Source organism: Rhinolophus sinicus, linkage group LG06, assembly GCF_036562045.2.
Source record: "Rhinolophus sinicus isolate RSC01 linkage group LG06, ASM3656204v1, whole genome shotgun sequence".
In the NCBI taxonomy this organism is placed as follows: domain Eukaryota; kingdom Metazoa; phylum Chordata; class Mammalia; order Chiroptera; family Rhinolophidae; genus Rhinolophus; species Rhinolophus sinicus.
In genome coordinates this window covers 51879447-52008821 of record NC_133756.1, presented here as the reverse complement: position 1 = coordinate 52008821, position 129375 = coordinate 51879447, and the positions used below count along the sequence as shown (strand labels likewise).

The 129375-nt window shown below is 39.4% G+C and overlaps 1 protein-coding gene and 1 long non-coding RNA gene across 12 annotated transcripts; both read right to left on the bottom strand.

Moving 5' to 3' along the window:
- Positions 1 to 25679: 25679 nt before the first annotated feature.
- On the bottom strand, positions 25680 to 87210 carry LRRC8B (leucine rich repeat containing 8 VRAC subunit B). Of its 11 annotated transcripts, XM_019753340.2 has the most exons (8): positions 86873 to 87011; positions 72229 to 72303; positions 64500 to 64556; positions 51357 to 51411; positions 50558 to 50586; positions 41680 to 41783; positions 36966 to 39130; positions 25680 to 30621 (listed from the first exon to the last, which is right to left on the bottom strand). In XM_019753340.2, exons 7-8 carry the CDS (start codon positions 39102 to 39104, stop codon positions 30349 to 30351), a joined length of 2412 nt encoding a protein of 803 aa, XP_019608899.2. In that variant the 5' UTR covers positions 39105 to 39130; positions 41680 to 41783; positions 50558 to 50586; positions 51357 to 51411; positions 64500 to 64556; positions 72229 to 72303; positions 86873 to 87011; the 3' UTR covers positions 25680 to 30348. The 11 variants fall into 11 exon arrangements, with proteins under 11 accessions (XP_019608899.2, XP_019608889.2, XP_074191209.1 ...); XM_019753330.2 differs by lacking the exon at positions 50558 to 50586 and having other exon boundaries at positions 86873 to 87034; XM_074335108.1 differs by lacking the exon at positions 72229 to 72303 and having other exon boundaries at positions 86873 to 87010.
- Positions 87211 to 109303: 22093 nt separating this feature from the next.
- LOC141572389 (uncharacterized) lies at positions 109304 to 119070 on the bottom strand. The gene is made up of 4 exons (XR_012497752.1): positions 118996 to 119070; positions 111901 to 112033; positions 110436 to 110517; positions 109304 to 109533 (listed from the first exon to the last, which is right to left on the bottom strand). It is a non-coding gene; the product is annotated as an uncharacterized LOC141572389 (long non-coding RNA).
- Positions 119071 to 129375: the final 10305 nt, after the last annotated feature.

Here is a 129375-nt window from a genome sequence, read left to right as displayed (position 1 = left end):
AAGAAAGCCTGGTTTGCCTTCTGGCTATCAGTGATAGCGATCGTTAAATGGTCACTTTTACAAATATTAGTGACACAAACATGAAGTGGGATTAATGAGACCTGTATTCCAGGCGTGACTCTGCCGTAGACTGACTTTGTGACTTGCAACAAGTGTCTTAATATCTTTGGATCCTTAGTCTCTTTATCTGAAATGAAGGCAATGAAATAGGTGGTTTTTTAGGACTTGTTCAGTGCTAAAACTTTTCACATCGATCTTAAAATGATATATATTTATCTTGCCTAGATTTCAGTCAGTAATGGATATAATGTACCAACATGTAATCAAGGAAGCAGGAAGCTGTTACCTGTGGGAAATCGATCTAGAGCAGGACGGACTAGTCAGGCAACATCTTCCCAAAGCGCCTTCGTCTTCCACCACCCATTGCCAGTGAGACAGCACCTTTCATGTACCAAGGCATTTCCAAGCTGCTTTCTATAGAACTCTATCTACCCTTTGAGTACTCTACGACATAGGGGTCTGTGGTCAAATTCATTTGGGGAATACTATTTCCCTCTTGGAGATTCACAATGCATATTAACAAGCTTAGGGCTCTGAGAAGTCCTGCTGTAAGGATACTTGTTAAGTTTCCTGAACCTAACATTTGTCTAACTTCATTTGATCATGGAACTATTTCCTTTGTCACATCTATTAACATTCCAAGAAGAATAAAATCTCTCAGAATAGAATTCCTGAATTGTTATTCTAGAGTTAAAGACTACAGAACCTTTATAAGACTTTTATTCTTTGGAAAGATGGGCCCTATTAACTCATTTAATGAATGCGTACCAAGAGAAGACCTTTTGGAAGATGTTTTCTGCAGCTATTCTCCTTACAAACATCAGCTGTAATAGAGTGCCTGTCATCTTTAATAGGACAAAGAGCACCCATTCTCACTGGTAATAGTGTAGACCTATTTTTTTTTTTTTCACACTGAAGAATAGTCCCTTGTCTTTACATAGTTTTGTTAGCCTCTGGATTCTTTGACACCCTTTTAGAAATAGTTAAAACTAGTGTAAGGCAAACATACATTCAAAGGGCTGGCATAGGATAGATAGTTTAATGACTGTTGCTGGACATTTCTCCACGTGTCTGTAGTATTTCTGCACGTGTTGTGAGAGGCACTGTACATCTTGTGAGCAAGATGCTCTTTCTTTCAGACTACATTTTCAAGGATGTTTGTGTAGTGAACAGCCTTGGAAGATGGAATCAATATTTCCCTCTGGAGCAAAGGGCAAGCTTACTTACTGTCCAGTATAATAGTGTTTCTCTCCAGGGAAAAGCACGGGCCTACTTACACACATTAACAAAAGATTCACATTCCCTAAGTTCATGGTTCCTCTCTGTAGCACAACCTACTGCTACTGTGGTAGGGCTCCAGGAACAGACACAAAAATGCCGATACACTGACTAGTGCTATTGCTGTGAGTAATAAACTTGCATTCATCTTTGATTCAGGAGTTTCATGTCTTCTCACAGCATCCAAGAAACTGTGGCAGCTAATTTTTTAGCTTGCCAGGAATAAAGTCTTAGACTTTTCACAGTTTTTGATAATCACTGGCTTTTTTCTCCCTGTGAATTAAACATTAGAAAAACTTTATATCTTGAGGTGTTCTCCCTCCCTAAATCATCCCTGGTCTTATCAATATTCTCTCCTATGAGTGCTTCTCTAGGCCTATTGTAGTATTTATACCCATCCATCCCTGTTTCTGAGGAATATTCAATAGAGGGCTACTAGAAGTGATACAGTCTGATTACAGAATGTCAAAGAAAGCGATCATGACATGAACAATTTCTGTCCAGCATGATAACATTTTATTAAAATGGTTACAAAATATTTTATGTTTTGGCTTGTTTTTTAAAAGGAATTTAAAAATTAATCCTCAATGAAACCAAAGTACCATCTTACAATAAAGAATGAATATGTGTGGGGTGGGGTGGGTGACATACTTCTGAGTAAGTGTACTGATCGCTTCCGAAAGCAATGTAGAAAGAGGAACAGACTAGAGTTCAGATAAGATAAATTGCTTCATGTCACCAAAGGGAGAATCATTTTACCACAAAATGAAAACAACTGTGGTTGTATTTAGGAAACTGCAAAAAATCCAGGTCTTGAATGTCAGCAATATTCTTCAGCTTGTAAAATGCTCCTGAAAACAACTATTTACATCTGATCTGATATAATTTCATATTAACTGTTGATTTCATTGGCTAAACCAAAACTCAAAATTATGCTTTCTGCTATAATGCTATTGATCCATTGCTTTGAAACAAACATTTTCTGATTGAAACATTTTCAGGGACATTAGAATATAATAACAATAATAGGTTTGGGAGCAACCTGGTCTGGGAATTTAAGAGGTAGGCTGATGACTTGTGACAGTGATTTAAATGGCACAATAAGGTAATAACATTTGTTGAATACTTTATTCCAGGCATGGTTTAAATCATTTTACATGTATTGTTTCATTTAACCCATGTAACGACACTACAAAGTAGGTACTATAACTGTCCCCGTTTCACAGATGGGGAGCCTGAGGCACAGATCAGTAATGTGACTTGCTCAAGGTCATGCTGCTAGTAAGTATAATAACAGCCAGAAATGGAGTCCAGGTGCTCTGACTCCAAAGCCTACACTCTTATCACTACTTTTCTGCCTTATGACATCAGAATTTTAAAAACTGCTGGAAAATGTAATTTCCTGCCGGCCCGAGAATGCTTAAGAAAAATAAATGTCGATTTCCTTGCTTCTTTGGAGTTTTATCTCTGTATTATTATCTTCCTAGATACAATGTTTTGTTTTTCATTTCTCTATAAGGAATATATTTCAGGACCATTAGGGGAAATTATGTCTGTTATCAGCCCATGCGGACAGAAACTGGAAATATTGTGTAGCCCATACTGAGTAGGGAGACCCTCCAGTTAAGGACACTCTAATCAAATTTCCACTTTGAAAGGTTCCACATAAGTTGTGATGTATATCAAACTCGTAACAAGATGCGTTTGAAAACTCACTGAATAATCTAAAACAAACACACAATGATGTATCCAGAGAAGGAGGAAAAAGCAACAATATTTTTAATGTTATCAGTTCTTTACTAGGGCAAGCTTTTATTTTTCTTAATCAGGAGTGGTGTTACTACCAGCCCCCAAATCACCCACAACTGCCAATCCTCAGACAGCACATTATGACCTTGTCTAGACTAATAATCACATCACAATGCTCTTTCCTCAAACCAGACTGGCAGCTTATCCCATCCAATCTCCCAAGCAGCATGGAGGTAGGGAATAATGGGGGCTTTTGAGGACTTTAAGGGGAAAGGAATTTTTTTAAATCTTGGCTGTTACTTAGAATGACGGGGAACTCATTTAATATACAGCCTTTGTAGATTGCTGCCCAGTATCTGACACTCCAAAATGATTTCTGAAAACTATTGATAGGAATGTTTCATGTAAAACGCTCTGCGATGTTAGATCTGTTCAGTGTCCTCAAGATGAGTGGTACGGTACAAGTTTCAGACGCAAGAGCAAGGTGCACTGCTATATCCCCTGCCGCCATTTTCATATGAAAAATGAAAGAATGATCGTAGTCTTTGCTGAACTGACTGGCTTTCTTCCTTCCTGTTTCTCAAGTCTAGAGTGACTCTAGAGGTTTGAGAAGCAAGTGTGAATCCATCTCCTGATCTTTGTGAGACCTCAAGTAGCTGCACAGAAATAGTGTTAGTCCTTAACTGAAACGATTTGCGTTTATCTGGATTTTCATTGCATGCTTTTATAACTTATCATAACTGAATGCCTCTGGACCCAATTTTTTTTGGCAAAATTACCTTCCTAAATGTTGCAGTTGTTTACTGAGGGGACATGCTAATCAAATTTGCACATGCCTTTGATGGCTTTTGAACATGTCTTCATACCACCTTCTAATTTCTCTCACTTCCCTTTTCTCATGTCTCCATTCTCCTTCAACTTCCATCAGTCTTTAAATGTCCTATTTAAAAACTATCTCCATAAAGTTTTTCTAAAACTTTCATTTCTGTAAACTCTTATGGCACTTAATCATCTTTTTATCCATAATTGTGAGAATTTGGATAAGTTACTTAACTTCTCAGAGCCTCAGTCTCTTCATAAATAAATAGGGATAATTATAGTACTTACCTTATGGTGTGGTTATAAGGATTAGATAATTTAATACATGTGCCTTAGTACAGCACCTGATACATTGTAAACATGCAATAAATGTTAATTTGTATTAATATTCAACAGCTAATTCCATCTTCTCTTTTTTAACACTTTACATTTTTTTCTTGTTTCCCACATAGTGGGGGTTCAAAAATTATTATTGACTTAATTATTTTAATATAATGTCAAAGAAGGAGTCTTTCCTTCAGGATTTTGTTTAATGATATTAACAAATATGAAGAGTTGCCAGTTTCCAGCTTTCTTAAAAGTTAACATCTTGTAGCTTGATATATAGTAATTTTTTAAAAGTAAACATAACAAGTTCTTATTGCCTGAATAAACAATGTAACTTTTTACTATTTCATTTCTATTTCAATTGAACATATCACCCATAATACATTAAAATAATTATTTCTCCCCACCAAAATTTAAACCTATGAAATTGTTTTTTGAAAAATCCTTATCTAAAATATCATATTGCAGAACTGAAGGATTTCATGTTGCAGATATAAATTATTTACTGTTTTATTTACTATTATGGACAAAAACTTTTTCTGAGAATTTTGAAATATTATTTTTATGGTTCACTAAAATCTGCATGTGGGAAGAAATAGCTAGTTTTAATACATCAATATCACAGGTTCTCTTTTACACAGGATTTACCCAGGGGTACATTCCATGTCCTCCCAGCCCCTTCATGAATTTGTGATCTACAAGGGGAGGGAGGGCCTTGTACTCAAAAGTGAACACATTTCAAAAGGCTGTTTGAAAGGTAATAATTGACAATATGCATTTTAAAACAGGAAAAGTTCTTCCATTTGAAGACAAAGGGAGACAACATTTTTGTTCAGAAGAACCAATGGGAAGATGGCGTGACAATCAGGACAGGGGTCCTAAAGTTTGTTCAAGAGGCAAAATATTAAGATCTTTAATGTTAGTTGAGTTTTTAATGTTTAGAATACAAAGTTCTGTTACTCACAGAGAAGCCACTTTATCAATATTACTTGGATATCTTTAGAAAGCAGTTTAATTCTTCAAGTAGTTTTAACTTCTTGACCCATTGTGTAGTATTCCATGTACTGGAGACAAAATTTAAATGATAAGTTGAAACCTTTGTTCAAAATCTCTCTCAGCTCCTACCTTTCTGTTTCCACTTCTGTTCCCCAACTTTAGCTCTCACCCCGTTGTGGCTATACAGTGCTACTGCCGTTTTCCCACTCTTTCCCTGTCTTAGTTTCATCCAGACCACCCTCCATGCAATTCTCTGTTTTATCTTCCTGTGGGGGCGGAGCCCCAGAGAGTAGTTTCCAGGCTCTCGGCCTCACATAGACAGGTGCTGGCTCAGGTAGTAAATGGCCAACTGTGATTGCATGGCCATCAGCTGTGGCTAGTTGGCCGTCAGCTGTAACCAGTGAGCCATTGGCCACAATATAACTGCTGTGGCTACGGAGAGGAGAGAAGGGAGAGAAAGAGAAGAAGGATGGGGCTAGCAAGAAGATGGCGGCTGGGCTGGCAAGCGTGGATGGCGGTTTGCGGACAGTGTGTATCCAGCCTCCAGTGAGAGTATAGTGCCGCCAGAGAGAATAAAGTGGTATGACTCCCCTACCTATGGCTCCGTGGGTGTTCCTTTTTGGCCTCACCATATCCTGCGTTCTTGTATGGGGAGCGGGACCAGAGACCCTGCAGGCTTCCCCGCACGACAAATGGCGCAGCGAGCAGGGTCTCCCGCACGACACATGGCGTAGTCGGCAGGATATGGTGCCCGCCAAAGCTCTCCAAAGGACGGTGGAGCAGTTTGTGCGTGTGAACACCCAGTCTGAGGAAGACCAGGAGGAGCAGCTGCCAGCGAGCTGGACCCCCGTGGAGGGGTGGGAGGACGTGGACGGTTCTCCCACCAGCGCAGGAAAAGCCATGCAGCTGTTGCAGAGATGGAGCCCCGTGGAGAGGTGGAAAGATGTGGACGGTTCCCCAACCAGCACAGGCCGGAGAAAGCGAAGGTCGTTGCAGCCCTGTGGGCCGGGGAGGTTCCTGTTCAGGCAGCCCGGATGCAGGACTTGTAGTCCCAGGAGGTAACGCTTGCTGAGTCCTCCATGGGAGATGAGGGTGAGGTCAAGGTCGTCCCTCACCCCCAGGACAGCCCTGGTGAATGACTATGGACTATGGGGAATTGCCTTCCATCCCTAATTTAATGGACTGCTTGACTGTTTGTTTGGGAACTGTTGTTAGTGGAACTGGGGGATATTTGCTTTTGTCTCTTGACTGGCCGCCATTGAGAATATGTAAGCACCTTGATTGTGAGTCGCTGTTGTTCCAGCAGGGTACCCTGAGAGGCACAGAGAGAGTGGCAGTGCCTTGAGAGCCCTGGCTGAGTCCAGGAAGTCTGGCTGAGCCCTGAAGGTACCCTGGCTGTGCCCAGGAAGTCGGGCTGTTCCCAGAGAGAGTGGCAGTGCCCTGAGAGCCCTGGCTGAGTCCAGGAAGTCTGGCTGAGCCCTGAAGGTACCCTGGCTGTGCCCAGGAAGTCGGGCTGTTCCCAGAGAGAGTGGCAGTGCCCTGAGAGCCCTGGCTGAGTCCAGGAAGTTTGGCTGAGCCCTGAAGGTACCCTGGCTGTGTCCAGGAAGTGTGGCTGTGCCCACAGAGAGTGGTGGTGCCCTGAGAAGCCCTGGCTGTGTCCAGGAAGTGTGGCTGTTCCCAGAGAAAGTGGCAGTGCCCTGAGAAATCCTAGCTGTGCCCGGGGAAACTAGTGGTACCCTAAGAAGTCCAGGAAGTCTGGCAGTGCCCAGGAGTACTGGTGGTGCCCTGAGAAACCCTGGCTGTGTCCGGGAAGACAGGTGGTACCCTAAGAAGTCCAGGAAGTCTGGCTGTGCCCAGGAGTACTGGTGGTGCCCTGAGAAACCCTGGCTGTGTCCGGGAAGACAGGTGGTACCCTAAGAAGTCCAGGAAGTCTGGCAGTGCCCAGGAGTACTGGTGGTGCCCTGAGAAACCCTGGCTGTGTCCGGGAAGACAGGTGGTACCCTAAGAAGTCCAGGAAGTCTGGTTGTGCCCAGAAGCACTGGTGGTGCCCTGAGAAACCCTGGCTGTGCCCAGAGAGCCTGGCTATGTCCAGGATATTGCATTCACCTCCAGGCTCCTCGCACAGGTCCCCTCGCGGAAGACGCTTGCGAGAGCCTGTAGGGGCGGAGCCCCAGAGAGTAGTTTCCAGGCTCTCGGCCTCACATAGACAGGTGCTGGCTCAGGTAGTAAATGGCCAACTGTGATTGCATGGCCATCAGCTGTGGCTACACGATCGTCAGCTGTAACCAGTGAGCCATTGGCCACAATATAACTGCTGTGGCTACGGAAGAAGGAGAGAAAGAGAAGAAGGATGGGGCTAGCAAGAAGATGGCGGCTGGGCTGGCAAGCGTGGATGGCGGTTTGCGGACAGTGTGTATCCAGCCTCCAGTGAGAGTATAGTGCCGCCAGAGAGAATAAAGTGGTATGACTCCCCTACCTATGGCTCCGTGGGTGTTCCTTTTTGGCCTCACCATATCCTGCGTTCTTGTATGGGGAGCGGGACCAGAGACCCTGCAGGCTTCCCCGCACGACAAATGGCGCAGCGAGCAGGGTCTCCCGCACGACACTTCCAAAAGGACAACTCTCAGCACATATATTATGAATGGCTGGCCAATAGTTGCTGCTCAATAAATGATGATTTCCATTTGCTTTATGTGACTCTCCACTGCCCGAAGGATAAAGCTTATTAGACTTAAAATTAAAAGCCCAGATGATTCATAAGCAATAATAGGAGACTGGTATAATAATAAAAAATATTTTTGGTCTTTGTCCCTGGTTCCTGGTCAGAACCCCTACAACCTTTGGAACTTCCTGAGTGATGAGAGATCTTTGTTAAGCTAATGAGGTTACTCTTGTGGGCCTCTAGATAGCGTCAGGATGGGGGCTGGACATCAGAAAGACCAACCACGTGATTAGAGTGTTAGAATTTTGGTTCAGACTGACCTTCCCAGGGAAGGAGGGTTGCGGTGCTGGAGATTGAGTTCAGTCGTGTGGCCGATGATTTCATCAACCATGTCTATGTAATGAAACCCCAATAAAAACTTTGGATACCAAGGCTCAGTGGAGCTTCCTGATTGGTGAACTCATAGGTGTGCCTGGAGGGTAATATGCCTTGAATCCATGGGAAGAGGATGCAGAAGCTCTGCATTCTCTCCCAGGCTTGGCCCTAGGCATCTCATCTGGCTGCTTTTAAGTCATATCCTTCATAATAAAGTGTGAGCGTAAGTATAGCACTTTCTTGACCTCTCTGAGTCATTCTAGTGACTTTATGAAATCTGAGCGAGTCGTGGAAGTTTAGAACTTAAACCCATTTGGGCAGAAGTGTCGGTGGCCTCGGGACCTCCCAAGACTTGAGGCTTGCATCTGCAGTAAGGGCAATCCTGTGGAGCACTTTGCCTTTAACTGTGGAGTTTGCACCAACTCTGAGTAGTCAGTGTCAGAACTGGGTTGGGGTAGAAACAGAACAGAGACAGTTTAAGTAGCTATCACTGGAATCTACAGAAATAGAGGAAGTCACGAGTGCGTGATTTTGTGTATCAGAACTGTAAAAGATAGACTAATTCACTGTAAGTCTCCTCAGGGCCACAAAATGACAATACTGCTTCCTCTAATTTGGCTTACGTACAACCTGTTAGGATGGCCTCATGCTAAAGAATCATGCCTGTGAGTCATTTGAAGATAAGAAGAGACCAAATATTTTGACTCGCCTAGGACAAGGCATTTGGAATGTGACATTGTGACCGATGATCTTGATTCCAGGAGGTTCTACCCATGGTTTATCTTGGCAGATGATAATACAAGTGTCCTTCTCCACTGAGTTTCTCTGGAAAACATTCCACCTAGGCAAGGCAACCAATCCTGGCTAACGAGTTACAAGTCAATGGGTATGTTATGTGCAAAGATTTGGAATCCTCAGCAGCAGTCCAGAGAAGAATCCAGCTGCTAGTGCTGGTCATACTGGTTATGGGAGTAGGGAGGACTTCGTCTATTTATTATTGCTCACCAAGCGATCTGTTCTCCAGTTTGGGCAGTAAAACATAGCAACAGAGGGAAAGAAAATAGAAGCCACAAGGCACTGTGTACGTGTTGCCTACCAGGCGTGGCATAACTTAAGTGCTTTAATTTATTTAGGTTATTTCATCCTCATAACCTCCCTGAAGAGTAGGTATTGTCATTCTGTTTTACAGACACTCAAACTGTGGCTCTGAGTTCCCTGAGGCCTCATAGCTAGTAAGTTAGAGAACAAGCATTAGCATTCGGGGCTGTCTGATTCCAAATTTAAACTCGACACTCAACTTTACTAGTGAGCATCCAGCTTTGGGGCTTGCTTTGGCATGCCCAAGTCACACTCTGGGTTAGGAGAACAGAGAAAGGTTATCTTTTCCCCTTGACTTGGGGCAGGGGGCGGGGGGGTGGGGGGTCATGTGAATCAACGCTCAACTTAGGGTAGAGTAAGTTCCTGAACCAATTTTTCCCAGAAGTCAGAGATTGCCACCGGCAAGACAACACTGAAATCCTTTTGCAGCCTTTTCTCTCAGCATTCTCTCTCTTTTCTAAAGCAAATTGGTGCTAATTCTGGGGCAGGCGGGGACAAGTAATCATCACAGCCTCCTAGAGACATCCTTGGTACAGCTGCCCAGGGCACACTTGGCTGTGTTTACAAACCCTTTCCCCACTCTCCTGAATTTACTCCATCTAGTTTTTAGTAGCCAGCAGTGAGTTTTCCAGCAAAAATCCTTTATAGTGCATCACACTGTCCACCAGAAGCTCCCCTTGAAAGTTCAAAATATGCTGAAACCACATTGAGAGGACGAGGCTGGGGGCCCTGCATTACTAAGTGTCTATTTGTCATTAGTCGGTTGGCTTTTCCTAGCATGGTTGGTCAAGGACCTGACACTCCAGGACCTGGAGTGTAGGTGCCCAGTCCCCTGGTGGTGGAGACTCAAAGTAGTAGGACAAGCCATGCTGATCTTCGCAGTGTCGCCTGGCCACCAGCAGGGTGGGCAGCCTCAGACAACATCTCACCTGTCTACCATTTTGACCAGCTGTGGAATGGAGCCTGGGCTGCAGACAGAGTGCGGCCACTCTCTAGATAACATCTCGAGCTGAACACACTCTCCCTCCCAATTCCTAAAGTTTCATGGCAGTTGATTTCCCATGGAAACAAGCAGAAATCTGTTTTAATCATCGAGGCATTTTTAGTTTCCTAATTTGTATGGGAACCTGGAGATGCAGACATATGGTACATTCATTATCCCAGAAAGCTGCAGCTGAAAGAAAAATAGTGAAGGCCAGTCTTAAAACTGGAAACCTTTAGCATAGGCCTTCAAATTACTTTCCTTAATCTCAGAGACTGTCAAAAATGCTGCCAAAAGAATTGTTTCTGTTTCAGCTCAGCAATGCTAGCCGAATTTGCATTTGAACCTTGGTGTGTGCTTCCCCCACAGCACAATGCAGCAGCCGACCAGCTCTGCTGGTTGGAGAGAGAGTCCCTCTTTCCTCCTGAACCAGACTGAGGGAGTTAAACAAGCACTGGCTGAATTCAAATCCTCACCTCATATTTACCAGTCCTGTGACTTTGGCTTAAACCTGAGCTTCTTTGGGCCTCATTATCTTTATCTGAAAATTTCACTCGATCATTAACAAATATTCATTGAGCATCAATTTGTGAGAGGCACTGTTCTAAAGACTGAGATGATAGCAGTGGGTAAAATAGGATCCCCCTCTTTAGAGAGTTCAGGTCTTATGTGGGGGAGATAAACAATAAAACAAATGAGTAGAAGGCATAATATGTTTACTGGGGATCAGGGTTACAGAGAAAAATAAAGCAAGGGAAGGGAGTATTTGGGAAGGGCAATTACAAATTTAAAATACACTGGTCAAGGAAATTCTCAGTAGCAAAGAGGCAGGTGAGGAAAAGCCTGAAAGAGGGGGTAAGAGTGAGCCGAGCGGGTATCAGAGGAAGAGCATTTCGGGTGGAGGCCCCAAAGTTGGAGACTACTTGCTGTTTTGAAGAGTAGCAGGAAATCCAGCATGACTGGAGTCCATGAATATGGGGTTTTGGGGGCACCAAAGAGAATTTGAATGTTGTCACTCTCATATTGGAAGGTTTTGAGCAGAGGAGATATTATCTAAGATGTGTTACGGTTACTCTGGCTGCTGTGCTGAGAGTAGACTGATGGAGGACAAAGTTAGGATGCTAACGTGGTCACTCAGAGGACGCCCCGGGAGGGTATGGACTGCGGAGTGGCAGTTAGTGGTGAGAAGTGGTTAAATACTGGCTCATACATGAGTTTGAAGGTCGAGCTGCCAGGGCTGATAGACTGGACGAAAGACTAAGAGGAGTAAAAGATTATTCCCAGGTTTTTAGCCTGGTTACCAAGAAAAATGGGGTGTGCGTTTTCTGAGATGGGGAACAGTATAAGAGGAACAGGTGGGGAGGAATGGCAAATCTGAAATTCAGTTTTGAACATGTTAAGTTTCAGGTGCCAATTCGAAATCCAAATGGATATAATGAAAACATATTACTTATCAAACAACAATACTTACCAAATGAAACAAATTTAAAAGAATGACTGTTTTTGTTTTCAAGAAAAATAAAATCTCTATTGATGCTATGTGATGAGAAGCCAAGGTGATTAAGAAGTAAAAAACTCTATGCTTTCCTAGAATGAACATTATTATTATTATTATCTCTTTGCAGTTATTTAGTTAATGGAATTTCAAAGGTTCACAAATTTAAGGGTAAAGAAAGGTCTCGTCACTGGAACATACAATAAAGAAATCCACCTGCCCATTTACTTGGTCCTTTTGGGAAAGTTACACAGTGCTCTGGTCTGAATGTGTCCCCCCCCCCCCCCCCCCCAGTTCATACATTGAAATCCTAATGTCCAGTGTAACAGTGTGAGGAGTTGGAGCCTTTGGGAGGTGATTAGGTCATAAGAGTGGAGCCTTCATGAATGAGATTAATGCTCTTATAAAAGCAACCCGGGGGAGCTCCCTGCCCTTTCCACATTGTGAGGAAACAGTAAAAAGGCAGCAGTCTGCAACCAGGAAGAAGTCCTTCAGCAGACCCCAACCATGCTTGTGCCGTGATCTCGGGCTTCCCAGCCTCCAGAACTGTAGGAAATAAATGCCTGTTGTTCATAAGCCATCCTGTCCATGGTATTTTGCTATAGCAGACTGAATGACCTAAATGCACAGGCTAGAGTTGGAAAGAGGGTATTATAAGTAAGGTTGTAGAGAACATCATGGGGAAGAGAAGGCCTATGCTCGTATTAGTGTCAAGAAGCTTTCTGGCAGGTCTTCTAGGAAACGCATAGGAAATGAAAACTATCTTAAAAAACGTAGAGTTCTTAGTCACAGAATAAATGGGACCTTAACTTACATTTTAGTTTATTAAAATGAGTTCACGTACTTTTGCTGATGCCATCAAGTTTCTAATTACAAAATTTCTCCCTGACTCCAGAATATTAATGTTGGCACTGAATGGGGAGGGTGACTACAAGCAATACTGTTCTAAGCACTTTAAATGTATTAATTTATTTAATCCTTATAACAGTCCTACGATTCTTGTAATAAATCTATCACAGGCTTGGCCTGTAAAAAAACCCCCCCCAAGCCATAAAAATCCCAGGCTATCTGAGAGTAAAATGGTGGTTACCAGAGAATGGGCATTGAGGGGGATAAGATTGATGACATTTAAGAGTACAAATTTGTAATGAGTAGTAAATAAGCCATAAAGATCTAATATACAAGTATAATGAATATAGACAATAACATTGTACTATAACTGTGTAATGTGATAAATACCACTACAATGGTAATCATATTATAATATATAAATGAATCAAAGTAACATGCTGTATACCTTAAAGGCACACAATCTTACATGTCAAATTTACTCAATAAATAATACAAAAATAAATAATATGTATAATAAGTTTGAATCTCAGTTCTGTCACTTGCTAGTTAGGAAACTCTATGAGACTCAATTTTCTAATATGTAAAATATGAATAATAATGACTCACTTCATAGAATTATTGTGCAAATGAACTTGAGGTAATGTGTGAAATGTATATGGAACAGTGCTTGGCACATAGTAAGCTCGCAATAAACATTACTACTATTATTGTGACAAATGGTAATTTTGCAAATCTTGAGGAAAAAGAGGTTACAAATATTCTATGGCAAGGAGGCCACAGGAATAGAATCTCTTCTTCTGGCTATTAATAAGCTATTAGTATGAATTACATTTTCAGCTTCAAGAGCCACAATTTCCCTGTCCATATATTAAGAAGTTTTGGAGACTATACTAACCTTCAAGGCATTGGAGAATTTTTTCTAGAGCATTTAAATCAAGAAGTTATTCCAACATGACTAACATTTTTAAAGTAATTTTCAAATAGGTAATACATGCACATGATACAAAATTAAAAGAAAATACAAAGATATGCAGAGAAAAGAATATACAATATTACCAGTTTTGCATTCACCAGATATTCTGTGAAAATGCAAGTTCTCTCTCTCTCTCTCTCTCTTTTTCTCTCTCTCTCTCTCTCTCTCTCTCACACACACACACACACACACACTAGCTTTCAAATACTCAGCAAATATATCCAATAGGAGTCGATTGCTTTTACTACGATACTCCAAAGCCCCAAGCCTTTTAAAGACTTGGGGCAAGAGTTCTAGTTCAGGAGTATTGATTAAGTTTCTCCAGGGACACTTTCTTACAGACTCACAATAGCTATTGACCCTGTTAGTGATCCTCTCCCCAAAGGCCCCAGAGAGGTGTCAGTAATCAGATATAAGGAGTGAGAAGTGAGCTCACGTAAGAAGAGAGCTCAAGGAAAGGAAGGTGAAGCGGACGAGTACCTCCTGGGCGTCAGCTATGACTATAAAAATTTTAAATGTACTGTCTTAATGTTCCCAGTCACTCTGGGAGATGGTTATTATCCTCTCCCATTTTGTAGATGAGAAAACTGAGGTATAGAAAGGTTAAGGGACTTGCCCAAGGAAACACAGCTAGAAAGTTGAGGAGGCAGGATTCACACAAGTCTGGCCGATATCAAATTCTTAAGCCCAAGGTTCTTTCACTCTAGGGAAAGGCAGAGGGTATCAGGTACCCAGGAGAGTGCAGAATGACTGAATTGCCTGTTATAAATGCTCTAAGAAGGGATGGGAGGTGAAATCAGAAAAACTAACAATTACAACATCAAAAACAATACCCAAAAGGCAGAGGCCAGAGTCAACAATGCTTCTCTGTCTCAGTACCTTTTTGGACATGTGAACTCTTGACCACAACACGTTTCAAATGTTCAGAGAGGTCAGTCTAAGACAAGCACACAGATGTTAATGTTTTGTTGGGGAAGGCAGACCTTCTGCCCCCAAGCTGCATCAGTCCGTCCCCAGAATCCTTACTTCTATGGCTAAGTGGAAATCAATTATAATCACTTAAGCACATAACTAAGGTTTTTGTAAATGAAAATTCCTGAATAAAAAGATTAGATTCAGTTCTGGTGGTGTTACTGTCCTCATCAGTTCAGCTGCTATAACAAAATAGCACAGACTGGGTGGCTTAAACAATAGATATTTCTCATCGTTCCAGAGGCTGGAAGTCCAGGATCAAGGTTTCGTCTGCTTTGGTTCTTGGTGAGGGCCCTCTTCTTGGTGTATAGACATCTTGCCATCACAAAATGAGAAGGAGAGGGAGAGGGGGAGGGACAGGAGAGACAGAAAGCTCTAGACTCCTCTCCTTTTTATAAGGAAACTAATCCCATCATGGAGGCTCCACCCTCATGACCTCACCTAAACCTAATTACCTCCCAAGGCCCCAGCTCCTAATAACATCACATTGGGGTTTAGAGCTTTAACAAGCATTTTGGGGGGACAAATATTCAGTCTGTAACACTCACAAAATAATGTATGCTTACAAAGTTTAGCAGTTAGCAAAGCAAGGTCACATAAATCACCTCATTTGCACCTCAGGGTTGTTATCAGTAAGTTAGCTATTTTTATTTTCCCTGTTTTACAGATGAGGAAGCTGAGCTGAGAAGGCTTCAGTGATTTCCCCAAGGTCACACAACTTGTAAGCGGCAGGGGTGGGGTGCGAATTCTGGTTTTCTAATTCCAAAGCCCAGTTCTTTCAGCCGCATCAGGAGCCAGGCCATCCTGCCTCTAGTGTTAACAACAGCAGTAGCAAAACAGGCAGAACAATTGAGGTTCATTTAGTGCTTTACTGTGTGCCAGTCTCTTTGGAAACATTATTTCTTGGTGAAGGTACTATTCTATTTTACGTCCCTGAGAAAACCTAAAATCATCAGGGTTACGTCACTTTCCAATATCACACAGCTACGTAGTATATGAGAGAACAATATTTGAACTAGGTCTGGCTGAACCTAGAGATTATGTTCTTATTAAAACCTGTGCTCTAGTGGCCCTTGAAATCCTCTTTGAAAAGCAGTATGTAAGATAAAAATATTCTGTTAGACATTTATTGAGATTTTAGTCAGCAATGGCTTTCGTGCCCTTTAAAAGCATTAGTGTCCTACAATGTACTCTATTGAAAATCCAATTTTTTAAGCACGCAGATGGAGGACAGATGTTTCTTTATGCTCTGAAAAGTCCACTCTATGCAGCTGACCATAATGAGATTGCATCTTGTTCTGAATGTTTCAGAAAAAATGGCGTTGGGCAGATCATTCCAAACGAAAGCCGAATCAAGGGAGTTACTGCATAGATTTGACAAAAACAACAGGATGTTTTTCAGTGGTTTGGGTGGGAACTTTGCATTTTAGAGTACATGCTGAACTACACAGACATTTTCAGAGGCCCTCTACCCTAAAATTCGGCCTGAAGTCAAGGAATTGCATGATTGAGACTTACTGCATTTCCCCGAAAATAAGACTTAGCTGGACAATCAGTTCTAATGCGTCGTTTGGAGCAAAAATTAATATAAGACCTTGTATTATATTATATTATACCCAGTATTATATTATACCCGGTATTATATTATATATTATATTATATTATATTATATTATATTATATTATATTATATTATATTATATTATATTATTAGACCGGGTCTTATATTAATTTTTGCTCCAAAAGTCGCATTAGAGCTGATTGTCCAGCTAGGTATTATTTTTGGGGAAACACGGTATGTGATGGGGTGGGGGTGCTACAGGTTAGGACAGTGCAATGCTGAACTTTATTTCAAAATACAGGTAGAATAAAGGCCCCAAGGCCATGGAGAGTGAGTAGACACTTGGCTGTGCCTTCAGTGGGAATACACAGATAAACAGACACTCTCTGTGAGTCTAGCAGTTGTACTTTAGTGTCTGAGCACATTGCAAATGCCCCATTGAGAAGAGGATTAGAACTGTGAAATAGTATTTCACAGCCTTTGTTGTGTTTTGAAGTCATGATTGCAAACTGTGAAAAAGTTTTTAGGGTCAACACACAAATGTCCTTGTACGTTTTGACAGATTTGATTTCCAGGTTAAAAAGTTCATTTGTATTCTACAGAGAATCATAGCATCACAGAGCCTAAAATTGGCCATACAGTCACCTAGTTCACTGGTCCTCATTTTATTGTAGAGGAAACCGAGTGGGCTCTCTGAGGGTTAGTGACTTTCTGGAGTCAAACCTAGCACAACTGGGAGAGCATTCCCAGAATACCTAAAGGATCCTAGTTCAAGGTGGTGTTTTCAGATTTGGTTGAATTTTTGAATAGTACCTAAGAATACAGATTCTGAAATCAGGTCTAGATTCTAAACCAGATTTTGATTACTAACTAGGTGTGCTTTGGTAAAACATTTAACTTCCTCATGCCTCAGTTTTCTCATCTGTAGGATGGGCATAAGATTTTCATCCTTTAACCTCATCATACCCATTATACCCTTGCATAATATCCCCAAAGTTCTACTTCCTTATGCCATTTCCTTGCCCATAAGCCTTCAGTGACTTCTCATTGTTTTAACAGTCTGTCCACAAAGTACCCACTAATAGTTTCTGGCACACACACTTGCCCTTAGGCTTTCTGGTTGACTCACTGGTCCCAGGACACAGTTTGCCAATGTCTGGCATTCTGCCTTTCATTCATTCTGCACCTACAATGTGCTAGGCACTATGCTAATTGAAGGGGATAAAAAAGATTTGGTTTCTGTCATCATTTTAGTGAGGAGAAAATCTGTAAATAACCTCACTGCATTGTTATAAGGGTTAGGAATAAAAGCACCCAACTCCAACTTGGGGAAAGGAAGGTGTTTGGAGGAGGTATTAGAGACAAATGACATTTCATCTTAGTCTTGAAGAATGAATGGAGGTTTGATAGATGATAGATAGGTAGATAGGTAGGTAGATAGATAGATAGATAGATAGATAGATAGATAGATAGATAGACAGACTTCCATATTTATATGGAAGGAAGGGACTACTGATTGAGGGAACAGCCTGAGCAAAGGCATGGAGGCTGGGAAGGCCTGGCACCAAGGACTACCGTGCAGTTCCATATGGTGGGCCTGCAGGAATGTACGTGGAAAGTCCAGCACTGCCCAGAGGGTTTGGATTCTGGCCAATAGAAAACCACTGGGGTCAGGTCACATTGCTGCTTTGTTAAACCCCACAGGGCACAAAAGAGCAAGAAAATGAACATTTCCCGTGAGTCACAGGTAAATGACTGGTGAAGTCTCTTTCTCAATGTACTGAGTGAGTCTGGGGGAATCTTTTGTACCGGTGACAGTGAAAAGTCAACATGGTTATATTTCTGCCACTGGCATCATTCCAGTTATGTGGCCTTGGATTTCATTTTTTTCAAGGTTCTTCTATCTAGTTAAAAGTGACAACACCTCTTCTTTTAAATCACGTTTCCTGACTACGGGAGAACAGACACGGGTGTGACTGTGATGTACGGTCTCAAAGAAAACTCTTACTGCCTTGTTCTCAGCAGTGCCCTGAGGGGTGATGGAAAAATGCTTGGTAACAGTGGGGAACCCAACATGCCATCCTTTGCACCCTGACTTGGCAAACTAATGGCTTCCAGGGAGATGTGGGTGCTGCTCAGGACATGGTCTGTTTATTCAACTATCTTTTGGCTGTCCCTCCTCTTCATACTGGGAGCGAGAAAAGAGAGAGGAAAAGAAAAGGCCCGTGGGTTCCTGATGGGCTGGATACTCCTTTTTCTGGTCCACTGTCCTCTTCTCATTCAGAGTGGACCCATCCCCTTCACATGTCAGTCAACTGGATGCTCAGATATTTATAGAGAATCTCAAGCCAGGTGCCGAGACGTCAGGTAGATGGGGATGCTGTCCACATCAGGTTTACAGTCTAGTCAGGAACACAGACATTACACAAGTAGTAATCACCACAGTGATGGATTCTTCAAAGTAGAGTGCAGGTTGCCATGACAATGCACAATGGGGGAACCTAAACCTGGACTTGGTCAGGGAGGTGCTACTCTGAGGAAGTGACCATTTAACCTGAGAACTGGATGGACAGGAGTTAGCGAAACAAAGGGAGCAAGGAAGAGCCTTCCAGGCAGAGAGAAATACATGTGCAAAGACTGAGGTGGGAAAGGGTACGTTTTAAAAGATTTTCTAGAATCTTTGGAGGAACATTTTTTAGAGCTAACATGTAGTAAACAGCCGCCATGGTCAGACATGATGCTAAGCATTTTACATTATCTCATGGACTCCTTCTGTGAGTTTCCATTTGGGCAGGGCCCTTTGTTTTGTCCCCATTGATCCCACTGTCTCCTCTATAGCTAAGGCAGTAACTGGGAAGGAGCAGGCACTCAATATTTGTAGAATAGAGTTTACATTTTACAGAAGAGGAAACGGGGCTCAGAGAGATAAGGTTACTCCAGGGTTACTGGTGGAGATAGGACCAATAACCCAGGATGAAGCTGAGCGCCTTCCCGGCAGCCAGCCGATAGTCCAGCGCTGTCTAGGACAATGGTTTTGCTTTCTCTTCTTTCAGACACAGCAGAGCCTGTGTCGAGGCCTGGAGCAGTCCTGAACTGGGCACCAGAACACAGACTAGGTGCACAGCTCACAGCTCCAGGACAGCCCCTGTGGGTCAGCTGAGCCTGATAGGTGCACAGTCGGCCCCTAGAGCTGGCACCCAGTTGGGGATGTACTCTAAATGCAAGGAGGAGCAGACATTGCTCAGTGCACCCAAGCCCTGAGGTGTATCTCTCCAACTGGGAGCCTGTTACCATAGCTGACTGGACACTTAGGCCCAGAGCCCCACGCTACAGAAACCTGAGAACCGAAAACTTGGAGGCATCTGTTGGCCAGGTCATGCTCTAGGCTGGATGTCAGTGGGATGATCGGCCTCAGGTTTCAGGCTTTGGTGTCAGAGCTCCAGAGGGCCGACTACCTCACATGTCACCTTTTTACCTGTGTGATCCCAGGACATTTCTCCTTACAGGGAACTGGAACCTGAGTGATGAAGGCTCTTCTGGGAATGCTCCTGTCTGCCCTGCCTTAGATGGCTCCCCCTCACTATACCCCCGGCCTTCCTGATGCAGAGGCACTGCAGAACAGCCGTTAAAATCATTTCATCCTCCTTCACTTGCTGCCATGCTTTAGGTTCTTTAGTGAATAAAAGTCTTATTCATAAAAGTGAGTCACTTCCAAAGCTAAAAAAAATAAATGTATGACATGCTCAAGCTCTTAAGAACATTACTAAATATTAACCCTGATCAACACTTCCCACGCACTGGGATATGTGGATCAGAATCCTGGAGCAGGAAGGCACCCTAGGGGACACCTAAGCTCTCATTGGGCTCATTTGGAAGGGACTCTGAGCACGCTGCTATACACAGATCACACTGGAAATGGCATCACAAAGGCTGATGCTGAATCCCAGAAGTGACAAGGACCCCATGTTCTCTCCCCCTGTGAGCTGGCCTCTGGTCTCAACACCTCCAATTCCCTGAGCCGCAGCTCCCCTGGAAAGCTTGTTAATTTCCTGCAGGCGCCTCCGGTCATGGGCTCAGCCTAGGCCTCTGCTGGTTACCTGCGGCAGCACCCAAGCCATTTGGCTCATTTCCAGCCTTGTAAAAAATGCTCTGCAGGCTGCATCTTTTCTAAGCTGGAGGAATTAGACTCACTACCAGAAGGAAAAAGGGAGGAGGGCCCATTTCTTTCATCTTCTAGAAGTGTATAAAAAGTAGGTAACGTGATCGTGCAAAGTCACTTGGTAAATCACCTTCCCATTCTTAGCAGATCTTATTGGGGCAGGCGTGAGAGGACATCCGATAGCTGCAGGCCCACTGTGCCAACAGGTCTCGGAGACAGCTGAATCCAGGTGACTCAGAGTGGGTCTGACATGCCACTTGCCTTAAAGGACAGGCATTTTGAAGCCTCCAAGGGGAAATGCCAGGTGAACCAGGGCTTCGAGGAGTGGGTTCTTCGAGCTTGGGGTGAGGCTTTCTCCGTGCTTAGCAGTCAAACGGCAAAGCCAGGGAGGGACACACCATCAGCCTGGGGTGGGGGACACAGCTTCTTATCTGCAGCATGGCATGAATTTCAGTAAGGTCAGCATAATCTGTCCCTCATCCTCACTCTCCAAATGTCTACATCAGCACAACAAATTTAGAACAAACTGAGTCTTCGCTATGATTGGGTATCATTGTGCAAAATGTCTAAAATGTCTGCCAGCATTTCCCTATAATAAATCAGGACTTTCAGGGATTAAACCGGAATTGCAATTCTGTAGTAAAACCCAAACTGACGGAGAGCCTCTTCTGCACCTTGAAACAAAACCCAAAATGTGAACGACTCTCTTTACCAGGATTGGGTCTTTAGTGAACATCTCCCATAGGGTCCAAAATTCTGAATGGCACTCCATTCTTCTACTGAGAGCAAATGTGCTCATAGTTTAGGTTAGTGCATTAAAATAAAAACTATGCATTTTCCAAAGTAACCATAAAGTTTAAAAGTACATTAGTCCTTTGGATGAAATTAGGTTTATTTATATTAAAGGGTGTTTAAAACTGTTTGTGTATATGTGTGTGTCTGCATGTATGTCAATCCTGTTTTAGAATATTCAGAGTCTGCACATTATAAAAGACAGAATACAGGACTAGATGTCAAAATCCTAGGCTGTGTTCACAATCCCACCACTTCCTTGACGTATGACCTTGGCAGTCTGCATTATACAAAAAACAGAGATTTGGTACTAGAGTCTCCAGTTCAAAACCTGGCTCCGCCATATACTAGCTGTATAATGTAATCTATAACCTCATATGTCATTTAACCTGCCTGGACCTCTTTCTTTTTCTATGAAATGGAGATAATGCCTACCTTAATATATTCCATGCATTGGTGATGTTTATATATATGGCAGATGCTTCAGTAGTTCTCAATAATGGTAACTATTGAAGCTGGCTCTTTCGGAGCCCAGTTTTCTTATAAGTGAAGTGGGGACTGGAACCTAAAATGCTTTGGGCCCCACAATGGACTGTGCCCAGGCAGGGGTTATGTCATGTAGGGTGTCATGCAGGGTCTCTGGTCCCGCTCTCCATATAAGAACACAGGACATGGTGAGGCCAAAAAGGAGGCCAAATGGAGCCATAGGTAGGGGAGTCATACCACTATATTCTCGCTGGCGGCTGGGTTGGAGACACAGGAAGCAGGAGCCACATGATCCGCAACCTACCATCCGCTTCTAGTGTAGACAACCTCACTTGCTAACTGCAATCCTCCGTGCTAACTGCAGTCCGCCTCTGCAATCTGCAAACCGCGCTTGCTAACTCAGCCACGGCAGTTATATCAGTGCCTAATGGCTAACCAGTAACAGCTGATGGCCAACTAGTCACAGCTGATGAGCATCCACTACCTGAACCAGCACCTTTCCATGTGAGGCCGAGAGCCTGGAAACTGCACACCTGGCTCTGTCCCCACAGGTTATTATCAAGACGTAGGATATAACTAAAGTGAACGCAGCTTCTTAGAGAATGCACAGGATCTGAAGTTAGGTCCTATGCAGGAGGCCTGGGTGCAGGTCTTGGCTGTTCCACCGGGCTTTGGTTAAATATAGGTGGTCCATATTCCTGACAGCCATCCCAGAAAAGTGAAAAGAGCTCTCAACAGGGGGCGTGTAGACTTAGACGCCATCTCCTCAGGCCTGGCTTTGGGATCGCAAGCCAGCCGCTTTGGCTTTCCCCTTCAGAAAAGGCTCTCCATGGTTCCTTCCCGGAAAGTTCTGCAAGTCTAGAATGACATAAGGGAGGGGGAAAATAAAATGGATAGCGACTGACTCATTGGCTCAGGAGAAGACAAACTAAGGATGATACAGAGCAGGAGGCGGCACTGGGCTTAAAGCCTGCAAGAAGAGACCAGTGAACTCTGCAAACCTGAGTGTCATGAGAGTCTTCAGACACCAAAGTGGGTGGGAGAGGATGAAGCGCTGAGGTTAATTGTTGATTCCCTAAACTTTGGTGGAAACAAACTTTGCAGAATGTGGCTTGAATACGTATTCCTCTTCTGAATGGTCATGAGACCTTAGAAAATTTTAAGTTTGTTTTCTCCCTTGAAAAAAATCACCAAATAAAGTTGTTGGGTGGATTGAGATAGCACACATACCGACCCTGGTAGAAGACCTGCCATGCAACAGGTGCTAAATAACGTTATTGTATTCCACCATGTGATTTCCACTGTGGTGACAGACTCCGAGCTGAAAGAGCGTGGACAAAATGGTTAGATTTTTAAAAATCTTTTCTCAATTTGGAGACATGAACAAGGTTTGCAGTGTATTGTTCTGCCCAGCTATTACAAGTCCAGCAAATTTTCCTCAGGCCTCTTCATGCAGACTGGATCGGTTCTCTTTCCCCTGGTTGCTTCTCCAGGCCTTCCCTTTCTGCAGAGCCATTGCCTGAGACTGGCTCTGTTGATTTTGAAAAGGGTGACAGAAGCGCTCCAGTCTCCCCATAACGATCTGAGTAGTTTTTCTGTGAAGTACCATAGAGGCTATAAGACAAGGCTGTGAATCCAAACCCAGTTCAAGGAAACACTAAAAGGAGACTCCGCACAGGTGGCATTTGTCTACCCCCCCCCGCCCCGCGCCCCCGCCATGTTTAAACATGTGCCTGCGGCACTGATTTATAAGGAACACCAAATGTCACTGGAATAATTGGAAACAGGGGACCAGTCAACTCAGGTTTCCACATGCAATTCCTTAGGTTAACATCCTAAGGAATGCAAATCGGCCCTGCTCCCAGTCAGTACCCTGAATACGTCTTATTTGAAATTGTGACAGGAAACCACCTTTTAGGAACGGAGAGTCTTGATCACTGAAAGACATTCATTTTGGTGAGTACAAACGGAAACATCACACTCAGTCTGATGGGTATTTAATACTCTCAAAGATGGGGTTTAGTAATGGGTGAGGATGTGTAAGCTTGGGGTATGTGGTTGGGAAGGGACAGGGTGGGGGCCAGGAGAATACCGTGCTTCCAGGGGGAAAGAGAGGGGAGACCCAGCAGCTGACAGGCCGTCTCGTGACACCTGGGAGAAGAGATTGTCTGCTGTGATGTTTGACAGAAATATGATGAGCTGTGAGAACTTTAATTTGCTCTGCAGCCCCCGCCCCCCCACCTGCGTGCTTGTCTCTGCTTAATCATCTCTAAACTTGAGCTCACTCTTGTGAGAGTTTTGTTTTTGGAGAAGGGAATAGACAGCTGATATAAAAGTTTATGATTTTTACTAGTAGAAAACCATTTCCCCCACCTCTACCAAATACTTATTGTATATTCAAAGCATGCTCTTTTTGGTTTTTAAATGGGTGCTAAATTCCTGCCTGCCCACCTCTGGTCTGATTCTGGTGCCAGGCACTGCATGGGGCTTTCTAAGTGCATCTTGTTTGGGATGGAGTCACAGGGATTAAGTGAGGGCCACTGAATTCTCAAGATGTCACCTTGGGGGCTGCACTTGATAAATGGAAGGTAAGGAGAAACTGAATAAAAGGGGAGGTAATAAATAGGAGCGGGACAAGCTTCTATTTGGTTTACTCTCATTTCAGCAGCAGAGGGAGGCAGAGAGTAAAAAATGATGTGCATTGAGTCCCACACCAACAAACAGGCCCGTGTAAAAAGGGATACAAACTTTAAGGTATTTATTATAAGAAATAGTGTGAAGAGCTTCTCGGTAGCACACAGGTAGTTTTATAGATCTTGGTACTTAGGAGGCAGGACGTTTAACTCCAGAGGATGATGAGACAACAGAAGAGAGACTTGTATTTTTTAAAAAGTCTACACATGTTAAAAATGACTTTGTTTCTGATCCTTCTTTGGCATACCGATGTATATTATTTTGTAAATATGGGGCTTGAGTTCAAGGTGTGGCTTTCAGCCTTTGGATAAACCACTTTTCTCTAGGCCTCAGACATGAGATGGACAGAGACTACAAGCTAGGATTTCAGAGAATTCAGAGAAGGGAGCAGAACCCAAACAAAAGCTGCAGCTCTGGAGACTGGAACCATGCCCTCAACAGCACTGACACAGCCTCTCCCCCACAGGCAGGCCCTTCACTGCGTTTTTGAAAAGCCATTTTGCGATGTGGAAGTGAGTGCTGAAGATCATGAAGACACATTTACTGCCATGCGCATGGGGGCATGTCATTGCTCCCGGTGTCCCAAAACTCTAAGCAGTCCCTGAATGGCTGATAATGCTTTAGTCAGGCATGGGCTTCATTTCCTCAATATAGTTCCCATTCCCAAGGCACTTCAGAGGTGGAGGAAAGCCTTTCTGTAAGTACTGCATTTCCAGGGGAAAATATGTCCATCTAGTTTCAGGGCTTTCCTTCATAATCTGGTTCAGTGCATATCAAATTCTGTCCTCCAGCAGAGAAAAGATCTGGGTATCAGTGTTTCTGAAAGTGTCTCTCTCCCTCTGTCTTCTATCCAAGGGGTCAACTGATCACGTGACTATTTTACCCAATAATTCCATTTTTTTCTCCCTTTACTAAACCTTCTGAATATTTCCTATCTTGCAGTTTATTACTTTCTATTTATCAGGTCTACTATTCAGTGTTAGCGCGAAACGAACAGTAAATGGAGAAATAGGAGCCAAGGAGAGAGAGAGAGATGGCTTGGTTTGTGATCAGCAGTCCTCCAGGATGAACACAATTGGAAAGACGGATCTATTTGACAGATTTCACCCTCTGCCCCACGCAGTGCACTCTAGAATCAATCCAGCTCTTTTTCAGGGGCTTGCTCTTTTGTAGCATGCTTTTGAAAACCCGTACTACTGTTATGAGATTCATGTGTAACCTGAAATCTGTAATTTGGAGACTAATGTCACCATGTACCTGCACAGGGAAGTGTGAGAAGAGGAAGAGAATCACGTTTGGAACCTGGGCACTGGTACGTGTACACAGGTAAACGTTAGCACAGTCAACGTCTTCCAACATTTAATCTGTTTTTATTTGCTATTTATTAGAAAAATTCAATCTTTATTTTACACAAAACGTACTTTAAAAACAGTCAAGTTTAGCAAAAACTAATGAATCTCAGGCAAAGGGATTTACCACCAAAATGCAGATTTACATGGTAAACCTGAGGGCCAAAAACATTCAACTCATGACAAAATCTTACATTTTCTAATAGTTTATTACCAGAAGCGAAGCAAAAACCGGTTATGTATGTTTCAAAATATATGACAAAGACAAATGACCAATGCTAGCCTTCGCTGTGAAACTAACAAAAGAAAATGTCTCTACTGAAGATTGGCCCTTATTTCACTGAAAGTGAAACATTTGAAGAGTTTCAAAAATATTTAAACATATTTAGGCTTATACACAACACAGATATGCACAAACACATTCATTCTAATTCTATGCCCCTTTGTATTTTTCAAATTGCACCATCTCTGTTAGAGAGAATATATAACATGCAGGAGGCATTCATAATTATTTTTTCTCAGCAGTAGTGTATTATTATACAAGTAAAAAGCAAGACTTAAATATGAATTAAATTCAACTGGAAGCCATTTCTATTCAGTACTTTGGCTCATATTTTCTATGTTAATGCTTTAGTGTAGATGAAATCTTCATGTGAAAAAAAGAAGTTGAAGAGAATATAGTCTATTATCAACAGTACTTAGTAGGTAGTTCCCAGTGGATGTAGAAGTGATGGACCAGAAACTGGAAGAAAGCAATTAAATAGGACTACAGTTTTTTCCCCTGCTTCAGCTTTCATACCCGGCTGAAGATGAGAAATAATTATAATCAGGCCTTTTGCAAGTTATTAGTTTATACCATTTCATGTATATAATGTCTTCATAATTAAAACCAGGATACAAAATAAGCCCTTCACTCTCCCACTAGCCTTCCTCTTGTTTCCTGAAAAAATAAATAAATAAACACAGATTTTGATGCAATATACAGTTCCTAAAAATAAAGTGAACTTAGTTATATTCTTATGCTTTTGAAGGGATGAAAGAACATTGGATCAGTTGTAAATACTGCGGGGATGGGTAAAGTAGAACTGCTCAATTAAACAATTATAGGCTCTGGCTTCCCTCCAAAGATACTGTTGCTGTACAAGTGCTCATCAAATTTAAGGGGTGGGTGAGTGGAGAAGGAAAAGAAAACACCTTATGTAGATAGGGTGATGGTAAGAGAACGTACAGATGGAAAGAGCATTTTATTGAAAATACAAGGAAATAAAGCTATAAATCCACAAAATAGTTGTTTGATTATTTTAATGGTTTCTGAACCCATCAATATTATGCAGCATTTTAATTAAACATACAAAATTTGAATAATGGAACACATGACGAACAGCAATAAATATTTTCACTATCAAACAATATTATGCAAATAACTGCTCACCACAGCACACCAGTTGGAACTATGCCACAGTGCTGGGATCTTAGGATCTTGACTTACCCTGTTTAACACAAACATTTGTTAAGTGACAGTGACATATGGTGACATCTGGGGGGAAAATTAAGACTGAGGATGAAGAATGAAAACAGTATCTATGTGCCACATAGATGTACCCTGATGTAGGTTAGGGAAAGAATACTACACCTTACCAGAAAGGCTCAAAACTGCTTATGTTCTCAGACTAAAGTTAAGCATTCAGTTGTCTTTTAAATATTACAACTAAGAGAATAGAAAACTCCATGATTACAAGTAATGAATAAAAAAGAATGACTATCCTAGCACTAACCTACAACCTCTTGCAACTTTGGAAAAAAATGCTAAACATATCCTAAACGAGTAAGTTACATTTGCATACACAGGGGTGTGTGTGTCTCTTTGTGTGTGCAAAGTTGTGTGTATGTGTGTGTGTGTGCATCTCTCTGTATGTGCACACGCATGTAAATAAAATGAACCAATGCCACGTAGCATAAGCCATCAACTTGGTTCTGAATAACATCCACATTTCTTTTTGGAAAATGTATTACACATTCTTGGAAATCAAATGACAACTAAAGTCTCATAACTGTAAGTGAACAAACTTCATTTTCTTCATTTAAAATCCTCTTAAATGAATAGGAACACTTGCAAAAGGAAGATGTGCTTCAAATATGCAGTAAAGGTGGCATCAAACACCAAATTTTCCTATGTAAGTGGTGGTCTCAGGGTTTGTTGCATCAGTGCTATGTCATTTCAAAAGCTACCTAAACACTGGTGTGTAAGACTGAAATAAAAAAGAAATCTAAGAACTATGGCATCAAGAACAGAGTTTGCACCAGTAACTATGCCCTTGTGTCTGGAAAGCCACTTACAATATCCATTATTGATCGTGACTGTAACGCATTTCCAGAATTTAGAGAGGTGATAAGGAAGACTTAGCCAATGAGTTTGGCAGGTGAACAAAACCAGTCACTAGCCATGAAGAATTCTAGTTTGTCAGGGGAATGGTAGCAATCTAAAATTTGTTTTGGTAACTCTTCTTTATAGAAGAGTGTGGAATTTTTCATACAAATTATGGCTAATTTTATGACCCCCAAATTTAAATACCTCTCCATGTATCATGTTCACATCCAAAACTGAAGATAATCCTATCCAACGTTGGAGTCAACATGCATGACAATTCTATTAGGAAACATTAAAATGACCATCAACTCACATTAAAAAGAAATGAAAATAACAAAAAACTCTAGAATAGTCAGAGTCTGTTTTCTGAAGTCCTAGAAGAAAGTTTCGTCTGGGTCCCTGAGAACTTGAATGTCCTGGCTAAAGGCAAGTTTTGGTAAGGTTTACATTTTTACACCATTCCCTCTCATTCAGAATAAACAATACGGTTTAGGTTTTGGTAAGAATTACATTTTCACACCATTTCTTTTCATTCACAATAAACAATAAGGTTCAGGCAGCTTTTGGTGTTGTATGTTTTTTCTAGATGACATTAGTCAAATTTCATTTGACGCCAACAGTTCTTTGTCTGAGCTACAGTCCAGGGGTGTGTGGCAGGTGAAGGAAGCTATATTTTGTTAGAATTTAAAGACTTGCTTTCACCTTTTTGGAATGAGTAAAGCAAGAAAAAATACCACACATCACAATTCCACATTTACAGTACTCTTTACCCATCATGTTTTCCAGTTTTGTCTTAGGGCGGTTAATACATTACTTCATAGTTACATCCAAAATGAGAAGGCATCATAATGCCTAGACCCATTAGAGAAAAACACATTAAAAAAAATGTACATTTCCCAAAAATAAGTCAGCTGATTTTATTTGACAATATCCATGATAATAAAAGGCCAAACACAAAAGCTCTTCATAAAAAAAAAAAGAAAAAAAGCCAAATGTATACCAGAAAAGTTAGACAAAGTCATGAGATGAATTCCAGCGAAATGGATCTATTTTTCTGTGAGCTTTGAGCAGTCATCTTAAACACTGAATAAAGGCTGAGTGTTTTACGTTAGTCATATCTATAGATCATGCAGATGGAGAAGGAAAGTATTTTGCTTTAACACTTACTTAATTTCTGCAAGCTGTTTTAAAACCAATTTTAAAGATCCAAATCTGTACCTCTCCCCTCCATCACAGTTTCTGAAGTCAGTAAGAATTGTACCCGTACAATAAGCACAGCAACAAGGGAAGAGAGAGAGGTAGATGATGTGGCCATCCTCTTAAAAGGAAACCCCCCAAATATTTTAGGGCACGAAACACAAGGCTTTTGTTATCCAAAAGTAATTAGTTGCAGAGTACAAAAACATACTGGAGAATGCATCCTGGAGAAAACATACTGAAAAACAAATATGAGAATCATAAGCAGCCAAAGCCAAGTATATTAATAGTAAATTCTTAAAGAGATGCATGTGTTTTCCGTACCTTACAAAAATTATCCCCACAGATTTTGAATTCAAGATTATACAATAAAAATATTTATATGTTTTACATTTACTATAAAAAATTAGCAAATAAAAAAGGCTTTGATGATACACAAGAAGACATTTTAGAGAATACATGAATTTTCAGGATGCCCCAAGGATGACCAATCCTACATACCCTGCTCCTGTTTTATGCAAAGGTCAAAAGCAGGCACTTTTTCAGGGTTCATCATTGTTAAGAGAAAACCAGATGAAGGAAGTCTCAAGCAAACTGGGACAGGAAGGATAAAGCCAAGAAGGAATTCTGCCAAGCACAAGGCCTTAAAATATTTAAGAACATAAATCAAAGACAGTGTTCAGTATACATCAAAGAAATTTATATTGATGAGTTTATGGTCTAGGTGATAAATCTCCAAACAGGAAGTCAGTTGAAATAGTGTGCAAATAAGTAATGGGGGCTGGGGAAGGAAAAGAAAGAATATCTGATCTTCAACGTAAAAGCTGCAAGGTAGAGATTCAATAATTTCACATCCCCCATTCCACCCTCAAAGTGTACTTCTTACATTTCAAGAAGTAAAAGACCAATTATTCACAAAATCTCAGTTCAGTGTTAACACTTTTTACCTGTTTAATTTAGGGCTAGACACTGAGTAGCATTAATAAGACATTTGGTTAGAGTTAGTCAAAATTATTATCCATTTTTTAAGTCTTTATAATTTAGGGAATTTTAGTTCTCATTTAAAGCCCTGGGGCATATTTTTAAAAATTATTTTCTCTTTAGGTTAACATTTATCTAAGCAAGTCTGCAAACGTTCTGTTACAGGGAGAGGCAGAGTATTGAGCAAATTCTCCTCTACAATTAGACAGCTCCGTTTTAGGGACTGACATCCTTCCAGTTCAGGAGGAAGTGTTTCCAGGTAATTACCAATGAGCTCCAGATGAGTAAGGTTCGACAGCTCACCCACGTGAGGGGACAAACTCATCAGGCTATTTTTGCCCAAAAGTAAACACTGCAGCTTTTTGCACTGAAACAGCCCATCTGGTAGCATCTCAATCTGGAAAGGGAAAAAAAAAGAAGCCAGTAAAACTAGTTTTTGATGGCCTATGATAATACATTTACTTATGTATACTCCTAACTTTTCCCAAAAACATTTCTGCATGTTCACAGAGATACATATAACAATGATGATAAATTTGATGTACATGGAAAAGATAAAGGAAAAATAAGGACATTCTGACACTGAGGCTATTGTAAACTTAGAAACCCTTGTTATACACGTGTGGGAACAAATTTGGCTCTAAACATTCTAACAAGCAATTCTCAAAGAAAACCTAATCGGTTACGCACTCATTCTCCCTAAGACTAAAAAACAAACAAACCAGTAACTCAGGAGAATCATTATTATTCTTGAGTCCTAGATCAGAAATAAATTGCTCTCAAGAGTCCTCAAAAAGAGTTTACTGTTTAATGTAATGAGCAACATCCTCAAAAATATCCTGGGAACAGACATGAGGCTATTTTTTTTTAGAGTTTCACAATATAGACTGAAAATTTTATTGTTTAAAAAAAAAGTCAGCAGAAGCAGACAAGAAGATATGATAACATATACATGTACATTTCATTGCCCTCTACATTCACTCTTATGAGTATTCACCCTTCTTCCTGCTTTCTGGTGGGTTCGATTAAATCATGTAACACAGAGAAATAATTTTAAATATGATAAATAGCCTGCAATGAGGTAAATTCCTAGAGCCGCTCAACAGAACTGCCCCCCCTAGCTGGTGGGTAGGTTGCATGGGAATTTCCAAGGGAGCCACAGTGTTTATATGAAACAGGGTTTATTGGGGAAAGACACCTAGAAGAGCGCTGGGCATGCACAAGGCCTTCTACTCTCACCATGCCACTGAGAGGAGAGTTTGGGCCAGGCAGGGCAGGACTACACCCCCCCCACCCTATAACACTGCACGTATGTGTGCAGGTGGGGACAAGCCATCTTGGCAACTATGAAACAATGTAGGCTCATTGGTTAGGAAGTCACTTTGGTAGAAACAGGGATGAAAGAGGCACTCCAGAGGAGCCAGCCTGCTCCTCTGACGGGCTAAGGCAGCCCCACGGAGCTAGCTCTCCGTTGGAACTTCCATGGTCATCCAGACTGATCTCCTCAAAAGGATAAACATTTTTTCTACAATGTAAAGAATGGTCACAGTGCGTTAAAAAATGCTCATTATGTTGGAAGCTCCCCTTCTCCTCTTATCACCCACACATACACTCAGTACTGGATATCCTTGAAAATAAATGTAATCATTAACATTGCGAAAACTGGTGTTTAATATTGCTCATCACTGCACACCAAAATACTAAGTATAAGCAAAGGAAGAATTGCTACCCTTTTATTTCCTTCCCTTCTCAAGAAGGCAGATGCAAAAACCATACACATGTAGATTTCAATATAGAGATATAGCAGAGAGACGAGAGACAGAAGAAATGTAAGGCCTTTCTAAAGCAACCCTTTCTGGTCAGACCTCTGCAGCTCAGAATTAGGGTCAGCGACGTACAATTACAGGGAATAATCAGTCCTGATCAATGTGAGAGTCCCTGTTGGTGTCTAAGCTATAATGTAGGCAAATTGGTTAAAAAGGGAGAAAGCGTGGCTCCTCTGTATTCATAAGCACGTGCTGAGAGCAGCCCCCTTTTGTGCCAGGCTCCCAGCTGGGTGTTGGGGATAAAGTGCTGGGCAAGACAGATGGGTCTTTAATAACCTCAGTCTAATGCAGAGTTTCTCAACCTTGGCACTGTTGACAGGTGGACAGGACATGCTATCTCAGGACATGCTAATCAAATCCATAAAATCCAATCATTTCAAGAAACAAAGCTGAACGTTTCTGTTTCTAAGTAGTGATGTCAAAAACAATGGCAAGCCCTGCAACATAACTAAACTTCTGGAGGAATTTCCACATTGTTCACCTTCTGGCTAGTCTTTGAGTTAATAAATGCAATACATTAAGTGCAGAACTGTAGAAGTCAGAAGACTTAGGTATATATTGGAGTGGTTTAAAGATTTGAGGGAAGCTATTAAATCCTCCCCCTTTCCTTGTGTTTCTCTATCACATTCAATACCATCAGAATCCAATTACACTGTGGCACTGGGATAGAGATGGATGCTGCCTCTTCCTCTCCCGTCTTTCACAGCCACCCACACACACCACTGCTTCCTATGTAATATCATTTGGGTTGATGCACATAAGATGCAGTAAAAAGAGCACTAGAGGAGGGGTTGGAACAGCTGGGTTCCATCCCAGATCCATCACCAGGAAGCTTCAGACCTCAGGCAAATGACTCTGAGCTTCAACTTCAGTACCAGTAAAATGAAGGCCATGGATGAGTGCAGGCGCTGGCAAAGTTTTTCTCTAAAGGAGCAGGATAGTAAATATTTTCGGTTTGGTGGACCAAGAGGCAAAACTGAAAATTTTATAGGTGCTTATATAACAAGAGAGAAAAAAAATTAATACATTTTTTAAGTGTTGAAATTCAAAATATAATAATTGAATACCTTTTTTTTTTTTTTTTTTGTAATACAGGCCTAGTAATGAGAACAATGGAATTTATTTATGGACAATACAATTTGGATTTCATATAATTTTTATGTGTGACAAAATATTATCATTCTTTTGATTTTTCCTCCAACCATTTAAAAATTCAAAAACCAGTCTTAGCTCAGGGCTGTATAAAAATTTGAAAAACATCCTTAGCTCAGGCTGTAGGCAGATTAGGGCCTAGGTGGTAGTTTGCCAACCTCTGGCCCATCGGGTTCCTTTTAGATATAAGAGTCTTTGTCTCTTGTTTTAAATCTGTATTCCTACTTCTAAATCATAACTGATTAAACCTTTTCATGGGGTTTGTTTCTTGATTGTCCTCTCCCAACTCTTCCATATGCTACAGTCAGAATCCCATTGAAGGTACCAGTTCAAGCTAACTAGCACTTTCAAGCTGAAGTCTCACCTCAGCCATTATCCAATGAATCACACGTGAGCTTGACTGGCAGACTTCAAGGCACTTTCCATTCTGAACACCTTGCTAAATGCTTTTGTTCCTTGTTAGGTTGGGGCACGCCTGTTGCAATCCTCTGGGCATGACCTCTATCTTTTTACATTCCTGCATCCAGTGTTCTCAGGGTGTATTCCATGGAACACTCCTCTCAAGAGTTACTATGAAAAAGAGTGTCTTGCTCAGCTATGTTTGGCAAACGTTGCATACCATTTCCCCTCTTGGAGAAGCACAACGTATACTCATACATTAAAGCTCTGAGGAATCCTGCTGCAAAAATATGATAAAAAAATAAATGTTTGATTTGTGTGTGTGTGATAGCACCTATTACTATCCCGTGGAAGAAACTCCGGAGCGCCCTCTCAGTTAGTGAATGTCTGTTGTTTGGGGGACTGCTCAACATCCTCAATATCTAGAGAATTCTCTCCCTGACCTTGGTGGGAAGCAGAGCCCACTTCCCACTGGAGGAACCGACACCACCAGATTCTTGTGTGCCCAGCTTCCTTGTAGCTCGTGTGGGCATTCATTAGCTCTGCCAATCGGGTGCACAGGCCTGGACTTTGAATTGGGGCTAGTGTCACAAAGAAGCAGAAACCATGAAGACCCTATTTTGTGGGCGGGGGGAAAGGGCTTCAGCAGCATCAAGATTTCAGGGGCAACAATGGTGTCCAGTGCTCCTATGGTCAGTGGCAGGGTATCCCTACCATTTTGCTTTTGATTTTGGCTGTGGTCCTTTTGGCTGTCTGACTAACTTTGTGCTTGATTGTTTTCCAAGCTTGATTCTGCAGGCTTTTCAGGGATGATATGAACTACACAACGTCCTTTAAATAAATGCCTTTTCTGCTTAACCCCAGAGATAGTATCTGTTACCTCCATCCTTGAATCTGATATACTGCTCAAGTCTTTAGAAAAGTCTTAAAAACAGGAATCTTTGAGGAATCTGAAACCTCATTCCAAATGGATGAATCAACTCACATTTTTGAGTATGTGCATATCTAAATATTTATACATCCAATTTAATGTTTGTTTTGTTTTCTAATTGTTCTAAGTATTTTGGTCTACCTAACAGAATCATGAGGTTAGAAGGAACCTTGCAATTAGTTAAATCCCTACATGAAACCTGAATCCCCGATTCCCTTTAACAACATTCCTACCAAGTGGTTAACAATCTATAATCCGGGCCATTTTATTAAAAAGAAAATCACTTCTCCCTTCTCAAATGTTCATTCAACCTTTCAACAGCATTTTGGGAAAGATGAGAAATCTTCTGCTGGTCCTAGTTCTAACACTTATGGGTACTCCCAATAAGCTTTCTTTTCTACTTAAGTCTTTCACATATTTGAAGACAATTTGTGGACTATTCTCTCTCCTTTCCCTCCCCAAAACTTCCCATCATTAAGCTAACCTGTTCCATGAGAGAGGTACTTTTCACCTCTCCGGTCGCTATCTTCTGAGTAAGTTCCAGCTCCTCCAAATCCTTATTAAATAAGTCTCTTCACAGTTCTAAGTAGAGTGTCCTGAGTAGTTGTGATGGTCATTATTATGGCTCTAAGGATGCTCAGCAACTGCTTCTTGTACTTCTGAGACAACCCGCCAAAGATATCATTTTACTTTGGCCGTAAGCTACCTTCAGCATAAGATCTTTCACATGCTATCAAGCACCCTCATTTATTCAGAATAGGATGCGTCTGGTACTCCTAGTCTCTCTTTCAGATGTAGAAAAGCAGTCAATGAACTTGGTATCAAAGTTACATAAAACTCATTACATTAAACTAGAAAAAAAACGGTAACCTACTTATACGTTAAATAATTAATGGCCAGCTAACAAATTCATCAGGTGCAAATTTCAAAAGTTCATGCTGTGATTTAACTGTATGACAACTCGGTGGAACCAACGCCTCTTAAAATAATTATTTATACTTTTTATTATAGACTTAACAATGGAAGAATGTAACCAAAATATTAACATTAACCAAACTGCATAATTAAACAACACTAATGATAAATCTCTAGATCTGTAGTTTTCAAAGTATGGTCACCAGACTAGCATCAACTTAATCTGGGACTTTTTAAAATTGCAAACTCTTGGATCCTACACCAGACCTACTGAACCAGAAACCCTGGGTGTGGTGCCCACGCATCTGTTTTAACAAGCCCTTCGGGTAATTTTGATATGCACTGCTAATCTAGATCAATCCCAAAGGCGTTTTAAAACCTCATAATCCTTTAAGACCTGAAGATTTCTCATTTATCTTATAATGGGTTCTATCCTTTTACACGTGAGTAAAGAGTTCTCAAAATCAGCATGAATTTTGCTCTCATTCCCTAACTTTCTGGTATTCCTCCAACAATCCATGGTTTTTAAAAACAATATCTGGTGACTAATGTTTATTAGCCAATATCAAGCTCATAGCTATATTTAGCATGAAATACAAATTCCAAAAATTCTAGGAAATAATGCATTTTGGGGCAGAGTAGAAGAGAACAGTTCCCCATTTCAACTTGAGAAAGATCACTTTCGTCTTTCGGCAGACCTGATTCCTGACAGGATTTTTTCTTCTTCCCATATGGACATTATCATCACTCTCTCGTCCTTTCAGCTAGCATGATTTTTTTTCCTTTTTCCTCCTCCTTCACATTTTAACCTAGGAAACTACTCATTTATTTTGTTTTCTCTTGTTTCAGAGAAGTTAAGTTTTCCTTACTTGGCTTTACTGTTGCAAATTATGGTTCATTTTTAAAGCATAGATGCTGGAAAAAGCTCCTAAGAAGCCTTAGTGTTGCATTATAGAACAAGGCCTTTCATTTCGAATTGCCTTTCTAGACATGCATGTAGATTTCAAATCTTTTTTACTGCATCACAAAAAGAGATTTATGAATAACTCACGATCCCAGTATTTTTAACAAAAAGTTCTATGACAGATTTGGAAAGCTGAAAAGTGTTATGAAACTTTCTAAGTAGTTAAGGCCTTTCCAAAATGAAAAGTTCTATCATAACTAATTAGTTTAAAATACTTCAATTGTGATGTTTGTGTAAAATATGGGAAAAGAGAATAAAAAGAACATATGTTGAGCAACTACTACGTGTCAGGAACTTTGCCCATTTCCCCCCCCCCCCCCCCCCATAAAATCTCCATGACAACGTTTAAGTTGGATTAAAAACGGATGTTCTCAGTGTTTTGGTAATTTGTCCACAGTCACATGTCTAGTAAATGGTAGTCAGGCTAGGCTCTGAGGATGCTTAGTATGACTTAATATACATGTTTTTTTTTTTTTTTTTTTACCTACATTACACACTGTAACAGCAGATGGTCAAAAGACTGGCTAAATGAAGGGAAGAATGGATTTACTTACATTGTTGTTCGTCACAGCAAAGTACTGCAAATTACTCAGATACTGGATTTCTTCTGGAATGAAGGTCAGGTGGTTATAGCTTAGATCCAAGTACTGTAGTTTGGTGCATAGAAAGAGCTGCAGGGGCAGATTCTCAATATTATTATGGTCCAAAGAGAGCTGCTCTAGATTAGATAACGCCCCAATTTGGGCAGGAATATAAGCAATGTTATTGTGCCACAACTTTAAGCAGGAAAGATTCTGGAGATGCTGAAAGCTGATGATCTCTTCCACCGTTTTAAGGTTATTTTCCTTGAGGTCTAACTCATGCAAATTGTTCAGGCTGAAAATGGAGTGTGGAATGCGTTCCAGGTCACAGCTGATCAGCTCTAGGCTTTTCAGATTGATCATCTTTTTCAGGTTGTTCAACACAACCAGCTTGCTCCCCTCATTATTGAGGGACAACTTCTGCAGGGAAGGCAGGAGGTCGGTAACGACCTGTGGGATCCGGGACAGGCTGCTCTTCAAGTAGAGGGTCCTCAGGTTCTTTAAGTCCTGGAAACCCTCTGGCTGCATGGTACTCAACTGCTCGGGCAGAACACAACTGGACAGGTAAAGTTCCTTGAGATTCTTCAGGTGAAATACCCAGCGTGGAATTTTCCCCATTTCAGTAAATTTCAGGCGGAGGATTTTTAAGTTCTCCTCTAGGAAGGCCAGCGCAGGATGGTCGACCACCAGAGATGAGTGGTACACGTGCAGCTCCTTGAGGTTGACCAGCTGCGAGACTGTGGAGGGCAGCTTGACCTCAGGAATCAGCTCCAGACTCAGCACTTCGATCTCCGTGAGCTCAAAGACATTGTCTGGAAGACCGTTGAGCATAAAAAGATGCAGTTCTACCTTGTCCTGGGAGTTTTTCACGAGTTTGCTTTTCAGTTTCTCCACTGTCCATTCATTATTGAGGTTGATCTGTTTCAGCTTGTTCTCACTGACTTCCGACAGGAATATGGAGAAGCGTTTGGAATAAAGAGGATCGTACTGATCGGCCAGATGGAGGATGAAGGCAAAGTCATTCTTGACGTCAGGTATGTCGCTGTAGTTGCTTTTCTCTCTCAATGCCTCAAAGGAATATTGCTTCAGGGAACTCCTGACCATCCACCACAGGCTGTAGGAGGAGGTGAGACCATAAAGTATAACCAAAATGACATAGAATGAAGCCAGGACCTTAAATATTTCTGCCAAGGAGTAGACACACTGGTAACGCTTATATCCTGTAAAAGCCTGCACATCAACTGAACAGTCAATTTCAAGAGTGATGTAGGTTAAAAAATATGGAACATAAGTTATGATGAGGATAAACAAGATGACTTTGACTATTATCTGCTTCAGGTACACTCTGTAAATGATGTCCTTCTGTTCCACGTGCAGGCGGAATCTTTTCACTTTTTCAAAGATGGCTTTGGCCTGTTCGACCTCCTTCTTGTCCAAGACACTGGAAGTTGGGCTCTCTATGCCAGCTGACTCCAAGCCAGGCTGCGGGTAGGGCAATGCCTGCTTACTGGCATCAACATCAGCTGAACACCCTGAGGAGGAAATCAAAACCTTGGACTTGGAGTGTGTCAGGGGCTTCACCGACTGCTCGGCCACTGTTTCGGACAGGGCGCGGGTAGTCCACGGAGAATCGAAGCACTTGTGAAGGATGGCCACAAAATGCTCGAGCCTGGAACTGGTACTGGGGTAGTGAAGCCAAAAGTTGCTACAGGCTGCAAAGATGAGCGTGTGCAAGAGCACCAGGTAGGGGAAAAACTTTGCGAACCAGTGGAGCTGTTTCTCATAACAGACAGCGTCAATGTACGAGTACTGCTGTCTGTGGAGGTCATTCTGGATTCTGAGGGGGAGCGGAAGCAGTGTCCCGGGATCAGAAGATGTATTCATGCTGGCTTTCAGGATGTCCCAAGGCACGGCGCAGTGATTGTCGAATTCCACCTTACATGGAAGACAGCACAGAACCCTGCTCTGCGTAAGCTGGAGGGCACCGGCCAGCACAGCCACCAGTAGCATGACCAGGGTGATGTAATACCAGAAGACGTCCCACCAGGGTTTTAGGATGTGATAAGATGACTGGGCGTCTGCTAAACATTTTAACTCTGTTAGTGTAATCATGACTTTCCCTTGTAGGAGCACAGAAACTAGAAGAGAAGACATAAAAGAAAAACCACTGACGTTAGATATCCAAAATAAGCATTTACGGCTAATGTCTGCACACACATATCCTGGCTAAGTGGGGTTTAGTTCAGGGGCAAAGCCTGAGAGGCAGTACTGCTCAAGAGTTGTAGATGTCTTCTGGTTTAATTTGAAATTGTGCACTGTAGAGTCCCTTAAATGAGAGACCATTTGGTGATAACCAGCCTGGATCTGTACAGCTACCTTGGACAGGATGGGAAGCAGCTGTCTACGCATAGTTTCCTTCTGGATTTCAACTCCATGTTAAGCTATTAAAAACCAGAAGCCAAATTTTCTTCAATCAACATTGGGAAAACGTGTTCTTATGCTACTAGTTTCTAACAGCTACATTTTATACCCTCCCAAAGGTCTGAATAAGCTCTTTTCTACATCGTAACCCCATCAGTGACAGCCTAAGGGTAGTGTTTCAGTCACTCCAAGGAACCTCGTTTGAACAAGCACTGCTTTATAAAATTATCCCTTAGGATAATCCCAGAGGGATCTGCCAAGTCTATGTTCAAAGCAAAATGTGATTTAATGCATTATCTCTTTTCCCTCCAACCTTTTGCTTTGTAACTCAAGTTCATGTCTAACTCAGAGGATTTAAAAGCTGACAAACAACAGTGATGGCTTAAAAATGGGTAGGAAAGAAAAACCCAGTTAGGACACTCAACTATGGAGATTCTCATGTTTAATGTTTTCAGGGCAAAATACTAATACCAATCAAAATATAAATGATTAAGGGCATGCTCTATTATTAAATTATTTTTGCCTTCAGAAAAACAAGGTGGATTTTGCATTCCCATATTTGATATTTAAAAGTATTCAGGCAATGCTCCTTACATGAATGCTTCATGTAATGTTCAGAAAGCAACTACACAAAACATTAATGAAATCAATTAAGTCATTAAAAAAACATTTTAAAAAAACCCAAATGTTTTAAAATTTGCTAATTAGTAAAATCTATGCGATGGAATAGAGTAAGAGAGATAGAAGGAAATATTTGAATCTAACAACGTATCTGGTAAGCAAAAAAAAAAAAAAAAGCCACAGTGGCATGGTCATCTTTTGCTGGTGGTCCAGCTCTAACTTAAGTCCAAGGGCTTCTTCTTGTACTTTCTTGAGTCTGAAGTCTTATCATCTTTCCTGGGCTTGAGTTTCTCCTAATACTGGTAGAACCCCCAAAGAAGCTTTTTTACTCTCAGTGGCCCTCTTTCTAGGGGCTGGCATCCTGCCTTGAACCCTAGAATTCCATTACAGAGGCTCTGCTACCTGTTAATAAGTGTCTCCTCTTTTGCTGATCAGCCCCAACACATTCCTGATCATCTGCCCCCTGAACCCTATACCTTCATGCTCTCCCACTTGTTAGGACATCATCCCATGAGCCCTGACTTTAACTGCTGGACTGGAGCACCACTTTCTTCCTGTATCTTCTCTGGACATCATATCATATTATGACCATGTCCTTTTAGGACCTGTGGCGTGATTATATAACTCTCCAGGGCTTCCCTCCTTTACTCTAGTTTAGTGGGTCTATTTCTGACTCTCAGCTCCTCCCATTTCTGCCTCATCCCACTGCTGTTAACCATAATTGTGCGTCAAGACAAGTCAAAAACCAAAAACAAGAGGATTATATGAGACGAATAGAAAGTCTTGGACTTAGACCCCAAAATACCATAACATGATGGGAGGCAGGGTGGCAGAAAATGTTGCTGGATGAACATATGAAAACTACTTAGGGATTTTAGTTGACATGAACGTATACTTTTAGCTAATCTTGTAATAGCTATTATGCTAAGTGTACCTATATGCTGTATTAATGTTAATTATAGCTATAATATGACTATAATTTATGGCTGTATTAATAGATGAACCCAGATAAAAGGAACCTAGTCCTTCTGTGCCTTTCTGGTGAGATTACACCTGCAACCCCGTGCTCAGTCACAGGTTAAAGACTAAGTGGGCAACAACAACAAAATCAGAAACTACTTGTCTACAAACCATTTCCTATTGAGAAACACAGGTGATGGATGATATTCAGCTGAGATAAAAGCTGACTAGGGAAACCTGAGAATTTAAATTTAGATTTTTATGTGCCTATTATTTGGATGAAAGAATAAGTGGCTCCAAAGGCAGACCTAGGTGGGTGGACATTTCAGAAAGTCATATTTTGATTCAATTTGTGGTGGAACATCCATAGCATGCCATTCTGTGAAACAGTTCCGGGTCTCGGTGAACAAGATGACCACCTGTCAGGGACCTTGCAAAGGAATTCCTTGTAATGAATCAAGAGTGTGAACCAGATCATCTCTAAAGGTTCTTCCAGCTCAAAGTTTATGGCTTTATTTATTCTCTCAAAGGTCCTGAGAGTTGAATTCATTTAAGATAGGCAACTGGAATTACAGAACAATGTAAACTGTAACAATGATAAGGGTGTTTGACAGAGAACATTTATTCAACAAAGACCACATGTCAACAGTGACCAAAAGAAAGTACTTTAAATATTTAAACTTACGCTAATAAAAAAAAAATGATTCCAATAAGTCAACAATGCTTCAATCAGGAGGCCTACACCTTTTAAAATTTCTTAGACACACCATCTCTGTGTTTGTCTTCATTCTATGAGAAAGCATAGATATCTTGAAGTAGCTGTAATCATTTGAACAAACAAAAATTAGAGTTACTGTCTTCAAGACCTTCTCCATCATAATATGGCCAACAGATTTTCATAAATCAGCTCACTTTTCATACTGGCAAAGCTATACACATAGGACCTCACCAACATATCAGATCATAATCATATCCTGAACTCCCTTAAATTACAGAAAAATTTCTACATAAATTTAGATGTAACAGATTTTAAAATCCTGTATCTATAACACTTAGATGAACACTTAGCTTTTTCCAAGCAAATGTTACAAGAAATTAACAAATGTTAATTTCTCTTATTCAATCCTCATCCAGTTGGACTTACTTGCATTTACCAGATAGCCTGTCAAATCATGTAATTTCTGCACCCTAATTTAAAACCTCACATCTATCCAAATAAGAACACTCAGTGCTCTTAAAATTTAGCCTACTGATTTCACTAGAAGTAGTCACAAGTTAATAACTTTTTAAGACACAGCTCAGAAATATGGCTGAAATTCTCTGAAATTGTATTATTAAATACATCTATATTCATTTTTTACCTTGTAGGTTAATAAAAGACATTCTTAGCATCTTTTTCAAAGAAGCAGTTACAATAGTTTAAATTACATATACTCGTATACTGATCAGTTTGAAATGAGAACATTCTAAAATAAAACAATTTTAAATTGGATGTTAAAATATTTTAGTGCCTGTATAATCTCTGAAAGTTTCTGGGAAGGTTTATATATATTTGATATTTGCCCTGAAGACACAATCCTTTATTGGTTGACTAAGTATTTGAAATCCAGCTCCAGACTGGATTGCAAATTACATTTAAGATATTTTTTGCAATAATCTTGTGACCTTGTCATTTTTCAAAGATCAAAAAGTTGGACATGTCTGAAATTTACTTTGTATTTACCAATCCATGTGTAAAACCTGCTTAATAATTACTACCCATTATCCAGTTATTTTGCAGGCCAGAGAGCACAGCTAGTGTGTATGAAAATCTAGCTGTACACTAATTCATATTTAGCACCACTGGAGTGTAAGTTTCTCATTCACAATTCATTTTTAAATGGTTTATAACATACGATACACAACTGCATTTATGTGTAGCAAGCATGATAAAGACATTTGATGTGTGAAACATTTTACATACAATTTCATTGCAGTGCATCTGTAATGTGCCAGAAAAGGAATTTATTGCATAATTCAAGAATGCTATTCAGTCATGATACCTCTTGCATACAGTACAGTTTTCAAAAAAATATTGCAAATACATTTTTTTACTTTAAACACAGTATTTCTATGAAAGCAGAAAGACACAAACCTCTAACTGTAGTATTTTAAAATAATCATAGTGAGAAACTACTATAACTAAGATGTTAGCAAACCATAACTTACTACAGGTTCTCCATATTCATTCTAACTGAAAATTACTTGTAAAGAACTTTTACTTTTTTAAGAATAAACTTTTCCTTTAATCACTTAATGCAGATTTCCTTGTGAGAGTTCTTTGTCAAAAAGAGAGCAAAAATCCATTATTAATAATAATCTGACATCTACTGGTTTCCTACTATCAAAGTACTTTCATTTATATTAATTTGTTTCATACTTATAACAAGCCATTGAGATAAATATTATTTTGAATATTTTATAAACAGAGAATAAGGTGGGCCCAAAGAGTTACCACACCCAAGGTGACAAAACCAGCAAGAAACAGTAACAACAAAAACCTAGATTCTTAGACTCAAATCTCAAGCCTTGTCCACACCAAACCACACTGTCTCATTCAATCCAATTAATTGTGTCAGTTTCACTTCTCTCCAAAACTAAAGAAAAAGCTGAATATTTAACTCTCTTCTCCAACTGCATTGGACTGCATATTTGTGTCCTCCCCAAGTATGTATGTTGAAGCCTAACCCCCAATGTGATAGTGTTAGGAGGTGATGCCTTTGGCTTTGGGAGGTGATTAAGTCATGAGGGTGAGGCCCTCGTGAATGGGATTAGTGCCCTTATAAAAGGAACTCCAGGGAGCTCCCTGCCCATTCCACCATGTGAGGACTCAGCAAGAAGATGGCTATCTATCAACTAGGAAGTGAGCTCTCCACAGACATAATGCGCCTTGATCTTGGACTTTGCAGCCTCCAGAACTGTGAGAAATAAATGTTTGTTAAGTACCCAGTGTATGGTAGTTTGTCATAGCAGCTCCAATGGAGTAAGATATCAATTTACTCCAATACCTGCATTACAACTGGGTTCTATTACAATCTTGAAAAACAAGGATGCAAATGTACAGTTTTCTGCAATGTCTCCAGTTATATATTATATAATTTACTTTCTCACTTAACATGTTTTTCCTACTAAACATTTTCCACTGAACTATCTAAGAGTAAATATATAAATATGAGGTCTGACAATTAAGTTTGCAAACTTGTTGCAATGATGTTGCTAATCTTTTTGATATTAGAGGGGGGGTTATTCATTATGAATTTGTACCAACTGGACAAACAGCCAAGTTTACTATTTGGAAGTGCTGAAAAGGCTGCGTGAAAAAGACAAAAACAACCTGAACTTTTCGCCAATTCATGGCTCTTGCATCACGACAATGCACCACCTCACACGGCACTGTCTGTGAGGGGAGTTTTTAGCCAGAAAACATATAACTGTATTGGGACAACCTTCCTATTCACCTGATCTGGCCCCCAATGACTTCTTTCTTTACCCAAAGATAAAGAAAATATTGAAAGGAAGACATTTTGATGACATTCAGGACATCAAGGGTAATACGACAACAGCTCTGATGGCCATTCCAGAAAAAGAGTTCCAAATTGCTCTGAAGGGTGGACTAAGCACTGGCATTGGTGCATAGTTACCCAAGATAAGTACTTCAAAGGTGACCATTCTGATATTCAGCAATGAGGTATGTAGCACTTTTTCTAGGATGCATTCACGAACTTAATTGTCCGACCTTGTATATAGAATCTGGATTTAATGACGTATGAAAAGATCAAGCATTCCTATACATTTTGATGACATTTTGATGTTAATTTTTCTCATTGACGTGTTTAGAGAGCTAGAGCATAGCTGTCCTTTGTCATTACAAAATTTAATACTGTTTGTGTGTCTAGGAAACATTTTCTAGAGCATAATTTTGCAAACAATACGGACTTAACCCAAGTCAGAGCTCTATTTCTAATACACAAATGTACTAAATCATTTCAAAGAGACAATGTTAAGGGTGAGGATTTTTATGGTCCTAATCCCATTCCTTCAGCTTTTAAACCTCATTAAACAATCATAAAAGCTTTTCAAAGCACATGAAGTCACTTGACAATCTCACCCCAAAGTCTCTATGACTGGAACAACAACACTCAAGTTAGGGATCTTTACTTCCCACTAGTCCTATCTTACTTTGAAAGCATTTCCAAAATAACCAGTGAAAAAACAAACAAATGATGATCAGATGGTATTTAGAGTCATTATATGCTGAGAACTGGACGGTACTTCAAAGATTCCTGACTCTGACCCCAAGCAGGGACATAGCCAAACAATTCAGAATGGGGTTTCTCTACTTACTCTCACTGAAAATTTATTTAAAAATGATCTTATATCCATTCAAAATGTTCAGTACTACTTCAGGATGTTTTTTGGGTCTACCATATGTCTAACTGAAGTTTAAATTCACCTGAGTTCTCTCTCTGGGAAACAAAGCATCATTATCTCTAATTTGTTCCTATATTCTAAATAACCCCCTGAACCACTCTTCAGAGATCTGATGACAAATCCTTTAAACGATCGCTAGCAAGACACTTGGTATGCCAGTTTAAGTCCTTTATTAATTGTTTCAGATCTTGTCAGTATAGTGACTTTCAAATAACAAACACCCTTCCCAAATTTAGTCATAGTTTTGAGACCCAGAAGGGAACTAAGATTTATCTAGTAAAGTGTTTCTCTTCCATTAATGTCCATAAAAATCACTGGAGAGCTTATTAAAACACAAAGTGATGGGTCCTACCCTCAGAATTTCTGATTCATTAGGTCTGAAGTAGGCCCAAAGAATGTGAATTTCTAACAAATTTCTACTTAATTTCTAGTTCCTAGTGGAACTAGTGAGATGTGGCTAGTGCAGAGACCATTTATAAAAATCACAAATCTTTGACCACAGTTGTCAATTTTGGCTTCATATTAGAACCACCTGGGGCACTATTAAAGGAAACCTAAAACCAGACCCCACTCCCACAGAGCAATTAAATCGGTCCAGGTAAGGCCAGAATCATTGTTTTTTTTCTAAATTTCCCCAGAAGGAGAAAGCTCACAGGATAGATTGGCAATAAAATATCTAGGAAAAGTGCCTACCTTTTAAGTCTTCTGGAAGTTTCACTAGATGTCTAGGCACTATCCCCTCTATAGACTGCAAAGAATAGCTACCATCTCCCACATGAACCCCTCAGAGACTCAGCTTGGTGAGGCAGAAGAACAGTAAGTCAATGAGCTGTAGAGATTTGCAGGATGGACATAAGGGGAGGGACAAACTGGGGAGCTGAAAGGCTATTTCAATCATGTGGGCCAGAAATAGTAAGAGACGTTTTTAATGCAAAGAAAGCAAAGAATGAAACAGTCACTATAAATGCAAATTCACATCACTTGCCAACATCAGAGAAGTCCATGGAGAGAAGCAGGAGCCAAATGGAATCAGATTTTGATTTTCTGCTATTGGAGTGTCTTCTGCAGTTTTTAGCACACGGCATACAACAAACATCTGTACACTAAAGAATTGAACATACAAAAATGCAGAAGGCAGCAAATGATATGTGCAGATGTTTAGGCAGGGTGTAGCCCACGGGGAGGAGGAGACCATATAAAGGGGAAGGATTTTGGGTAACTATTCTGCATATTCCAAAGCCTAAAAAGAACACAGTTTTATTTCTAGCGATTCTGTGAGTGGTTCTTTTGCTTCATTGTGTTGGCTGGCACAAAGATAGCTGGAAGATCCAAAGTGTCCTCGTTCATCAGGCAGGGAGTTGGTTCTTACTGCTGGCTGGTAATTCCGTCATGTGAGACTTCACATGGCTGCTTGAGCGTCCTCACACAGTTGGGTTGGGTTCTAAGATGGTGCACTCCAAGTATAGAGGTGAAAGCTGCAAGTCTTTCATGGCAGAGCCCTGGAGGCTGCACAGTGTCATGTCTGCCACATTCTACTGGTCAAAGGAGTTACAAGGCCAGCCCAGATCTGAGGGCAGAGGAAGCAAGCACCACCATTCAATGGGACGATGGGCAAAGAATGTGCGGCCATGTCTATTTTCTGTTCACAAACGATTTACAGTCCTCTTACATACAAAACATCATTATCTCCCAAGACCCCCTCCCCCAAAGTTTTATCCCACTATGGCATCAAATTCAGGCTTGAAGTCCATGATTTTGTCATCTAAATCAGGTCCATGGTGCTGTGAGACCCTTACGATTCTTAGAGCCCTTCCGTCTAGCTGAGAAGATCTAAGAGGCACTGCCTTATATCTTTTGAAGTCTTAATACAGGGTCTTACAGCTGTGCCCTGGTGTTTGTTTTTACCTTGAGACCAAATTTTACTGGCAGTAGGTAGTGCTCTGGATCTGATCTTTTGACCTGATGACATTTCTTATTTTGAGTGTCTTTTGCTGGGTACAGAAGCTAGCAACGAGTAACAATTCTATTCATGGCCCTTGAAAATTCTGGATGAGAAATATTTCCTCTGAAGTTTACTTAAACTCTGAACAGCTTCTTCTTTAACTCATCTGTCTCTTGCGATGCTTTGATCACAGGTGGTTAAAACAAGAAATCAATTGGCACTGCCCATATTCTGTTGGAATATTCCAATAGTCCACAAATTCATTAGGTTGATTTTCTATCTTGCACGTTACTACAGGGGGCAGTCGTGCTGATTATGTCCATGCAGAAAAACAAGGGTACCATTTTACCTCTTCCAATAGCAGTGTCCTGACTGCGCTTCCAGCCACCATTTAATAGCCTTCTTCCTTCCTTTCAGGTTTTCACTGCCACATGGTCCCAAAGCCAATGCCAGACATTTTGTTATGGCAGCTCCTCACTTCTAGGAACCAATTTTTGTTTTGGCTTTTTATGGCTATGTAACAAACCACCCCAAACTAAGCAGTTAAAATAACCATTTATCATTTGTCATGATTTTGTGGGATGATGAAGCAGTTATTCAGTTTCACATGGTGTTGGCTTCGGTGCTAGAGTGGCTGGAAGGTCCAAAATGCCTCAGTCAGAGGCTGGCACTGGGGCTGGCTGCTGGCCCGGAACTCAGCTTGGGTTGATGACAATGGGCCTTGCCACTCCTCCACATGGCTGTTCAGATGTCTCACAGCAAGGTGGATAAATTCTCAGAAGGAACACTTTAAGCACACAAAAGTAGAAGCTACAAATCTCTTTAAAGTCCAGCCTTAGGAATTACTCCACACCATTTCTGCCACATTTGATCGGTCAAAAAAAGGTAACAGAGGCAGCCCAGATTCAAAGGGAGGAGAAACAGATCCCATCTCTTGATGGGAAGACTCACAAATTATTTGCAGCTATCTTGAATCCCTGATAGGAAGTCATGAGTATTTAAGTAGGAGATAGTGACATAGAAATGAATGAATTCTTTGAGAGAACAAATTTAGTGAATGAAGAACAGATCTTGTCTTCCCCAAATAATGTCAGATGAAGAAGAACTATTAGACACAGAACAGTAAAGAGAGATGGAGAAGCAGGGTTAGTGAAATAAAGGAGAAGCCCAGTATTTCTGGAGCACACAAATCAAAGAGTTTTAAGGAAAGAATCAGAAGACAGCATAGTCAAATAACACATAGAAACCAAATGAGAATAGAGATGTGTGACTACCATTCTGCAGTGTCTTACCCAAAGCAGTAGACTGATAATGGGTCTCTGAAATAATCATAGATACTATTCTAAATTCTAGGAAAATAACCTTAATCATCTAAAGCCCCGGGAGAAAACTGCTGAATTCGACAATTAAAACCATGGAAATAACCCTAGAAATTCTAATTAAGCTGAATTGTTCTGAATTTAAGGAACATTGCTTCACTTTTCCTTGTTCCTGGTGGTTATGGAATACATCATGTATTTAATTTAGATGGTAATTGTCTTTTTAGGAAAAGACCTCTCAGTTCTCTGATGCTTTTGGTGAGCTACCAAATTATCTGGAATATATTTATAATGAAAGAAGTTGAAGCCACATTATTAGAATATTAGCAGGGTATAAGCCACCAGTGTCTGCATACTTATTAGAGAGAACGTTTAACCAGAAGTCAACCTCAAACCATTCTCTACCACCTTCGTTATCTATAAGAAATGTTTTCTGACTCCCCTCTTACCACCCCACAGTAAGCAAGCCATCGAGTAGAACCAAACTCAGTTCCTATGCAGTCTCCTTTCAAATGACTAGCTGAAAGCAGAGGTCATCATTCCGTTTAGTTCTCCTAATTCTTCCATAGATGACCTACCTTTCACAAGAGCAGACTCATATGAACTATTTACTCCAGGCAGCAACCTCAGAGATCAGAGTACAACTTTTTACAAATAAGGAAACCAAAGTTCAGAGTTGTTCAAGTGGCTTCTCTAGGGTAGTAGAACATGGGCTTATGGCCAAGTTTCCTAATTTGAAAAGAACTAGAAGGTTGGTAGCACTGATTCTGGCCACCTAGCCTAATTAATAATAGACTTTAAAATAAAGTCTATTATTATTTAAATGAAATAAAACAGGGTTTTGAAACATTAAGTTGCAAATATGGTCCAGAACATTTCTATGTTATATTTTTTTAAACTATAATTCAAAATGAGTTCTTTCAGCTCCAGAGCAGACAAACCAGTGTACTCTTTAAATACTTAAAAATATGATTAAGCAACGAGTCTTAACCCTTTCTCTAAAGTTAACATTTATATACACTCAGTTATGGAGGCTAGAACTACAAAGGCATACCAAGGAGATTATGTGGCATTGCTTCTGCCTTCACAGGATTTACAATTGTATTATGGAGAGAAAACATGCGTAGTTGAGAGCACCACCATCTTATACTGTCACCTCTGTGCCAAAATGAGTGAGATGACAGCTAAACCTAAAAAGTACTACATTTGGTTATATAAACAAAATAACCAAAGAGAATGGGTGAAGCATTACCGAACAACAGCACTTGTCAAAGAGAGGTCAGAACTTTAGTCTGTTCACGCAACACATATTTAGAACGCCTACTTTGTGCCAGGGAGAGTTCTAGGTGTTAGGGAAATACAGGCGTGTAAGATAGACAAGACCTCTGCTCTCAGCAACATCACTGGGCAGCAAGGGAAGAGCGACAAGAACCAAATACACAGACACAATAAAATGAAAAACACTATGAAGACTATAAAGCTCCTTTAGATTGGGTGGTCAGGAAAGGCCTGTTTAGAGGGACTGCCATTAGAATGTAGCTCTCAGTGGAGCCAGCCCTGTGATGACACTGGGAAGATCACTCTAGGAAGAAGGAGCCAGAAGCTCAGGATGTGTGAGGGTCAGAAAGGAGGCCACTCGGCTAGAATGTCGGGAGCCTTTACAAAGTAGAAGAGTGACAGAGGGCTTGCAGCCAAGGTAAAGTTTGGATAATAAATAGTCCAGGAGAGATGGAAAAGCCACTGTAGAGTTATAAGTGGAGGAGTGCCTGATGATATTAGCTTTTAAAAATGTATAGTCAAGTCAATGAACCAGCAGGCAAATGTGTACATACCCAAGAAGTCAAAGGATCTACACCTTCACCTATAAAAAGAAGGGTGTTCAGAATACAGTAGGGGACAGACACACTGTCCTCACCACTGCTTCCCCTGCACTCTATGTTCAAAACTAGATGACACGCTTTGAAGATATATGTCGTATTCATAACACTAGAGAGTCATATTATTTAATACAGTGTATAAATTCATCATTCATTATGTCAAAGGCAAAGGCTCTGCCACAGAGCTAATTTAAGATTAATCTTCCACAACTATAAAGGAAGAATGATGTTTGCAGAAAGCAACAGTGCACAGAACTTGCTTATTTCTGACTTACTTACTCTAGGAGAGCATGGCAGCTTTTAGTTATGGAAATAAGGCAAACCAATTCTATGCATTAAAAATATTACCTTAAACAAAGCAGAAAAATATAGACATGGAATCATGCAAAGTCTCTCATAGACATTTATTATATTCTTTAGATCTTTAACGTTAAAAATGACAAATATCAAACATACACGTGCGCGCACAGACACTCACTCTCTCACACACACACACACACACACACACACACACACAAAACCTTTCTATGTATAAAACCAACAAAGCACAGTAACATGATATTTTGCCAAGATGTATACAGATCTAAATTTCATTTAACTGGTTTAAAAACATCAAAAAGATTTTACTCAAAACGTCTGTAGGAATAATAATCTCTTTGTACGTATTAAGTATGCAATATTTGTTTGCCCCAAGCTACTAACGTAATAGTAATTATCTTTACCATGTGTTCACAATTCAGAATGTTAATCTTACCCTATGAATGTTGGTCAACTGGAAACTCTGCAATTAGTTTCTATTTGAAAAATTCCTAAAGAGAAATCATAAACATATTGTTATAGTTCATGCATCACAGGACTGCAAGATAATTTATCCACTTATGTGGTCCTAAAATTTCCAACATCTATAATAACTTTATGAGACACATAAAAGATGACTTTTTAAAAATTTGAGTGTTGTTAAAAGGGACCACCTTCTGACCTCTTACAAAAGGTGTTAACCAATACCCAGGAAAAGAAACAAATCACTGTCATAACTAACACATTTAATCTCATCACCATGGCAATTTATAAGGTACACAATCTGAACATTAAATTTTTAATGAAAACTGAGAGAATCATTATATCTGAGGCACCATTCATTTTATAAATAAAAGGTAGAAAACCCATCGAAAATATCTATGCTTTATACAAAAAATAGGGAAATATTAGGGGGAAAAAGACAATATTTGAGATTGTTTTCTCCTTCCAGGTTTTTTTGTTTTTTGCTGGACAGTTGGTTTTACACAATTGTGCCATTGTAAAATTCAATGGCACAGCATGGAGATCTCCTTTTGCCTCATTTATCATAGGCTTTCTCGATGTTGTTATAGTTTCTGCAAAGGTCATTTTTGACGGAAGAATAATAGTTCATACACCAGTATGTCACAGTTTACAAAACCATTTCCCTATGAAACTTTAGATTTTCCCTTTTTATTACTAATAAAAGAGTACAGATGCTGTAAACATCTGTACTCTGTTCATAAGATTTCCTTTGTACAGACTTCCAAAAGTGAGAGTAATGGTCAAATTATTTCCCAAGAAGGTTATACTAATTTTCTTTCCTATAAACAAGATATGAGGAGCACCCTCACCAGATGTGGGAATCATCATTAAAAAAACAAAAAACAAAAAATTGCTAATTCCATATATGAAAAATGATGTTATTGTTGCTTTATTTCTCTGAGTTGGCCTGAATTCTTTTCAACATGTTTTATTAACAAGTTTATTTCCTTTTTTCTATTTAACATTTACCTAAACCAGAGGAATATTTTGTTGAGACGATATAAATGTGTAACTTAATGAAAGCTCTCTCATAATGACATCTTGTCATCTCAGAGTGCAGCTATTGCTGTCAAGTAAAAAAACAACCAAATGTAGTTGTTCCTTTATCCAGGCTAAAACCAAATCACTCTACTTTTAGAAATCATAGAAAAAGTTAGCGCCTTTCTTCCTTCCCAGCGGCTAACAAAAGTGCAAGTTGGAAGGATGAAATATGAAAATACTAAGTGGCAATTCTTCTTTGAATAGAATAAATAGTCCATATTAGGCAGGATAAAAACAGGACTCAGGTTGTCACAGGAATTCGGACAGACTCAGCTGCTGAGACAGCATCAGTGGGTTCTTCAGTTTGCTATGCCAATGAGTGTTATAAAACTGGCATTACCTTCCCCTTCAAAAACAACTTCTCTCTCCAGCAACAGGACACAAGACATATATTTTCACTTAAAAAGTCAATTCCAAAAAGTCATCTCCAAGTCTGGAAGACAAGCAAAACACTGAGAACCCCCTTTCTCAAATAAGAGTTCCTTTCAGAAGGTTCCCAGAGAGAAATTTATAAGGGAATGCTACCAAATGAATGCGGATCAACCAACAATAGGAGGCAATCAGCTTTCTGATAGAAAAACTGAAGGCCTCAAGGCTTTTACTTTGAAAACTCAGAAGTCTGCATGCTCTTATTTTCTGCAGAGACAATGGAGATTCACAAAACAAACTCCTTTGTAGAAAAGCAAAGAACTGAAATTCTGGAATCTGAGAATGGCTTTCCATTTGGATGAATTTCTTTTAGTTAAATAAAATCTTAGATTTAGCAACAAGTCAAAAATCTCCTCATAGTCACTTGATCTCATTTTGCAGGTCAGAAATGGCATAAATCACTCACATATCACATTTATTTACCCTGCTTTGTGCAATTCCAAAAGTTTAAGACTTCAAGTTATGTAAAATTAAAGTATCCTATTTCGTCAAGTTGAAAGGTTCAAACTATGAATACCAGGTGTACTTAAATGAGCATTTCACTTCACCATCTGCCCCACCCAGGAGCCACCTTAGCCTCCACAGGCTGAATCTACTGCTCTTCCACATGTGTTCCTAGAGCACTTTATTAATAGTTTTCTCACACTGTTTTATCGTATATCATAAGCTATTGCCCCAAGTTCCTTAAGGACTAAGGCAGTATCTTATTTACCTATATCCCCAGGTTCTATCCCAGTGTCTCTTTCCAGGGCTAGACTAGGGCCCTGGATCTCACAGCAGCTTCCATGTAGCAATTCATCAGTGGGGTGTTGAAAACATTTCTGGAAACTTAATTAGATTAAAAAAAAACAGTATCTACCAGAACTTTTCTCAGGGATTGTACAGAATGTGGCTGGAAGGAAAGATAAGGAGTCTATTTTTCTTCTGGTCAGTTGAGATCTTGGGAACTGGCAGAGGGGGAACTAAAGGGCCTCTTTAGCTCCCCTCTTCCATCTCATAGAGTGCTTGACTTTTCCTCTTAAAAATGGCATGAGTGAATATTTAAAGAACAACATTCTGAAGTGACATTAAATCATTAGCCTGCCCAGGGTAACAAGTTATTAGCCCACGGGGAGTACTCCCATGTCTCACTCCTGTCCCTGTCCCCACCGGAAAAATAAATAAATAAATAAATAAATAAATAAATAAATAAATAAATAAGGAAATAATTAATGAGTGAACGAATACCAAATCAGGTTTCACTACCCAGTGAGGAATCAAAGATATGGAGGAGGAGGCCTGGCTCTCTGAAAGCTCTATGAACACAACTGGTTTGCACAACGGCTCTGGAAGGGTGGCAAAACAAAATCGTGGGAGCCTCATGCATTTCCATCACCCTGTACAGGGACAGAGATTCAGAAGCAGAGGCAAAGCATTCACCCTTCAGGAAGAAAAGAGACCATTCACAGTTACCAACTTCCCAACCAAATATGACATCTCACCAATCTGAACGGAGAGCTGCTGTCAATTCAGCATGATTAGCTGCACTGTAATGACGGTGAGTCATTTTGAATCCGTGATAGATCACTGGATAAATGCCACAGCGTCCCTAGTGACCTTAGTATTTTATCAAGTTATGATTTCACATTTATTCTTTTGTACAAGTTAACAGTATAATACAACAGGCATAATGCCATTGCCAGTGGAATTCTCAAGTTATCACCCCAACAAGGGAGGTGTGTCTCATGCCCTGTCCACCTCCCCACAAGACCACGGGCTCTAGGAAGGCAAGGACATTTCTTGTCTCCCCAGGGCCTGCCACACAGTAGGTGCTCCATATGTACTGTAATTATAAAACCCTGGGAGCTGTGAGCAAACTGACAACACTGCATGTCCTTGGATGATTTTGTCTTATAAAACAGTGATCACTGTAAAGAATGCTACATTTGGTATAACATATTCTTAACCCAATGACAAAAATCAAATTGCCGTGCATTGCAAATCAGCCTCGTGTTTAGACTGAGCTAATTTCTGACCATAAAATACAAAGGTTTAATGCTCACCAAGTATTAAATGACAATTAAACACAAAAGGTATTTAAAATGAACACTACCCACTGACCCCCAAGCACATAGCTGCCCCACACCTCATGCTTCTTCATTCAGCATTTGGGGAGTGCAGATAGCTCTGTCATACTGCTGTTAGTTAAACTGCATCACTAAATGGGTAGATGCCTTCCCACCTCTCACTTGGAGCTCTTAGGAGAGTCCAGTGTACAGGACCAGACCTAACACACAAGAGATTCTCAGTAATTATCTGTTGAATGCAAAAAGGTGGTGGGAGATGAAAAAAGGAAGGCCACCATTTACTGGGCACTTTGTGAGGTACCATGTTTCCCTGAAAATAAGACTTAGTCAGACAATCAGCTCCAATGCATCTTTTGGAGCAAAAATTAATATAAGACCCGGTCTTATTTTACTATAAGATCTTATTTTACTATAAGACCGGGTCTTTATCATATAATATAAGACTGGGTCTTATATTAATTTTTGCTCCAAAAGATGCATTAGAGCTGGTTGTCCGGGTAGGCCTTATTTTCGAGGAAACATGGTAGGTATTAGCATCTCAACTCTAAAGGTGAGAAAACCAAGGATCAGAGAAACTGAGACACTTGCTCAAGCTCACAAAGCAAACCCAGAATTCACAGCAGCTCTAACTAAGAGCCATCTGCTATACTGCCTCTCCAATGAGCTATATAAAATGGAGTTTTATATAGAATAACACCCCTCTTTAAAAAAACAAATCTACTATCTTTTAGAGAAACTAAAAGATACAATCTAAAAATATCAGATGTATATAGTTCTTCTAGCTCATTACTCAGTATTCTATCTAGTGAAACAGAACCAAGCACTCCCTTCTTCATTCTGCCTGTCTCTGTTAAGTAATTACGATCAACATGATAGCCATAGCAAGGGTGCATTCGGCCGGCACAACCTCTTACAGAGAAACATCTACCTACCAATTTAGTGACAAGAAGGATAACTGAAGTTTAATCTATGCTTAAATGATGTTTTACATGGCTTTTCTTCCTGTCTTCCTATTAAAATGTGGTTAAGATAAATTAATACCATATCACCTAAATGTGAACTTCTTTCTGAATGACTTAACAAAAAGAGTATCAAATGTCCTCAATGTGTTAGTTACTTTGTTAGGCCTAGTTATTATCCTCAAATTCTTATGAATATTTGAAAGACCGGGAAGAGTTATAGCAGAATGTTTAAGATCGAGTTCTGACTTTGTCATGTGCCACCTGCTTGATCTTAGATAAGCTAAGTATCAATTTTCTATCTGCAAAATACATATTAATGGAGTTGTTTTAAGAATTAAATGTGGTAAAAAAAAATTAAATGAGGTAACTATAAATCAAATGCTTAGCACAGAAACAGGTACAAAGCAAGTGCTCAAAAATGGTAATTTATTAACAAGTACCTTTATCTAAAATTAATCCTTTAAAGTTTGGCTTAAAAGTATTATCCTGTAAAGAGAAACTAGATTAGATGTTAAAGGATTTGGTTTTCCCCCTAAGTTAGTGATATCCATGGCAGATTTTGCAAAATGTCACATGACTCTAGTTACTACTTCAGTGTTATGAAATGTAAACATAACTTACCTCAATTATTTAATATATGTGCCCATAGGACAAAGTGATGTAACTTTTTTTTAAATGTTGACTTGTGTAAAGTAACCTCCGCTTTTTGATGCAGTGCCTGTCTCCCAATCAAAATGCATGCTGCAGACAAGACATTTACAGCCAATGTCACTCAAACAGAGGCCATTGTGTAAGTATATAAATTTATATATTTAAATATATAAATACATATACAACTATATAGTTGTATAACAATGCAAATGTACTCAATGCCACAGAACTGTACACTTCAAAATGGTTAAAATGGCAAATTTTATGTTACATATATTTTACCACAAAAAATCTATAATCATGTAAAACTGGAAAACTGTTCTCACTGCTTTAAAATGAACATAAATGGATTATACAAATTAAATATACAGTGAGCCCCAATGTACTAGAAAACATGCCAATACACAAAAATATAATTTTCCTGTGTCAAATTTGCTTTGTCCACAATTCATGGGTTATTATAATATATACTAAATATTTAATTATCAATTTTGTTTGTTACCTTGAGTGAGAATGGTTTGGGTGTGGGATATATGAACCTACTAGTTTGTCCAGAAAAAGTATAAATCTTTTTTTACACTAGATAAATAACTATATATGAAGTTAACACATTCAAAAATCTTCTAGCGACCATCTAGTTAAGCACACACAAGATTTTTTCCCCTGAAAATAACCATGGAAGCACCTACATATTTACAAAAATCATGAATACATTTAGATGGATTTGAAATATTTGATCCAATTGTTAATCTTTTACTAAGAAGTCAATCTATTAAGTTGGTCAACCACTGACTAGGCGTCAGGAGACCCAATTTTTACTCCCTACTTTACAGCTGACAGTATAATGTTGGGCAAGTTATCTCCCCTCATTTGACTTGACTTTCCTCACTTATAATGTTAGAAAGACAGCCAAATGATTGATCGACCCTCCATGTCTTGCATTCTACTAGCCTAGGAGTTGATTAATTGCAGCTGGAGTTGAAGGCTACACAATCTGAAAAGACTCCTCTGGAGTGGTGAGAACTGGACAGGGCTTTAAAGGAAAAAAGTGACAGCACCAGGAAAAGCATTAACTCCAAGAAGAATGATGTATATATTCTTAGAAAGCACTGAAAGGTCTACAATTGGCAACTAATAAATTGGTCGTGTTGAAAAGAGAGTAAAAGTGGGTCATAGCAAGAAAAGAAGGTCAACAGGTCAAGCATAAAATGAAAGCACTGATTTTAATAGAAGCTAAAAAGCTCACTGGGAACCATGGGAAGGTCCTAACAAACTCATCCCTCAAGCATTGGGGTTCACCAGGATTCAGTGCTTGGCCAGCAGCTTCTCTGCTCATGCCTATGCTCTCCTGGGTGATATCCTCTACTCTTAAGGAGCATCCACTACTTCTGTGTAGATGATTCCCAAACTACATAGTGAGCCAAGTTCCTAAAGCCCAAGCCTCAGAATCATCTCCCCAACATCTTTCTGGTTATCCACTGAGATGTGCAGAAGCAACTCAAACTCAATACGTCCATTGCATCTGCTGTTTCTGCTCACACCTGCACCAAACGTGCTCCTTTTGGGTCGCTGAATATTGATAGCAACATCAAGACTAATAGCTGAATGATGCTGATGGTGTTAGCAATACCAAGAGCTCAGGTACCTAACCCACAAGCCTTCTTTTCCTCTATTCTCTCAGTTCTGTTGGTTTGTTACTTAAACTAGTTCCTTCTGGATCCCCGATACCACTGCCTAGGGTGGAGCCAACTCCATCTTTGGGAAGGACAACTCAAATACTCTCCTCTCTTCTCCCCCTTAGTCCCATTTCCATTTTGTAGCCAGAGAGCTCTTTCTAAAACATATCACTTCCTGATTTGCTTTTGTTGTTATGTAGACAAAATAATGTCTCAGGGAGGGTTGGCAAGGCCTGGCAATGGAACTTGATGGAAACAAGTACTATCCAACTTCTCTTGCTGTTTTATTGGCTCTACTATTTCCTTTCCAGAAATGCTAGTGTTTGACCCCAAAAGGCTGGCAGACGAGATCACATATTCTGTGATAACAGTGACCATCACTCACCTGAAAATAGCTGGGATAGGAAGAAAAGAGGTTTCACCATGTGGCTCACTGGGGACACGACACACTCAACCTCCCACGTACGTGTGGCCATCTCTAAACTCAGCTCACACTGCCTGTGTTACATTTCTGATATAGTTTCAACTACAGATGTGATGGGAAGGGATTTTTAAAGCCTCAAGCTGTTTCTATGTACATGTTACTGGGGTCTATGCCCCCAGACACTGGACATCTTTACAGAAGTTCTCGTCTGCCTCCTGGTCAGTGGCAGTCACTTCTGCGGCAGTCAGTTCTGAGAATATAGAGTGATTGCTCCTCCCGCTGACATGTTTCCCTGTAAAGGTTCTGAAGCTGCTTTAGGCAAGTGCGAACGGCCCAATTTTACTTTCTTTTTATACCTTTTGTTCCTTCCCACCGTAGGGGCCTTGTTGCTGATTGAGCGAAGCCTCAGCTTCTCCACTCACACCACCATGAGACTGAGAGAGAGGGGCTGGTTTTCCACAGTTGCAGTGTGAAAAGTGTGCACTGCCAGGAGTCCTAGGCCTGCCTTCGCCACCCTCTGCACGGGCTTAGGCAAATCACTCAGCCCGTCCAAGCCTCCCTGTCCTCAGCTTTACAATACGGACAACATACTAGCCTGAAGAGTGGATATTAGTGGTAAAATAAATATTGTGGAAGTACTTTGGAACGATTCAAGTGGCGCACGAATGTAAAGGGGAACTCATGAAGAAAGGCAATTCATTCTTTTGCTGGCAAAGCAATTTTAAAAAAAGGATGGCTCTGGAACATTATTTAAATTGAAACAAAACCACCCACGAAGTGAGCTTTATTCTCTCCACTTTGGTTCCAAGGAAACAAAACAGCAAGTGTTACAGTCACCCCCACTTCCTAACACTTAAGTCCTACTTACGTCAAAAGGAACTTTGTAAAAAGGCTCAGGGGTCCGGGTGGAACTATGTAGCTCAAACACAGAATTGCACTGTGAGAAGATAATCTGAGTCGAAATTTCTTCTCCAAATCAACCTTGCAATACGGAGTGATAATGGACCATTTAGTCTATCAATTGAGGAAAAGGAAGAAAGAGAGGGAGAGAGAGGGGAAGAGAGTGGGGGTAGGGAGGGAGAGAGAGAGAGAGAGAGAGAGAGAGAGAGAGAGAGAGAGAATAAACAACACCCACAACCTTTGGCTCCCAGTACCAGTGAAGCACAGCGTGCCTATCTGCCCATCCCAGATAAGGCCAATACAGCTTATCGTCTCAGGCTCCAATTTTCCCTGAAAGAAGGTGTGGGAAATGAGGCATTGGGCAAGAACGTTAAAAGAGAAACAGGTCAGTTTTGAAAGGACAGGCTCTTACATCGCCTATTACTTCAGGTAACAAGCCCACTTTCACCTTGGAGTTAAATCAGTGCTTCATATTTGCAACTTGGTGAATGGCGACTGGCCAGAATCACTGGTTTCCACCTGCTCCTCTGCTGAAGCAGAACAATGTGTGGTTTACATTTCAGGTAAACATACTGAGATGTCTTTTTTTCCTGACAGATTTTCTCTGACATTAACTGGGTGCCTTGCAATACAATCCTTCTGACACTAACTCCATGGAGAGTTAGTGTCATCCCACAAGACTGTCCCCACTTCAGATACCAGTCCCAAGTCCAGGGACCCAGACTACCCACCCTTCTGTCTGACTTGATGACAAATTCAGGGGTTCCCACAACCCCCTACTTAAGTTTAATAATTCACTAGAACATAGAACAAATCACAGACGCAGGAAAACACTTTCCCTATAATAGTATTACTGGTTTACTGTAAAGGATACAACTCAGGAACAGCCAAATGGAAGAGGTGTGGAGGGTGAGGTACTTTGTGGAGGGGCAGGAGCAGAGCTTCCAGGCGCTCTCCGAGCACTCCACCCTCCCAGCACCCCAGTCTGTTCAGCAGTGTGAACAATGCCTCCCCTGGCCTTTTGGGGAGGGGTGGGGGCCTGGAAGTATCATTATATAGGCATGGTTGATTAAATTGCTGGTCATTAATGACTGAAGAATCTCCAACCCCTCTTCCCCTTCCAGAGGTCAGGGATAGACTGAAAGGTGCAACCTTCTCCTCACATGTTGGTTCCTCTGGAGACCTGCCCCCATCCTGAAGCTATCTAGGGGCCCCCAAGAATCACCTCATTAGTATAGTTGAAAGGGGGCTCATTATGAGTAACAAAAGGTGCTCCAACCAGGAAATTCCGAGGGTTTTAGGAGCTCTATGCGAAGAACCAGGGGGCAAAGACCAAACACACTGGTACATATTATACCACTCATAGCACATCACTGCGTAGGCACCATCTTGCAGGAGGGCTGATTCTTACACAGAGTAGTTGCAATTGGAAACAGTGCTAAGCAATCCACTTAGAAAGTCAAGCTCACCTTCAAGGTCCAAACAGGACAAACATTTAAGCCATTGTCCTCCTGAGTCCATGACTTACAGAAGTTACTTCCTAAGGTATGCCTTCCCTGACCACTCCAACCAGGCCTTCACAGCATGCTCTTTTAGTTTCCTATCCTTTGCTTTCATAGTACTTATCACACACCTTCATACAACTGTTCGATGAAAGGTTTATTTCTCTTCCACTAAGCTATAAGCTCTATGAGGTATGGTCTATCTCCCCTTGTTGTACACCCAGGGTTTAGCAGGCAGAAGCTGCTATTAAGTATCAAATGAACAGATAAAAGAATAAAAATTAGACTCTCTTGCTTAGAGCAAACACCGCAACAACTTCCTATAACAGCCACATCATTTTGTCCTCAGTTCGCCAAATGCTACATGACACGCAAAGGTCCCGAAGCTCTTTGGCACATAAAGACTCCACGTGAGCCCCATCAGCACAGAAGAGAGGGTTAGCTCAGCCACGGCATTAAGAACGATAGAAGGCGGGCAGCTCAGGGCATACAGACGTGGCAGCCCACAAGTAACTAAGAGGAATCAGGTAGAATGCCCACGTTCCAGAAAAGGTGACAGGTAGGGTTTCTGCCCATTGGGCTTCAAAACGCAGGACTGTGCAGCTTCACGTGGTATTAGCAAAGAAGAGAAACCATGTTCTCCCTGGGAATTTTCTAATTCTGATGGCTTCCCAGGAGACAAAAGCCACATTCCCCATCTGGGAGCTTAACACGTGATTTCTAAGTCAGGGTGGGGCTTTGTCTGGTTCAGTGACAAATTCAGCCGCACAACATGCATAATCTCCAGTCAAACTTGAGTTTCTCCTTTGCACACAGCAAATGGATCTACGGTTATTTGTGGGTTTTTTTTCCCTGTATCTTTCCTTACCCACTCACAAGAAACAATTTCTTCTATTTATATTTGGCAACACCATCTGTTTTTGTTGTGGAAATTCTCACCTATTCAAGGAAGGCAACAACGTAGTCATTCTTAGTTGAATAGAGGTAGAAATGAAGAGGACCCTCGGTACCACCAACTTGAGTCATGCATGACCAGAGATGGGGCCCCAAGAGAATGTATAAGAGGAATGTCTTGTATCCACTCTAACACTAGGTATACTCTAGCTTCTGCTAGATGCAAAGCATCATCCCAGATGCTTAAGGAGACAGAAAGGTGTCACACTCAGATGTCACCCTCCAAAGGAACATAAGTTTTGGTGAAATAAAGCATAAATATAGAAAAGATCAAACAAATGGATTACACAGTTGTGTCTTAAGGCAATATACACCAAAGGAATAATAGTTACAGCACAGGAGTTATGAGATGGACCGAGAAAGATGCATAGGATTTATGTAGGCGGGAGGTAAAAGGATCGGGGTAAATAATAGGGCACATTATAGTTTATGTGGAGGAATGGAGGAACAAATAAAGAGGGTAGGAAGAATCCAAGGTGAATTTAAGGAGTTAGAGAAGAGACATATATAGATGGAGTGGTATTTTTGAGACAGAAATAATGAAGATAAGATTAGGAAGTAGGTTAGGGTCAAATATTAAAGAAAGTTTAGAATGTTAGGCTAAGAACTTTTCAAGACATAGCTCAGAACATAGCATATAACAGGCACCTGAGAAATGATTGTTTGGGGGTAAAAACATCATGTTTAGAGTTAATAGCCAAATATTTTTGTGAGAGCAGAAAGGAATTTAGATTTGATCATACAAGTAGGAAAGAATCACTGATAGTATCTGAGCAGGAGATTCATGGAAAAAATACATTTAAGGGCATATTAGTATATATTAGGGAAATTAATCTGAAAGCATCAGGAAGAATTTGCTGCAGGGGATTTGAGAATGAGGGTAGGAAGGCCAATTCTTTATTAGGGTATATATCAGATCACCTTGTGTAATAAAATAATAAAACATAAATGAACTTCAAAATTAAAGTAGAAATTTTCAAGTAGAAAACTAGTTATCCTTAACAAAAATTAAACTATCAAATTAGCCAGTAAAATGATGCAACTGGCCAAAAACAATTAGATTTAGATTTTTCCGGAAAGTCTTAATTGATGTTTTCAAAAGAGAAATGGATTTGATTAGTTTTTTGCTGTTTGTTTTTTTACACTGTTTGGTACCTGAATGGTGAAATTAGATGCCTTGGGGTAAAATATCACTTTTAGAATTAATAGTTAAATATTTCATGCAATGCTGTAACACAAAAGAACTGCCATTTAAAACACACACACACAAGGGTGCCAGATATACTCATGGCCATGTTAAACACACCATAAACAAAGCCATCAGCTTAAGAATATACTGGGCCCTTCTTCTGGAAAAATCATTAGTCATTCATTATGTCACTCACCATGCAATCAAACTTCTGTTTAAAATCAAGTTACAATTATTCTAATTAAGGGCCAACATTTCATTTGTTTCACAACTGGTGCCTACTCGAACAGTTTTGTAGATGATTTCACCACAAGGTAACTTAATTAAATTTAGTGCCTACGAGTTTTGTTTGTTTGTTGGTCTTTTAGCTTTCTTTAAGCAACAGATTTACTAGTTTGGGTATCGGAAATCTTATTTCTACAAAAATTACCACACGAACTAAATCTAAATCAATCCAAAATGCTTTCATCTCTTATAAAAAAAAGTTCTTCTCTCATAAACACTTTATTTAAATATTTCCCAGCAATAGGCTTGTGTGGACAAACCAGGAAGTGAAACCAAATATAATCCCATTGTGAAAGCCCGGTAAAATGAAAGAATACATTTGGAATTAGCTGAGGCACTATTGCAATTTCATTTAAAAACCCATTACCTTAGAAACATCAATTTAATCAAAACAGTAATAAGAGGAATTTCAAAAGCACACGTCTTCATTTTGTTGTTTGGCAATTCCCCCAATCTTCTATGCAAATATCTTTTTCTAGCTGGGCTGGCTCATCAGAAACGCAAGCACTCACCCAGCCCGCCCTTGAATGGAGAACAGGGAAAGCTATCATTTTCATGTTGGCAAATCTACTCTGCAACGAAACAATAGTAATCTTTAGTGACTTGCTTTGGAGGAATGTACCTTTTACTTCGAAGGTAACAAGCAAACTCCATTTCTCTTAGTTGTTTTGCTGGGGTTACTATCATTCCCTTTATTCTACTGTAAATTATAAATTCCCTGAAAACAGGGACTGTATTTTACTTGTTTGATTAGTTAAGTGCCATCACTTTTAAGAACTTTTAAGCAGGTACTCTGCTAAATAGCTTATTGGCATGGAGTCTAGAAGTACTGGTACTGAGTTATTGATCAGAGGACTGGTGGCACACTGGATGTCAAGGAGAGCCATGACTCAAGGAAAAGTGGCCACCCTCGTTTTGGCCACAGGGCCAGTGGTGAAAATTGGTCAATGGAGGAGAGTGATGAGCGTGATTTTTAAAACGCTGAATTTACAGTACCTGTGGCCCATTTAGGTGGTGATGTCTAGTAGGCAGCTGGACATACAAACTGGAGCCCTGGGGAGAGGAGAACATATGAATGAGTTTTGTTAGACTGTTCATTTTTGCTGCTCACCCTGGCCAATGCTGGGTTCAAAAGCTTGCACTTGGTAATTTGGAAAAAATAAGTTATTTAAAATAAAGAACTAAATGTAGCCTGAGTCCATCTCCTACGTAAAGGAGTTCACTTAATACCTCCATTTCAGAAAATTTACATTTAAAGTTGAACCAATTTAATTTTTTATGAAGGTAATCAAGTTGACTAAGATAAAAAGTCTTATGTTATAGAACACACACACACACAGACTCTCTCTCTCTCTCTCTCTCTCTCTCTCTCTCTCTCTGAATGGCTTCTACTTGTCTTGCCCAAATGGAGGTAAATAGCATTGGAAACAAATACTTTTTTTTGTTTTTTAAACAATAATATGCAAGCAAAGACATTGTTTTTCGATAACTTGCAGCCTCCCTGTTAGGGGTACTCATTGCTTTCCTCAACAGGAATAGCCAACTCTCTAACAAAATACATTACATAAGGGCCTATTTTTCATTTTACTTCAGTGTAAAAGGACTGCTACCTCTCCCATGCTTCTTCAACTTGGTGTTCTAAACTCACTGGTTGTAGAAATAGTTAATACATTTTGTTTATTAACAAAGTTAATAGAAACATGAAGGAATTTTAGATGCAGAATGTTTTGTATTTTTATAATTATCAATCTTTCCTCTGCTAGCTTTGATAGAGTTGGAAAATGTATCCTTGGGAAATTTAATTGTGGAGAATACTTCCTGTTTTGTTTTTCTCTACCAAATTTATCTGTTTAATGTACTATACAATTATTTTGTCTATTTTCTGTGTGTGCCCACTAGGCAGTAAGCTCTAATAACACAGGGCTTTTAACGTAGGGCTCACTGATGTATCCCCAGCACTTAGCCTAGATAGCAGGGGTTTAATAAATAATTCTTGAGTGAATAAATCACAGTCCTGTGATTATTATATTTCAAGAACTTAACACGTGTTTTTCCTTAGCAATCATGACTCAATCTCTATATTCCAACTTAACCTTGAAACATTATTTCTATTTACATACTCCAAATAAATTTTTTCAGTACCTATATTGTGGTGGGACCCTGCAGGGCATTGGAGGTTATTGATAAAAAGGAATTAACATGGGGAAAACTAAAGCCTAGTGTCAAAACCTCCCAGGCTCTCCAGGTGACTCTTCTGTCTGCCTCTGTCTTATGAGGAGGAATTATGATTCTTCTCTTACTCACCCTACTCTGACTTCTGGTTTCCTGATCTCAATTCCTGTTTCAGCATCTGTTTCAGTCTAGGCTTCCGTTTGGTATTCTGACCCCAGGTTACCTGAGTTTGACATCTGTTGTTTTCATTGTTTGACACTTCTTGTGTGTGGTTAAACCTACACGGACCAGAGACTCACAAAATTTAAAATAACAAGACAGATATTATAGACTACTTTCCCCTCAAGGTTCGTATTGTCCTTCCCTGTCCCCATTATAAAACCTAATCATTTCCTCATCACCCTGTTTGATGGAATAATTACAGTGACCACTTGCATTCCTTACTCAACATAATTTTTTTTTTCCTGGTCAACTGGATTTAGTTAGCATGAATTATTATGCAATCAAAAAAAAAGGAGAAACTATTATCATAATTACATATTCATATTAAGAAAAATTAAAATCAAATTTAGAAAAAAAGATGTTCTCTAAGCAATTTATGCCATAACTTTTCCATTTGATGTCTAGATATATGATAGAAAAAAAAATTGTGCTTGTGCACTTTTTGTGAAACATATCCAGTGTAGAACCTAGCCTATAGCTTTTTAAGTCCCTGGATTGGTCTAATTTAATTCATAGGCCAAAAATTCCAAACACATCAATTGTATCAGTGAGGCCATATTTAGAAAGGTTCCCATCATCTGCACAGAAGACAATTTACTTGACAGCACTCCTTTCTTGGGCAATGATTCAAACCAGCTAGACTGAAAATAGATCTAAAGGACTGTCATATAGCCCCAAGTAGCTCTGTGAGCTATAACTTGATTCATTTTCCCCTATTTGTACAATTGGTTCTGCAAACAGGATTGCAATCTAAGAAATGCATTTTCCTCCCACTGTGATGAGAGGTCTTCCCTAGTACCCTAGGGAAGGCTCTATTGGATTCCTTTGCCCTTACAGGTATGGTAAGCTGCACATACCATGTTTCCCCAAAAATAAGACATAGCTGGGAAATCAACTCTAATGCATCTTTTGGAGCAAAAATTAATATAAGACCTGGTCTTATTTTACTATAAGACCAGGTCTCATATAATATAATATAATACCCAGTATAGTATAATATAATATAGTATAGTATAGTATAGTATAGTATAGTATAGTATAGTATAGTATAGTACAGTATAGTATAGTATAATATAATATAATACTGGGTCTTATATTAATTTTTGCTCCAAAAGATGCATTAGAGCTGATTGTCTGACTGGGTCTTATTTTCGGGGAAACACGGCAATGATTTCTTGATTTTTTTTTTTAATGAGAAACAGACATTTGAACTCAATGAGCTATGTGAGCCCATGACAAATAAGGACTCTAAAATTAGAGACTAATATTTTATCAAAGGAATGTTAGCATTGAAGTTGAGGAATAGAAGTTTGAGATATCAGGCTGAATTTCTATGTCTACGGGGTATAGGCAACTGCTTTATTTTCACTGGTAATATTCCTTAATTATTGTTTTTAACTTTTTGTTATGGAAAATTTTAAATATACACAAAAGTAGATAGACTGGTATAATGAATCCCACGTGCCCATCATTCTGATACAACAATCACGATACTCATCCCCACTGGATTACTTGAAACAAATTCTAGATGTCATATTTTACCTGTCTTATTTCAGTATGTATCTCTAAAAGGTAAAGAGTCTTTAAAAAATATAACCACAATATTATAATCATACCCAGTGGTGTGCTGGTAGATTTTAACAACCAGTTCTCTGGGAGAGAGAGGAAAAGAAAAAGGCCCCCATATGTAGTCTTTGCCAATTTCCATTTCCATGATGTAAATAAATATTCCCACCACAGCCAATTTCCAGGTACCAACATGCCGTCACTGAATGTGGAGTTGAGAAGCAACGTGCAGCCCACCATTCTGTAAGCCCTCCACTATACAGCTACATCAGACATAAATAACCTTAAGAACATAGATAATAGCAAATTATAGTAAAATAATTAGGAAGTGATACATTTTAAGCATTAATTTTATTTTAATACTCTAATTTTGAGTTTGTATAACTTAATTTTTTAATAGCTGTGTTTAACAACTGGCTTGCAAAATTCCTGAAAATATAACAATTGGGCCTTGTCAGCTCTAGCAAACCACTGACTCACATCCAAATAATTAACAATCCCTTAATATTACCAACTATCCAAATTTCTCTGGCATCTCTCTATTTCCTCTTTTTTCTCAGCAGTAGAGAAACATTTTAAGCAGGAAGGAAAACGGAACTTTGCTTCAGAAAGCGACACCAGAGTGTCAGGCTTCCCAAATGGTTTGGTGCTGCTGTGTATCAAGCTCAGTCTGCTGTTAAAGTCTGTTTCCAGGACAGTAAATTACCGTGTTTCCCCGCAAATAAGACATAGCCAGACAATCAGCTCTAATGCGTCTTTTGGAACAAAAATTAATATAAGACCCGGTATTATATTATATTATCACCGGGTATTATATTATACCCTGTCTTATATTAATTTTTGCTCTGAAAGACACATTAGAGCTGATTGACCAGCTAGGTCTTATTTTCGGGGAAACACGGTAGATGTTTCATGCACATGTACCTTCATATTACTGGGGAATCATAGTTATGTTGTTGTTTTGCTTTCACTGCCCATTCTCAGGCCCCCAAGAGAACGAGTTTGTAAAGGGGTAAGAGAGGGACTTGGCAGAAGGGACAGTAAGTCCTTTCCAGGCAGACAACCCTAAGTTGATGGATGGAGAGTTCTATGAGGAAGATTCCTAAGCAGATGTGACATAACTTTCTGTGCCTGTATGTCCCGCCATTGAAACTCTGGTTGTAAAAAGCTCTCTTTAAATGTGCCTTCCAGAATCAGTTATGGCATGTCAGATGCAGTAGGGCCTAAGAAAATGACAAAATGGGGTTACTGCCATCCTTGATGAGGATGCCAGGCTGCAGTGCATCTCCTCCTTGAGCTCATGGTCAAGTAAGACTCAAGTCCAGTCAATGAGCCAGTATCTACCACTACGCAGCTGGACTCCACAGGGTACATTCACGAATCCCTCCAACCAACCAAATCTGTTCCCACACTGTCTTTCTATCACCACTCTGTACTGCCTTTGAACAAGTCCTTTATTCCAGATGGGGCAGCCTACACAGTAGCCAAAAACTACATACCATATTTTATATTTCAAACATTATGAAAAATTCCTAACACATACAAAGGCTTACATAATAGTCCAAGGAAGCCTCATGTACCCTTAACCCAGCTTCAACATTTATCAACTCAAATCATACCCATGTCCAGAATTGTTCTGAAGCAAATCCTGGACGTACCATTTCACCCACAATCATTTCAGCACTATATACTTTCTTTTCTGCACACCTCTGTAGACATTTCCCTTCTACCCCCTTCGTATTTCCAAATTCTGTCTCATCCTGCAAGGCTCAGCTCGGGTCTCACTTCCTCCATTGTTTCCAGTGAACTTGTCACTTAGTCACGTCTCCCTGCACATCTCTTATTGCTATCCTGCTGTTCCTTACCCTTAAACTGTATACTCATAATGTCATTTCCTGGAAAGCAGAAATCCTCTCTCATTATACGTATAGTGCAACAATAAAATGCTTAGTAGGGAAAGAACTAAAGAATAACAACTTGGTTTTATAAAGTTAATTAAAATTTGGTACAACAATTTCATACATCATATTGATCAAATTCCTTATATGGGAAATGTCTCACGGCACACAACAGGGTATGCTGACACAGAATGATGGGGCAGAAAGAACATTGGACATGTTGTTCAAAGGCGTGGGTCCTTGACCTGACCCTTCTGTTTGTGTTATTTTGGGTATACTGACTGACTTCTTGGAGTTCACCCATAAAATAACTATTAACTACAGACATCCTCTCTCTTTCCCTCACTAGGCTGTCGAAATTAAATGCGATTATATATGAAAAGATGGCTTTGCAATTGATAGAGTGTATTGTTAATACACATCATTACCTGTAAATGCAGAAATGATTCACTATATGACTTGACAACAAGAAAAACTATTGTTTTGGATACTGAGTATATGGGAATAAATAAAAGTTCTCAACAGGGAAAATGGGAATGTGATAGACAGTATAGAGACCAAGTGGGATTCAGAACCAACAAAATTAACCCTGAGAGGAATGTAAGAGCATACCTAGATTCTTTCTGAGACCTCAAAAACCACTGCCTTATAATGAAAACAGACAAATTGAAGGGCCCCTAAAAAGAGATTTCAAAGAAAGCAAGACAAACTGTCAGCTCTTTAAGAAAGGTTCCTGTTACATTAAATAATTAAATGAAAAGACAAAAATCAACATCTGATTCCCTCCTTTAAATAACACTGTAAAATTATACAATAAAATAGCTATAATTCTGAGTTTATGCTCTTCCAGGACATTTTCAAAGCCTTTGGCTTCTGAACTTTGCATTTGAGAAAGAACCATCATTAATACCAAACTGCAAACATTCATCATATTACACTGAACACTAATTATAGTGGAATTGAGCTCTCTTCTTCCAGCAGAAAAGGGATAGATGGCTTTCTCAAGAAAATACTGTTCTACAAACCCCACTGCAAGCTGTATTCGTGTCCTGTGAGAGACTGGTTCAGCCCATCTAAACCATCCACTGGAATATTATTATATGTTTCTTGCAAGTAAATGAAAATTACAAAGGTTGGGGAAAAGGCTTAAATATTATAAAACTGAATAATCTAGGCCAACAAAGAAAAAAGGGTTTTTCAACTTTAGACATTAATACAATTTAGCAATAGTTGGTAAAAACAACAGCTGCTATGCCTGGTAAATCCAAATAAGATTATTAGGTCAAAATCACAGAAATGCACAGAGAACATTTCAAAATTCCCAGAACACTGACAGCAAGGCATGAAAGCGGAATCTCATTAGGAAAGGAAACATTTTGTTTAGAAATAATTTTTTTTTCCAGATTTCATCATATGTGACATCTCTGAGGACTTCACTACAGAGTAGAAACACAAAAATCAAAGGGTAAACTACAGAACAATGGTTTCCTTCCTTTATTCCCCTTTTCCTCTCATCAACCCCTACTGCACACACGAGGCAACTCTATCCTTACATCTTATTCTTCATAAACACACATATACAGAGATTTTAAAAATTTATGGTTTTTCAAAAATGAGATATTACTAGAATAAACTTTCTCTTATATAGATCACTTTAAGATAAGGAAACTACCAGTCACTGATTCAGTTACTTTCATGCACAAGGGAAAAGAAACAAAGGAGTTCTAAGACTTCTAACAAGTAAAAATGAGGATTTTATACCATCTTGACTTATATTACTTGGAGTACTGTTACCCATGCTGATAATTATCATGAAAGACTTTCCAAGGTTAAAGTCTATATATCTCAAATAAGCATTAGAAATGTGAAGGGCCACTAATTTTTTTTACTTGTCCATTTGATGAATAATTCAAGGTTGAATTTCAGAGGACATGAAGAATGAACAAATTTCAGGCTACAACAAAAAGTTAGAGGCTTTTCTGATCTGGTTCTGGGACTGCTATAATTTTTTCTAATTTGTCTGTAGCGTTCCTTTTCAATCAATAACTATAGAAGCCTAATTTTTCAGCATTAAGTAATTTGACTCTAAAGAGCTAACCAAGAAAAAGTTCATTTAAGCTAGCTAACTAAAACAACAAATTATAAATCATCAGAAGGCAAATCAGGTGGAGCTGGCCCTGTTTCTTGTAGGTGGATAAAACAAAAAGTCCAGTGTGAGCACACATTGGCCCTAGTAAGTAGCTGATATGAGGTTGACGTAGTCGAATACACTCATAATCATTAAGTTATGGAAGCTGATGTTCATCACAAGAAAACCGTGTGTTAAACCTCCTAATCCCTTTAAATCAGTTAACTACTTAATGTTCCCATAATTCCATGAGGTTATGTCCACCTTACAGATGAGGCAACTGAGACAGTTATGTGATTTACCTAAGCCTTCACAGCTAGTAAACTCATAATAGTAAAACTAGTGTGAAAGTGAATAATCTTCAAAGAAATCTTTGAGGAGAATAAAAAGTAGCTGAGCTCAATGGAATGAACAACAGGGTAAGCATGCAATCATTCATTCACTCATTCATTCAGTAATGAGTAGAGTAGTAGAAGTCAGCCAAACGACCCAGGAGACTGCATTCCTATCCTGCCTACCATCTGCCTGCACTTTAGCCAAGCTACACAGTCTCTCAGAATGCCAGCTTCTTAATTGTAAAAATAGAAATAATTCTACCTGGCCTACTTTCTATCTTCACATTGATGATAACATCAAATGCAATGGAAACTCCCTCCGCCCAGGAGGTATCAGAGAACAATCACCCAGGAAGGACTAAATTCCTCACAAATGTAAGCTCTGTTCTCCCCACAAAACCTACCCAATGTGTCCAGGGTTTTCAAGCCTTCTGGAAGACAAGCAGCTGTCCTGAATGGTTTCAGCAGACCCCTCTCTCCTGTGCAAAGAGAGTCATTATTCTTCTCACAGAACAAAAACGACTTCCCCCATGTCTTTTCTCATTTCCACTCAGAAGTCATTCATGTTTAGAAGCTGTCTTGAACGTTCTGGCTGCTATAATAAACTACCGTTGACAGGGTGGCTTAATCAACAAACATTTTTTTCTCACAGTTCTAGAGGCTGAGACGTGTAAGGTGCCAGAAGATTCACTGTCCAGTAAAAGCTCGCTTCCTGGTTCGTAGACGAAGGTGTTTTTGCTGTGTTCTCACGTGGTTGGTGGGGCAAGGGAGCTCTTTGGATTCTAGCTTATAAAGGCTCTACCCTCATGACCTAATCACTTCCCAAAGGTCCCACCTCTCAATACCATCACTTTGGGGAGTAGGTTTCAACACGTAAATTTGGTGATGGGGACACACAAACATTCAGTCTACGGTAGAAACTATAATTCTCGAAGTTGTGCTAATATAATGTATGTTCACTGGTAATCTGAAATTTGAGGATTTGGGGGATCCAATGAATAATCAGGAGGAACTTAAATCCATTCCTTCTATGAAAAACTAAAAAGTTTGATGTTATGGAGTAAGCATAGTTTGACTTAAATACTTACCATGGGATCCTTGTGATGAGAGTTAATAGGAATATTTATTCTAATGCCTCTTTCTCAAATTTCTTTCATCTTAGTCTCCTCTGTTCCATCCTCACTGCCCTACTTGGTCTCCCAATATGCTTTCTCTCATCTCCCACACATCCTCCATACAGACGCCAGCATAACTTCCCTCCAAAAATCTGTTGTCTCCTTCTGCTTCAAAACCTTCCTTGTGGCTCCTAGGCTCCTCCTGATGAAGCTCTATTCTATTTATAAGGTTCAAAATGCATCTCCAAACCCAGCCCAGGCAGCAGCTGAGCCAGAGCCAGCTCAGAGCATTCCAATTCCCGCCCCAGTACTCTCATTCTTTTATCCACGCTACAGAGGGGGAAAAGTTGACTTTGGTGGAGAGGGCTACACTATATAGGTATTTTTAAAAACTCAAAGTGTGAGGTTGATTCCAAGCATATTTTCAAATCAGTGTAAGAGCCACTGTAACAGATATCGAAATTGGCAAAATATGGGTCATCGGGCAAAAAGAAAGGCGCTACATGGCCAAAGAATTTAGAGCTAGAAGGAACTTCAGGCCCTTATGCCACAGTACAACAGGCACATTCAGCTTCTTTAGCTCCAAAAATTTGATTCAAGTCCCATGACTTTATATTCTAAAACATTGTGCTAAATTATTTTACCCTGTATCTTCCCTTAAACATAAAAATATAAACAATACAAACTTAAAATATAATTAACAAATTTAAAAATAAGTGTCCAAAAGATGGAATTGATTAACTAGAATATTTTATTTAATATTTAGGTATTTCACTAGGGTTGTCTAAGAACATGATACAAGAAGATGCAATATACGAAACAATGAACATACATGTGAGAAGGTTAAAAACTACCTGTGGGAATCTATGGAAAACACTAATTTCTACAATATCTAGAAAAAATTTAATTGTAATTCTAAAACAAGCATAAAATAAGCGTGTGCTAGTAGTTTAACCAATTATTTAAAATAATTCACAGAAGAAAATACTGCAAGCTATTATCAATCAAGATAGATTCAATTTTTAAAAAATCTTCTCTATTGAAAGTTAAACCATGCAAAATCAAGCAATAGGATTAATGACGGGTAATTTTAAAAACCAGCCCAAGATTCCCTCCCATGTAATATGCTTCAGTAGATTAGTCTTTGCAGTGGGCTGGCTCTTGCTTTGGCACTTTCTGTACCACAGGCTCCCATTACTCTTCCTTCATCTTCATGACTCTGGCTAGAGAAAAGTCAGGTGAAGTGCAGAACAATGGGAATTGTAGGGCCTGAATCAGCCTGTAACCCCAGTTCCCCCTCCCAAATGGGCCGGTCCCGTTCTGCCACTGATAAAGAACAAGCCATGCCTGGAGAACCAAGATCCCTTTTTAGCATTGTAAACCATGTAGGAGATGCTTATTATATCTGCTTTGTTCTCTATTTCTCTGGTGCTCATCACCATAGTAACAAGGCACACAGATGGAAAAGTAGGTTGGAAATACCCCAAAATGGGGGTAGGGAATATGGAGGAAAGGGCCTTTCACTGAGAAAAGGCTAGAATTTCTTCTATCGGAGGTGTCACAATATTAAGGGTCAATTCTAATGGGAAAAAAAGTTGTCTTTAAGAGAGCAACAATAGAAAGCAGCTTAAAAATTCAATAAATATTAATGTTTATAGGAGATGAACTTGCCGAACTTTAGCGGATCAAAGCCAGATGTATTTTATTAGAAAATCTTGTACGCAAATTGAAACCTTTACACAATATCCAATTTTGGAAATCAAGTACTCATTCCACAGTGTGGATTATTATTACTCAAAATGTTTGGTTATTTTGTAGTACTAAAAGTTGAGACATCTATAAAGGAAGTGTGGCTGGGAAGATAAGTTGATACAATGAATATTTTCCTGAAAGTGACAAGTTTATCTTCCAAGTTTTAGTATCAAATGTCCCAAGAGGAAATCACTGGGTGGGGTGGTGGGGGTGGCTACTGTTTCACCCTAGGGAGTCGCTGCCCCATTGAAATTGGAACAAGGTCTTTCCCATCACCAGCCCCTTTGTTGTCTGTACATTCAGAGACTTTCAAAAGCACTCTCGGTCCCTATCTGCTCTCTAAAGCCACCACATGCCCAAAGTTCCATCTGTAAGAAAAGAGAAATCTCCTGACTCTGATACCTCCATTTTGTTATTGTTGTGTTTTGTCCTTTCCTGCCGTCAGCCTGAGTCATCCTTTCTCAAAATTTTCTAGGGCACTGGAATATTTGGGATATTATTTATGTTGTTACTGGTCAGGAAATAGGAAAAGGAACCACACTAGCCATTTAAGCTACTTGGGGAAGTTTTACTCTATGCAAATAAAAATGGTGCATATACAAAAAAAAAAAAAGGCAGGATATGCTTTATAGACAATTGTTTTAGAAAATTTAACATTCTAGCTACTTAGATTTTAGAAAAAGCAGCAGACAACTTTATGGGAATTTTAGGTCCTTGACTCAGCCACAAACTAGGGTGACACTGTGGACAATTTCTACTTTGTCTTTCTCAACCTGACTGTCTTATCAGTAAAAATAAAGAACTAAAATAGAATAAGGACATAAACTTGAGGAAATTTAAGAATGATTTCAAGGCATGTTAAAATGCTATGTATATAAGTATGTGTGTATTATTCTGGCAAAGACCCTCAAGGATACCTATCACACAAAAAAGTTAATAATCAATACTCTCTAAGATCTCTTCTAAATAACTCTAGAATACCACAACTTGAATCAACTTACCCAAATCAACTCATGATTTTGAACTCAGAATCAGGTGAGCATAATATTCAGGTTGACTCAAAAGTCCCCACCCAGGGAATTTGTCCCTGACCACCCCGTGTAATCCCCATCACCAACCACTTCTCTAGCCCTTTACCCTGCTTTATTTTCCCCCATGGCACTTGGCACATGACATTGTATCTTGCATTTGCTGATTGTCTAACTTCCCTCTTCTAGGACGCATGCTCCACGCAAAAAGTGTTTTTTGTTTGTTTGTTTCATTGTTGGGTGTATTCCTAGTGCTTGGCATGATGCCAGCCAAATATTAAGTGCTCAAAAAAAATCTGTTGAATGAATTTTTTTAAATTCATAAAATGAAGCACAGCAGTACAAAAACGCAAACGCATTATTTTTCTTTTTAAAAAGTCTGGGGTCCTGCCAAGAGCTATGTACTCTACTAAGTTTTTTCCAAGCATCTATCTCACATAGTCTTAGTCTTTTTCATGGGATCACTTCAAGTCAAGCTTTCCGATCCTAAGAGCTTTTTATAAAATAACACACCTGGGAACGGGAGCCAGGTAATATATTGTAGAAAAAGTTGCTTCGTCATGTGCGATGTGCCACTAACCTGTGGGGTTTGCCTACACAAGTCACATATCCCATTACAGTTTCTACATTTGTATCATGAAGACAATACTTGCCCCTGCAGTAGATAATGCAGGTCAGCAGGAGAATAAGTGTGAATGTAAATACTTTAGTATGTTAGAAGTGATGTACAAACATGTAATATGGTCAGTAATGTGGAGGTTCCTGAAAAGTACTTCAGGGCAGATTTGCTATATGCTGTTGGGAGCAGGCAGGAGAACAGTGTCTTCACACAGGCCAGAGCACCCAGGAACCAAGGGAGCCCCAGAAAAGGCTTCTTACTCAATAGGATGCGGCTATGCTTAACTCCTCTCCCTTCAGATCGCCTTCCTCCTTAAAGAAAAAATGTCCCAAATCTAGCCTGGGACCAAATCTTTCTGCATGCTGCAATCACAACCTCCTTCTGGGAAGAATTCAGCATACTTGATAACATGCTGAAGAATTTTTTTTTTCCCAATGGGATTGAGACTTGTTCTTAAAAACCAGTCACCCACTGACTCAGCCGACTATCAGTCAAGCATCTGGTGATTTTCACCTTTCTTTTTTTTTGGATCTAGTCTAAAAACGGGTACTAAAATAATTATATACAATTTCTAATTGTTCTAGGAGAGTTTGTGTATTCTTAAAATGGATGATGGTGATTAAATCACTTTGGTAGCAAATTAGCTTGTCAGATATAGCTAAATCTATCTATCTATCTATCTATCTATCTCCATCTATCTATCTATCTATCTATCTATCTATCTATCTATCTATCTATCTATCTATCTATCTATCTATGATATGCACTCACCATGCTCTTTCTTTCTCTGTTATATGTCACTGCCCATCAAGAAGAAATCTTTAGGGCCTAGTAGGGTGGCTTTTTCCCTTAGAGTTGATAGTTAATTTGGTTGAAAAATTTTCTGTAGCACCCAAACCAATTCATCTTCAAACAGGGCTATGGGGTTTGCGAGTCCCCCACGTTTTTGGGGAGGGAAGGGAGATAATTTACTCTCTTGAAGAATTTATTTCCAGATCATCAATTAACCCTTGTCCAAAAGTATCTGCTTCAAAACAGCCGATGTCCTGTTGGTTCTTTCTAGCCATCTCTTTTCTTCTCCATCTATTAATGTTTTCACATCCACCTTTTTCCCACATTCTAAACGAAAGGCAACCATCTCACCTGTCAGGAATCTGCCTATAATGCATTGCCTTGGGGAGTAAAAATCTCCACGGCCCCAACCAAAGGGATATTTTGAAATACCTGTAGGGTTACAGATGTTAAAAAAGTGAATGACTTTCATGACGGAGAAACAAATCCTTTTGGAAGTCAGCGGAAAGTTTCCATTTCTTTGCTTTGAGCAACACTAGAAGAAGATCTAATCAAGTTATTAGACAACAAAAAACTGAAAATCACTTTTATGATCAATCACTAGATAACTTCTGGCATATAACTCAGGAGTTTAAAAAATTCCTGGTGGAATTATACTGCCTTTGTTCCCATATACTTATTTATGTGGCAAGATGTATTAAGCACTTGCATTTGAAAAGCACTTGATTTAATATGAAACCTAGCTTATTCTAGCAATAAGTAATATTTACTATGTATAAATAATTTTTAAGCCCCATGCATCTCACTGAGAGATAATTTTCCAAAAAAATTTTACCTATGACTAATAACGATTCATCAAAATTCTAATATACTTGTTGTTCTGGTCAAATTGTATACTAAAAAAAAATCAGAACTCAATCTAAAAGAAATTTTGTTTAACAGAAGTTTATTGTCACAGGGACTTAAAAAATAAAGATATAGTGTATGTTTAGGTTTGTGTGTCACAAGAGTATGATAAGATAATCAATGAAAGTTTTTCAAATATAAGTTACATTGGGATGAAGTTTTATAGAAGAGGAATGAAATGAGTCCCATGAAGGAAACAACTATAAAATTCATGATTTTCTAGAAGAGCTTGTTTCTGTGTTTTTTAAATGGATGATATGGTAGATATGAAATCATTTTGGTATTCATTTAACTTCTATCGGGTACATTAACAAGTTTGTTTTTTTTCTAAAATATCAATACTTATCATACTAGAAATGTCATCTTTTACAACTATTTAAAATCATGATGAAAAATGTCAGATATTAACTTCTAACATGTATGAGGAGAGCACATAGTTTTTCACAATCCTTTCAGGGAGAAAAACACTCGGAGACACTGTTCTAAGCTGTCTGAGAGCCAAGCGCTTGTACTGATCATCTAGAATTGTGACTTCTAGTAGAAACACAAAGCCAAGATTGTTCCAGAAAAGGGCAAAAGCGGTCTCACGCATCTCCTGCAAACTGTCAAATCCAGTACTCTGAATACAGAATACGTTCAATAAACACTCATTGACAAAATATTATGGCCATTCAACTGATTATTTATTAATAAGACATATATGTAATTTACTAATAGCATTTATTAATAGCATATATATGTATGTATAAAAATATATAATATGCCTTTCTATTTCTAACCTTCAAGCAGAGCTTTCAAACTTTAGTCAAGTACCAGTCAAAAACATGTTATTGAAACAAAGCCCTGGACTAGGTAATAAGCATGCTGAATTTTATTCCCTAAATTCTTTCCCCGATTTCCATTTAAATGTCAAACATGATAACTGGTCTAGGAGGCCCTGGAGATGAACAAAATAATCTTTATCCCCAGGAGAACGTAAGAGGGGGCAGAGCTGTTCTCTGGCTTAGATACAATCACAGGAGTATAGGCTCCGAGGCAGCACAGGGGAATGAGCTTCTGGGGGTGGTAGGCAGACGGAAAGTGTCTTGAATGGTCTTTAGAGTAGGTATGCTTGAAATGATTCTTGAAATCTTGCCAGGCGTTTGACAAGGGGCTACGAGCCCCCTAGATAGAGGGAAGAAACAAAGCCAGGGAGCTGAGCCATCCTCCTCCCTGTACTGTAAATAGTTGAGGACAGCTGGTCTACGAAGGTGCGATTGTGTTTGCTGTGTCAATGGTGCATGCACTGGTCATTAAGCAATGACAGGCTGGGAAGAGGTAAAGCTGGGAGTTGTGAAAGCCAACAAAGGAAGACTGTATTATATGGCTCACCGAGGAGTTTGGACTTGACCCTGGGGCTAATCAAGTCATTAAAGGGTTGTTATTAAACTGTGTAGTGATGGTATGAGATTTGCCTCTCAGAAAGATTACTTCCCTGTGCCCTGTGGAGTGCACAACGAATTTGGGGGTTGAAGACAGGAAAGACTACAAACTAAACTACCGGAAGACAATTAGCAGTGATCCTGGAAAAGACTCAAGATAGCTCAGGGGCTTGGAGGAAAGGTGCTGATAGAAGGAACCTTAAGAATATGGCCTCTGGACAAGTTGCTTTCCAGTTGTGTGAGGAGCAATATACTGGAGGAATGAGGCAAAGACAAGCCCAGAACGAGTTCTAGCTTTCTCTGAGTCCTATAATTTGGTAAATAGTATTGTTATTTGAAAAATATGAAATCTAAAGATGAATAGCAAGTTTGGGGGAAAAGAAAGTATCTTTAATTTACTTACTCCAGGTCCTCATTTGCTCTATGAGGCAGGTACCATAGGTATATTATCGGCCCCTTTTTATTCTCAAAGGGGTAAAATTATTTGCCAATATCACATGCAGCAGTTTGGGAAACTTACTACCGTGTTTCCCCGAAAATAAGACCTAGCTGGACCATCAGCTCTAATGCGTCTTTTGGAGCAAAAATTAATATAAGACCCGGTCTTATTTTAATATAAGACCGGGTCTTACTTATATAAGACCAGGTATAATATAATATAATAAATATAATACTGGGTCTAATATAATATAATATAATACCAGGTCTTATATTAATATTAATTTTTGCTCCAAAAGACGCCTTAGAGCTGACGGTCTGGCTACATCTTATTTTCAGGGAAACATGGTATAAACTAGGCTCACGAGCAAGTAAACAGGGAGACAGGTCCATACTTTCACAGAACTAATTTCATATTCTTGTGGGGGTGTGAAGAGACTAGAAGATAAACAAGCAAGCAAACAATAAACCCAGATCTGAAAGACTATGATGGGAGTAGGTGTCGGGGTTCCAGAGGCTTTACCTGAGGTGGTCAGGGAAGGTATCTCTAGGTCACGTTTAAGTTGACTCCTCATTGAGGAGAAGGAAACAGTCATGCAAATTCATAAGCGAAGAACATTCCAGGCAGAGAACAGCAGTTGAGAAGTCCTTGAGATAGGAACAAGCTTGTTGTGCTAAATACATGGCAAGTGGGGAGCAAGAGGAAGTCCCAGTTCCAAGGTCATTCCTGGGAGGGTGAAGGTGAAAGACGTGCGGTACCTCAGGGCAGCAGTGGCACAACATAAGCTCTCTTGGGGACGTCTGGGGACGTGACCAGCATGCACAGCACTGTGTGCCTGAAAAATTGCATCATGATTCACAAAACGCTTTGGGAAGACACGTCATGCTTAGTTGAGGAATGCCTATTTCGGCATTGAAATAGGGCCAAGAAAAAACTCATTTAGTTTTGCCTAGAGAGATGACCTTTAAAATCTTTTGATGAACAGAATTTATCTTAAATTTATCTACTCAGAGCAAGAAACTACCTGCAGTCCAATGGCAGGCAGCTCTGCCCCCGAGGCTGTCATGCCCCATCATGCTCCATGGAAGCAGAGCCTCCCAGCCACTCTCCAAGGCTCTAAAAATGAGTAGAGGCAACATTTTCTCCCAGGATCTCCAACGAGCTCAGCTGGACAGGGCAAAGAGAAATGGTACCCCACTGCCAATGTGTGGAGCTGGGTTCCTTTTTACGCAAACCCAAAAGCCTTGGAGGGACTGGCTGGACGCTGGAGTTGCCCACTGTCCAGAGGCCATCCCGGGCACAGCAGTCCAGACCGCTCTCCAGAACATACTGTCCACACTTCCCATCCTGCGTTCATGTTCCACTGCTGCTTTTTGGGCTACCAATTCTTCTGCCAACGGTCTTTCACATGGCCTCCATTCAGCCAAAAGGCTTCCAACTCCACACGCTAAAAGCAAAGAAACTCTGACCCTCTCTGAAAATATCCTACTTTACAGCCAACTTGCTCAGATGCATCTCAGATGCTTGGTGCATCAAAAGAGTACCTGTATTTAAAGTTTGCCAATATAGCATGAATAAGCTGTAAAATAATTAAATTATTCCTGCATGATGTAGCCCCTTTCAGCTTATCACATTGAGACGTTACATATTATATACACTTATTTTAAAGATGGCTCGAAACATTAAAAACAGTCTTCTTTGCAATGGTATTGGAAACCCGTGGCACATTCGGGTCCCTGTCTAAGAGCAGGCTGAGCTCATGTCTGAGCTAATTTCAAACCACGTTTCTGCATCACCTCTTTACTTCAGTTCGCTGGTCAATTTTTTGGTTCCTAAAGTCACCATGTAACCTCTGACCATAAGACATTTGCACATGCTTTCACAGCACCTGTACATCTCCTTCCTGACAACTTTCACAGTGGCAATTTTTCATTTATTTGCTGGCTCACCCAGTAACCTGCAACCTCCACAATGGCAGGGACCATGTGCATTTTTGCTTACCACTGTATACCCAGAACCTAGCACAATGTCTGGCACACAGTAGGTGGTTAATAAATAGCTGCTGAAAAAAAATACTATGAAATATGCTCAATGGTGGATATGTTACAGCTTTTGAGAATGGATCAACTCAAAATCATTCAAATTAAGGCTGAGGAAGGTTAAAAAATACACAAAAGATTTGCCACTGTTTGGGTTTAAACTGCTTTTGGAGACAATTCTCAAAAAGTTTGACTAACAATTTAATAATACTCATTTGGACAAGTATGGACATGACCAATTTTAAAACATTTTTTTAATGGAATAAGAGTTCATTTTCAAAAAGGTTCACCCAGATCAGGCCAAATTAAAAGAGAAAAGCTACCACTTACTTTATCAGGCACAGTATTAAGCACTCTATACACATTTTATTTTATTTAATCCTCATATCTAATTATTATTCCCAGTTCACAGATGAGGAAATTGAGGGTACGAGGGGCTAAGGTTTCATACTGAGTAAGTGGCAGAGCAAGGATTCACATCCATTTGATTCCAAGACCTACGTTTTTAATACAAGCCACGTTTTAAACTAAGAAATAAACATTGACATTGAATAACGTGTTGCTACCTCTCATGGTGGTACCAACTGGTACCACCAATTGGGCAAATGCCCCAGTATTTAAAATAGGATTTGGATGCCAATGATGTGACAGCAGGGAAACTAGACAATTCATGAAACAGGAATAAGGAGGAATATGAACTAACACTTACTGAAAGCTTGTTTTATGTCAGATACTATATTAGATGTCTTAATGTGTAATTTTTTTTAAATATTAAGAATCCTATGAGATAGGTAACATTAGTCAAGAAAAAGAGGTGTAGAATAACTGATGTTTGGGTACCCAATATTCATTGCCCCCTTTCTTCCAAATATGTGATCCTCCCACATTTTAGCTGAGCATAAGGTTGTCAGAAATAAGGACAATATTTCCCCAGTCTCTATCCCAGTTAGGTGACGTCGCATTACTAAATTCTAGCAATGAGATGTAACAAGACCTGTATGACAGCCTCAGGTCCTGTTACATCTGTTCCTTAAGAGACCTTCCTGAAGAAAGGCTTTTGTCTTTCCTCTGTCTCCTTCCTTTTTTCCTCCTTTCTACCACTTGGAACCTGGATGTGATTGATGGCTGACACTTCATCTGGGACCATCAGGTTGAGGGCCTCACCTGATGTATAATAGATCTAAAAGGTGGAACCAACCCAGGTCTCAGAAGACTGTAAAACCATCCTACCAGCCCTGGATTGTCTCTCTATTAACTTCTTTTTTTTCCATGTGAAATAGAAACAAACATCACTTTGTTTAAGCCATTGTTCTTTGCAGTCTCTATAACTGGAAGTTAATCTTAACTAATCCAACAACTCATCCAAAGTGATGGTGCAGGGTTCAAACCCAGACCCATCAATCTGCAAAGGATATGCTCCTAGGTAGAAGCCTGAAGCACTCCTGCTTATAATCTGCAATAGAGGTGGGAGGGAGTATCAAAATACTGAAAAGGAATTTAACAGAAGAAAAGAAGATTTGAATATGCTCTCAAATCGGCATACGTGAGAAACAATCAGGAATATGCTAGTTGACAATGAAGAATTTAGTCTCCATCAGAGACGGGCAGAGGAAGATCTCAGGCACCTCCACGGAGCTGTAAACAGAAGAGAAATAGAAGCTGTGCAGCTGGTAGCTTCTGTGAAAGCTGTTGGCTGAGGAGTAGGCCTTGTAGAATAGAGCCCTGGAAATGGCCACAAAATGAGACAGATTCTGAAAGGGACTCTGAAATTGAAGATGCAAGAGATGAAGTTCAAAGATACACCGTCTGGAAAGGGACAAGCAGAATCATGTGACCCATATCAAAGACAGCATAAAGGTCAAAGGCAAAAAGAAAGGTCAAGGTTGAAACTCCAACAACTTATTTTCATTCATTTCCTTTACAGGGGTTCACAACAGCACTGAAGAGAATTTATATTAAGTTGCAATACAGTAGAATCCTAAATGAAAGGGTGTCATAGAACAGGGAGTTTACTACTATTACCGTTTAGAGAATTTGTAAATGAACAGCAGCGATAAGAATTTCAAAGAGAGATTCAGTGACTGGAGTTAGGCCTGGATTTATTTAAGATCAATCATAATGACCTAGAAAAGGAAAAATAAGTTATATCTGCCAAAGCCATTATTTTAAATACTAGAAAAAAACTAAGTCATCAGAAAAGTATGGAGGAAGTTTAGAAAATACAGATGGGAAAAAAATGACAACAGGCAATGCAAATAAAATAAAAGGCAGCAATATGGAAACAGACATGGCACAAATTAGAATGCATTTTACAATTGGTTACATAATTGGGTGTCCCAAATTCCTTTTGTCTGGTCACAGGTCTAAATTGCTGTAGGATAGTGTCCTACGGAGTTAGGCAGGGAGGAACGTGCTTCCTACATGGAAGGCAATGTAAACCACTCCACCAAGTCCAGAGTAACATGACAGATACAGCATAAATTCATTGCTGCAAATATGAGTGTAAGCTAGAAGGATGCTAGGAAGGAGAAACAAATAAAATCTGGAAATTCATCGTGAGAGACAGTAAATGAAAATTGGGGACTAGATTAAGTAGGCTATTTTTGCATGGGCTGTAAAAAAATCAAAAAGGAACATAAAAATACTCAGATGCCATCAAAAAGCATTTGGAAAATTAAAAAATGTTTACAAATAAAAACGTTAGTTAAAGCAAGAATCTTCTACATTTTAAAACATTTTCAACTTCAGAAAACAAAACAACAAAAAATCACAAATTTCAGGCCACTGTAGGAAAATACCCACAGTTTAAAAAAAAAAAAAAAAAACTTGAAGGAATAATGGAATATTATTCAGCACTCAAAAGAAATGAGCTATCAAGCCATGAAAATGCATGGTGAAACTTAAATGCATATTACTAAGGGTAAGAAGGATATAGAGTCTAATGATTTCAACTATATGACGTTTTGGAAAAGCCAAATCTATTGAGCTAGTAAAAATATCAGTGGTTACCAGGGGTTGGGGAGAGGGAGGGATGAATAGGTACAGTACAGAGGATTTTTTAGAGCAGTGATATTATCATACTCTGATAATACTATCACGGTGGATACATGTTATTAAATATTTGTCCAAACCTATAGCATGTACCACACCATGAGTGAACCCTAATGCAAACTATGGACTTTGGGTGATAATGATGTGTCAGCCTAGGTACACCCATTGGAACAAATGTACGTACCCTTGTGGTGGAGGGTATTGATAAAGAGGCAGGCTATGCATGAGTGGGGGCAGTGGGCATATGGGAAATCTCTGCACTTTACTCTCAATTTTGCTGTGAATCTGGAACTGCTCTAGAAAATAAAGTCTATTAAATAAAAAATCTTGGAGGACCCGGTATCCTTTTCAAGTTATATATATGGATTAGGGCCCTTTTCGTTTTAACTAATGCTACTTTCATTCTGAGGATTCTGAAGAATGAAACAGCAATGCAGAATGGTCATAAAAAAGCAAATCTTAACAACTAGTTCAATGAAATCACTCCAAATGTGAAAATATTCATGTTATGCTGGACATGTTGTAACACCTTTCCAATTAAAGGTATAACTTGAACAAGTTTCGAAAAATAGTAAATTTAATTCTAAAATTTAGATTTTTTTTGTAAAATAAAAACATTTTGCGGGGATACGTAGTAAATAGAAGTGCCACGATGCGACTGTACACTCAGTGACAACTCTGCCTCCTTCACTACCTGAACTAAGAGAATACCAGACCTGTTAGGGTTTATAGTCTTAAATCACATAGGCCCAATTACTGAAGAGATTAGCTGTCACTTTATATTCTCTTCAAGAGTGGAGCTCCGGACTAGGAAAGCCAGGGACAAAAGAAAGTCACCTTGTCACCCTTAACTCAAAGAGCATTTGGGATTCTCAGGAGGTATAACTTGAACACATGGAGGGTACTGGAACATAAATAACTATACTGCAGTGTGACTTCTTTTGTGTGCTTCAACCCTACACAGGTTTAGGGGACAGAACAGTCTGACAGACACATGCCCTTTAATCTCTTCTTAGAAAGGAGTGAACAAATTGCCTGTTTCAAGTTGGCTGCATAACTGCAATTAAAAATTTTCATACTGATATATTTCTACAGAGTTTTAAAGAAGTTTTTAGGCGAGGCAAATTTATTCAAGGAAGTTCACACATAGGTTTTTGTAAACTTAGTTTTGTCCTTTTCTTGAGCGGTGGGGGGAAAGGGGTGCTGAGAGGGCATCTTTCTGACCATAAAGAAAGGTCTTCCACAAATGTCGACTACCAGCAACCTATGAACTTTGGGAAGTCAGTTGAGGACACAGAGTAAAGAGCCAACACTGAGCCTCCTCCTTCCTGACCTCTCAGCACCTGCTCAACTGCAGCCCAGGAGAAGTAAACTCTTAGCTTCTCTCGTTCCATGGGTATAGATTGGCCCCTTCTCTCTCTAACAAAGGAACGCCACCACCACCACCAAATTGTAGGCGTACAATGAGTATCCAATGAGTATAAAATGTTTGTCAACAGCGCCAGGGCAGGGGGCAAACAAGAGCGACCAAACGCGGACGCCCGCAGGAGAGGTCTAATCACCCAGGAAGGAGAGACTCCAGCCTGGAAAACCAGAACCCTGTTCCCGCTGCGCCCCAGAACTCACACTCAGGTGCAGCGCCCAGATCTCTAGGGTAGAAGGGACCGCCTCGTTGCGGCTGAGGACAGGGCGCAACGAAGCCGTGACTCATCTCTCTGGCCGAGCCACCTGCCCACAGGCCTGGCTCGCAAGTGAGGAGTGGACAGGTAACCGCACCTGCTGGGCAAACCCCACCTGCTGCGCCCCCTCACCGCGTCCTGCTCCTCCACCACCTGGATCGGCTCGGCTCCTCCTCCGTGAGTCGGGGGCGTCCCGCTCCAACCTACCTGCGCGACTCCAGCCCGGGGCGCCGGCGCTCCCCGAGGGGTCCGCCCCGCGCCGCTCGGGGCGCGCGGGTGGCGGCCGGGTGCCCTCACTTTCTCGGCTGCCGGCCGCGGCGGGCTCAGCGGGAAGCCCCAGCGCTGGCCGGCTCGCCGCCTCCGACCGGCTCCATTGTGACGCGGCGCCTTCCACCGGCCAATCGTGGCGCCGCGGCGCGAACCGCTGACTAAATTCGCGGGTGGAGGAGGAGGGGACTGGGCGGAGGCAGGAGGCGGAGGCGGCGACCGCGGGGTGGCGGTGGCAGTGGCCGCGGAGGAGAAGGAAGAAGAGAGAAGCTGAGGCTGCTTCGGTAGCTGCTCCTGCTGTTAAATGTGCAGCCGCCTTGGCCCCAGTGTTTGCCCAGCTTTGGGACTGCGGAGGCCGGTGACTCACCCATTGCTGTTGGAAACAAAGCACAGCTGCCATCACCCGGGAGCGCGCCATGTGGCCGCCCCGGCCCGCTCGCCACAGCCTTTGGTCCGCAGGGAGCAGTGCACGGCTACGCATCTCACTAGGGGGCTACAAAAGGCGGGGGCTGTTTTCAAAAAGAGAGAGAGGGGGAGGGGCTGAGGGCTGCCCACCGACAGCACCGTGCAAGAGACTTTGGAAGTACAGTGTTTATGTGTCCCCCACCGTCGTCCCGTCCTCCCCCCCACCCGCCTCGCCTTCTCACGTGTGCACCCCGGAGTAACTTGTGATTTACATAACGTGTTGGGCCCTAAGGGAAGGCTCGGGTGGAACACGCGGGAACCCACTTCTTACAGACAGAAGTTCCTTTACCTTTCTTTATACTGCGTGTAAATAGGAAGGCTGCGGAGTCGAGGTTGTGCGTAGAGTTTACGGTTGTGCCAAACTAAACGGCTTAAGTTAGGATTCTGGGCCTGCAGTACTATCCATCTGTCTCAAATGTCCTTACCCTCGGGAAGGGGAGGGAACAGCATGATAAAGGGGCCATCCTATACTCATAACCAACATTTAACTGCTAATAAACTGCAGGTCCACTCCATTCACTCGCCCACCCATTTCCCTAGGCAGTCAAGTGGCCAGGCGTTTAATCCAAACCCAGGGATTGGGGGACTTAATGTTATTTATCATCTTCGTTTAACCCTATGCCAGATTTAACTCAGTCTTTTTGCACAAACTATCATCTTCAACAATGATTCAGTTAGACAACATTTATATCTCTGAGTTGCTATGGCAATCACATTCCCATTTTAAAAAAGTGTTCCTCCAGGAGCCTCCCCAAAAGTAAATGAAGATTATAAAACATTTAACATTTGGGGCCTACCTGATCAGTTTGTGTAAATGGGAATAAAGAAAGTTGCATGACTGAGTTATATGAGATGGAGTTGTGTCCCACAAAGACTGTTCAGATAAACACCACAATTTAAATCACCCTCAAAGGGGACAAGAAGGCTCTTTATGACACTGCTCGATGTCCTTGCCCATGCCATTCTGGGTTGGCAGCTGTATTTTTCCTGAGTCTTAGGAGGCAGAAACAGCATTCTTTCACTTGGTCATTCATAGATTTATTTTATTGAGCGTATGTGTGAGAGACAGTATGTATGTACAGATCTAGTAAGCTACCTGGTAATTTAGATTTGAGTTTGGTCCTCAGACTGCCTACTACCTGGAGAGGAAGATAAAAATATGCAAAATTAAATATGAAACGAAAAGGTGGGTGCTAGAAGAGATACTGATTGTAAAGTCATGACATTAAAAATTGAGAATATCTGATTTTCCATATGTAAGTTTGAATGTTTGAAAAAGAATGTTCTCTCCCCTTCCAAATCCATCAATAGACAACCCATTCTATTACAGTAGTATCACTACCTGTGTAACTTGGGGTAGTTACTTAACTTCCTTGGGTGTCAGTACCTTCATCTATAAAATAAGTTATAAACTAGACGATCTGTTAAAATTCCAATTCCAATGATGAATGAATAAGTGACTTCCCTGCTTGATAACCCAAGTCACCATTAGCAGGAAGTCAAAGTGATCAAATTCATTAAAACTGAATTAGGTTAATCTTAGATACGTAGTTTATAAATATGTTTATTTTATTCCAATTCTCATTAACAAAATCACCCTCCATGGTGAATTTATTACTGACACTGAAGAAAGCGGTCTTCTAAATTTGTGATACTGCTTCTGGTAATCCTCCTCTGAAACTATAACATCAAATAGATATTTCTCCTGTTTCTTCTTCCTTCTGCAACGCTTCATATAAGCTTCTGCTTGCATTATAGTGAGGAGAAAGATAAATATCCTCAAATGCTGTTCTCGGAGAACTTTAATACTATGCACATGGTATGGGCCCAAAAAAGAGAGAGACTATTTTAGTAACTAGAAATTATTGTCATTCCAGCATAGGCCTTGAGAAATACAAATGCTGTGTGGCTTTCTATGCCTGTGCCTAGTTAATCTCTTTGCAAACAGGACCTATGGAATCTTGGAAGATATGCAGTCCTTTCAGGAGTATCTGAAATTCTCTAAGGGACTCTGACCAATTTATTTTGACAAAAGAAAGTTCTGAAAGACTCAGTCACTATTTCCACAGCCAAGTTCACTGAGGTCTAAAACAGTGATTCAAAATCCCATCACGGGTAGTAAGCACTTACTATGTATCCTAGACATCATGGGTGATACCAAAGAAGCATCAGACTTAGTCCTGGTCCCTGACCTCAACTGCTCAGATCTTAGACGAACGCACAGAAAACAATCAAGTGTTACTTAGGCTCAGATGAAGAGATTGAACAATGTGCGTGGTAGTCAGAAATAGCCTTATGAAGAAAGAGAAACTTTAAGTATTGAAAGAGAAGCAGGATTTAGGAAGACTGAATTCTATACCTTTGCCTTATCTGCCCCGTATATTGTCTTAAAATGACCAATCCACCCACAGGGCTCAGTCAATATCTTTCTGGTAAGCTAAGAATCTCTAGAAGAAGCAGGAGTAAAAATATTCTACAACATATCATTGAGTAGAAGAAGAGCTACTGGTAGGGTCTTCACATTCATGTGACAAAGGGATGATTATGAATAGCAAATGTGGCCTGTTCTACACAGTGACACAAGCAAAGTCACAAATAAGAGACATGAGAGGAGCACTACAATTTGGTGATCTGGTGGCTGAATTCCATGACCCATATGAAGGAGTCAACTAACTCTTGGGTTAGGCAGGCCCCTTCTGAGTTGAATCCCCCCTCTCCCCACAAAAAAATCTGAGTGACATTAGTATTAAGTTATGCTCCATGTGGCGGCTTTGATAAGAGTTTATTTTTCTCTGAGTCCTAAGAAATTTTTTATGATTAATGAAAGAATATTATCCAATATTAACAATTCTTTTCCAATTTATTATTCTAAATATTATTTATGATCATGAAAAATCCTCTACTACTTTCATTAAGCATTTAATGTCTACAGTGTATAAAAGAAAACACTGGGGATCTGACAGAGGGGAGGGAGAATACGAAGATAAAGATAATTCCTTTTCTTTAAGATATGTACTCTTAAAGTAAGTGGAGAAGCTGTATCCAGATAGCATACAGCACCTTAAAGAGAAGGTGAAGTTGGTGGGCCCTGTAGGGTTGAAGGAGAATCATACCGAACGTCAGTCTGAGGAAGTTTGGCTAGCTTTAAGGTTCGAAAGTAAAACATTACTTTTAAATGTTGTCTCAGCATCATGGTTCAAGTTTGTTAGTTCTACCAAGATGTCAGTTCACAAGAAAAATTAGAAGTCATTTACAGTTTTGCATTCTCAGAAAGTTTGCCAGAATCCCCCTCCTTCAGCTGTGTATGATTGGGCAAACTGTCATTGATAAAGAATTTTGTTTATATTGGCCACTTTACCATGTTTTCCTGACATTTCCAATTTCCTGGTTGCAGAGGTTTAATATGAGCTTTCCTTGAGCCTGGGGGAAAGTCTGAGAATGATCCCTGAGAATGAGCTCAGTCGTGAGAATTCTGAGGATAGAATGAATAGGACATTGCACATGTGTTTGGAATAAGTAACTTGACTTAGAAATCCAAACTGTAATTGTGCAAGGCTGGCTGTGTACTTCTGTGTGAGCGGATCCCTTGTTATGGTCCCAGTTTGAAACACTCACGGCTAGTTACTCAGTGTTCTCACCATCCGTTGTACTGATTACCCACTCTGCCTTAACTATACAGTGCCCCTTCCTTACAAGACAGGTGCCCAGAAGGTGACCTCTAGCTTCTTTGCTGAAGGAAAAACACCAGTTCCTACAGCAGGATGCCTCACGTCCCCAGTTGATCTGTCTTCTGGGAAGTTGTCCAAATATTTCTTTGAAAGTTTCCCATGCATCCCATTTGAAGAATATATGCTGTCATCTGGGTCACATACTGGAATCCACCACACAGCAGCCAGCCAGTTATTGACTCATGTCCATGGAAAGGAGGTAACTTAAGAAAATATCCTTAGTGAAGCCAGGCTGAAAGCCTGGAATTAAAGCAGATCTGGTGCTCCTCAACCTCTGCAAAGTGGTCTGGTGAGTACTGCTAGTGACTGAGACAGTGCTTACTGGGGTCCCTGTGAGGATTCATCCTGTGTTCCCTGAACCATATGGAAATCTGAGCAAGAGGTTTCCTGGTGCTGTGAAAACGGCTGGTATCTGAGGTTCAATATAGTTAGTTAACCTTTCCATTCTTTGGTTCTGAGTAACCCACATCTAACACACTCCAGACCTTGGTTCCCTCCCCACCTTTTTCCCCCTCAGTAGCTGTGTGTGTGTATGTATATGTGTATGTGTGTTTCTTGGCCTATTATAAGGCCATCTGTTAATTAGAATACACATTGAAGACTGGACCTCAGTTCTCATCTAAACGAATTTTCTAAATCCAGGAGCTAATATAGCTCTGTGGCTTATTAAGAATTTTAAAAAATCAAAATGTTTTAAAAAAAGATTGAGAATATTTCAGAGCTGGAAAAGAAAGAGCTATGTGCTAGAAAGAGCACTGGACTTGTAGTCATGATTTCCACTGGTGGCTCTTTTGGCCATGAAACCCAGGGCAAGCGACTAACAGCAGTGGCAAGAGTTTCTATTTTCCAATGTGTTTAATACATCTATACTGGCCTATATAAGAAAAGAAGATGGGTATATTTCATGTTTCAGAAGTCTCAGACTTCATTGTATTTCACTCATTCATTTACCATTCAACAAATATTTATTCTGTGCCTCCGATGTGCAAAACACTGTAGTGGTTTGTGCGAATATACTGATCCATGTGATGGATGCAGGCTTTGTCATCTTGAGGTGCATAGTCTCCTAGCATTCTTCCAGAGAACGTTAGGCTGGGCGTGATAAATCAATGAAGACTAACTAGCCAGATTCCAGTCTGTCCCCACAGCACCATCCTCTTTGGATGGTGCTTAGTCTCCCGAATCCTACATACCCAAATGCAGACACACATTCCAATTACGTGCTTATTCTTTTATTAACTTATCTCTGCATATTTCTTCTTTACATTCTAATGTACTATATCCACCAAATTGTTGTGTTTGAAGCCCATGAAAGCAATAGGACACTTGTTCTCCAGAAGCTTAAAGTTTTAAAAACTTAAAACAATAAAGGCAAATATGCAGCCAGATATGGGAGCAAATATGTGGCCCAGTAGAATCTCCTAAGACAGGATATTGACATGGCTCAGAGCCTATGACTCAGATATGCTTTTTGATAGCCGAATATAACCTGGGTACATTATGAAAAAGGGCAGTAAATAATAAACCAGATGTTCTTTATCTCAAAATTGAGGGGCAATGATAGCCAGCTCCGACATTGATAGAAGAGATAGAGGGGTAAAGTGGGGAAGACTCCTTGGAGAAATTGAGACCTGATGAGTGAATTAAAGAGCTTAGGGCTTCAAAGAAAGCCTGTTGTTTCCGTGAGTAGAACAACTTTTAGTGGCTGACAAAGGCCTCAGTGTGGGTGGGGGAGTTACAGACAGCTTGATTATAAGTAAAGATGAAGGGGAAACATACTGAAGGATGAAAACAGGTACTTGTATATAGGTGGGTGGAAATTCTACAGTTTTATCTTCATCGTTAAGTAAACTCAATTATCCAATAAAATTCCTGGATTTACTTACCAATTCAATAAGCAGATATAATCTTTAGTTCTTTAGTGTCCTCAAGGATAAAAAGGATATGTGCATTCTGTCAAAATACAATGATAGTGCAAATAATTTCTATTTATAAACTATAGTTCATGCAAATCACACATAATATATTATAGTCATTTCTAAATAATATGCTCTTACCTCTGTAGTTCATATGACTAAGAGTAATGTCATCTATTAGCAGTCCTTCCCCTTTCAGAGTCCTCCGTTAAACTTCCTGCAGCTTAGCCATCATTCAGAGACCCAATAGGTTGAAAGATGGCAATTGGTTAATGGCAGATCCCTAACATCCTGTGGAGGAATGCTGGGAGACTGTGGACCTCAGGAAAGCAAAGGCTACATCTGTTGCATGGACTAGTGCATCCTCAGAAACCAGTTACAGTGTTTTGCACATAGTAGGCACACAATAAATATTTGTCAAATGATGAATGAAGAAATGAAATGAAGGTTAAATTCCACTGTCACCTCAGAATTTAACCCCTAGCTATGTCCACTATAGGTCTCACAATTTAACATGTTCTTACTTGATTGAAGAATCAACACATTTAAAAGACTTGGATTTGGAAGTGGGAATGAGTGAACAATGTGATTAGAGAAGACAAGGGAATGATATACAAGTGGCAAGATTTGTCAAAATTAGCTGAAAAAAAAAACACCAGTTACAAGGTTACTTATTATGTGTCTCATGGCGGTGGATGTCTTAATTGCCTCCTTCCGGTAACACAACATCCACATTGGCATTGGGCCTTTTTTTCCAACTTGAGTGTCTTGTGACTTTGAAGTATCATCTCATCTTGAGATTAATTATTCTTGACCAGAGGCTTGCCTTTGGAGATGCTAGAAACCATGATGATTAGCATAAAATAACAAGGCAGTATAAAGACATCAGTCAAAAAGTCATGATTACCTTTAGAAATAGCCACCCACATATAGCACAGTGGCTAAAATCATAGATTCTGGAGCCAAGACTACTTGGGTTTAAATCTTGGCTTTGCCCCTGTAAACTGCTTCATTTTGTCATTGCTTAGTTTCTCTGTGCCTTAGTTTTCTATTTGAAAAATGGATTGTGGTGAGGATTAAGTGAATAATCTGGTTAGAGCAGTTCCTGACACATAAGTCTCATATTATTCATCTTAGCTCTTACCATGATCTTGGGTAAATCACTTACCCACTCTGGGTTTAGAATTTCCATGTATAAAATGAAAGGTTTTGATAAGATTATCTCTAAAGTCCTCCTTAATTTACTGTTTTCAAACAAAGGCAGTTAGTCCATGCATTTTTCTACATATATGTGTGTGGTTAAAGATAGGGAAGTGGATGATTAGTTAGTAAATACTTTCCCTGATTGATTGGTGAAGAGGCTATTGGGAGATGGAGGTAAGCTTTCTCACCAGACTCTGATTGCTTAAGGGTAAGACATATATCTTCTTCTTCACTATACCAAGGCCTAACATGGTAGTTGGGGCTGGTGGGTGCTCAATTAACTGTTAATGAATGTGGAATAAATGCCTTGTATCTTCTGTTCCCAGGTGTGTGGGAATGGGATAGCGGGGCACTGCTTCCTAAGCCTTTTCTAGTTTTCAAGTTACACAAATTACTAAAAAACAAACGAAAACAAAAAAAATTAGTGCTCTCTACTGGAGATATTCATAGTGCAAGAATTTATAGTTGATTGGTTTTTTGATGGCAGATTCTGATTTGAGTTCAGAAGTCCTGGATTTTAGAAATAGGATATGGCAGATAGAAATATTTATCTGTGTTGCAAGTACAAATTTGGTATTATGGCGTAGACGATGAAATGATTTGCATTCAAACACCAAGTCTCATTTCTTAGCTGTGTATTTCTGCCCTTCCTTCAGAGTACTTGTATCTGTACATTTGTGCAAATTTTGTGTTTTTTTCATTCATTATAAATAAAAAAGGAGGAACAGCATTAATTAAAATATCAATGTTAAGAAAGTGAAAAGACCAGCCAAAGCATGGTAGAAAATACTTGCAAATCATATATCTGACAAGCAATTTATATCCAGGATGTATACAAATACAACTCAACAATAAAAAGGAAATAACCCATTTTTCAAATGGGCAAAGTATTTGAATAGACATTTCTTAAAAAGAAAAAAGATATACAGATGGATAATAAGCACATGAAACAATGCTCACCATCGTTAGCCATTAGGGAAATGCAAATCAAAACCACAAGGAGCTATTACTTCAACTTCATTCAGATGATTAAAATAAAAAGACAATGATAAGTCTCAGTGAGGATGTGGAGATACTGGAACTCTTATACCATTGCTGATGGGCTTGTAAAATGGTGTAGCAATATTGAAAAACAGTCTGGCAGTTTCTCAAAATGTTGAACATAGAATTACTATTCGAGTCAGCAATTCCACTCCTAGGTATGTATATACTCAAGAGAATTAAAAATATATGGGCACCAAAAAACCTGAACATGAATGTTCATAGCAGCATTATTTATAGTAACCAAAAGATAGAAACAGCCTAAATGTCCATCAACTGATGACAAATTGTGGTTATATTCATTCAACAGAATATTTTTTGGCCATAAAAAGTAATAAATACTGATCTAGGCTACAACATAGATGAACCTCGGAAACATGCTAAGTGAGAGAAACCCTTCACAAAAGGTCACATATTATATTATTCCATTTATATGAAATGCCCAGACCAGGTAAATCCACACACACAAAAAGTAAATTAGCTTCTGTGGTTGGGGAGGAAGGGGCAGAGAGCAACTGTTAATGGTGACAGGGTTTCTTTTGGGGATGATGAAAATGTTCTGATATTAGTAATGATGGTTGCACAACTCTGTGGTTATACAAAAAAAACACACACTGAAACATACACTTTAAAAAGATGAATTTTCTGAATCACATCTCAATATAGCTGCTATCAAACAAAATCGGTGCCCTCTAAATACACCCAATTTCAATAACCATAGGACAAAATTTCAGTCTTTGCTGGATCTTTTGAACCTGGATTTGCCGTACAGATCTCCTAGGAAGGTAAGCATGTTAAGTGCTTCCTTATTGTTGTTGCTTTTTTTTTTTTCTTACCAACTAAAGAAATAATCTGAGCTTGCCTTTACCTAGCCTCAAAGGAACTGATTAAGGAGTGAAAAAGGCAATCTAACTGGTTATTTCTGTTTTACTGAATTTAAACTTTTTGAGTTTTATTAGGCAAACCATTAGGTATCTTAATTTATAAAAATAAAAAGTATAAAAGAATGAATCCTGAATTTCAAGTATTCCCCAAACTGTACATTTGGGTGCTTATAATAAATGCTGGCCAGGGTTTAAGGATGATATGAAAGGGGTAACTTTAAATATATATTTTTCTGTTCATTCTGTCAGTTTTTGTTTCATATCTTTGGTGCTCTGTTGGTAGGCGCATATATATTTATTTGTTATTTTTTCTTGATGGATTGATAGTTTTATCATTATAAAATGTCCTCTACTTTTATTGCTGTCATTTATATGATGTATCTTTTTACATCCTTTTAATTTCAATTTATTTATAATTTTGACAATAAACTATTTTGTATAGACAGCATAAAATTGGATCCTGCTTTTTGGGGTTTTTTTTTTTTTTTTTTTTTTTTTTGCTTTTTAATTGGTTTGTTTGGTCCATTCACATTTGTAATATATTTGTTATTTTCCATTTTTGTTATTGGCAAATATATTTGCCATTTTTGTTATTGTTTTCTGTATACCTTAAATATTCTTATCTGTTTTTTCTTTACTGCTTGTTTTACATTAATTGAATATTTTCTAATGTTACATTTAATTTCTTTAATGATTTTAATTTCTTTGATGATTTTATTTATACATTTTGAGTTATTTCCTTAGTGGTTGCTTTAGCACTTAACAGATATATCATAACTTATCAAAAGCAGTTTCAGAATTATACTAATAATTCCAGTGAGATGATAGAAACATCATTCCCATATGATTCTACTCTCTTTTCTCTCTTTTTGTGATATTGTTGTTATATGTATTACCTCTGTACATGTTATAAATTCAGCAATACATTGTTAATAATTATTAGTACTTTGCATAATTTTATGTTTTTTAAGGAAGCTGAGGAAAAAAAGGAGGCCATCTATATATTTATAGCTTTTGTTATATTAGTCTTCTTGCTTATCATGTCAGGTTCTCTGCATTTGTTCCTGTAGATTCAAGTTAATATCTGGAGTCTATTCTTAGTCCAATACAGCTTTGTTCCCACTCACCTCCTTGTGCTTTTATTGGCAAATATGTTACATTTCTGTTTGTTATTGGCCCACCAATATAACAACATACCCGTTGCTTTATGCTTTTTAAATTAGTTAAGAGAAGAAAGGATAAGACATACGCAGTATACTCTTTTAAATTACATAATTACCATTACTAGTGTTTTTTGTTGTTGTTTGTATTGAACGTACTGTCTGGGGTCACTTGCTTTCATCATGAAGAACTTACTTTAGTATTTCTTGTAAGGCAGGTCTGCTTGTAACAGATTCTCTCAGGTTTTATTTATCCAAGTGTCTTTATTTGATCTTCATTTTTGAACAATAGTTTTGCTGAATATAGAATTCTTAGTTGAGAGTTTTTTTAAATTGGGGGACTTTAAATACGTTATCCCATTGCCTTCAGCCCTCCATTGTTTCTGATGACAAATCAACTGTTAATCTTACTGGAGTTTGCTTATAAGTGAGGAGTCATTTTTCTATTATTGCTTTCCAGATTTTCTTTGGATTTTTACTATAATCTGCCTACCGATGGATCTTTTTGAGTTTATGCTTGTCGTGCGGGAGACCCTGCTCGCTGCGCCATTTGTCATGCGGAGCGGCCTGCGGGGTCTCTGCTCCCACTCCCCACACAAGAACGCAGGATATGGTGAGGCCAAAAAGGAACACCCACGGAGCCATAGGTAGGGGAGTCATACCACTATGGTCTCACTGGAGGCTGGGCCTACCGGACACATGACCTGCCGTCTGCCTTTCCGCCAACCGACTGACCGACGACTCTCCTCCACTCTCCTCGACTCTGTTCCTCTGCTCTCTTCCGCTCTCCTCGGCTCTCCTCGGCTCCTCGGCAATCCGCAGCCCTCCTCCGTAGCCGCAGCAGTTATACTACCGGCGGCCAATCGGCTAACTGGCCACAGCCGTTGGCCAATCAGCCACAGCCGACGGCCATCCACTACCCGAGCCAGCACCCTTCCACGTGAGGCCGAGAGCCTGTAAAGTACTTTCTGGGGCTCTGTCCCCACAATGCTGCTTGTAGTTTGTTGAATTTCCTGAACATGTAGATTTGTATTTTTCAGAAAATTTGGAAAGTTTTCCACCATTAATTTTTCAAATATTGTTTCTGCTCCTTTCTCTCTCTGTTCTCTAGTATTGCCATTACCTGCATGTTGGTATACTTAATAGTGTCTCACACTTCTCTGAAAGTGTTCATTTTTTCTTCATTCTTTTTTCTGTCTATTCTTTAGCTTGCATAATTTCTGTTAACCTATTTTTAAGTTCTCTAATTCTTTCTTTGCCAGTTCAAATTTACTATTGAGCCCATTTAGTGAATTTTTAAACTTTAGTTATTGCACATTTCCACTCCAGAATTTCCATTTGGTTCTTTTTAATAATTGCTGTCTTTATTAATGATCTCCCTTTTATGTGACATTGTCATTGTATTTTACTTCTAAAATCATGATTTCCTTTAGGTCTTTGAACATATTTATAATGGCTTCTTTGAAGTCTTTTTCAGTTAAATCTGACATCTGGTCAATCTTAGAGGCAGTTCTGTTGCCTGCTTTTCTTCTGGTATATGGGTCATATTTTCCTGTTTATTTTGTATGGCTCATAATAGTTTTTTGAAACTAAACATTTTAGATAACATATAGCAACTTTGGGTATGGTCTCCACCTTTCCCCTGCTCTGGGGCTTGTTGTTGTCATTACTTTGTTAAGTTGTTCAGGGATTGGTTGGATTATTTTAGTGAAGTTACTTCCCTGCCCCTCCCCCCACTCTCCCAAACACAAAGACAATGAAGAAGACTCTGACGTTGTTCCTCAGGGGTGCATCCTTGGATATGCCCACAGTCACTCTGGGAGGACAGTGGTTTGGCAGGGCTCTCTGTCTTTCTGGTTAACTGACCACACCCATCTGTGAAGCTCCACTAATTACTGGTGGATTCCTCTATTGTTTGTAAAATACCCTGGGGATAAATTGCTTCACACTAACCCAATCAAATTCAGTCTCCTTTGAAGGGGTACTTCCTGAAGTTACTGTTTAAAGTTTATTCATACTGCAGGAAGGCTCTTCCAGCTGTTTTTTCTACAGCAACTAGTTGGCTTACTGTTTAGCCTATATCTTCAGTGAATCTATCAATCTCCTCCCAATTGCCTTGTACCAAAACTTCCACTGTTTTTGAAAGTACCTGTACGCGTGAACTTTATGCTCTGTTACAAATGAAGTTGGTTCCTTTGAGGAGAGATTTTGAGCTGTCTGTTCTATGGGCTGTTGCTCCTTCCAGGCAAAAATCTCTGAGCCACAGCTCTGGTGCTGGGGGAAGGGACAATAGCTCATTTCTCTCTAAGTGACACCCCTGCTTAAAAAACTGGATATGGGTAAGGGGACAACAGCCCCAGGTGTCCTTGTCTTTTCTACCTTGGCAGGGAACCACTGCCCTTTGAGCTGAGGCAAAGGCAATAGGGACCTCACTGTTCTACTGTGCCCAAGATACAGTCTTTGTCCACTGAGTGGGGGCTTGATGGAAGAATGAAGTCCCTGCCTCTTGGCTGCACTTGCCCAGAACTTGGCCTCAGCAGCAAGTATCTGGGGGCAGCATGAGAAATGCTAATGTCCTGTCCTTCCCAGGAAGATAGCCATCTAGCTGGAAGCTCGGGGGAGTCAGAACCTTGTGTTCTTGGCTGTACCAGTCTGGAGTGAAGTTCCTAGCTCATTGATCTGGGAGTGGGGAAGGGAGGGGTAGGTTACATACTGAAGACTTTTGCAGTTTTATAGAGTTTTAGTAAACGGTTTTGAGTAAATGTTTCCTCATTTACTGTATGCGTATATGGCCAACCATTTTTAAATGATTGTTTTAAAAATAATTTTCATCAATTTTGCTGAGGAGTAAGTCTGAATTGCACATTGTCATTCCAGAAGTGGAACCGAGAAGGAGAAACATTGGTAATGTATAGATTACCATCGTCTTTAAGACACTGAGTGCTTCAGGTATCTTTGATTGTGGTGAAAGGCCTAAGATATATTTGTAATAGTAATAATAGTTTTCTTAGATTAGTAGTTCAGAAGCAAAACCTAACATGGAAATTCCTGTAGGTGATTTGTTGAGGGAGTCCTCAGAAGAAAGCTTTAGTGAAGTGGTGACATGGAAGGATGTAAGTTACCAGGCTTCTCTTGAGGGAGGTAGTGTGAGCTGATGGCAGCCAGTACCCATTTACTGGGATGGACACATCTGTCCTAGGAAAGAGACTCAGAATGGAAGTGCTGCAAGAATCTAAGTCAACCTCATAAAGATAATCATAGTAATACCGGTAGTAATAAAAATAATATAACAGCTACTTTTATGTGCCGCTTTGTACCATTTTAGGAACTTTATACTTACTGTCTCTAACTCTCTGTATATAACAATGCAGTAATTAGATATTACTCTTTGATGTCTACACATGAAATAATTAGACCTGACCTGGTCTAGGTCACTCAGCTTGGTTCTACAGCTCAATTCATTACCTACAGAAAACCATCCAAGAAGAATTAAAGGAGAGAGAAATAAAAGGAGAATGAAAGAAAGGAAATGGAGCAAAGAATCAAATGCTAAGCAAAAAGCAGAGGCATGCATGGGAGTGCCCAGGCAAGACCAACAATCGCCCCATTGGCCATTCAGCAGTACAAATGCCCTCAGCTTTGGCCTAAGCCTTCTGAGATCAGCCTTGTCAGAGTTCAACAATGACGAAAAATCTTGGTTAATATCATCTAAGGAGTGAGAATTTTGGAAACATTGCACATGTGTCTATTTCCCACTAATTATCCTTAAATTACTTGGTTTAGCAAGAGTAGAGCTTTTTCCCTAGGCAAGAACCCTGCATAGCAAATATTTTCCTTTAAGTTAATTGGCAGTGGAGAGTCTTCAAGTGGTGCTATATACCCCCAAGCCCCATTGTGGTTCAAGTGCTAAATATTAAGGTTCTACATGAACATCAATTTAAACAGCACCCGGCAGCAATTTCTTCAGGAGGAGCTATATTTTTGTGAACAGGGTATGCATGCACCTGGTCTCTCTTTAGTAAGTGACAATATGATATTTATTAATAAGAACAAAGTGAAGGAGGACTTACAGACTGATCCACATTCTTTAATATGTGTTATAAATGCTCTCTTTTTTTCATTAAAGATGTTGCCTGAACTACGTATCTTAGAAACCACTTCAAAATCTTTGCTTTTTACGATTTGGTTAAAGAGAAAGTGCCATTCATTAAGAATAAGATTCCACTGAAATAAGTTAGGCACCTAACTAAACAGATCTATGCCAGTGAATGTGTAGTTGTAGTTAGACATCACTTTTTCACTTTGTCTAATTTAGAATATATTAGCAGATAAGTAACTCTCAATGGACCTGTGATTGCAAATGATGTGCCATTGGAATACCATAGAAATATTTGAAAGTGGTGATTGTAATCACAAAGCCCTAACTCTCCTATTCTTCTAAAACAGAAGTTGCGATTTTAGACCCAGAAAAACCAGTACAATCTGACAAGTTAATAACTTGAACAACAAAACCACAAAGACCTCATTGGCATATGAATATTGTGGGAATTATAACAAAGACATTTGGGGAAATTTTAGATCTATTGTATTCAAATAGAATACTTTCTAAAGTTTCCTCTAACATCTGCTTTTTCAATGCCAGCCAAGATTGGTAACATAATTGAACCATATTTTAATCTCTTGTGTTTCACATTGTTTAAGTTTGTTATGCCAGGATATTTTTTAGCAGATGGCATTTCAATATGTTTTTAAGGTTTCTTACAGCAGTTTCCAGGAGGCCTTAAAACTAAATTCTCCTTAGGAAATGATTCCTTATTTGTACCTCTAGAAATAGATTCAGATTCACAGCTGGATTAAGCAGAATATGATATTAATGATTGGTATCTGTTGCTAGATGACCACTTTTGACGTTTAATTCCTTACAAAATCAGACTGATCTGTAATTCACTATTATTTTTATTATTATTTTGATTTTATGATACAAGAACAATAGACAGTACTTTAGGTCAATCACAATACAATGGGACAATAACTTCCACTTTACATGCAGCAATTTTTAATATTTCTATGTGTTTTCCCTCAGATATATTCCATTTGATTGAATCTTTATCTTCAGTGGCCTATTGTCTGCTTGATGCTCCGTAACTCCTGACAAAGTCAACTCTCAGTGGATGGGATCAGACCCTCTCTAGGCTTTCAATATTATTTCTCCTCTTGCTGACCCTTGGGACTCTGCCCTAGTTACTTCAATTCAAGAAGTGTCTGTTAGTCGCTGATAATTCTTAATATTTTCTAAAATCAACAACCAACCACAAAAAGTCATTAATCACCTAATATGTACTAGATATATATGTTTATATTCCATGTTATAACACACACACACACACACACAAACATACACACACACACACACACACACACACACACACCAATCTTACCATGGAAGATTGAAGTGTAATAATGGTTATGATTGTGAATAAATCAAATATTATTATCTTTCTGACAATAGTATGTTTTCAGATATGAAAGACAATAAACATTATACAATACTTTTTCAAAGTCTACTGATAAATAAATATGCAATTTGCAAAGAACTAAGAACAGATATGTCCCATTTTAGACAAAGTATTCATATAGTATTCAAATAATTCATATTACAAAACAGATTAATTAAGGGTGGTTAGTTATATTAAGCCAAGCACTTACACTTCACAGTGTTCTTTTAAAGTGTGAACTCTGACTTAAACATCATTGTTACTAATTAGATTTTAAAAATTCAATTTGTGCACCATCTTTAGGACTATATCTGTTACCATTACAGTTTCATGGATTTACCTATCTGAGCTACTTTCTGAAAAATACGTCCAGTTAGAGAGAGTGCTATATTTAGGTCAAATTACTTAAAAAAAAATTAAAAACAATATATTTGATTCTCTTGTAACATTGAGGGTAGAGAAGAAGGAAGCAGAGGTAACTAATAATTATTTAAATTTAGTTTTTCCAGATTCTTTGCTAAGTGCTCTCTTTGTGTCCCATTTAGCATCAGAACAGCTTTTGAGGTGAGTGTTTCTATTCTTACTTTGTAGATCAGGAACAGAGGGCTATGATTAACCGTGGTTATATAGCTCTTAAGTGCTGGAAGGAAGTTTAGAATCCAGACCTTTAAAGTATATGCCTTTTGAAAACCAAACAACCAACCAACCAACCAACCAACCAACCAACCAACCAACCATTTATCAACTGTTAAAAAAGGAACCAATGAGCTGGACAACTGAAGCTGAAGTAGAATAATATTGTATGTCAATTATAAGAAAAAAAAATATATAGTCAAGGGAGGTGGAGTATAGCATAAGGAAGATAGTCAATGGTATTGTAACAGTTATATAAGATATCAGAGGGGTAGAAGCTTGGGGGAGGGGGTTATCACTTTGTGAGGGGTGTAAATGTCTAACTATTATGTCGCTTTGCACACCTGAAACTACAAAAAAAACAAAAAACAAAAAAAAAGGAACTAAAAAAACCCCTTACTTTTGAAAGGAAATAATAGATAAATATTTTTTGGCCAGATTGTTACACTCCAACCATATGTAAAATAACTCTTCTAGTTACCTAGCTTTAAGGTAAAACAATTTAGGCCCTTACAAAGTGTAGGTTTAGCTTCTTGAAAAACACTGAAAACTTACCATGCATGAAGAAAACAATTCATTGGACCAATGCTGGCATATGACATGCATACTGGCATATGACATGCTCAGTTTTTATGAGTAAGATATGCCAAATATAGGGTCATTTTAGCAGTTGAAGTCTGTCTTTATGTAAATAGATGTTTGTTCTCATTGATACCATCCCCAGCAGTACCGAAGGCCTATTGGTTGCATGGTGCCAGCCTGTAGGAAGATAGCATATCACAGATTGGTCTGCTGTTTGAGTTGGAACTGAACCAACTACCATGTGATGACTCCAGTCATCCATTTTGATAGTCATTATTCTTCATTAGTAATCATTTTTTCTCTGGGGATTCAGCCTTCACAGAAAAGGTGGGTCCCTGAAAGCATCTGATTTCCCCCTTCCATATCACTGGCCTTGGATATTTTATTAATTGCTGTATGAGTTGGCATTATTTACTAGTTTCAAATATTCTTCAAATACCATCAGTATAAATAATTCTTTGTTTCCTCTTTATGAAAAGATCACAAGGTTGAAAATCTCTGGCTCATTATGAAGCCATATTTTATTTCATTCTTGGTATGGAGTGAATATAGCCAATCTCTCAGAAAGTGGTGAAAGATTTTTGCCACATGACTGAGCATTGTTCTTATATGATTTCTTTGTTTACTGACTTTCCTTTAATCCACCCTGCCTACTCTGGAAACTCCTTCTATTGCTTCTCTCCAACTTTCAATTCTGTGTCAAAGTAATAAATGTCACATCTATGATACTTCAGAACTTTCCTGTGTCCATATTCAAGTAATGCCCTTTACCACCTTTTACCAAGTGCATATGGAAAAAGAGGTTACCCAACTGAGGTATCTAAGCTATGAAATGACTGATTTATCCTTTTCTTGACTCACTCCACCTCCAAGGTAAAGCCTGGAAAAATACTCATTAGACACACTTAAGTTCTGAAATGGCAGATGTGACATCTAGTACTTTGAAAGAATCCTTTATGCTAACGAAAAGCATTAGAAGAACATTGTACAGCATCCCAGTGTGGCAGCAGTCCTGAACTCTGCCTCAGAGCCTACAAGACCCAGAAGCCCCATGAGACATAGAGAATGACAAAACTTTGGATGACATATCAGCTATCAGCACATATGCTGCCCTCTCCTATGCAAGCAACTAAATTCTGAGCCTTGAGAGGGAGTCATTAGGATTCCTTCCTTCCTTGTTTTACTCCATTCACTCAACAAACATCTATGGATTTCCTTCTGTGTGCCAGGAACTCTGCTAGGAGCTAGGAATACAGCTCCCAGTTATTTTCTTGCCAGCTGGTAGTCTTGCCCCTTCTCTCCCCACAAATCATCATGGTACCATTAAGTATTTGCTGAGCATTTGTGCTGTGCTAGGCACTGTGGTGGTGATTCATTCACACAAGTATCTCTCATCAACATCATAATCTTGCACGGGGGGTAATAATATTCCCGTTTTATAACTGAGGAAACTGAGACTCAGAAAAACAAGTCGATTTTTCAAAGTAAGAAGTGGAGCCCCAATGCTGTGAACCCAAGTTCTGTTGGGCTCCAAATGCAGCTACGTTACACTCTTTTGTGTTTTGTTTTTTCCTCATGAAATGGTAGAAAACTCTCCTGGAAAGAGAGTTAAAGTGCTCGATGTGCCAGACCCGACAGCTTCCCGCAGCACATTGGAGCCGGTCCAGTTCTTCTCCAAAAAGGCTTCTTTCCTCTTCAGGGTTTTGGCTACTGAAGGTTATTCTCCAGAAACCAGTCTTTTTCTCTGTGTCCTTTCCAAGTGTTGTTTAGTTGCCCAGCTAGCAGATTCAACTTTTCTTTCCTCTTTATTGTTCTTCTCACCTGTGTATCAACAAATTTAATATCACTTGTTCTCACTTGTCTTTCCTTTTCCTAAAATACATTTAGCCTTCGTCTGTACATGACTGAAGTTTTTCTGTGCCATTTCCTGGATCAACTGAATGTGTCCCCACCCTCCCTCCAGCCCCCCACCCTCTGCTTCTGTGAATGTATATGCATGAAACTATCAATTGTCCTAGAAACTTCTACATGGCTGGGCCAAGTTTGGTCTCTTCTACCCAAGAGCAATTAATATTGGGCAAGTTATCTAACCAATATATGCCTTGATTTCCTCATTTCTAAAGGCAATTAGTATCTACCTCATAGGCTTGTTTTAAGAACCAAATAAAATACTATAATACTTCACACAGTGATTGGGACTTAATAAGATATTAATAAATGTGAGCTCATTATTATTGGGATTTGATAGAGCATGTCAGTTCCTTCCATCAGATCAGGCTCATAGGAGGGGCTAGGACTACCAATAAACTCACCCAAAGGGGAGCTGGAACCTTACGGTTTAGGCTGTCACGTTAGCACACTTTCTGAGGACTACAGTCGGGGTCAACCAGGCAAATAGTTGGCAACAGGGCTGACACTGAAATACCAGGGAGTACCAGTATTTGAGCAAGACACAGCAACGAAGAGTTGAGAAGTGTTTGTCAAGGGACGTGAAGGCTTGGTTCCCTAGGCTGATTTCTAGGACAGGCCTCCAATCCTTTGGAAGTAATCTTTGGTAGAGGAGCGGGAATATAGGCAAGTGATCAAAAACTTGAGGATGGGCAGAAGCTAACTATAAGCCATGGAGTAGACGCCAAAACTTGGGACTGCCGTGAAGGCCCAGATCTAGAAGTGGGGGCTAGCGCCAGAGTCATATTCAGAACAAGGGGAGCAACATGGAACCTGGGAGTGTGGGGCTGGGGCAGTCCCAGGCCAGGCATAGGGACCCAGCCAGCTGGTCACGATCCTGTGATTCCGGGTGGGGAGAAACATAGAAGTGAGGAGCCAGGCTGAGCTATGTGTATACAGATCTGTTGATGTGATACTTAATTAACATCTTCTGCTACTACTGTGAAGTGTTATAAAGATAATGAAAAATAGATGTGAAGGTGATTTTTACGTTTTGTTTTTTTTAAAGCTTTTTAAATGTGAGGCATTGTGGCTATTATTTATAATCATACTTTTTCATGATAGCAATGCAATATTCCATTTACATTCTTGTGTTTCTTCATAATTTACCTTGAATAATATTTCCATTATAATAAATACAACTGGTGTATTGAATAAGTATGATTTGAGAGATGTAATAAGAAAAGCAATTTTATGTTTGCCTCCCACTGTCACATTAAAGTGTATTCAGTAAGATAAATGTTTTTCCCGCTGCTGGAAAAGCTCAAGGGGACTTAGTAACAGAAAGTCCCATGGTGGCTTTAACTTGCAAAACAGAGCTTAATTCAGAAATTAACATGTCTAGTCTGAATTTTGATTTTCATTTAAAGGTAAGACCTTCTTCCCTCTCCTTTCTCGTCCTGTCCCTAGCTGCTTTCTAGCAATCTTGGCAGGGATGGATTGTGGGTTGCTTCTCCCACCTAAGCAGCCTCAGGTCCCTCCTGAATATTATACCATTAACTATAGAACTCAGGAAGGGACAGAAGGAAAAGGACCAGAATGTTCTTACTTGGACTGGTGCTTTCATTCTATCTTCTTACTTTCCGGGACAGATGATGTTTAAAGCTGACTTTTTTTCTCTGGGACCATCCTGGATTCATTGACAGCTCACCAGCTGGGCCCCTCTCACCTACGCTCCTACAAGGTGAGCAGCAACCCTCATTCTCCTGATTACTGACACTCCTCAGCCTCTAGATGTCCAGCAGTCCAACCCAAGCTCAGATTCCATTGGGATCTCTTGCCTTTTGGCCAAAGCCCTGGTTGAGCAGGTGGGATCGCTTTTAAAATGATTCCAGGACAAGATTCTACCAGCTCTCATTCTCTGTTGGTGAGCCAACAATAGCAAATCTCTTAGATACTTCTGTCCCGGCCCTCAGACTAACAGCCACCCTGCCACAGTCCTCAGATTTGTGTCACACCCTAGCCCGGTGTGCACCTGGAGAATGGCCCTGGCTCACAGCTATGGTTGTTGGCTGGAGGCTTCAGTTACTGTCCACATGGGGTACTCCATGGGATGGCTCAAAACATACAATAAACAATGGTGGGAAAGACACAGAATAACTGCTATAGACATTCCTGTACAAGAAGGGGGAAAGGTCATGGAAAGGTCCCGTCAGACATAGGTTGGAAAGTCCTTGATTAGGTCTCTAGGCCTGGGAATAATTCTTCCTCTTCTCAGTCCCTTTCTCTGCTCTCTTGTCATTATTCTCTGAGCAATCCTTCCTTTTAAGGATTGCAGCTGAGCAGTTTTCTCAACCTGCTTCCTTCCAGTGGAATTCACTTGTCCAAGGACCACTTTTCATGTTGTGCTGTCTCTGTCCCTTTCTGGCCAAGTGGCCAAGTTGATAATTCTTCTGAATGTATAATTCTTTTTAAAACATTATGGATTTTTTGTGTGAATTTTATTGAGTTATACCATTAGACAAAAGCCACACCTCCAAATCCTTTCAATGTAATCCCGTCTCTCCCATCTCTCCCTTGGGTTTTTGCTGAGGAGGCTGAGGGACAACACCCTCAAGCTTTCCAGAGCCCTAGTGTTTGATTAGAGCATCTGTGATCCACACTGTAAATCTTTCCAGACTGCCTTCTTCATACTGGATTGTACTCTGAGGAAGCACCCTTAATGTTCCTGATGTTTTAACAGAAGACTTTTCAGTCATACCCTTAGCTTCATATTTGACCCGTTTTTCTTCCTGGCAATGCTCTGGATTTGTTCTTTGCCTGGAAGCCATTTCTTAATTTTAGCATCATTTGCCGTCTTAAGAACCTAAGAATTTTTGAAATCATTCCTGGCTCCTTTTGGTTTAACAATTCTTCCTTTAGTTTATGTCATTCCTCTTGTATTCTACTATAAGCAGAAAAAACAAACCAGGCGGCACTTTTAACGCCCTCGCTGGAAATCTCTGTGTCATCCATCCAGTTCATTAGGTACAGTTTTTACTTTCCAGATAACTACATGCAACACTGTTGCCGAACTTTCTACTACTAACATGTCCAGTTCTTCTTGATTCTTGGTTCCAGTAACATTTGCTTCCCTTTCTTGTAAGCCCTCACTCATTGCCTTATCAAAGACTATGAGGCATCGATTAATAGCGACTTTGAGGCATGTTAGGCTTTCATTAAATGCTCTCTTCGGTGCCTACTGCCCCGTTCCTAAGCCACTCTCACATTTCAGATTTTTGTTATTGCAGCACCCCACTTCTATACTAGTTATCTATTATGTAATAAATTACTCCCAAACATAACAGCTTTAAATAACAAATATTTATTATCTCACAGTTTCCGAGGGTCAGGAAGCTTGGAGCAGCTTAGCTGGATGGTTCTTACTCAGGCTGTCTCATGATTGTAGCGGAGCTGTCAGCTGGGCTGCAGTCTATGGAGACTTGGGTGGGGTAGAGGTTCCATTTTTAAGCTCATTCGCATGGCTGTTGGCAGAGGCTTCCATTCCTCCTCACATGGGCCTCTCCACAGGGCTACTCATGACATGGCTTCTCCCAGAGTAAGTCATCTAGGACAGAAAAAGTACATTCCCAAAGAGGAAGCTGCAGATTTTTATACAGGCCTCCCTTGGAGACATTGGAGCTTCAGTTCCAAATCATGAAGTGAATATTGCAATAAAGTGAATCACACAAATGTTTTGGTTCCCCAGTTCATATAAGTTATGTTTACACTATACTGTAGTCTTAAGTGTACAATAGCATTATGTTTAAAAAAAAAAGTACATACCTTAGGTAAAAAATTACTTTATTTCTAAAAAACAATGATAACCATTATCTGAGCCTTCAGAAAGCTGTAATCTTGCTGGTGGAGGGTCTTACCTTCATTTTATAAGAAACACAGTATCTGCAAAGTGCAATAAAGTGAAGCACAATAAAATGAGATATGACTGTACTCTAATCTCAGAAGTAAGTGCCATCACTTGTGCTGTATCCAAATCACTACAAATTAGTCATTAAAATGAACCTACACTCAAGGGGAAGGGAATTATGCTTGACCTCTTGAAGGGAGGAGATTCAAAGAATTTGTGGTCATACTTTCAAAACTAACACAGGTAATATACTGACTGAGGAAGATAGTTTTAATTTCTTTGCTTTCCAGTTGTCTGATTTTAAGACATAACATATCTTAAAGTAATCTATCCTGTAAAAAGGAAGACTTAAGTAATATTAGGTATAGGAAGGCATTAAAAAATTGGCCATTTAATTTCACAATCTAGTTTACGCAAATAGAAAAGGAAAAAGAAATCTTGCTTTTGTGGCTAATTTACAAAGCACTGACATCAATGAATTAAGCATATTCTTGCATTAGCAGCAAAAATGGACCACTCATACTGACGGCTTTATCTTGTGGTTTCTTTCTCTCAGATTTGTGGTTAGCTAATTATGTCATCAAAGGGTTTACATCACCTACCTTGTCATTATAAATACTTCCTCTTTGTTGACTTCTGGTTAATTTTGAACAAGTAGTCCATTCCAACCGAAATAAGTCTTTCCTAAAGAAAATTCACAAATTTGAAAAAACATAAAAATGATATAAAAGCCACAATTAAATATTATGATAGACATGGCATAGTGGTACATCTCGGAGAGGTACATAATTGTTGTAGAACTTTGCTAATTTTGTAATTTTCATTCACATTTACAATTTTTCTGCATAGATACAGAGCAAGGTAATGTCAGTCTAATAAATATAAGCCACAGTCAATGATTCTAGGACAGTTCTGTTGTCATACATTGTTCTGGTAGGAACTGGAGTTCACTAGGAGAACTGAGGATAGGAGAAAAAAGCTTATTCCATTCTTTCCTACGTATCCACATGGACTGCTTCAATTGAGTATTCAACATCAGGTCCTAAAAAAGGAAAATAGGTCTATGTAGTAAATAGGGTCGACAAACAGGAAAAGTACTGCCACTGAGTGCTTCTTTTTATTATTTTTCCCTTCTTGGTCCTGGCCGAGTACTGTACAGGATTTAGAATGGCTGAAGCTAGTGAAGAAGGTGATTTCTCTTGCAGCACTGAGTGGCCCTAGATCTCAAAGCCTTGGAATCAGCATAGTATTCTACCCCTCACAACGCTTTGTAGACAAAGCTCAGTCTTCTCCATGAGTTTCTCCCTTGCTTCTCAAAGATCAGTCTTCCAGCGTTACCTCAAAAACAAAGGATTATTTCTCACAGCTTACTTACTCCTACAACCAACTCATTAGATGTGGGAGCCTAATTATTATGCATTCACATGATTTATGTGTTCAACGGTTGTAGGAATCAAGACATCCTTGTTGGCACTGACTGGTTGGATCGTTACTGCTGCTTTCTCGTTGTAACTGAAATCCATAAAATAATTCAAAGCTTATTTGTTCTCTTTTTTTCTCCAATACATTGTATTTATACGCAGAACATAAGGAAACCCCCATATATGTATGTTGACAAAAGTCATAATCTTACAGGAGATTATAAAATTAATAAAAATCTCAATAATTTCCACAATTCATTTGATTACGATATTGGGGTATATGGAACAACCTACAGCTACCAGGATTAAATAATGTCATTAGACAAGGACAGATATCTGATGGTGATTTGTAATGGTAATGGAAGAGGAACTTCTTAAGTCTCACACTTAAAAGTCTGTGTTGTGCTCATTTGCTAATAGGTTTCTATGACTGTTATCGTAGATGCTATGGATCATTAAAATTTTGTCAAACAAAAAATTTTTGTGATCTCATACTTTCCACTGTAGAACTATGATAAAGAAAGATAAAGGAATGCTTTTTCCCCCCATATTTTTTTAAATTAAAAAATTAAAATTAAATATGACAATTCAAAAAAATGAATAAATTACGTGTTCAGCTCAATAAAATGTCACAAAATAAACTCACCTGTGTAATCACCACTCAGACCAAGAGAAAGAATGTTGTCTTCATTCGTCTCTCAATCAATGCCTCCTTCCTTCTTTCCCAGAAGTATGCATTATCCTGACTTCTAGCATCATTTTGGCTGTTTTAAAACTTTCTATGAAAGGAATCACAAAGAATGTATTCTTTAGTGTTTGACTTCTTTTGTTCAACGTTGTATGTGTGAGAGTAATCGATGTTGTGGTGAGCAACAGTTCTTTAATTGTAATTACTATATAAGATTCCATTTTATGAATGCAAATACTATATACTGATATTATTCATTTAATGTCAGTAGAGATTTGGGTTGTTGCCAGTTTAGGACCACTAGAAATAAGGCTATTCTGAGTGCTCTTAAGCATGTCTTTTGGTACACATATGCATGTATATTGCATGTATTGCTGTTGGCTATAAACCTAGGAGTGGATCTGCTGGGCAGAGCTGGCTTCATGGGCACACAGCTTGGATGGGTTTTGAGATTATCATGCTGAGCGAAATAAGTCAGACTGAAAAAGCAGAGAACCATATGATTTCACTGATATGTGGTATATAAACCAAAAACAACAAAAGAGCAAGATAAACAAATGAGAAACAAAAACTCATAGACACAAACAACAGTTTAGTTGTTATCAGAGGGTAAAGTCGGGGTGGTGGTAGATGAGGGTAAAGGGGATCAAATATATGGTGATGGAAGAAGAACTGACTCTGGGTGGTGAACACACAGTGGGATTTATAGATGATGTAATATACACTTGAATTATACACTTGAATTATACACTTGAAAGTTACTAACAATTGTCACCCTAATAAACTTTAATTAAAAAAAATGTTAGGGGGGGGTTCACATCTGATTCCTATGAAAAATTATTTACTTAGTTAACTAGATGCCTCTACCCTGATTGTAATACTTTGTAAATAAATGTATTTTAATTGTGCAGATATGTTTGAGTTATTTCTATTCTACTTGTAGTTTAAAACTTGACACAAAGGCCTTTTCTTTTGATATCTCAAGGCAAAATATTTACACTGTAACATTCTATCTTATCTAAATTTATTTTATGTCCACTATACAATTTAAACTCTTGTGGAGAAGAAATTGTGTCTTACCAAACTATGTAGACTCCGAAGCACCTAACATAATGTTTTGCACATAATAGGAGCTTAATATATATTTGCATAATAAATGGGTGATGAGTGAATAAATAAGGAGGCCGGAGTGCAGTAAAAGGAATGTGGATCGGAATAAGAAGAGCTAGGTTTCTGTGCTGTCTCTGCATTAGGCAAGTGCTTTTTAAATGTTTTCTTAGTGTCCTCATTTGTAAAATCAGAATAAATCCCTGTCTATCTGAAGAAGTTTTGAGGCTTAAGAACATAATTTTCTTAATGTGCATTATAGAACAATAAACAAATATAAGGTAGTCATTTATATTTTAAAAAGGTATTGGTAATGGGAAATATATGCCTGTAAAGGCATAAAATACCTTCAGAAAACTACACAAGAAACAGGGGAACAAGCAGGGGAACTGGGTGATTGGGAGACAGGATAGGAATTTGAATTTTAATATTATACCCATTTGTATTTTAAACCATTTAAATATTTTAGCTATTAAAAATCAAATGAATAGAATTTAAGAAAAATGTATTGTTATTTCATTTTGTATCAGAGAACTTGGCTCAGCAAAAATACTTTTGGTGCTGATAGTCATGATCGAGATTGAGAGCCTTATCTAAACACCTTTATAGACAGAGGTTTAAATAATTTGTGAGTTAATCACATTGCTTTTATTTATTTATTAAAAAGTTCTTACCTTTATTATTTATACTCTAGCTCAGAGCCTGGAGCATATATTGATTATTTCTTAAATTCATTACATAGTTTGAGCTTGTTAGATTATTACACTAGATTTGGAAGGGTCAAAATGCTAGAGATTTCTGGAATGTGAGGTTCCTTGTCGTTGAATATAATTTAGAAAGTTTTCCTGAGTACCCTGCAACAAATAGATCTTTTTTAGGGCGTCCAGCAGGGAAGGACAGCTACTCATGCATCCTTGGTGAGGAATACTGTTCTCCTGGGATGACCTTGCAGCACTGATAGGAATACAGGTGACTTAATGAGAAGGGATGGGACCCTCAGTCACCTCACTCAACTACCAAACTTGGTGATAAACAGAGTGACACATGTGGCAGCCAGATGGCCTGTACCTCCTTAATTTATGTAGAGGTTTTCTGAGTAAACTTTTCAGTCATGTAAAGTATTTCTTAATTATTCAGGAACCTTCCCTAGCCTTTGGTTTTGTCTACGTCCTGGCCATTTCGAGTTCCACTAGATAACCAGGGAAAGTAGATTGGGATCTGAAATCCAATCCAAAGAAATACGCTGTTTTTAAATAGTGTTGAACTTGAGTGGTTGAAACTTTTGTTGAACTTGAGTGGATTGAAACTAATGCCTCAGTCTGAGGATGGAGGTTGGTTCTGGAGCTTATTTATCTGTGTCTTTCCCAGGTTGGCAGAAATTTAAAAAAAAAAAAATTACTTCACTGTCTCCAGCTATTGTAAAATGGTTTCTGACTTTTTTTTTTTTTTTAACTTTTCTTATTCTCCTTGCAAACTTTCCAGCTTTAATAAATTTAATTTATGATGTTTTAAACTAAACAGATTGGAAAAGAGGCTTTGGGAGGAATATTTTCTATTTATAATTTGTTTGGGTATCCCAGTTTCTTAATCATATCTCTTAAAAGATTCAGGTTTTTTTTTATCTTAAGCTTTCAAAATCTGTCATATTTCCTTTGAGAGGTAGATAGGATGTTTGCCCAGAGCCCTGCAATTTCCAAATTTGAACAACAAAAGTAAGTCACTACTAGCATTATATTAACAAAAGATTTATAGTCACCACTAAGCTGCAAGTAATAAAAACTTATTTAGCTTCAGATTGATGTAAAAACCTAGCAAATCATTATATATTCATGACTTTTGGTTCTGTTGCTCAATGTGAAATATAATATGAACCACTTTTCTAGGTGTTTCAGCTGCGTATTGCTTATGATTTGGGGTGGCTTGGGATGGCTTAGCGATAGGTAACTAAAACAACAGACAATAATAACTATTCATTTTCCCATGATTCTGCAATTTAGTGAGGGCTTGGGGGGGATGACTTGTCTTCGTTCCGTATGGTATTGTCTGGGGTGGCTCAGTTGGAAATGGATGGTCTACAAGCTTCACTTATGTGTCTGGTGCCCTACCTGGGGTGACTGGATCAACTGGGGGCTGACTGGGGCTTCTCTCTGTTCCTTCAAAATCTCTTATTATTCAGGGCTTCTCTTTATACACCTGGTATCTATCTATCTATCTATCTATCTATCTATCTATCTATCTATCTATCTATCATCTACCTATCTAGGAGTATCTATCTATATCCATCCATCTACCCACCCACCCACTCACCCATCCATGCACCCATTTATCCATGCAAGTGGCTTCTGTCTCTAAATGATAATTAAACTTCTTTATATGGCTGCTACCTTCCAACAGAGTAAAAATGGGAATGACGATGCTTCTTAAGACATTGACCTGGAATTGTCAAAGAGTCACTTCTGCCATATACTTTTTGATAAAACAAATCACAAGGACAGTCCAAATTCAAAGGGACTAGAAATAGATTCCACTTCTTCAGGAGGAAGTGGCCTGGGTATTCAGAGGTGAGAGGAAGGTGATCATCTGTGGAAACAATTTACCGTCTCAAGACAGCAAGAGCAGTCCATTAAAACATCTCTTTCATGAGTTCCTTCATTCCTAAAAAGGAATCAGTTTTATTCCCCTAAAATGTGTCCTTTTATGGAACCTGACCTTTTAATTTTTATCTGATCCTCATCAATATGCACAGGTTTTTTTCTGTATTTTGCCACATTACAAATGAGATGTTTATGTTTGCCTTATTGCGTTTTTTGTAATAACTACATATACTTCCAGGCACACCACACACACAAACACAAATGGTTTCTGCAATAAGACAGATCTAAGTTTTAATGCCAGCTTTTACTACACGTGACCGGGATGGCCTTGGGCAATCTACCAAAACTATTATTTGCAGTTTTCTCATCTGCAAATTGGGTTGACAGAAATATTTATTTTATAGCATAGTTGTGAGATTTTAGTGAGATAGGAAGTATTTGATACGTAAGTCTTCCATCGTTATTAACTATTATCATATCGTCTCATGATTTCAAAGTCATTTACAAACTAACGTTTATTTTCACTTTTATTTTTTAAGTCTCCCTGTAGTTTGAGCAACCAGGTAAATGGTGATGCCATTTAATGAGGTGGGAAAGACTGAGATAAGAATATGTTTTGGGATAAGTAATTTTGTGGGTAAGAAATGATCCTAGAAGCTATTAAGATGATATATGAGTATATACTCAATTGTGCATATATACTTGTATGTTTAAATGTATATAGATACATAGCAAGACAGAGAGGGAGAGAGAGATGGAGGAAACAATTATCCCAATGATGATTAAGGGCTAGACTATTCATTATTCTTTGCTTTTGAAGACAGAAATTTTACCTTTACCTTATTCTCTTTCTAGTATCCATAACACAGACCACTATCACTTCCAGGTGGTAGAGTATTCATATCATTTTCACTTAGTTGTATTATTGCTTTCCCTGTAGAGTGAGCTTGAGAAGTAACCTGGAGACAACTTTTAGAGCTCCTTAGTATTCCACAGATTCAGTTATATCCAGGTTAAATCATGCCTTTCATTTGCTGAGTGTTTTGAATACCTTTCCTTGCTTTCTCAATATGTAATAGGACAAGGAAGAGCTTACAATGTGTGTATTCTCTTTGTCCTCTAGAGCTAATAATTTCTATTAGAATTTGAACAAACAAGTGTCTTGTTATTTATTAATATTCAATGTTAATTAACATTTATAATTTATAAAACATTTTCATAGTCAATACAGAATGTGATCAAGATAAACCCTTAACGTACCATTATTATGCCCATCTGACAGACAAGGAAACATGCTTAGAAATTTTAAGCATACAGCTAGTGAGTGGCAGAGCTAAGACTTAAGCATTTTCCACCTCCAGAATCTATGCAATGATAAAAGGTTTGATAGAAGAAGCAGCTTTTGGGAAGTATATGAATTTAAATTATTCCTGATTCCTATCACTATGAATACTTTGAAATGACTCTACATATTTCAAAATTTCTAATTAAAATATTTTGGTAACATTCTTTTAAAATGCACCATCTGTGATTCTTCAGCAACTTTTCATGGGGGATCTGTGGTTTATTTTAAATATATGTTATTAATTCATAACCAGAGTGAACTACAATGTTAATCAAAGATATTCATCAACAGATAAGTCTTTCATTAAAGAAAGACTTTTAAAAAGTTATTCTTTGCCTAGTTATTAATAAGATTTTAAAAATCAAATTATTGCCATTATAGCAAGCTGATAGTCAATATATCAGGTTGAGAAATTATTTTGATTAGCATAGTGTCTTTACTCATAAACTCATGTAATTAGGCATACAGAAAATCACACTAAAGAGACTTTTTTTCCCTTCAGCAATTGACACTCATGGTACAAAGCTGGAATAAAATGATTGGATCTATTTTTTCTTCCATTGTTATTTTAAAATATTAACCTCACTTCTAGCCAAGAAGAACTAACTTGAGACAAGAGTAAGAGGTTATTAATGTGAAGCAAATGGAGATTCAATCTTGATTCTCAGAAGGTGTTTTCACGAAGCAGGGAATTACATTCAGTGTGAAAGTACCATGTTGGATTTTTCCAGCTGAGCAGAAAAATGCCCTGTATTTTAGATAGCAAAAAATAAATCTAGAGACTGTCACTCACATTAAGAAAGCATACTCGTATATCATTTGTCATTACAAAGAAGAGCTCAAAATATTTTCTGATTCTCATTTGTCATTTCTTTTTGACCCATGGATCATTTTAAAAATATATAAATATTTTTCTAGTTAGTTTTTTATTTTTGATTACTAGCTTAATTTATTGTGGACAAAGGTATAATCTATAATAATTTTAACCCTTTGAAATTTATTGAAAATTTATTCTGAGGCTCTGTTATTATATGTATAAAATCTTAGAAATATTTTATTTTTCTCATGAATTAAGCATTTATCATTGTGAAATGACCCTCTTTATCTCCTTTCTTTTCTCCTTCCCGCCTGCTTCTCCTTTCCTTCCCTCTCTCCCCTTTTCTTCCCCATACTATGCACACATTGCTTAAGACAAAGCAAAAGAAGTTGCCTCTTCTCTTACAAAAAAAAAAAAAAAAAAATACAACTGCTCTGAAGAAAATGTAATGATTTATAAGAACCAGGTCAATCTCATGAAAAACAAATACCAGGTTATATCTCATATGAGTTCATATGATAGGTGCATTCGTGTGTTAGGAACTTGTTAATAAGACTCATTTGCCATGACACACAGCTCTTTCTTTGTGGTTGACAATATACAATAGGTCTGCTAACCACATAATAGCTTCATTTACCAATATTGCAGAAGAAACCTCTTTGTATGACCTGTCCTAATACAATAATTTTTCTGTTAATTTGGTTTCAGTTTTTTAATCCCACAGCAAGCCCAGTATTATATTAAAGCTCATTTTGGCAAATGGATTCTTTCCTAGCACTGAAATGCAGTGACATGGAACTTTGGTTTCAACACCAGTTAATGGACAGCTATTGCCCTAGATGCTGTTGTTTTTGATGATTGGAGCATTTGTTAGCTTGTTATTTGGAACAGCTACTGATTAAAGACTCTTCTACTAACGATAGCAAACACATGTTTATGGAGGCCTCAGCCTGTACCGGGCACTATCGAATTGTATTTCACAGAGGTATTTAGTTCTTGACATGTTATGATAGCTCTGTCTAACCTTTCAAACAAAGAACTCAAGGGAGCTAAAACACTCCTGTCATTTGTATATTATTAAAAGCCTGCAAAACAGATTTATCTAATCCTCAGGATGGCTTTGGAGCAGGTATTATAATTAAGATCTTAGAATAGAAGGAACTGAAGTTTAGAGATATTAAGTGACTTACCCAAGGTCCCTTTAGTAGTGACAGAGTCAGGTACTGGGACCTAGTGAAAAGAGCAGGGTGTCAGAGAAACTCAAAGTTTCACCATCTCTGCCATTTCCTAGCTCTGTGACTATAACAGGATTCTTAAATATATCTGAGCCAGTTTCCTCATCTGCCTTGGCTTTGTCCCAGGGTTGCTGATAGGATTGAATGAACTAATGGGTGTGGAAATATCTGTAACCTGAATGTGTATCTAAATGTTAGCTACATTATGTAACCTTTGTGGAGGAGATACGAGATGGCAGAGGATTCTAAATCACACCATTTCAAGTCAGGCAGAACTGGTTCTAACTAACATGTCCTGCATGAACTTGAGTGTGTTACTTGAACTCCCTGTGTCTCTGTGTTCTCTGCAGTAAAATATGGATCATAACACCACCTTGTGGAGCTGTGAGCATTGACCAACGTGACAGAGGGGGAAGCGTGAGCACAGCACCAGGCTCTCAGGAGGCCCTTGGTGCACATCAGGGCTCCTCTCTCTGGCTCCCAAGCCTGGTGCTGGTGTTAGGACAGCACCATCTCCTTGCAGAGCACTGAATGACTTAGTGTAGCATGGAAGAGCTGTCATGGACTATGCAGGTCATTCCATGGATGAGAAGTCTGAGACCCAGAGAGGTGAACTGACTTACCGAGGTGACAGACCTAGTGGCAGAGTTGGAAGTTGAATACAATTCTGATTTCAACGCCAGTTTTTTAAAATTACAATATTACAGTAGCCTCCACAATGGTATTATTTATATGTACCTGCCCTTGCCTTGTGAAGTGATTATTCACAACCCATTAATATGTGTAGATAGCACTGCAAGAGCAGTTGAATCAAACCTGAGTCATTCTACTTCAAAAATAGCCAGGTATAGGACGTTAAGCAAGGAAAGGTTGCTCTGTGTATCTTGGACTATTCTCTGTAACAGAATCACGGATTATTTTGTCTCTGTGTCTGGTGTTTACACATGTGTTCCCTTGTCTACCTTTTATTTGATTTCAAAATCCCTGTTGCTATTACTCCAGAGACTTGTGCATGTCAACTGAAAGATGTAGTGGAAATAACCTAGCACTAAGGCATCAAGAGACCCAGATTCCAGTTCCACATTTGGTATTAACTAGTTGTTAGACCTTGTTGGAAACATACTTAGTGCCTCTCTGACAGCTCTAAAGATCTTGAATTGGGTCTGAAATACTTCTAACTGTATTAGTTACTTATGACTATGGCAACAAATTACCATAAACTTAATGGCTTTCAACAACACAAATGAAGTTTCTTATGGTTCTGGAGGTCAGAAGTCAGAAATGGGTCTTATGGGGCTAAAATCAAGATGTTAGTTCCTAGAAGTTCACAGGAGAATTCCCTTCCATGCCCTTTTCAGCTTCTAGAGGCGGCCTATATTCTTTGGCTCATGGCCTCTTCTGGGCATCACTCCCAACTCACTTTCATTATCACAACTCCTACTCCTCTCTCTGACTCCTTCAATATCCTTCTTATAAGTACCCTTGTGATTACTTTAGACCCACCTGAATAATTGAGATAATCTGGGTCACATCTGCGTGGACCCTTTTGCCACATTAAGGAAACATTCAGCAGTTTTAGATTTAGATTTGTACATGACATATGGGGCGGCGGGGGGGAGGGGAGAGAGTGGCAGCATTATTCAGCCTGCCACAGTAACCAAAGTGGTCAATGCCACAGGCCTGGGCAATAGAGTAGGAAAGAATGAACTTGGTTTTGGTAATTTCACTTACTTCTTCAAATTGTGAACAGACAACAAGTGATATAGTACATGAACTTCAGAGTCATATAGACCTAGATTGAAATCCCAGCTATTCCATTTAGTAGCTGTATGACCTCAGACAAATAACAGAATTTCCCCGAGTCTCTGCTTCTTCATTTGTAAAATGGGAATCATAGTATGGATTTTTTTCATTCAAGGATGAAATGAGATCATGTATGTCAAGCTGTTAGCATGATGACTAGTAGGGGTCAAGGTCTAAGTGAATCAACACTACTCACGCCCAGGCCTTTCTTCTAATTCAGTGTGTGACCTCAGGCAAGTTCCTCTATGTGTTTTATTTTAAAAAATTGGACCTCACGTTCATCGTACTCCTCAGTATTAGTCTGGGCAAGGTATCACTTTTCTTTCATTTTAAAATAGTTACATTTTAATACTCTCATCTCTTTTCCTCTGGTTCTCATTTCCATTTCTTCCACTGTCTTCTCTCTAATGTGCTTGCTATGTGTCTTTGGATTTCTAAATATTCTTTTAAAATAGACACTATTGTATAATTAAATTAAATGTTATGTTTCAAATTAAACATTATGGATTGGGCTATAGAGTGGGTCTGTATTTTCCGCCTTTTTCACTCATGGTTGCACTGTTCAAGACTTGTCTCTCCCAGCACATGCTTATCCACGCTGGGGCAACTGGCATCTACCGCCTGCTACAGATGAGTATTGGTTCACATGTACGTTCATAGACTTGTGCAAGAGTTACTCTGGGATATGCATAGAATAGTTGGAAGAGGGACATGGGATAAGCATTGACAGACTGCTCCCTAAAAAGGCTACAGAATTTCTTCTTCCACCAGTAGAACACCTGTTCTTCATAACTACTATTTGCAAATGTTTGGTGTTTTCTGACTCTGATTTTTGCCATCTGATGGGTACAAAGTGCTATTATTTATTTTTTTATTTCTTTACTAGTGGAGTTAAGCATAGCTTTATATACTTGCTGTTTTTCAGATTTCTCCATTCTGTTAATACAAGTAATTATATATATTTATTTATTTATATATACGAGGTCTGGCAATTAAGTTCATGAGCTTGTTGCAATGATGTTGCTAACCTTTTTTTATTTCAGAGGGATTAATCATTGTGAATTTGTACCAACCGGGCAAACAATTAACCAAGTTTACTCTTTGGAAGTGCTGAAAAAGCTGCATGAAAAAGTTAGATGACCTGAACTTTTTGACAACAATTCATGGCTCTTGCATCATGACAATGCACCAGCTCAGATGGCACTGTCTGTGAGGGAGTTTTAGCTGGGAAACAAATAACTGTATTGGAGCATCCTCCCTACTCACCTGATCTGGACCCCAGTGACTTCTTTCTTTACCCAAAGATAAAGGAAATATTGAAAGGAAGACCTTTTAATGACATTCAGGACATCCAGTGTAATACGACGATAGCTCTGATGGCCATTCCAGAAAAAGAGTTCCAAAATTGCTTTGAAGGGTGGACTAGGCGCTGGCATTGGTGCATAGCTTCCCAAGGGGAGTACTTCAAAGGTGACCATAGTGATATTCAGTAATGAGGTGTGTAGCACTTTTTCTAGGATGAGTTCATGAACTTAATTGTCTGACCTCATATATATATATGTAGTTTATATAGCTATAAATTCTTTGCTTTTTTGTTTTTTGCTTAACTAGCTTTTTGTACTTATTTGTTAATTTACTTGTGTCCCTTGAATATTCTAGATGCTACTTCTTCGTTGGGATTAGACATTTCAAATTTCTTGTCCAAATCTTCAGCTTTTGGTTAACTTTATCTGGGACATATATTCTAGATATACTCCGATACATACATCCTGTCAATTATAAATACTGTAACTATCTGTGCCCAGTCACCTGTATTTTAAGGTTGGCAGGTTCCTTTGATGAAAAGAAACTCAACAATTTTCCTTCTTATGGTGTATGATTTTGAGCTCTTATTAAAAATTTACTTTCCAAACCAAGATAACAGAGATGCTCTCCTATATTTTTTTCTATTGGCTTTATATATTCCTTTATACTTTTAGTTCCTCAGTCCTTATAAACTCACCTTTGCGTATGACATGAGGTAGAAATCCAACTTAATTTTTTTCCCCCCATGTAATGACCAGTTTTCTTAATACCATCGCACAAGGAACACATCCTTTCTCCACGTACCTGTGGTCCCATGTCCCTCATATAGCAAGTTTCCACATACACATGGACCTGTTTCTGAAATCAATATTTAATTCCGTTGATCTATTAGTCCATCCCTAGTTGAGTACCATGTATGTTTAAAAATTACCATATATTTGTAGTATGTCTTCATTTCTAATAGACAGAGTCCTCCTCTTTTCTATACTTAAAGAACAATTTTTGCTATTCATGAACTTTTACTCTTCTACATCCTAACTTTGCTGAGGTGTCCTAAAATTTCTATTACAATTTTGATTCAAATTCAGTGAAAATGACACATGTAATCTTTGATTCTTGGCACTGGATGAGACCTGAAGAGCAATGTCTAAAAATACTAGAGAATTATTTCCAGCATTTGCTATAAATTATTGAGGGATAAATAATGCATTTATGCATAGCGACTGGGAATTATTTTTGAATTATAAACTGAGGCTTCTTGCTTAACCTGCAATTACAGCAAAAGGTGCAGTGTTATGTGACTGCTTCTGTAGTCTTAAAATTATAGTATTAATATAGTACTTCATGAAGTCCTTTCATGTACATACACAATTGTAAACAGAGTCTCCCAACTTCAGGGATGTCATGGTTACTGATCCTTTCTACATAATGTGAGCCCTGTGGGCTATCAGTTTCTTTCTGATGTGTTTTTAGTCCAAAGCTTTAATTTTGGAGCAAGAGATTAAATGTACGCTTTTTGGAATGTGTATCTTCAGTTATCTAAACATTTATTTCACTCTGGAGTCACAGTTCTTTAAATATTACCATGGTACACAAGCTCTCTATCTCACAAAGGCAGGTCTTTATCTCTAGGAACTAATATTCTGAAAAAAATCATGCTGCCACGGAAAGGTGCCAGCCAGAAGGTATTTTCCTCCATTCTAAATAGAGTTGGTCTGGCATAACATTGTGCAGTAGCCCCACCTTCCTTTAGTATAGATTTTTTTTTGTGTGTGTATAGATCTATATCCATTTCCCATTTAGGTGCTCACTCTCTCACTCCTCAGATTCTTAGTCTTTCCGGCCCTTGTCAGTTGGCTTTCAGGAGGAATCTAAACCTGATTCAGGTCAAGGGGTAAATGATCCATAAGGTGTAATGGCTTGCTCTCCCAACACTCTCAGCATTAGAGCAGAAATCTCAGTCTCACACTGAAGATACCGATAGGTGAGATAGGCAGCTGGGCAGTGATCTTTTCTGAAGCCCCTAAAATTGTAATTCACGTTCCATTTACACACAATCTCAACTTTAGAACTAAGGGCAGGGTACCAGCAAAAGCAAAAAATCCTGGCTGGCTCTACTTGCCATTAATTTTTAAAACGTACTGTTACCAGGTTGCCTGTAGCGACTACAAAACTCAGTGTCATTGCTGCCCTGTCCCTCCAGCCCCAACAAACTAGCTTTGCTGCGAGCGTCAGGGAATGGTGTGAAGGTTGTTACCCCGCTCCACTCTCCCCTCTTCCTGGCCTTCTGCAGGGCAGTCAAGAGGCAGCTGAGCATGAGAAGGCCAGGCAAGCTGCACGGCCCACCCCAGCATCCTGGCCTTGCTGGCCCAAAGCCCTTCTAAGACGTGGGAATTCCAAGGGTCATGTCCTTGCATTTGTCCTAGGTAATTACAACTGCCTATAAATGGAAAAAGAAAATATGGTTTTAGTCAGCCTCTCCGAAAAGTAACCAGTCACAGAAGAGGTTCCTTCCAACTAAATCAGTAAGTTCAGATGAAATATCCCTTGACTACTATAGCAGTTCAACTGTAAGAAACATGATGGTTGTTTTGGTTGAATTTTACTCAAAATGATTCAACTTAAGCTTTGACAAAAAAGCTTAGGTCAACAGTTAGTCAGCACCAAGTTTCTGCCAAGTGTGAACTGAACTTTCCAAAGCCGTGCTGGGGTTGGAAAGAGCCAATGGGCAAAAGGGGTCATGCTGAGTTCAGCTCAGGATTTGGGGCGTGTTTTCTAAAACTCTGCCATTCCAGCTGCCCACGGATTAAGCAGGGCAAAATGATTAACAAAGCTGTACGTATGTGTGTGCATTGGGGACACTGTCAACCATTTCAAAAATTCCCTGACTGACAAGAATGCATTCCTCAACCGTGGACCAAGAGAAAAATGATTCACAGCAGATTTTGGACATGCGCTGCTTGTTTATGGTGAAAATCTCAGGAAGTTAACTGTGGGACTGAATAACTTCTACTCTGTCGCCTCCTGGATGCCTGGAAACCCTGAAAGACAGACACAACGATTTACTAGTTTTGGCTCCCTAACACGCAGCACAATGCCCAACATATAATAAATACTTAATGAATATTTGTTAAATGATGGGATAACATCAGCAGACTAATGCTGGGAGTGACTTCATAATCTGGCTGTGCTATGAGGCCCCTCAGCGTGGAAGGATGGGCAGACGTAGTTCATAGGGAACAAAAACCTTCTAACTAAGAGCCTGTCACTTCCATGCTAGAAACCAGAGAGTGCAAAACACATGAAGCTATAGATTAGTTGATCAGACAAGGTAGCTATCACCAGGCACTAGCTCCAAAGGAATGTGATTATTGAGGACAGAGTAGAGAGTGGAAGTGGAGGTGTGTGTGTCGGGGGCCTGAGGGCAAAGAAAAGAGAAGGGGGTACTTGAAAGGCAAAAGAGATTGGAATGCTTAAGAGGTCAGAAAATATGGGTCTACTCCAGTGGCTATTCATACTTTTGGGCCTGCTAGACTTCCTGGACTTATGACAGTCCAGAAAACAACAGCGAATGGTCTTGTTTTTAATCAAACATTCAACAAAATGCAGGCAGATCTCCACACTTCATTGCCATTATGTAACAGGAACAGTATGGGAAAAAAACGAAACCCATAGACAACATACCATATTTACTTTCCACGTCATAATACTTCACCCTTTATCCCATTCGACATTAACAGGAAGCACCTATTTCGTGCGTTCTTGCCTTCTTTTCTACTATCTTTGCTCCTGTGATCATAGAAATGGGTGAAAGGAGTTTGAAGTGGAAAGCAAAGAGTCTGGGGGTAAAAACCAGATTTAGACGTGATTTGGGGAGGATGGTATTCTCCATCTTATTCATCCCCTTGTTCTTCCATCCTGCAGTTTGTGAGGGTCTCTGAGCATGAGCAGCCTGTAGTTCTGTGATGAGAGGTGGTCATTACTACTGGGGGAATTGAGCTGTGGATGAGTCCTGTAGGACGCACAACGTAAGAACGAACCTACAACTTTGCATGTGTCAGCCAGGAATGGTTGTCTTGGTCCTGGCATGGACCTGCATGGGCCTTTCTAGGCTCTACCACAAGGCTCTTGGCAAGTTTGGCCTTTGTCTCATTTGTCTAAAATGGCACAATCATTGCTTTCTGGGATCTTGGCTCGTCCTTGGACCTAAGGCTTCAGGGACCCACATCTTCTCTTGTTCCCCTCCCAGGGGATGTCCTTTTTCTGGGCTGGCCCCTCTGTCCTGCTGGCTTTTTCCGAGACGCTCTGCTTGTAATGTCCCTTTCCCTTCATCTTTCCTCTACAAATCTAAATTGTCCCAAGGGTTTGGGCTTTGTGAAACGAAACCTGGAAATGGTTGCTTCTGGCTGTGCTACAGACCTCTCTAAAAGCAATGGAATGCAGAGCCAGCTACCTGTTTGAAAGAGGGAGAGAAAGGGAGAAAGTACAGGGAGTAAAAAATAAACACATAAATTAAAGGCTTAAAATATATTTATTTCAAATATATATATTAGGTGCTCTAATCCCAAATCATCATAACATAAGGAAATAAAACTTTGGTTACTTGAAGGGGAGATATTTATAGACAGATAGGACTTATGGGGCCCCTCAGATGACACTATATTATCAGTTGTCCCCAAGTGAATCTAAAACTACCCTTGGACACAATATCCTGGAATATTTGCTTTGCTGCCTACTATTTCCTGCCATCTCCCCAAAAGTTGATTCCTCTTTATTCTTGACTTCTTCTCATCTCTTTTTTGCTTTACTAATAGCAGGTCCTGGGGGATCAGATTTCTTTACCTCTTCCTTTTACCATTGTCATGCAGGGGACCCTGCTCGCTGCGCCATTTGTCATGCGGGGCGGCCTGTGGGGTCTCTGCTCCCGCTCCCCATACAAGAACGCAGGATATGGTGAGGCCAAAAAGGAACACCCATGGAGCCATAGGTAGGGGAGTCATACCACTCTAGTCTCTCTGGCGGCACTATACTCTCACTGGAGGCTGGATCCACACTGTCCGCAAACCGCCATCCACGCTTGCCAGCCCAGCCGCCATCTCCTTGCTAGCCCCCATCTTTCTCTCCTCTTTCCTCCTTCTCTCTCTGCTAGCGTAGCCACAGCAGTTATATTGTGGCCAATGGCTCACTGGTTACAGCTGACGGCCAACTAGCCACAGCTGATGGCCATGCAATCACAGTTGATGGCCATTTACTACCTGAGCCAACACCTTTCTATGTGAGGCCGAGAGCCTGGAAACTGCTTTCTGGGGCTCTGCCCCCACAACCATCTTCGGGTTATTTGCCCTGAATCTTATAAACTTTTATAAACTTTACAAAAAGTTTGTAAATTTATTACAAACTTGCTTATTTATAAAATTTATTTTAAATTTTCCTTCTTCCTCCTTCTGCCCAATGTCTCTCTCTCTCCCTCTGTCTCTCCCTCAACTTCTGTAAAGGAGGCTGCAGCCTTTAAAAACAAAGTAAAGTATGCCAACTATAATTGAACATACATAGTCATGGGATATGGAGTATAGCATAGGGAACAGAGTCAATGGAATTTTAATAGATATATACGATGTCAGAGGGGTAATAGATTGGGCGAGGGGCGTTATCACTTTGTGAGGGGTGAAATGTCTAACTAGTGCATTGTTCTGTACACCTGAAACTAATAAAACAATTTTAAAAAATTAAAAATTAAAAAACACACAAAATAACCCTCTGCTGCCCTCTTGTGGATATCCGCTGATTAGCATGCATGCTCCTCAAAGCTAATGAAACTGGCTGGTAAATAGTTAAGAATTTGTGGAATTACCACCTGCCTCCCACAAATGGGCTCTTTGCAGGTTGCTTTCCTCTCTGGTGGGAGCTAGGACACTGACCCACAGTGACCACTACACTAGTCTTTGGTTTCATTTGATAGATTCAGCTAGTTTCCTGTTGCTGATAGCATAAAAGTAATTTCTCCTATTTTCCTGTCTCAGTTCCAAGGTTTGGAGTCAAGGAAGAAAATAAAAACATCTTTTTATTAAAATGTATGAAGCCGTTCCCTGTGGAGACTGGACTTCTCACCTTGGACCAGACAGCCTAACACTTGTTGGATTGTTCCTAGGCTGGATCAGAATAGTTCTTCTCTGGTGTCCAGACTCTCTATTCTGGGCACCAGGGAGTTACTGTGAGCTACTTCCGTTACTGCTTTTTTTTAATCCCCAAGGTGGGGCATAATTTATTCTCTATTATAAAAGTTAACACGTTTATGTGTACATTCTTTAGGAAAAGCAGATAGTGAAACAAACAATAAAAGTCATCTGTGAATGTCAACATACTGTCATGCTGTTGACAGTTTGCATTATCACCTTATTTATTTATACGTACATCTTTGAACAATTGTATTCTGTTATATAAGTGGTTTTATATCACTCTTTTCACACAACAGCAATCGCATACATTTCCTATGCTATGATGTACGTTACACCATCTTTCATGCTGTGTAGCCTCTCTCATGCTTGCATTAGTGCCTTCGCACTGGGCTGTGCTTTGTGAGGACAGGAAGATTTTGGAGGTGTCCTCCTGGGTGGCTCTTTATTATTCAATCCTCAGCTCAAATACTGCCACCCCAATGTACCTTCTCTAGCCCCTCAATCTAGGGAGTCGCCTCTGTTATTTGTCGTTTCCTCCATGTCACGTGTTACTCCTATCTAAAATGATCTTGTTCATTTAGTTGTTTGCTTGTTTGGGGCTTTTCCCCTGGCAGAGTGTAGGCTCCCTGAAAGCTGAGACCTTCTCTGTCTTCTTTGTCACTCTACCCTCAGAACTTAGGGTGGTATCTGATGTGAAGAATTTGCTCAGGTGATATTGTTGACTCAGACTGAATTCATTCTATGGCTGGACTGACTGTACCAAATGCATCTAAGTGATTTCTTACTGCAGAATATTTAGATTGAGCCCAGTGTTTTAATATTTTTGCAACACTATATAATAAGTTTTCATGCACACGGACAATTCCTCCCTCCTAACATTAAGCTGAAGCATTTTAAACATACAGAAAGATAGAACAAATAGTGTAATGAATATCTATATACCTTTCATGAAAATTAAAAATTTGTTAATATTTTGCCACGTTTATTTTCTCTCCCTTTTTACATACTTTTTTTTGATGAACCGTTTAATAATAACCTGCAGACTTCATGA

Bases quoted from the DNA above. Each gene is read 5' to 3' on its own strand.
- LRRC8B (XM_074335105.1), bottom strand. From the start codon at position 39,104: ATGATTACACTAACAGAGTTAAAATGTTTAGCAGACGCCCAGTCATCT. The intron at 30,622-36,965 runs GTAAGTAAATCC...TTCCCTTTCCAG, and splicing joins TTGCTGTGACGAACAACAAT to ATTGAGATGCTACCAGATGG.